The sequence below is a fragment of the Parasteatoda tepidariorum genome, chromosome 1 (assembly GCF_982258835.1).
Source record: "Parasteatoda tepidariorum strain Cologne lab strain chromosome 1, Ptep-v5.0, whole genome shotgun sequence".
Taxonomy (NCBI): Eukaryota; Metazoa; Arthropoda; class Arachnida; order Araneae; family Theridiidae; genus Parasteatoda; species Parasteatoda tepidariorum.
Window position 1 is genome coordinate 54,902,979 of NC_141755.1, and position 109,845 is coordinate 55,012,823.

The window sequence follows — 109,845 nt, forward strand, 5'->3', positions numbered from 1 at the left end:
AGTCGTCTAAATGATTTCTTGAAGACATGTTTCACAAAACAAATCACTTGCACTTGCAGCGAATATCTTTAACTACGGTGCTGTTCATCCTTTTATCACAGCTTTGACCTGCGCGCGCCGACCCGCAAGGTTTACGTACACTTACATCACCTACGACGTTTTATTTCTAAAATTTGCATACAAATAATCTTTCTACTGAATTACGTGCATATTATACTGCAATTTCATGGCTATCTTATACTTCGATGGAGAGCTGTGGCCGAAAAACCACTTGTTGCATAAGTTTTGCACACCAGTGTGTATATATATATATATATATATATATATATATATATATATATATATATATATATATATATATATATATATATATATATATATATATATATATATATATATATATATATATATATATATATATATATATATATATATATATATATATATATATATATATATATATATATATATATATATATATATATATATATATATATAAGATTAATTAAGAGAATTTTTGAATACGATGCATCGAAATAATTTTAAATGTATTTCTATTTCTGAAAAAATTAATTCCGCTATATTTTGAAATTCTGAAACCGAAAATAAATTGCCATCTGAGTTGTATTGATTTGCAGAAAAATTAACGTAGTTGGGTGGCGATAATGATGTAGGCTTGTATGAGTAGTTAAGAGAGCAACTAAATAGAATTATTTTTACTATCGGTAAAAATGTGGCTCAGAGGAGGCTCAATCCCCTGAGCGCGCCTTCCAATGAAGTGGCTCAAATCCCAGTGGTGGCTGGTCGAAAAGAATTCCACACCCAGCTCGCACCGACCATAGTGCTGACGTGAAATATACTCAGTGATCGACAAATCATGAGTTAGAGTCCCCTTGGGATCAGGCAAACCGTGGGAGGTTTTCGTGGCTTTCCACTCCATGTATCGCAAATGCTGGTTAGTGCCATTAAAAAGTCCTCTACAAAGGCAAATTTCTCTCAATACTTCTGTTACCAATTCTGTTCCCAATACTTGTTGAGGTGTTACTGAGGATTTGCAATGAAAAGGTTATTGGTGAAGATAAATTCTTCATTTTGGCGTAGCTAGATAAAGTAAAATCGTCCCGGTAGCTTTTCTAAAATTTAGTAAAATTATCAATAAAGATTATTACTAAGGATAATTTCCTTATTTTTTCATTTATTCAAATATTTATTTCTTTTCTGATTGTGAATATGCGTATGAGGACGACATCTGTGCTTTTTTACTACATATATAAGAATATTTCCTTTTGATAGCTACTTAAGTTTTACTTCGGCTAGAAAACAAGTATATTAAAATTAAAATAATGAATCTTTCAAACCTAATATAAGAAACCTATTACAAGAAATCTTTGAAACCTAATTGCTATCATTGAAATAATTTTGCTACCACTTTTTATCTGTCGGGACCCATTTATTAATGTTTAACTCGAACAAAATCTCTTCGGTATCCAAAGAATTAATAAAATAAAATCAAAACGATTAGTATTTTTAACTCCAAAATGAAATTTATATTAAACATTCTAGTACTTAAAATTTTAGGCAATTGACGAGTACTGTTCTGAATTTAACACTATCGTGATATTCGATAATTTAAATAATTTCTTAAAAAATAAAGTTCAAACCAAAAATCGGTCTTCCTAGAGCACAAATTCATTATCCGCACAAATCATCAATCATGTTGAATTTAATAGCTGCCCCATCGCTTGCTCACAAACCGCCATCCAGATAATGAGACAATCACACAACTTCGTATTTTATATGCAGAGACTAATTAAATATTGATTATTCAAGTATTTAAAGCTTCCTAAACATTTAATATCAAATTATTAAAGTAAAAGTTTCTTTTCCTTTTTCTTCTCCCCACTCCCTTTTTTTTAAACCAACAATATTGACTATGCAATACATTTTAAGCTATTAATCCTCTGTAACAATCGATCGATTTTTAAACGTTCGGATTTTCGCTTAAATTTAGTAAATCAATGTTTATATCCTGTAATATAAATAAACCTAAATATGACATGAAATAAGGCTAATAGATTTCCACCGAAGATTAGACACCGAAGAGCCATTACATTATGACCACCCTGCTAATAACATGTAAGACCACCTTTAACCCTCAAAACTGCTAGCACCCGCCGTGGCATTGATTCCACAAGGTGCTGATAGGTAGTCTGGTACAAAGCGCTCACCAACTGGTTCTGCAATTCCCTCACATTGCGAGGGGGTAGCGTGGCAGCACGAATTTGGTTTTCCAAGTACGACCACAAATGCTCTATTGGATTAAGGTCAGGTGAATTTGGGGACCAAGACATGACTTGAAAGTCACTGGAATGTTCCTCGAAGCAATCCATGAGGATTCGACACCTATGACATGGTGCATTATCCTGTTGGTAAACACCATCCCCCGCAGGAAAAACTGTTGCCATGAATGGGTGAACCTGGTCTGCAACTATGTTCAAGTAGCTTACAGACGTCAGGGATTGTTCTATGAGGGTTATGGGTCCTAATGTGCCCCATGAAAACATTGTTCCTGGGCGAGAAACCATGAAAACCTGGGCGACCCCATTGTTATAGATGGAGGGTGGTCATAACGTAATGGCTCTTCGGTGTATATGGGATAATTCTTTGGAAACGTATTTACTTTGAAACCAGTTTAAGGACGAAAAATTCTCTGGTATTCTTTGGTTCGGCTAATTATTTAATAAAATTACGGTCTGCATACTCTTCATACTGTGAAGTATAGAATTATGTGTCAACAGCACAAATGCAAAATAATCGGTGGTGTAACGACGGGCTAGAATTCATGTAGTCGCAAGCTGCTTAAGCAGAAGTTCAAGAGTACTTGAAATCATATAATTTTTATTTATTTGAAATTTTAATAATGTCCAGTTTGTATAGGTTTTACATTACAAGCTTATTCAACTAGACATTTTTTTTTCTATTTTAAGTCCAAATTTGTGAAAGCTATCCTTTTATTCTCTCCTGTCGCTTTTGATTTGCTTTATCAATGTTGAAAAAGGAAATATAAATAACTAACAAGCTCACAATAAATTTTCACTATACTTAAACTATTTCTAGCTCAGCTACAATATGAACACTTTTCCTCATATTCTTCTTCCTATTACTTCTTCTTTACTGCTTTTTCTTCTACTACTTCTTCTTCTATTACCTCTTCATCTTCTATTTCTTCTTCTTCCTCCTCCTCTTATTTTTCTTCTTCTTCCTCCTCCTCTTCTTTTTCTTCCTTCTATTTTTTGCTAGCAGAGGACTGATCATTAAAATGTGGCTCCCAGTAGATCACCGAAGTCAAGCATCACTGATTGCTGTCAGTGTGCGGGAGGGTGATAACTTTTATCAGTCTGCGAAGAGACCAAAGGTGAGAGATATTGGTTCTCGTAAAACCGTTCTATCGAAAAGTGCTTGTCTTCGTGTGCAAGTCGTTAGGCTTCTAAAGCGGTGGAGTTATCCCCTAAGCAGAGGATAAAAATTGTGATGGCATGTCCTCGGATCATCCTCAGGGATGTTTCCCAGAACGTCGCCAATAGCACATTGTGTAGCTCTAGTATAAAACAAATAAAGTACTATTGCTAATAAATACATGGTTCACCGATTTGTTAAGAAGTGGTCCTTCAAGCATGCAAATCATTGTATTTATCAATAATTTCAATGTCATTGTGAAGCGAAAAAAATACATTATTAACAGTTTCTTTTCCCTTATAGCAGAACTCATATGAGACATCAAATTTGTTTAAATATTCTATGAATTATAGCAATTTAAGATAATGTTCATTGTTCAATGTGCAACTTTTAGTTATGAAAACAAACTAACAATTCTTAATCATTTGAGAAATTTTAATTGAAAATGACTTTCTGATCAACGAGGCAGCATTCTACATCTATTGGTACTGTCTTCACACATTAGTTTGAATTTCATATGACTGGTAGGCAACGGTAACGATCCATGAATCACCAAATCACTTAAATAGCTAGAACTGGTTGTTGTATGATGTGGGGCCAACCATACAATGTTCATCTCATAAGGAGATTTGGAAGATATCTCCTGTAAGTCCTTCGTAGTCATTTTAATTGCTAGTGATCATTCTTTTCACTGCAAGTCATTCCCGTAGCCAGGGGGGGGCGTCGGGATAAATCCCCCCCCCCCGAAATTCTGGGATTCAAACTTTTTAGTCTTTCTTTGATCCTTTCAGTAAAAGGAAGAACAAAAACTGTCGAATCAAACCTTTTATTAACTAACTTTATTAAGCATATTTCGGGATATTCTGGTTTGTCCTAAAAAAGTAATCGAGAAATTTTCTTCAAATCCCAGTCGCATGTCTTTGTAAACTTTGTTTACAAATTGATGATAATTATTATGTAATATTAATTGAAAAATAAGTATTATGTAATATTTTTTAATTGCTAGTTTAACTTTTGCAAACAACAGAATAAACAATATTTGTTACAATGTTTTTCCCCTACTTTGTCTGAAACTGTCCTTGCTTCTTACCATATCCCCCCCACCGAAAAAATATCCTGGCTACGGCCTTGCTGCAAGTCATCTTCGATTTCAAGCCATTGATGCTGTGTTCTGTTAAGCATGTTTCTATTAAAAATAAGAAAAAATGTATTTAAAAACACAATTCATTGTTTTATAGCATTATTCACCAATCTATTTAAACTCAAAACATTTCTGATGTGATTGACTTTACCAGTCATCGTATCTGTTAATAAAATAAAGTCAACGAAATTTTGCTAATAAATTAAAAATGATAAGTCAGATTACATACTTAAATTCAGTCATCTATTTTCTGTCAAAGTTGGAAAAGTTATTGTGACAATTATGCAGAAAATTTGTTAAGATATGTGATATTATTTTGACAAAAAGCATCTCTAAAAATTTTTATTACATGCTCTGGGAACTTAATTTTGGAACACTTAGAATTTTTATTAAACTAACCGTTTTTCGTACGGGGTGAATAAAAAAAATCAATTAATCAGTCAGTATTGAACTACACTACGAAGTCATGCAAAAAACAGAAAGGCGTATACCGACGCAATTGAAGAGCTTAGTGGAAGAACCAGGTAAGTGACATTTTAGGGGCATTTATGAATCAGTGAAAATAACAAAGTGGTTGCATCGATACGACTGTGTTTAATATAATAGAATTGTTTTTGTTTTCACTTTAATCTTAACATAACTTATCCACATTAGTTTTTAGTGTGCCTGCAAGATTTTTATTTTTAAAATAGGCAGTAGTAAATAAAATAAAACAAAGAATTATCTTTCCCACCTTCTAGTAAATCGGTTAAATCGGTAATAAAATAGTCCGAAGGTCACCTTTTTTTTCTATTAACCTAAATATAGCCTCTCTGAAAATGTCACTTAACTAATTTTTCATTAAGCTCTTCAATTAATAAAATGAAACAATTTCATTTCTTTTTATTTATTACTATTTCTTACCCATTCCGATGGTTTTAAGTGATTATATTAAGCAAAACACCCTTTTTATTGTTAATCCCATCAGAATATAGATAAGCTGTATTTAGCACCGCTGGGCGTGATGGCTTGGGTTTTTCTTTTTCTTTTTTTTCCAGTTCTTCATAGAAAACATGAGCATTTCATAATTTCAAACACTAACTACTTGAAAAAAACTCTACTTGAATGTCACATGCATAAGCTTAACATGAAGGATATTTTTTTAAGATGAAGTACATTTTTTTTGGATTAGGTTAGTTTGTTAATTTTAAATTAGATATAGTTTTTATAATTATATATGTGCATAAAATAAAATAAAATGAATAACTTTTAACTACAATTATAACCCAACAATAATTCTTGAATCTTTGAATTTTTTCAATTTTAATAATTAAAGAATTATATTGCTAAATTGCATATAAAGTATTTAAAATTCTTAATTTTTCATTAATTAAAAAACAGTTTTTTGGTTATCTGAAAAATTACGATAAAATAAAAAAAATTTCTGAAAATTTTTATTGGCGGGCAGGGCACTTGCCCTCTCTTATGCCCATGCCCAACGCTACACTTGCAGTCAGATGCAGATAGTTATAGATTTTATTTGTATTTGTATTCGTTGCTAAAAGATGGCAACACTATGGGGGCAGAAAAAAATGTCATTTTAAAAAAAATCTCACTTTTTTTTAATAACAGAACATTTCCGAGGTTTAAGGCATTAAAACAAACATATTATGCGTTTAACTCTCCTTATAAATTTTCTCAAATTAAAAAATTGCAAATTGACAGTGTAATTTCTCGCTATTTAGCCTTTAGAATATTTATAGTCATTACTGTTATTGAAATTACCTGAATTAAAAAAATAAACAAATATACCTTTCTAATTACTATAAATGTCTTTTCCCTACAATTAAATGTGATTATAAGAAATTCTTTTATACTAAAATCATGTGATAAACTGGTCTAATTTTAAAGTAAATTCAGCAGATTAAATAGAAATTCATAGCAAGGAGAAATACCATTTAACTTGCTACAAAATCTTATTTTTAGAAAAAGCGGGTTTATTAAGTTTTATACATTTTTATTCCATTTATTACAAATTTCAGGACTTAAGAAAATTGTCTTTAATACCTGTACATCACTCGGGGAAAAATCAACAAACACAATGGGCTTATTTACTTATTTATTTTTCACATTTTTAAAAAAAATACTGTGCAGGTTGAATTTGTAATTCAAGCCTGTTCGTATCATGCAATAAAAAAAAGTCTGTTCAATTGTTTCTGCTAATTATGCTTAAAACTGCAGAAACGGATACTCAAATTTCAAATTCTTCGTTTTTGACGAAACCGTTTCTGGTATACGCTCGCAGCGAACATTTCGTCAAAGTGACGAAATAGCTATCGTCATTTCTACAAGAGAACGAATTTCGTCAATAGTAAAAAAAATATTTCATCATTCTATTTTTTCAAGAAAGTAAATGAATAAAATATTCGTAGGGCCTAATAATAAATAAATCTAACTTAACACCAAGGGCGGGATTCGAACCCGCGATCTTCCTGGTACGAGATCGAATCATTGAGCACCATACAACCTCTCAGCTTGTTGACTTACTTTATTTTTGATCGTATCGTCTTCACTCTAGTTTCGTCATTCCAGTTAAAAATCTCTCAGAATGCACCACGTTGAGGTTTCTAGTTGAGGAAATGTTTTCATCATATATTTCAGAGTTCCCATTTCGTCACAAATCACGTGTTTTCGCGCAAATGGTTCTCAAAATTAACGAAATCTATCTCAAGGATTGCTGATTCGTCAAAAGCGTGACTTTAATTTCTCAGAGTGTGTCATGCATACTCGCTAGATTTGCGAATTCCAATACATAACCGTGCAGTCATTTCGAAAACTTAGCGGGTATATTTAAAAATTGTTTTTTTTTTAAACAAAAACTTACGGAGTTCTTCGTAATTCAAAAAATAATACAAAAATTCGAGAAAAAATGCATAAAAATTCATGATTATGAGAAGTGTCTTTTGATTATTATATAATTTGGTAGTCACCTATAGAAATCAAGACTAGTGAAAATAATTCAATAGAAATGTTGAAAAAATTTAAAAAGTCTTTAGCACTTTTTCTGAAATTTTTGAAGTTAGATTGAATAATAAGGGCTGTTTTCTTATTCGTAAATTCTTCTTTATCACAAAAAACAGAGATACATTAAAAATCAAATAAACGTTACTATTTGATATGTTACTGTAAAAGTCCGAAATCTAGTAAATCCTAGGTTTTATCATCACAACTTAGGATTAAAGGCAAGCATACTGGGCAAGTGAATATCGAGCAATAGCACTTAACTTTTACGAAAACATCAGCATAGAGCAGGGATGGGCAAACTACGGCCCGCGGGCCAACTGTGGCCCGCTGGAAGATTTTATCCGGCCCGCGGACCGAATTTTAACTTTTTACTTTCTTTATTTTTGTTCTACAAAACATAAATTAATTAAAATAGTTAGCATTAACAGCTTCAATTGATAAAATGTTGAAAGCAAAAGTCCCTTATAGAATAGCCGTAGATTAGCTCCAACTAGTATTTGTCTTTCTCGAGGAACAGACATATGGAATCTAATATAGGTGAATTGTACTTCACATGAGGCTTACTACGCATTTTAAGTTCCAATGAGCGGATTTTTCTTCCGGCGTGAGTTCTAACATTATTTACTGCGCATGGAAAGGCTGCACACATACAACGTCATTGTAAATAATGGTGAAATTATTAAATGTATGAAATGGCTACTGCCTTTTTGAGATATTTGTAAACATTTTTAATCCCAAAATGGCAACTAAAAAATGCAAAGTTGATGTAGAGTGCCATGCGTTCAATGATGAATTGACTTTATTTTATTTCAGAAGTTAGAATTTTTATTTTAAGTTAAGTGATTTTTTAAGTTTTTATTCGGCCCACCAAACTTTTTTTTCTAGATTTTTGGCCCACGACCAAAAAAGTTTGCCCATCCCTGGGATAGGGTATATCGAGCAATGGCACTTCACATCAAAGAAGAGAAAAAAACATCAGTGTCGGATAGGCAAAGGAATTCCACATTCCTTGATTAATTAGATCATTGAATATAATAAATACCGGTTATTATAAATTGATTATTATGTTTGGTGTTTCATTTGGCGGAAAAGATTTAATCATCACCTACGAGCCCTTTTTAAATGTAACATTACGGTACATACACTGCATACAGTGTGTGTCAAAAATGTTTCAACACGTATTAATTTTTTAATTGAAAATATAAATTATAGAAGCAGTGATCAAAATAAGGTATGATTTAAGATTATGTCGATGGAACTTTTTTACAATTTTCAAAGAGTTAAAAGAAAAAAATGCCCTATTTATGCCATTTTTCAAGTATGATCCCATGTGTTAAAGCTGAACGGATGCACAATTTTTTCGACAGTTACTGAAGAGATTTCAATAGTTTTTGAAGATATTCTTGGCAATAGTTAAAAAAAAAATCTCTTGTTAAAGACTTTCACCGGAAGGCCTTTGTAACTCCTAGGTCAGAGGCATATATGGCAACGTTACTTTTAAAAAGTAACGAGTAAAAGTTCAAGTATTTTTAAAAAAAGTAACGAGTAAAAAGTAAAAAGTTCTTATTTTAAAAAGTAACGAGTAAAAAGTACAAGTAAAAGTACAAGTACTAAACAAAAAAAAGTAACGATTTAAAAGTACATTTCTAGGAAATCGAAAATTCAAAGTAACCTGAAATTTTATTGAATAATATTCTTATGTTCTTTAATGTTTTTGCAAAATTGTTGTTATTTATTTAATTATTTTTAATTTTGAGAGTTATGGATATTAATTTATTTTTAAATTCGGAAGAATATTATATAATTTTATAATATAATCGTATAATATAATTTTAAAATCAAATATAATTTTAATATCAAACTTTTTATGGATTTGCACGAAAAAGAAATTTTATCTATTGATTTTAATTTTTAGTTTCTTATTTTTATTTATTTAAATTACCATTGATTTAAAATTGTTTTACTCTTTAGAAACGCGTTTTAAAAAGCACAGCCATAAACAAAGCAAACACGGGGTTTCAGATAACTTTGTGATCTTTGAGCTAGTAAAAAATAATTGAATGTGCAGTATAAGTTGAAACAGAGGATATTTAAACAGGAAATTAGCTGTGAATGCATATATATTGCACATTAATTTTATAAATTAAAAAAACATAAGCATTTTTTAATGTAATTTTTTTACTTCTTTTTTTATTTTTAGAAAGCTTACCGAGTTTTAGAAAAAAGTAACGATTTCATTCGACATTTCTGTTACAAATACTTGTACTTTTTCCCTGAAAAAGTAACGAAAGTACAAGTAAAAGTACTAAATTTAAAAAGTAACGAAGTACAAGTAAAAGTACGTACTTTTTACTTGTACCGGCGGTACAAGTAACGAAAGTAAAAGTACTGCCATATATGGTCAAGGGTGGCGAACCTTCATGCACCAACGTGCCATTTTTTCTAAAATATATTTTAATGAGGTCATAGACGTGCCGACAAATAGTTTTGACTTCGTGATTATTGGGTAAATAATAATACTAAATACTATCAACTCAAAACTCTTTATTTACTACGAAAAAATGCAATTCTCAACTTTTGCAATGTCTCAGTTATACGCGTAATTCAACTTAAAGTAACATCAGTGTGACTTTTGTTGTTGCAGATTAGATGACAAATAACTTATATTAGGGTTATAAGATGTTAGTTTAAGCAGAACTGTTAATTTTTTCTTGCTAGTTATTTATTGTTCGCTTGTTTTTTTATGGTTATTAATTGCTTTTTTGGCATTAATTGTTCTTTTTTTTGAGAATTTTAATTGAATTGTTAATATGCTTCATAGTAAACTTAGTGATCGGTGGCGCACCCAAAATATTGTGTCGCGTGCCATAAGTGGCACGCGTGCCACTGGTTCGCCATCCCTGTCCTAGGTTTTAACGCAAAGACTAGGTAAAAGTCCGAAGTGGAATCCTATTAAAGATACTTCCGACTTTTACCAAGTCACTTCGGTAAATCCCAAGTTTTACCGGTGACACTTAGGATCTACCAAACTTCGAGCTTTTACAGTTACACATATAAACTGAGTTTCATAAAAATGAGCGGTGAGACTTCGTGTAATTTTTAATTTACGAGCAAATTTTTGAGTCGAGCAAAATATTAATCTGTGATTATTGGAGAAAAAAAACTATCATTTAAAAAAAAACTGTTATTAAAAAACTCCAAAAATTATAAAAAAGACCTGAATAATTCCAATTTATTTTTTTTATTTTAATTTTGATGAAATTCACAAAAGAATTTTTTTCATGACATGCCCCAACAAATTATGAAAACAGTTATTCCCAACAATAATAATAATTATTAGAAAAAAATTACCTGTATTTTCGTACCATTAGAGCAAAATTCTGAACACTTTACTGAAATTTTTACATTTTTATAATAATAGTTTCGTAATAATAAAGAAAGTGTTGGGTGGTGTAGATAGCATGACATTTGTGTGATTGCCTAAAAATGCTGGTATTATGCAAAGAAAAGAAAAAAGGAAGAAGAAAATTACATATCGTATATGTCACTCTAATCAGCTATCAACTAGGAGATAATTCGTCAAAAGCCGTTAAACACAAGAAAGTAAAGAAGAGAAAAAAAGTGAGTTTTACTGATAAGTTTTGACTTAAACTACTAAAAACTCAGTGCTAGAAAAGTAAGGAAAAAAGAAATGTCGAAAAGAGTGTGACACGAAAGAGATAATGAAGCACGACAAATCACGTACGCTCGGAGAATACGCTCGCAAGCAACTGTCACTTTGACGGTACAAAGAGTCAAATGGCAGCAATCGTCATTCGTTCTGAGATTCTGTTCTAAGTGATCGACACCCCCATTCAAGAAAAGTTGCCAAAGGAGAGAGAAGGGGTGACCGAAAAGCAAAACAAGAAAGCCAACAGCGTCATCAGTTTTCGTAAAACAACTGTGGTTAAATTTAAATCTCTCACTTCTTGCGCGTTTACCGACGTCCATGTTTAACATGGCATTATCCCAAAGGTCTATCTGAAACATGAAATTATTCTAAGGAATGATCTTGAAGACAACAACGTACAATGCTGCTCGCTCTTTTGTTTTAACGTTAACTGAAGCAAGTTGTGTGTTCATAAAAAGTGAAATTGATCATTGCAATTATTGTAATAATTTGTGCTGACATTTGGAGTAAAAGTGCGATTTTAATTGTGTTTTCGGCCTTTAGTTCCATATTTTTATGGCATCAACTAATTCTTTTATATTTCTTCAAAAAGTAATAGTTTAAAAATTAGTGGTGATTAATAATTTTCATATTTATAAAACTTTCATGGGATTACTATGCAAAGGATTAAAGTTTTGGCAATTGATTTATCAAAGCGTCAAGCCAGATTACATCCAAAAAGGGAGAAAGGTAAGGAGAACTGATATTTTAAATTGTGATTTATTTTGATATTCAGTACTTGTTAGTGATTTCATTAGTACCTATTGAAATAAATGCATATGATTGTTTTAATTTTTTAGTTAAATATTATTTCAGGAAACGATAGTTTGCAACAATTATTTATTATTTTTAATTATTTTATTAATTAATGGTTTAAAAACTTTTGAATAATGAGGTACATAAATTTGTACATAATTTTCAACTGGGTAATTTTAAATTTAAAAAAAATCGGTAGATTATTATATGTTGTTTCTGAGTAATGAAATTTCGAGAAAGTCATATCTATACAAGCTTCTACTTCTCTTATTCTATGAAGATCACCCATATTTTAATGATTATATATCATATTTCCATATATATATCATATATCCACCCATATCTCCCATATTTTAGTAATTAAAAATCTTAATCTATAGGAGAAAAATATTTGTGCAGAAAAAATACTCATTTGTGCCAGAATTCGCCTTTTTCTTTCTTTTTTTAATCAAAGTACTTTGAAGCAGACCTTTTTTTCTTAACTTTTTTAACTCAAAAGATTTTTTGGGTGTTTTTAATAACTCCTTTGCTTTTTTCGGGCCGTATTGTGTAAAAATTTTAAAGCTAAATTAAATAGGGTTTTTAAGATAAATTTTAAAACAAAATACATTATAATATTTTTTGTAAACCACAGAGATATTAAAATATCGTCTGGGGAACTTAAAATGTTTATTCAGTGGCTTCCGGATAGGAAAAAAAATCATTCAATATATTTATGTATTTATTTTTATCAAAAATAAAAAGTGGTAGGAAAATTAGGCTCGTCATGATTAGAAATTATCTAATAGGTTTCAAGTCACGTTTAACAATACTCCGAGCAAATAACTAAAATTTTAAACATCACAGCGCTGAAATTATTTAAAACTTGATGGTAGTTACAAAAAAAAACTTTTAATTTAGTTTAAACATAAATATGCTATCACTTATCTAACATCAAGATTAGTACCAAAAAAATAAAAAATTGTTATTAATTAAGGAGATTCTTCTCAAAATTTTCAAACACATCAATAATATCAACTTTTACGCCAATTGCAAAATATTTCACCCAGTCATAGTAAAATAATGATTAAAATACCTAAGTTAAGGTAAGAATTATTTCAAGTCCACAAGAAGTTATACACACCTTTGCGTCATTTATTTATTTATTTATAGTTACTTGTTACAGACAGATGTGCAGGCTTGAGTGCTCGATGTAACGGCTTATAAGTCCTGATCTCTGCTTGATCGTAGGTTCATTAACACAAGTATTTAAATCTTAACGGATTTGGCACAACTAAGGCAAGTTTAATGTAACACTAATTAACAAAAAGATAAATAAACAATTTTATTTTTACTTTAAATCAATGCTACCAATGAAATGTTTAACGTTAAATATTTTAGTTCTAAAACTATTTTGTCTGAATAATAAATGTATGCTATGCAAATATAGAATTTTTACTTTAAATTTAGCTTACATGTACGAGGTCAATTAACACAAAATGTATGCATATTATACTTTGGCACGCTTTTTATTTCTAGTAGCCAGTGATCTGTTTCGACGAAAAATCACAACAAATGAATTAGAATTAGCAAAAATTTAGTGAAATAGGTTACAGTAAAAAAAAATGAAGCATCATAGATAATTTTTGATCAGATCATTCGATTTTCATATCATTCGATACTCGTGTTCAAGAGATCCACTATAATTTCTTAAAAAAGAAGATCCAGGTTCCGATAATGTAGGTTACAAAATTGAATGCTACTTTCTCTCAATATATCCTCTTTTAGGGATACGGGAACATGATCCTAAAAATGTCTTGAGTAATAGAGGTCCAATTTAGAAATCCAGAAGCTGTAGGTACAAAATTGTCAAGGGCGACCCCGCTATTTGCTGTTTGTAGTGTTGGACTAAATGTACATCATGTTTGAGTACAAGATACTTTTCAATGATTTTTAAGAGAGAATCGTGATATAGTTAGAAAATGCATGCTTTATTTATTTAATTGTTTGTCAATTCATAATTCTAATAGGCAATAAGTATCTGAGGAAAAAAATTTATTCATAAATTTCATGGCTTTAAAAGCTTTATGATGAATTAGGCACTCGGTTGCAGCGATTGTTAAAAGTTTGATTCTTTTAATGTTTTTATCTTGAGCGGTTTTTGCCATACTTCTAGAACTAATCACGTAAATTGGATTTTTTTTTGTCTTACATGTGTATCTATTTAATCCAAAGACAATTTTATTGTGAAAATTTTTTTAATCATTATTTGTTATATATGCGAAAATTTTTTGATTGCTAAGGGCTAAAACTTTTTGCGCTCTTTGTAATAATTTAATGATTCAAGATTTGAATGAAATCAGTTGAATTTATTTCTGAGGAATAACAATTCTAAAATATCGTATCATACTAATTATCATTACAAATAGTTACGACGTATAATTTAAAATTGTGCTTTTTTATGTTTTTTTACCGTACTTTATAAGGAAGCACGTTGTAGTGTGTGAAATTAATCACAGTACTAGTTCTCGAAATTTAAAATTTTTACCAATTTTTGAAAAAAATTGAGTTTTGAAAAAAAAGTCAAAGTGTCTGGAAAAAACCGGACTTAAAGAGGTTCTAAGAACAAGTTATTGCGAAGAATCGATGCACTGAACAATGTTTATAAAAAGACACGTCAAAAAAGGAATTAAGAAATTTATTTTGTGATTGTTTTCCTTTTCTAGTTCCGTGTCAAAGATCGATTTTCTCTTAAGATCATTTCAGATATTATTATGTGTAAGGCATATCAACAGATAACACCTACGATAAAAGTTTTTATTCTGTCTATAAACATTCAGCAGCTAAACTATAATATGATGTTGTTTAGTAGAGTAAACAATTTTTTTAAACAAGTATAATGCTGTAAAGAATTACAATGTTGATTAATATTGTCATAACTCAAAGGTAGTAAATTTTCAGTTTTAAAAGAACGTTAATATGAGTAAGAATAATGATTGAGAAAATAAATTATCAAAGCTCTGTTTCTTGAATCCATCACGTCCTAAAGCTGCCATGTACTTTTTCAACAAAAAAAAAACTTTATTATTTCATTTTTAAATTTATATTGTAGAAACGAAGTATATTTATCAAAAATACATTAACAATATGATTACGTGTGTAGATTTTACGCAACATCAACGCCTGGCCTGGTTAAGAACGAATACGAGTAAAGTTCTTGTTCGTATAAATCCAGTGTGTAAAAAAATGGTATATTATGGTGGGTACTTGCGTCTTTATTGTTACAAAAAGACACTTATGAGAAAGAAACATTCCATTATTTAAGGAACATTGAAATGATCTATTGCAAAAAATTTTAAATTAAAACTTGAATGTTATAGCAATTAATCGTTTTTAACCTGTTTTAGTTTATGCCTTAACATTCAGTGTACTTTGAGTAGACAACTAAAGAAGTACTAAAAATTTTCAACTTTTAATTTACTTTTCTCATAATAGGTAAAAATTACGGTGAAAAGGGGCACTAATAAGTAATGACTGATAGTCTTGTACTAGCCGCAGTAACGCAAAAAGTATAAGAACGACACCGTTTTAAGCAATATTAATATTTAATACAGGGTGTTTCTTAGCGACCACCCTTAATGTATATTTTGATAATTCCTGCAATAAAATGAATCATAACGCCTATGGATTAGAGATGATAATGATCCTATACCTTCAGCTGGGAACCGCGTGCTGCTTACGGAACAACTGAGAATTGCAATAACTGAAAAATAAAGATGCAAAGGTTTTATTAGTCAGAGTAGTGGTTGGTGTCAAAAAAGTCACTGTTCAAGTGGTAAGGGTCGACCTCTTTTTTCGACCTCTTTTCCACTCTCCCTCCATAAAATCACGGAATTTTGTGGTGAACTTTAGTGGCCTCTTAAAAGGCCTACCAAAACATAATAATAAAATAAAAATAAAATAAATCCCAATGGCTTGTTATTTTATATACCTGGATTTGGTTTCTTTCTCTCTCCTTTTTCAGAAAAAGCTTTTTTTGACTGTATACATTTAATGCTGTAGAATTTAATCAAGCACATAGATCTATATTGCACGTCTGTTATAAGTATAAAAAGCATAAACACTTTTTTATTATTGAATTTACGTAGTTTCTACAGTTTCCAATCCAGCATAGTGTTTTGTTTTATCGATTTATGTAAATTTTTGCGTGTTTTTATAAAACATCCGCAGATTCCAAGTGGGCCTTCATTTTTTTTTTCAATTATTGGTAGCAAAGATCTAAATGTAGATGTATAGTATTTTTTACTTTAAAAAAAAAAGAAAAGAAAAGAAAAAGAATTATAAGTAATAATGGTCACATTCGATAGCGTTTTGATTTTGTCATCATTTACTACATCTCATACGGCCAACGGGGAGCCCTGGGCATAACCTTCATTATTTTTGAAGAAAATTTTTTCTATTCGAAAAGAAATTTATTCTTTTATTATTTATTCTAGGTGATCTACTAATAAATGGTTTTTAAAAACATTCAACCAGGAAATATAAATTAATATAAACACGTGCATATGAAATACAATTAACGTGTGTACGTTTTGGCAACATTAAAAATAGTTTAGCTCTTTTTTACCTAGATTACTGATTATTTTCCTGAATGTAACTGTAAAACATTTTCATCCAAAAACGTAAAATCTAACAGCTATACCTGTACATTGAGATATATCGCTCTGCTTCGCAAAAATGGACAAATTAAAATGCGTTTGAGATTTTAACCTATAAATGCATGAATCCATAATAATTTTTTTTTGAATAATCACATGAGTAAAATATAATTAATATGATCGCATAAAAAGATACTAAGTTTTATCGAAATATTTTTGTTTTTATTGTTGAACAATGTTTTTATCAGACACTGATTATTCCAATGCAATAAATTCTTCTGATATGGATGAGTAATTGTTTTGTGATATTCTGTATTGAATTACTGTTCACTATTAGCCATGGACACTTTCGAACAATAGTGTAAATTTGCTATATTGTTTTGGAGCCTTCAGAGCTTAAAATAGAATTTTAACAGATTTTTGAATTATTGAAAAATTACTATTTATATTTAATTTGTATTTAGAAAATTAATATAAGACAAACATGTTTTTTTTCAAAGAACTAAGGTATACAAAATTTTCACAGTAGTATTTTCTTAGTATATTTTCATTAGTAGAATAATAGCATAAAATATTAATATTAGTTACAAAATCGAAGCATAATAATTATTGATTTACCATCATAAAACAATCGTAAGGGGCATATACAAGTATTGTATCTCAATATGCAAATTATATTTATATATACAAATATTCTAAGGGTACTTATTCTGCCAAACGATAAAAAAAAGAGTAAATAATCTCTAAAATTTGACACTATTTTTGCTTTCCTGAGACAAGTGCTTATCGGTATTTAATACAAAAATTCCAATGGTTTTCATTGCAATTTTATGTTAAGCATTAATTATTTAAATATAGTGATCAATATCGTTTCAAATTAAATTCGTTTTACAAAGTACCAAATATTAAAATACATTTTTTTAACATTAGAGAAACTTCCGAATTGGCAACTATGTTTTTTTGATAAAACTCTGTCAAGTAATAAAAAATCAGACTATAAAAGCTGCATGCTTAATAGGAAACATGTTCTGAAACACTTTAAACCCTGTTTACTTATTTGTTTTTTACAATCACTTTTGTGAAAGTGAAGACATAGCATTTAGTGGAAATCTTTATTTGAGTTAGATAAAAAGTAAAAGAATTGTTCATATGCAGCGCAATAAAATGTCAATAATCTTCAATTTGACACAATAAAATATTTTGTGTCCTTCTTAATTTATTTTTAAAAAATCAGGAAGTGTTTTTGTATACCAGGCGAGTAGCAATAATTATAAGAGATTTTATGTAAAATTTAGATCATATAAGTTGATTCTATCCTTTTGCAAATAATAGATGGTCTGAGCAATATTTTTTAAATGCATGAATCGTTTTTGTAGAATAGCCAAGAATTTATAAAGTATTATAGTTTTATGCACAGAAATGCCAATTTGAATCAGTTATGGTCAGCAAATGTTACGTTTTAATACTCGAATATTGGTTTAGTAGTAGTAGTAATCTGATGATCAGTTTTGGAGCTCTAAGCTTCATTAATGCGCTTATAGCTCTCATGGATAAAGGGAGACAAAATTAGAGATTGAGTTCTTTAAAAGAGCTTAGTAGATAGCGAAAAGGACATTACGGATATGATTTTTTTATAGTCAGTTTCATTCGGTTTAGTAAATTTGATTTAAAGTGATTTTACCAGCCACGATATAAAAATATTTCAAGCAAATCATAAAGTGCTACTTTGTTCCAGTTATCTCATGCACTTATGTTATCTTAAGCACTGACTGAAAGTATTTCCAAAATCAACTATATTCTTCAAAAATTACTGCTAAAATCTCAACCATTTAATGAAATACTTTGCAGAAAGAGGAGCAGTTGGCATCGATATTCGTAATAATTGGTGCATTTCACAATGATCTGCAAACAGAAAATTATTGTCTGTTATGTAATTCATCGTAATTTGCTGACCATAACTGATATATATATATATATATATATATATATATATATATATATATATATATATATATATATATATATATATATATATATATATATATATATATATATATATATATATATATATATATATATATATATATATATATATATATATATATATATATCCCGCATGTATGTATGTGTAGATGTTTTTTATGAATTCATTATTCCCTGATAGTTTCTTTTTCTTGTAAAAAAGCGAATAAATTAGTCAAAAAATATTGATGATAGCATAAAGAAAATTTGGATGAAATAATAACAGATAAATTTGATAAGAAGGATCAAGTAAAATTCAAGAAACAGTTTTCTTTATTCCCCCAAAAGCTAATTATAGGATAATAAAAAAGATTTTTGCATCACTTATCCCTTTTTATTATTCAGAGATAGCGTCAGAATTGCGAAATATGCGTAAAAATTTATAAAGAATTTTATGTATGCGAAGGTATTCTGACCCCACCTATCATTGAAATTTCTTATCACTTGATTAGACAGCTAGCCTGGAGATCTTTTTCTAACTCCTCGTCACAATATTCACGTATTTTTTTCGAAAAAACGCCGTTACATAACCGCAAAAGTATCTAGAATGACTTTATGTGAACAAAATGTTTCATAAATTTATTTAATAAGCGGATTTTTTTTAACGAAAATATTAATCATTATATTTTTAATAATCGGAATATTTTTAAATTTTTATTCGTCAAAGAACACAAGTTAATCTTCCTAAGGTTCTCTTATTACCTCTTCCAATACTTTTTCATTTTTATATTATGAGTAATTTATTTGAATTTCTCATTGCTCACTTTGAAATTTCGTTGTCACTATTTATTTCATTCAACCATCATTTTTTTCTTCCCATTTCAATTTTAAAACACAGTAAAACTTATTTTACGTTAAAATTTTCTTGTAATGTGTCAATTTATTTGCTTTTTTTTTTTTCAATTTTTAATCTCTCACTCATTCGTACGACAAGGATAATTTTAACCTTAGGTTTCTAAGGCGTTTTGGCAAAGTTTCAGGGATTTTTATGCTTTTGTCAATGTCAACAGGATGCTCTTTTGAACGCTTGTTTCTTTATTCAAAATAAAACACAACAACGTTATAATGTAGTTAGAAATATACAATATGACGTCATTTCTAAAGATTTTAATTAAAAGTGCTTAATTATTGAACAATAAGAGAAGTATTTTAATGCTAGAGGGCGCCACTCCAGCTCATTTCGCATGCTCATTAGATGTTTCGGTATTTTAGTCTAGTTTTGTATACATGTCGGCAAGTTCTAAAACTAGGCCAGCGGTTTCCAATTTTTTTCAGCTATGGAACTCTAAATGATCGTACTTTTTTCAGTGCGTAAAAACAATTGTGAGCGTATTAACCAATAAAAAACTATTTTATTTTTAAAACGTTTAAAAAGAGGAATGGTTTTTTTTTTAAATCTTTTTTTTTTAATCTGCAATCTTAAATTAGGTTTCATATCCAACAGTTAAATTCACTTTAAGCTGTATTTAAATAAGATTTTGGGATATATACATGAATGAAAATTAAACAAGCCATTATGGTTTATGTTAAAATGAAAGCTAAAAGAACTGTTATTATCGTTGAAAATGGTTATCAGGGAAACATATAGTTCATTATTATTAATGTTTCATTATTAATGTTACAATTTTTCTTAAATGTAGGTTCTTTTCATAATATATTCAAAATATTGTTCTTGAAAAATATATAAATTTTTTAAACTAAAATACTTTGCTATTACTTTTTTATTGGCCTTTTACTTTAATTTTATAAAAACAAAAGAAAAAATCAATAAATAACAGATTACTAATTAGATAGGAATATAAATAAGGTTTCAAAAATTATTACTGTGAGGTAATCAAAAGTCTTAATTCTCGGAATCCCTTTTACCTTTCCAAGAGCCCTGGGGTTACGCAGAACACCATTTGGGAACCACTGAGCTACGTAACGTATAGATATTATAAAAATTTTGATCTATATACATTGTAATTAATTTATCTATTGTACAGTCCGCAAAAAAAAAGATATCACCCTGAATAACTTTCGTTCTAATGATCCGATTTTCACGAACTAAGTGTCAATCTTAATGGTTTCTAGGGGTGACCTCAAATATGCTAATTAATTAGTGCTAACTATTAATTAAGTTTTGAAATCAGACACAAAAACGTACTTTCTCTGAATAAACATATATTTTTTTTTACATATTTGGAATCTAGACACTTGAATTAGGGGGGGTAGACAAAAATTTAAAACAATTGGGTCGTAAATTGGGTTGCAATAAAGGTTTATATATTTGGCGATAGTCCAGAAAACCGCCAAAAAAAGTCGCCTGCGCAAATAAATATTTTAAGATAACCCATTGACTGATTCAAAAGAGAAACGCTTAATTTTACTAGGTTGCTAGGCAACCAATTTCTGACTGTAAAAAAATTGAAATAATGTTTTGTGATTGCTCTGAGAGGTTTAATTAATAGTTAATAGAAAACATCTCGAAGTTTCTAGGCAATAGACAATTTTTAAGTTCATTCATGTCCAAAAAGCAAAAAAAAAAAAAAAAAAAAAAAAAAACATTATTTTATTCTCCTTTGAAAAGAAAATTTGAATCGATTTATAAGTTTTTAGAATTTAAATACATGAACTTTTTATCTGATATTATTTAGATTATGCTATTTTTGCTATGTTTATTCGAGGATTTCATACTAAAATCAAATTAACATAACTTATACAAAATTTTAGTTATAAACAAAATTAGCTATATACAAAATTTTAGGGATAATGATTTTTACAGCTTTAATCGAGTCTTCTAGGCATGAAAGTTTGAAGAAAAAAAAAGTGCTTGAAAAATAAAATGTAGATTGTATAGTAATTCTAATGCACATTCACAAGGTTTTCTATAATTTACGATATTTCTTTTTTCTATAACTCAATGAATTGCTGAATGTTTAGTGACATTTTAAAAACATTGAAATATTTTATGTTTAAGAATAAGATATTGAAATAATATGTTGCATATTGTATGATTCATTGTTTAAAAAATTGCTTCATTTTGCTAGATATTTACGTTACATGGTTTTCTTTGGATAAAGATGATTAGCAAATAGCATCCACATGTTTCGATACATTCTGAAACTTACGTTCGCAAATTCACCATAAAATGTCGCACAGCATATTCTTCAATTACGATAAGCTACATTTACCACCAAATACTGCTACTATGATTATTTTTGTTTTCTTATATATATATATATATCTGATATGATACTCTCTTTTTAAACAGAGCTCGTAAGGCCCTTAAGATACTGAAATGGGGACACGAAAACTTAAAAGATTTTTTTTTCCTAATGCCCGCCTATGTTAACATCTGTCAATTCAGGCATCTACAGGGTGACAGATATCTGTGTTACCTAAGGATTCCTAACGAGCATCAAACATTCTCAAAATTAAGTGTTCATTCACTGGAAAATTTAGTGTTTATTCAATTTAAGAACTGTTCCTTCACTTGGTTATTTTACTACTTATTATTTAAACCACCAAAAGCTTAAAACAATATTATGTAAGTTATCTAAATTTTTTTTTACATAATTTGCATTTAATAACAAATATGTCAACATGCATTTAACAACAAATACGTCATTTAGCTAAAATTACAAATTTTGAAATTTTTATGATTTTTTTTTAAAGACAAGCTAAGCTTAAGTATTCCATCATTGGTTAGTTTACCCTATAAGATTTTGAGAAATTTGCGATGTTGTGAGAGATGCTTAAAAATATTGACTACGTATTTTTATTAATATTTATAAAATATATATTCAAGAAATTGATGAATATTTTATTCCAAATTTATTCATTCGTATGTATATTATTGAAATTTTATCAGTTATTGAGAAAAAAAAAACTAAAAAATAAAAAATAATCACATTAAAAAAGCACAATCTGTTGTATAATCATATTCTATCAGAAGCATGCTTTTATAAAACTCCACATTCTCTGAATAAAATGTATTTTATTCAATAAAATGTTTTATTCAAATTTCTTTACTAAATTGCAAATAGAATTTTAGACGACTAAAAAAGAAACATTGTATTTTATAGCTTAAAAAAATAAAAATGAAAAGATAAGCAAACGATTATTAGCGAAAAAAATATGAATGAAATTTTATGCTAAGCACGCGAAGTCAAGTTCCTCGCAAGTTTATCACATTTTAATATTAATCGCCCCATTTAATCATTTCTTCATTGTCGCCAAATTATTTTTTTAAAAATAATTAATTTTAATTTTTCTCAGCTTCTAATAAATAAAAACAGTTGAAACTTTAGATTTTTCAATTGAAAAATATGTAGATTAATATGGTATAAAAAAATTCATACCTTATAATTCAAAAATTTTTCATCCTTAATTTAATTAAATAATAAAAAATAATTAACAATTATTAAAAATTATTTTTTTCATGAAATTATCTTTGGGTAAATGAGTTTTATGACTGGGTGAAATTTTCTTCGAATTGCTTTATTAGTTTTTAAAATATGACTAAAAACGTAAAAAGTGAAATTAACATTAAGGGGTACGAACTTTGGATCGCTCTCCTGACCAAACTATGGGGACCATATTTCCCAGATTGCGGCTACCCCCTATATTTTGAAGATTAAGAATCCAAATATGTAAGAAAAAATATATGTTTATTCAGAGAAAGTACGTTTTTGTGTCTGATTTCGTAACTTAATTAATAGTTAGCACTAATTAATTAGCATATTTGAGGTCACCCCCAAGAACCATTAAGATTAACACTTAGTTCGTGAAAATCCGATCATTAGAACGGAAGTTATTCAGGGTGATATCTTCTTTTTTTTGCGGACTGTACTTTACGATTTTACACTTATATATTTCATTGCTACTTAGAAATTACATTTGGAACAAATAGTTCATAGAATTTCTCCATTTGCAAGTACTCAATTAAGCATTTTGTTTACTTCTTTTGCTTTCTTCTTTTCTACAACATGTTTACTTCTTTTATTCTAACATTATCTCGAAAAATGTATAAACAAAAAAGAAACTTAAAGAAAATGAAAAAAAATTTAAAATATACGTATCAAAATAGGAAATATAGAGCTAGTATACCAAAGTTAAAGAAGAAAAAATAGGTTAAATCAATGAATAACGTATTTCCGGCTGATCTCTATTGTTAAAATCTCCCTCCTGCTTTAATGATTAAGCGTCATTATTAAGTGTCTGCTATCTCCCTTCTGCCTTAATTATTAAACGTCATTGAAACTAAAATATGACTCTAAATTATGTTGGCAGCGTAAATTAATAAATGAAATTAAAATTGAATTATAGACGCTTATTTATTTGTAAGAACTGTTCGTTTTAAACCTTCTATATTTGTTTTAGCTCTTTGTTGCCAACACGGAAAAGTAATTTAATAAGTTTTGTAATAATATACGCTCTAATATCTTACATCTATACATATATTTCTCTTACACGGTGACAAAAAAAGCCTCATTACAACTCCCCGAATGGCAACGCTAGAAAATCGACTAATGATTGCCGCTAAAAATGTCACATGCAAAATCTAGCTGAGATGGCTCAACATATAGCGCTTTAAAAACGGAAACTGTAATAACCAGAGAGAGCGTAAGCTAGGCAGAAGAAGTCTTCGTCGATAGATCTCTATTTTAGTACAGTCAAACCTTCAAGGTACCGAAACTTCCGTTCACTGTAACCGGGAGTTCCCTATATCCGTTACGCAGGCAATTTAACTAATGGTTCCCAAACTCCTCCCTTTTATTACACATTATTCAAATAAATGACTGAAAAATATTATGTAGTAGCAAAAAATGTGTTATTTTTCATTACTCTTTGTCTTGCGTACAAAAAAACTTAGTAATCTTCAGCTGATGAGCAATCCTCAACATCAGATATGGAAAAACTTGCTGACTCTCAGATAATTTTTCCTGAATTTCTGTTATTCCGCTTTTTAAACCTGTCTAACCTGCCATTCGAGCACATAAAAGTAGTCTCATAAAATCGCTTAGCAAAATCATCGATAATTGTCTAGATACTTCGATTGGTGAACCACTTCAGTAATGCTTCTTCAACATCTTTGTGATCCGCTTTTCTCAACTTTTTTCTGCCATCTAAGTTTTTTTCATGAGCAGAAGTTATAATTGTTTATTTTTCCATATATTACAAACTGCAGATTTGGATAGTTCATATTCCCTGCAAATATCAGCTTGATTGCATCCATTTTCAATTTCTCTGATTATGCCCATTTTATCACTATTATCTACTCTTGAAGTAGAAATTTCTAAATTATTACAAAAAAAATCAGTTGAAGACAGAAAAAAGTTCATTATTTCAACTTCCTCACTTTTTTGGTTCACTATATCCACAAAAAATAACATTATCCATGTATAGCAAGGCACTGGACCGAACATTTCGTTCACTATATCCGGGAGTTCACTATAAACCGTGTTCGCTATAGCGGGGTTTGACTGTATTTTGTAGAAAGCGCTTTTTTTTCTCGAATTTATAGATTACGAATTTATTTGACGATTTTTGATTTATATAACGAATTTGCACTGGCAAGGTATGCAATAAATGTTCCAGCTGTACCGCTATGGCTCAGGAGATAGAGCGTTCGCCTTCCAATGCGGCGAACCGGGTTTGAATCCCAGCCGATACGAATTCCGCGATCCGGCTTGCACCGACCACAGGGCTGACGTGAAATATCCTCAGTGGTAGACGGATCATGGGTTGGAGTCCCCTTGCCGTCAGGCTAACCGTGGGAGGTTCTCGTAGTCTTCCTCCCCATGTAACGCAAATGTGGGTTAGTTCCATCAAAAAGTCCTCCACGAAGGCAAATTTCTCCCAATACTCGATCCAGGAGTTCCCTTGTCTTCTGGATTGGGTTCAAAATTACAAGGCTACGGAAGTAAACATTAGTAGTCGTAAACTCATAAAATTGGGTCGACTGTTCAACGACGGTTTTAAAATAAAATAAAATGTTCTAGCTCTTTTCAGTACAGATAGGATGTTTAAAGGACTTAAATTTTTTGTTAACGGGCTTGAAAAAGAATTTAAAACAACATTGGACAAACTAAACGCGCCTTAAACAGTGTCTCTACATATTGAAGAAGCAAGATAGATATGTTCGGTATCAAATCATCTATTGCTGCACGTTATTGGAATGTTGGGCAAATGTCTAATTTCAATAAAGCCAAAATTCTTTCCACCCCTGTCACATCAGTTCATCGAGATGCCATGGAATCAATTTTCATTCATATAAAATCCTGATAACCTTTTCCCCTCGGCAACCGCAGTTTTTCTAGTTTTTTCCTCCCTCCTTTTATTTAGCAGAAAACTTAATGTTCTGTTTTCTTTAATCACAGCTGCTGAGTCTTGAGAGTAGGTGCCTATTTCGGAGCGCTTGAAAAGTGTCGACTTTTTCCACTTTTATAATTTATAAAGCTAATGAAGTATTTGCATAGTCTTAAGTATATTCTTTGCTTCAGTTTCTTGAGATTATTCATTTCATATCACCTAAGTTTATTTTTTTGTTTATTTTCTGCAAACAATTCTGCTATCCAGTTTTTTTTTGCTCGTTACCCTTAACGCTTGCTATGTAATATTTTTGTTTAATGACAATAAACAGTTTGAAACATCAAAATTAAAACTTACTCCTCCTTTAGTATAAAGTCTCGATTTTCAATAATAATCAAAAACATAAAAATAGCGTAAGATAATATTAGGAATAAATGAAATGAAGGATAAATAAGAAATTGTACAGGTAAATACCTTCACAGTTCTTTTTTATATGCTGGTTACAACCAAGGACATGACGATTCACGAAAGGACATGACGACAATTAATTTCTTATGCTATGTAGAGAAACATAATTTTTTTAAAGTTCAAAATCAAAAACAGATAGTTTAATTGGTGTTATATTATGAGCACGAATATACTGCATCATGCAAGTGTATTCTAATAAAGAAATATCTTTTTTATTTTTCGTGATGCGTTTAAACGAGCATTTTCAAGAATAAACTTGTACATTCAAAACTTAACTGTCCAGTAGTTTTTTTTTTATTATACAGGGTGTTTATAAAGTCCCGGACCCATTTTGATGTTTAATAACTCATAAAATAATAAGGATAGATTAAAATTAATAACATAAATGGTTAGATAGACTCAAAAAGTTTCATGACCCTTGTCAATGAGCTTCCACGTGTGCCCCCTTTGTCACACGGAGAATATCAAGTCGATAGTCAATTTCATCCCAGGTAGCGGCAAGCATGTCGGCATCCACAGAGGCTCTTGCTTTCTCTTGTGGTGTATGCATTCTCCTTAATATCCGCTCGAATAAAACATCGCATAGAAAAGTACTACATAGAACAAACACATCAAAAGCAAACATAACATTGCAATAGTTGCCAAAAACAAAAGAGAGAAAAATGCAATTAATAAGCAGACGATATTTAGAAAAGTTCAGATATTTAGACTGCAGACGATATTTACAAAAGTAAAGACAATCAAACCTGAAAAAGAAAATATATGAGTTATTTCATCAATAAATGCCATAAGTTTGTTTATATCTTCATTATTTTATGAGTTATTAAACATCAAAATGGGTCCGGGAATTTATAAACACCCTGTATATAAAAAAATGATTCTCGAAATAAACGAAGAAAAAATAATCCCATCTCGCAGCTGTTTTTTACAACAATTGGGTATAATATGAAAAAAACACAACTACTTCGATTTAGTAGGAACAACATATGACGCAATGCTAAACGAATGGAATTTAGTTGTTGTTTATTTAGTTATTGCTATTAGTAGTTGTTGTTATTTGTTTTAGTTGTTGTTGTTTATTTAGTTGTATTTAGTTTCAATAACTTTTCTTTATAATGCAATAAAATCTGGCGAGCAGCTATTTAAACGATCGAACACTTCGTTTGTTTATTTGTGGCTTGAAGTTATGCCGTTCATGGGTTAAATTTAGTAGGAACAACACAACCTGTGACGTAGGCTATATTATACCCAATTGCAAGTTACTGTTGTGTGCTACATATATACATAAACTTTTTTTGAACTCTTTTTATGGAGAATGCTGGTAAATTATGTCACCGTGGAATTGAGAAAAATATTTATTTTACAATAAACTAAGATGAACAACAAGCAATAGATCGGTAAGTCTACTCCTTTAATTAATTATTTTAATTAAAACAAAACTAATAGTGTTTATCTAAGCCACACAACCAACCCATATAGACAATATAAGTATAAAAATAATATTATACGATTTATCGTTTTGCTATTAAACGATATTTCATATTTAAAATGAAAGAGAACTTGGATTTAAATTAGATTTCAGTTATTAATAAGGGAGGTGATAAAGTCAAGGAGATTGTGATTATATCATCCTTTATTTTTTTTTATTCTTTATTAAATTTAAACGAAATAAAAATAAATAAAGACATTATGGAATTTTCGCTTATCAGTAAGTATTGAATTCTTTTAAGGTGGAAAGTTAACTCGTGATAACTGTAGATAAAGTGCCAAACTGTCAATGGCAAGCTAATGCATCAATATAAGACAAAAATTAAGGAAAATTTGCACAATTTAAATCAATTTCACGTGTGTCATAACGAATTTAATAAGATAATAAAAGTGGCTATGATTTAGAATATACAGTAGAGAGCAAAAGTTTGAAAAGTTTTACTTTCGATATGTTTTTTTGTGTTAACCTTTTCTGTAAGCAAAATTTCTTAACTATGTAAGACAGTAATTTGGTGGAGGGATCACATGAAACTTCATTGAAAATTTTTAAAAAATTATAATGTCTTCAGAAAATTAGTTTAAATTCCAATAAACTCACAGATACGCTGATAAATATTAAACTACTGAGAAGAACACCGCTTGGAACAACAAAAAACCGTAATCGTATAAATTTTCTTAATTTTCAAAACTAACACGAATTGGTTATTAGATATTGTTGTAGGTTTAAATGAACATATGTTTGTGAACAAATGTTTTAAATTAAGTGCTATAAAATTCAATTTTCTTTCAAGAAATAACTGAAATGTATCATAAACTATCCAATTTTGTTATCATCTTCAAAAACTACTACTAATATAAAAAACTTGTAAAAAAATTACTAATTAAAACATATTAGTGAAATACAAACTTTTCAATAATAAATTTTAATTTAATATTTCAAGTTGTTTATTTTTGTTTTATACATAATCTACCTTCCTTAATCTTTAAAAACTTTTCGAAACAATAAAACGTTTGTACGTTTTTACTCATAATATTACCTTTTTAAATAACTTAAAAGCACATTGTATTATCTTTTGTCCCACTCAAACTTACACGAAAAAAAAAATATCTATCAACGTAAAAATTGCATAATCATCGTATAAATCGAATTTCTTCCCTTTAATTTTTTTTACGTGTTGTATAAAATTGGGAAGCGACAGGCATAATTTTGTTTTTCTTATGGTGGCACACTTCTCAATAAGTTTGCCCTCCCCAACATCGCCTAAATAAGGGAGGCCTCCTCACTGCTTACCATAAACGGAAAATCCAACCCTTTACTAGTCTGGACGTAGTGACATGTTTCGTAATAATCCCCACTGCGCAGTTTGTGTTCGTTACATCCAACTACTAAATTTATCCGAGTGGAGGCCTTCACTTTTCTATGAGGTGTTAGTTCACCCCGGCTACAAAAAGATGAATACGATTATAGCGGGATTCAAGTACAAGCCCGCTACTCAAACATTCAGAGAGCTTAGCGGGTATGATCTTTTTTTTGGGGGGATGATATATTAATACAAATTAAAAGAGAACACAGCAAATAATCCAAGTCACTCTGTAGCCCAGAATATGTGGGAAGTGGTAGCCCATCGGTTAGAGCAACGGACTTCGGTCTGGAGGGGTCAGGATTCAATCGTCAAAGTATACCCACTAAGTACATATGATGTACGGGTTTGTAAACTCTGTGGAATCGAAAATCCTTTGGTTGGTCGCTGAGCAGTACCTAGGGCAAAAGGATTTGGAGAAATTATCCTTCCCTTTCAGATCTGTGTCTAAATTGTGTAAGTGGCTTCACAAAGGAGTAGTACTGCCATCGATCCGGGTGGCGTATTTACAAAGACTCAAGGATACAGCCCACTTGGCGCGATAAAGAGCATCTAAGCATTTTTGGTGCGAAAAAGAAAGCTGCGCATGCGCTGTAAGGAAAAGGCATATAGAGCAATCCTTTGCGTTTGGGTTAGTTCCGTTGTTGACACTTTTAGTCGCTCGCTATTTTAGTTTGTGACATTTAACCAGGTTCAACCTTAGTAGTTTATTAATCTTAGGTATGACAGATGATAATTCAAAACAAATGCCCTTTTCAAGAATGTAAAACATAAACCCATTTTTTTTCAAAAGTACCGATAGTATATCATATATCCAATTTCTTATAATAACGTCTATTAGGGTAACAATTTTTTAAAAATAACAATAGTGTTTATCATTAATCAGCAGTTTGAATATTTGTATAATATATATTCAATTTACTACAACAGTGTAAGCAGTAGAAACACAGTGGCGATCTCAAAAATGCTATATTAGAAATATCTCCATACAGATTTTTAAAATTAAAACATCTATGCTTTTTTTTCAAGCAATCAAACACTTTAATCTCATCTTATTAAAAAAATTCGTTCTGAGCTGAAGTATTATAATTCTCTCAAATCGTTTTGTTACAGCTCGATACTAAAGTATTGCTATGCTAATCACAATTCGTCGATTTCATTTCGAAAGACGATAAAAAATTTATAAACTGCTGTTGAAATATTGTACACATTTTCACGATTCCTTAACCTTAAATTGAAATGTAAACACAACAACGCATTCTGTACGGGGTTACAACAATCGAAAGAGGATGTGTGGGTTTACCACAAATCTGGCGACAATCCCTAATATCGCGCCAAGTGGGTTGTATCCTTGAGTCTTTGTAAATACGCATCCGGGTGTCTTTAAGCTAAGTTTCACTTTCACCCTAACCTTGCTTTCTTGTGGAACCAATGACGCTCCTGTGATTGTGAAACGATAACAAATTTAATTGTGCTTTTCCTTAAAAGTATCTCCTGCATAGGAAGAGTTAAGAATGAGACGTCCGAATATCCCCGAGTAAAAATTAGATAAATTTCTCTGACTTCGGCTACTATTCAGCTCTACAAACCTTTTTTTTACGAAGATGAAAAAAAGATCGAAGTTTGTACTAGACTAAAGATCTGAATATTTTACTTTTTTGGAAGATGCAACTGACTTAGAAATATTTTCCTTCAGTTCTGAAAAAAAAAAAGAAAAAGATTTAAATTACGTTTTTTTTTCCAAAAGTAAAATAAAGCCGAAGTTTGAAGTGTGCGACAAGAAGTTATAAAAATTTTTAAAATTTTCTAAGAGTTTTTCATCAGCATTGGCACGACAGCCCTTTGTGAGCCTGGGTCTTCCTCCGAAGCTTTTCCCATTCTGCCCTTCTCCCAGCAATTGTTTTCCAGTTCTTTACTTTTAGGATGGCAAAATCCTCATCCACACAGTCCTTCCATCTCTTTTTGGGCCTTCCTCTTGGCCTTTTATTGAAGGGGGTTGCATTAGAGACTCTCAATGCTGTTCGCTCTGGGCTCATTCTCATTACATGCCCAGCCCATCTCATTCTACTTAATTTAATAGATTTAATGATATCATCGCCACTAAGAGTTTTTAAGAATTTAAATAATCTCCACATTTGCAAGCATTTTTATAGCATTTTTATAGCTGAAATGCGCTCATATATTCGTTGGAGTGCGGGAGGGCGCATACTTTCCCAGAGGAAAATGAAAAATATTTCCAAGTGAGTTTCCAAGAAAAAGTAAGATATTCTTATCCTAAGTCTAGTTCGAGATTCTGAAAAAGGAAGACAATGTAAGCAACAGATGACAACCATAAATTTTTCAAAAAGCACAAGTATAGTGTTTACAAGATACAATCTCTTATCTTAAGGTAAAAGTGACACAGCAGATAAAAATTGGAATTCATACCCTATTTCCTAAATAAGCCGATCAGGCAGGTGTTTTTCTATTTGTTACAATGATCATATTAGTTTATCTATTTAAATTCCATTTTCATGAATTTTAGCATAACAATGGAAATATATTTACGAAAAGTTTCAATCAGTTATAAGCACGAAATGTTCAAAATACATATATATATATATATATATATATATATATATATATATATATATATATATATATATATACAGTAGTGTGAGGAGGAGCACCCAAAAAAACTGAAACGAAACTAGAATATAATTGAGCAAAAATTACGAAATAAAACATATCAAGCAAAAAAATAGAAAATAAAATGCAAGAAAAATGCAGAATTAAATACAAAATGTAATGTTTAAAGCGAATAATACAAATGTAATAAGTTCAAATGTAGTAAATACAAATGTAGTGAATTCAAATGCACTTACACTTTACTGACATCTTTCAAAAATGATTTAAAATATTCTCGATACAAATTAGCCAGATTACAAAATCTGAAAATCGAAGTGTAAATAGGAGATAGGAGAATCCTTTTGTGGCGCGTTCATACTGAAGTACAGAAAGAGCGTTTGATTTGTTAGTTACCTTGGATTGGCCCGAAACTGGATGTGCTCAAGATAATAATGGTATACTGGATAATTATAATTAAACATTAGTAGTTGTAAACCCAAAAATTGGGTCGGCTATTCAATGATGGTAATAAAATATAAAATAAAATTAATAATGTTGAATTTTTATTATACAATTTTAATGATTTTAGAGAAATTATTAAGATTTATTAAAAAAAATTATTTAAAAAAAACTTTGTTAAATATTAGAAGAGTTTAAACAACGAATTGCCCGAATTGGATTTGCACATGGAAATACTATATAAATTTAGTTAACGAAGAAATTTTTAATAAATTTATTTATAATTAAAACATACATTTAACTCAATGATTTTATATAGAATTTAATTACATTAGTTGGCTATCCTTTGCTTTGTTTTTTCAAATTTTGAAAGAGTTTCACTATCTTTTGGATAAATAAACATTACTACAAATTTAGCTATTATCTAATTATTTAGCTTTGTATAAGAGGTTAAAAATTAAAATTAATGATATACTATTTCTATACTTAATTATCAGGAAAATTTCATAAAATTCCTGTTAAATTTAGAACAATCATTTGTGGGTCTAATACTTGCCTAACTTAACCTGACACCAATTTCTCTAACTTAAATAAAATTAGTAACAATATTATTATAGAAGATTTTTCTTGGATTATCACTTATGCTCAACCTATTCTAGAATTTATTAAACATTCTAAAATTAATTCTATTCCGATTTTTGATTTCCCGAATCTCTTTAGCCTTCCCCTTTCTAAACTAAAAGATGTTCTTTTGAGTCATTACAATGATTATAAAAATTTCCTTAATTGCGATTTTAATTATTGGAAAATTCTAATTAATATTTGTCTTTTTGATAATTATCTTTACAATGGGAAATAATATTTTTGTTCAAATTGATAGAATACCGCAAGGATCTAATTTTCCATTTCCCTTAGCTAACTTATTTTTATACTATTTTAAAAAAATTTATACTTTTAATATTAAATTTTATCTTGTTACTGATGATTTAATTATCTTTAATTTTCAAAATTATACCATTTTGCTAAATAATATTTACCCCGAGGAATTAATCTTGCTTCGTAATCATGACGATATTATGACATTTAATTTTTAGGATTTAAGTATTAAAAAAGAAGAAAATATCTGCATTGTCGGTCTGTAAAATAATAGAAATGATTTTAAATTTAATATAAATAAACTAATTACATAGAATTCTAATGTTAATCATTTATTTAAATACCATTTTTAATCAGATGAATAGAATTAAAAGATTTTGCAGTAATGTTTATTTATCCATAAAACAAATAGACAAACTATTCCAAAATTTGTTTTAAAAAAACAATGGATATCCAACTAATGTAATTAAATTCTATATAAAACCATTGAGTTAATTGTATGTTATAAATAAATTTATTAAAAATTTCTTTGCTAACTAAATTTATATTTTTACATGTTAAACTCCAATTTGGGCAAATTCGTGTATAAAAATCTTCGAATATTCAAAAAAGATTTTTTTTAAATAAAATGCTTATCTGATAAATGTTAATAATTTCTCTAAAACCATTAAAATTGTATAATTAAAATTCAGCCTTTTATATTACAAACTTTGAATCATCCAGCATAATATTATTATCTTCAGCACATCCAGTTTCGGACCAATCAAATATGAATCAAATGCGCTTCTGTACTTCAGTAAGAATGTGCCATAAAATAAACCATCTATTCTTATTTACGCTTCTACGTTCATATTTTGTAATCTGGCAAACTTGTCACAAAAATATTTTAAATCATTTTGAAAGAAGTGTCAGTACATTTGAATGCGCGCTACTCGCTTTATATATTACATTTTATATTTTATTCTGTATTTTACTTGCATTTTATTTTCAATTTTTTGCTTGATTTGTTTTATTTTGTATTTTTTACTTAATGTGTTCTATTGTCATTTAAATTTTTTTGGTTGATACTCACACTTTTGTATTGATATATTTTGCTTTGACTATGTTATACAATATTAGGAAGCACTCTTCTTTGCGGATATAATGGTATGAGCTGATAACAAGATCATATATTTTCTTTATTTAGTTATTCCGGCTTTTTAATTTTTTAAAATTTTTAATTATTTTTTAAAAATATTTCATTTTAATTATCTTTACAAACGTGAAGGGAGGGTGGGACACATCATATAGATTAAGAATTGAATATTATCCCATGAATGAACATCGTTAGGTTTGTCTCCACGATATGGATTGCCTGTTCATGCGCATTTGAACTGGAACTTTTCTTTATCAAAATTACCTTGGTTTTTTGGTAATTTTTTTCTTTCCAATGCTTATTGTCGAAAGTTATATTCAAATATTGTATACAAATAGACGCAGTAATAGATTTTTCGGTTGCAACACTTAATAAAGTTTAATTTTCTTAGAGATATAAATATAAATCCCAATATTTCTCCATTCCCGATTCATTTGAATGTCTATTGTTTGAGAAAGCTGCAACAGAAACCAAAAAAAAAATCTTGCATGGACTTTGTTTGATTATTTTATTACAGATTGGAAACCTCGTCACTTATAATTATTTATTTCATTTCATTTAACCATAAGTGATCTTTTTTTCCCCAATGACTGAATCTGAGGGACAGATTTGTTGGCTACTCTTTCAGGGTCACCATATTAGGTAGCCCAACGTTGTAAGGAAAGATAGTACAGAGAAGGAGAGAACATCCATGCGTGCCCGGGATTCGAACCCATAACCTTTCTCATGTAAAGTCAGTTCCCTGACCCCTACACAGGCCAGTTGGCTCAACTGCTATCTAGTATCTATTATATTGGACATCATTTAGTATAATTTTATCTTTGAAACCCTCATTGATCATAATTTCTAATTGCAATTAAATTTTATTTAATGTAATTCATATTTCATAAATGTCCCATCGTTTTTGTAGTCTTGAATCCAAAAATGAATATACGCATCAAGATAAACTTATCTTCAGTGGCAACGTTTGGGGAGTCAAGCAGCATCTCAAAGCACTTACGAAAAACTATGAGAATTTCCCATATTTTTTCAACGAGAATTGAAATTTAACTTTCGAATACTATGGATCAAATGAGAATAATTTTTGTCAGAATTGTGTTTTAAACGAACTTAATTTTTAATGGTCGAATACATTTATCTAGTATTTTCTTTAAAAAAAAGTACTGATGGTACTAAATATCATTTATATCCCTGTTGCTTTCCTCACAAAAAGTCGTGGTGATTAAAGCCATCGCGAATTTACTTTTAGCCTAATTAATAATTTCATTTTGATTTAAATTGCTTTTTATTATCAACAATAGACACACTTATGAGTTGCATACATTAACAGAAACAATTTTTTGTCTTTAAAGAAATTATTAAAAAGCACACACTTAGCTTAGTTTATGTAACATTCAAAATGAAGACAACAGTTCAAATTGAATAAAAAAATAATAATAAATATGTTCATTATAATAATTAGTATGCTTTTTCAGCAAAATTATAAAAATTGATCACATATACCACTACATATTTCAAAAATGATTTGTATTATCTTCAATTTTTGGAAGCTCGGGTATCAGTTGGTTAAAGAAAACTTTCTTTTTGCAATTTAGCCCAAATAGGATTTAGTTTTTATTGTCTTATGAAAGTGAAAATTACATTCAGTTGTCTATGATGCAAGATTCATTCTGGTCTTACTGAGAAGAGATTATATTGTTCTCATTCGTTTACACATCGATTTTATGTAATATGCTTTTTGTAAACAATATGATATCTTTAAATAGTTTGTTATCTTGCTTTAAAAACAAGTTTAAGAGACTATATCAGTATCATAAAATCACTCACAAACATCATTTAAACCTTTTGTGATTATTCAATGAGTATCATTTTATTCATATACAGGTGCATATAAAATTGCCCTACTTGCTTGCAATCGGTATCTACAATCATTTAGTCATTTAATCAGTCTGCCTGTGGGCCACGTTTGTTTCCATCCTTTATTCCGTTTGTCTTATTGTCATAGCTGACGCTTTTTTTCCGATTGATTTTACAATTGTAAGCAAGAATAATTTTAGCTACGCAAACACTGAATATTTTTAAAGTCCTAGGAGGCTCCACCAAGCAATTTACATAGAATAAGCTCTTTTCTATGTTCTTTGGATCCTCCTCGTGCTCGCTCTACACGCCAACCCACGTAATTTCTTTGATGAATTGAGTAGTGTGCTACCATTTGAATATTTTTGGGGCAGACCTTTGAAAGTCCTGTTACACTCTATATTTTATATATATATATATATATATATATATATATATATATATATATATATATATATATATATATATATATATATATATATATATATATATATATATATATATATATATATATATATATATATATATATATATATATATATATATATATATATATATATATATATATATATATATATATTGATAGAAATACTCTCTTCCAATATCACCGCACAGCTACGCTCCTGTTTAGAACTAAAGATAATATTGTTTTTTTTTAAAGTTTTTAAGTAGGTATATACACGAATGTGCTCGTAGAATAAATATTGGTGGAATTCAGTTTGTGTTATTATTCTGTATACTACTTAGGATTAGATAAAATAAATCTAATTTATAATTATTTGCTCAATAAAGCATTGGATTAGTAGTTAGTTTCTGTTATGCAAGGAAAGATCGCCAATATTTGAGCTTCTTATATATATATATATATATATATATATATATATATATATATATATATATATATATATATATATATATATATATATATATATATATATATATATATATATATATATATATATATATATATATATATATATATATATATATATATATATATATATATATATATATATACATATATATATATATATATATATATATATATATATATATATATATATATATATATATATATATATATATATATATATATATATATATATATATATATATATATATATATATGTATATATATATATATATATATATATATATATATATATATATATATATATATATATATATATATATATATATAGATAGATAGATAGATAGATTGATAGATATATTGTTTTTTAATTTGCTACTTATTATTAAACAAAATTTCGAGATATTGTGCAAAGTGAAAATCGACCAATACCTCAAAAGTTCTAAAGGTCATCAGTTTTTTTTCTCTCCAACTGTGTATGGAAAATAAAGGTTATCTTATGATAACTAGTTGCTTTCTTTTCTAATATCATCACTAATAGAAAATCATGATATACAATAATAGAAAATCATGATAAAATGATGATATCATTTCTAAAATGAGGATGATAGAAAATCGCGAACAAATGAATGCGAATTCTCTTTTAGTATTAATGTCTACAATATGTCCATTTGTACTAAATTAAATATGCTCCATATTTTAGTGTTCTATTTCTTATATGTGATTCATATTCGAAATATGTGATTACGTACGTGGATTTTGTGGAGAGTTTGTGGCTCAAAATTTATAACGGTAATATTATAAAAATTATATACGGATCATGTAAGAGTTGTATTTTAGAAGGAGAGAGATAAAACTAAACTTAATTGAACCTTTGATTTTTTTCACATGGAAAAAGAATTTGATGATAGTAAGACGGATGCTCAGAGGATAGAGCGTTTACCTCCAAATAAGGTGCCCCAGGTTCGAATTCCAGCTATTTCTGGTTGATACGATACTGCTTCCGTGTCGTACCGATCACAGTGCTGACGAAAAACATCCTCAACGGCACATGGACCATCGATTAGAGTCCCCTTGCCGTCAGGCTAACCGTAAGAGGTTTTCGAGGTTTTCATCTCTATGTAGCACAAATACGGGTTAGTTCCATCAAAAAGTTCTCCACGAAGGCAAATTTCTCCTAATACTTGATCCAGGAGTTCTCTTGTCTTCTGAATCGGGTTCAAAATTACAGCGCTACGGAGTTGAACACTGTATAGTCGTAAACTCAAAATCAGGTCGGCTGTACAACGGCGGTGATAAAATGATAGAATAAAAAAATATTTAAAAAAAAAACTATGTCGAACTGCTTAGTTGTGCTAACTCTACATTTTTCTACCAAGTGGAGATGCTATAGGGATCATATCTAGCATAGCGAATGGCTTCTTTATGATATACTTTTACAGCCATAACTGAAACGGACAAAAAAATTAAGAAGATGGTTCTTTTTGTCGACACACTGTATACGTTTATTTGTTTTTAAATCAAATCATTTTAAATTAATTTATGATGCCAAAAATTAAGTAGGAAGACATAAATTCCGTTACTACTTTAAATATAAACTGAGAATCTTCCTGAAAATTTGACAGCTATAGTAATTATTAGGTCTTAAATAATTCCAAAATTTTCACATGCTTTGCGGGACATGTTATTCTACGAAATACAGGCCCTATTGTAACTTTGTATGTGCCTGAACATTAAATTCAATAGTATATAAATTTTAACATATGTGAGAGCTCCTATAATAAACCTTCGAAAAAAATGATATGTCTACATCAACTTTTTTAAGTATAAAAAAGTATTTCATGTACGTTCTTTGAAATTTCGACTAAAAATGTCCGTTTGATATGTCCGTTATCAAGAATGTGATAAATCATCAACTGCCACACATTTTTGGAATCTTGGATATAAATTCAATTTCAGCAATGGCAAAATTATTTCCGCCCCTGACACATCAGCTCATCGTAATGCCCAGAAATCATTTTTCATTCATAAGAATGACGATTCCCTTATTAATGACTTGACTTCCTCACCATCTCTCTATAGCACGTGATGGTGTACTTTGCTCTGCTTTGTCTCTCTCGGCTACCACGGTTTTTTTTCTAGCTTTATTTTTCTTTTTTCGTTGCCAACTTTTCGTTTTATTTGTCAAATAACTTTTGTTTTCCTCATTCACGTGTAGCAAGGCTTGTAAATGGGCGCCTACTTTTGAGAGCTTGAAACATGTCGTTTTTTATTAAAATTTTTATATTTTTACGTTAGTTATAGTTACCATCTTTATATTTTATGTCAAAATAATGAAGTTTATTATCAAGTATTTCATGTATTATTGAGAAGAGGTATTATTAACAAGATATTAGGTATTATTAGGTATATTCTAAGTATTATTAGGTATATTTTAAATATTATTAACAAGGAAGTGTAAAACATCTATGGAGTACATGCAGAGCATTATTTTCAACAAAGGACTAATATTATCAAAATTAATAAGCACTTAGGTAAAGGAATGCCCTTCAACATGTTGCTTTAAAACTACATTATTTACTTTAATTTAAATCATTTTCTATTACAATTTTTAGGTACTTTTAAATAAAAATAAGTATGACTTGTGAAATTAAAACAGAAGAAAGATTACTTTTTTCAAAAAATTCTTATTTGTATAATTCCAAGGTATAATTAATTCCAATAATATTTTAGTCTTACAGTTGATTTTCGTTCCTTTTATCTTCTATTTTATACTGCTTTTTCACCTCATACAAAATATTGCAATTTTCCTTAAAATTTTGGGAAAACTAAATCGGATTTCTGTTTGAATATAAACATGGCCGGTCAGACTGGAAAGAGAAAAAATAAATAAAGGCTTTGGCATGCTGGGCAATATAATTTCCGTGCCCTGGTTACTACGCCAATAGCTTATCCTTGAAAATATTCTGAGAAGAAAGAGTTAGTTTCTCGTCCTGCCACTTCAGATAACCTTTTGCTTTTCTTTCAGAAATTTTAGAATGAGACAGTTTACGGTATACCTCATTCATAGTTTGATATAAAAGTATAACAATTACGCAATTGGAAAACGTAAATGAGGAAGGAAAAAACTCCCACTTCCTTCGTACAAATTTAGAACAAAATGTTTTGAGCAGTGTCCAAAAGATATTCTTTCATTCTCAAGGGCATTAAACACAAACTTCAATCGAATGTATTACCTAACTTCATTCCATGCATTAAAAATATATGTGAATTTAAATTATTTTTATACATATCATGCAAGGTTGATACAACATTATTTGAGATTATTCAATAGCTATTTTGTTGTTCAAATTGACTGCGATGCCAACGCTTCGTTTCTTATCCTTGAAAAGTAATTGATTGTTTATAGCAAGGGAAAGTCAAAACTTAACACCGTTCTCGTTTGGCTTTAAAAAGATGTAATAGCAGTAATGAAAAAGAGAAAACCTGGATCCTTTAATACAGCTGTGATCACCCTCATCACTAAATTCTGTTTTGAAAATAAAAATGTGTCAGAAAATTTTGTTCTGCCTATTCTGAAAACAAAGTGGTATTAAACATTTCTCCTGGCGTTAACCCTTTGACACAGAATTTTATTGAACATATTTTTTATTATTTTTTATTAATTTTAGTCAAAATAAGTGAGAAATATTATATTTAGCATTTTAATAATTTATGGTTATAAAATACAGCATGAAACGTCAGTGTCTTTTTCTGCATTATGGATAAAATATTCCAAACACGGCTCACTTCCAAATAATACATTTTTTCAAATTTGCACTTTTTTTTGTTGTAATTTAAATCTAAGAGAAATGGTTATTCATCAATGAAATTTCCCTACTTGACAAAAACAATTATTGATAAATTTTTGAATATAAATGAGAAAAAAATTAAAACTACTTTTTTTTATTTTATATTTTAGTAGAAATATACTTCCAATGAACAAAATTTTTTAGTAACTATTAGAATGTTTTTTATAATTAAAGAGCATCAAAATATATCTTTGCTTGTAATTTCAGCGTTAGAAAAAATACATATATAAAATGAGCACTGGTGTCCCATGTGCGTCGAAGGGTTAATGTGCATTTACTACGTCTCAAACGCGAATGTTTAATCAACTTAGATTTTACTGTATAGTTACTATATAAGAAGTCACAGTACTGAGATTTCTCTTGTATATAAATACAAATCATATAACTGTTAATAAGTTGTGTTAAACACTGATAAAATACTTGAGATATAGAAATGAAATGCTTTTGCTACCAGTTTCTAGAATTCCTGCTTTATCATAGAGACCAAAGGTAGCATAATTGGGAAAAATATGAGTGTCGTAGTTTATTCGTTTCAGAGTATTTATTGCATAAACGTGTACTTGCTAGAGAGGATAATAAATGTACAAAGAGTTATAAAAAGATAATAAAACCTGTTTATCACCAAACAATTATTCCTGTCCAGGCGTCAGAAAATTATATACATTAAAACTTATTTTATGAGCAATAATAATTGAGAAACAAATTATAACAAAAAAAAATTTAAAAAATATACGTTATATAAGTAATTAATTTTTTAAGCATAAAGAGAGCATAAAGTTGTTTATTATTTCTGAGCAAAAATATAGAAAAGTTACTTAAATTGTACCTCCCCTTTTTTCAGAGAGTGCTCTAGCTGATAAATTAGGAAGCTTTTTTTCACATGACGATCCTTGCGAAAGAATCAAGTCGCTGTGTACTTGTGTTAAGTTTTTATTTCAGTTTATCAGTTCTACAAGTTTTTTTTTTACTTGCTGTGTAAGGATATAACATAACTGTAATAGATAAATTATTAAATACTTCATATGATTATTAAGCATCTTATTCTGTTATATCCTACATTCATAATTAAGGATAATGCCGGATCTGGTAAAGTTCAGAATAAGTTTCAGTAACAAAACAAACGTGGCTTATTCATAAAACCAATTTTTTAAACGAAAGATAAAGAACAAAAAAAGATGGTGTATGTTTGATATCATTCATAAAAACTACAAGTTATGCACACTGGAGTGATAATGAAAAATCTAATAAATAAATCGCCGGCCAAGTATGGCCCACAATGCTTTATCAGATTCAAGTCAAGTGAGAAAACTGGCTATTCTGTGCAGGTCATATCCTCAGATTTAAGGCATTTGTTTACGACATAGAGGTGGTATATTTATATCGCCTCTATGGTTTACGATGTTTGCTAGGTGAGGATGGGTGTTCTCATCCATAAACACAAACTCTATGCCCATGGCATCCCAAAACAAACATACATGTTATTATTAGAACATGTTATTTCTGTACTGTACTGCCATTTATTCATTTTGGAATCATTGCCAAAACCTAACGATGATTCTTTGGACATTTCCAAGTTTCTCGGATACTTCCATCAGAGTATGATCACATTCCAAGCGGCTGATAATTCTACCAAGTAAAAAATCACCCGCATGCGCTTATCTGTCTCATGACTATTAGGTTAGGGTACCTACTGGGTGACTTACAGAATGCTTGTGAAAAATTTTACTTCTTTGTCACCATTTCTTACATACTTCCAGCTAACACTCTCGTCTTTGTGACGTACTATCGGCATCATCTGGTGACTTTCTGTAATTTGCATATTATGTTTGAAGATGTTTGTACAGACGTTAGTTTGTTTCTACTGGTGAATTTTTTACTATAAAATTCAAATTCCGTATAATTCTCAATTATCCTTAATTTATTCCCGTGAGTGTACTTGTTTCTTTGCTAGCTAACTGTTATTTGATGCTTGGATAAACGTTTCACTAAAAACGTTGTGTAGTAGCCTGAATCTTACCGATACAGTTCTCAATCCAGGGTTCCCAAAGGTCAACCAAAATTTTAAAGTGGTAGCAAAATTTATACCATAAAATATATATTTTTTGTTTTTAAAAACTTATTATTAAATTTTATCCTTAAGAAGAAAAAAACTTATTATAAATGCTAAAAAGTTGCAATATTAACAGGCAGCACTTCATGCTTGAATTTTGTAGCACATAACATCATGCTCCATCAACATTTCATAAGCTTGTAAGACTGTTTCTATACTTGTAACAGTTCAAAAGTATTTCTTATCATACCATTTGTCGTCTTATTTACTTAATCATGAATACTCAATATTTTTGAACCTGGTACGCTTTTAGAAGCAGGTGGCACGAAATCGACAACCGATTTCCTAAATCGAACTAATTGTAGACCTAGTAAAAACAATTAATTTTCAGTACTTACTTTTCATTATTAGAATATTTTATATGTGATTGTCTGTGATTCGTAACTGATAAAAACATGAAAAGTGATATGATTTAAGTAACTTTAATCTAAATATAATGATAGTAACTTAAATAATGACTACATTTTCTCCCTGTAGAATAACTAACGTCTAATGACTATAATGTTTTCTGAGTTATTGACTTCTTTTAGATATTCGTCAATCGTTGACCACAAAAATATTAGTTTTATTTTAATTTTCTTTGTTTAGAATGATGGGAAGATTGACTGACTATGAAGAAAAAGAACATAGAAATGTAGCACAAGGAAACTATTCATTGGCAGCCCATCAAAATAGAAACACAGCCCAAGCTCCAATTCAAAACATTCCACCATTTTATAATGATGCATCATTACCTCTAATACCACTAGCAAGTCATCATCGATCTCAAAATTCGCAATCAAACAGGTTTTTAACCAACAACTTAGAAGAAAGGGCACAAACTTCATTCCAGGTAGGATGGCATATAATTCGCAATTTTATTCAAGTATTATATGATTCTATTGCTTAATGCACATATTGGGAGTACAAATTAGTTCGGTCTGTTTTCAAAAGACGACTCTGGCTGTTATGAATGTTTCATAGTGACAGCTGGTTTCGGTGGTTTCAGAGAGGTTGGACACCTGCAAAAATAATATTCAGTTTATATCGCTTTGAGTTTCATACAAAAAACCTTGTTTTTTACTTTGTTGAATATATCAAATTTTGTGGTAACTAAGCAGCATTTGCGGGAGTTTTTATGCTTCTGCTTTAATTGCAAGAAAAGTGCAGCTGAAGCGCATCGAATACTTGTAGAAGCTTATGGTGACAATGCTCCAACTGATAATTCATGTAGGGAATGGTTTCGAAATTTCAAGAATGGTGAAAAAAGAATGGTGAATGGTGTTGTATACTATGAGCTGCTACAACCTGGCGATTCCATTACGGGCGATCGGTATAGGCTACAATTGATTCGTTTGAGCCGTGCATTAAGAGAAAAACGGCTGGAATACGAGCAAAGACATGACAAAGTTATTCTTCTGCATGATAACGGTCGGCCTCATGTCGTAAAAAATTATTTGAAAATTCCTAAGTGGGATATTTTACCACAACCGCCATATTCACCGGACATTGCTCTTTCTGATTACTGGTTGTTCCGATGGAGGCAGCATGATTTGGCAGATCACCGGTTTACTTCTTTTGCAGAAATCGAAAATTGGCCCCTAACTTGGATCGTCTCAAAAGACGCGACATTTTTTCGAGATGGAATTCGAAAATTGCAAGAGAGGTGGGGAAAAGTATAGATGATGAACAATACTTTGATTAATCTTTTCATTCATTTTGTTCAAAAACAAATGCATTTTTGACTACAAAAAAAGGACCGAACTAATTTGTACTCCCAATATATCATATCCTCAGTGCTACAACTTAAAACAGGTTTATTTAACTGATCAGGCATTTAAAAACATTACTGGCTAATTTATCACAATTTCATAATTCTCAATAATTTAAAAATGAATTTCAGATTATAGGTTGCACTAAGGAGAATACGCAGTCACAAACATAAATGCTACAATAAAAATTAATTGATTTTTTTTTAGTTTCGGCCCTATTGTACAGAGGGGTGTTATATATTGGTTTTTTCAAAATCAAATGGTGGTAGATAGCTAAGTGCTTAATTTACGTCACACTAGAGCTGCGCAATAGGCTATTTGCGACGGTCAGGGAAACATCCCTGAGGGTGATCCGAAGACGTACCATCGCAATTTCGATCCTCTGCAGAGGAGATGGCTCTCCTGCTTTGGCAGCCCGACAAAGTTGAGTACTTTACGGTAGAACAGTTTAACAAGGACCACTATCGCGTACCCTCGGTCCCTACGCAGGCTGATCAAAGTGATTACCCACCCGCTTACTGACCGCAGCCAGTGATGCTTGACTTCGGTGTTCTACTGGGAACCGTGTCTTTAGTATCAATCCACTGTGGGACATGTAATGGAGGACAAAATTCTTTTAATTTCATAAAATATCAATCCGTTACCATTTTTACCACTAGAAAAATATTTTCAGATACTACGAAAATCGAAGCAGTTGGAAGGGATATATTTATAATCGAAAACAATATACAGACCCGTGTTTAAATTTTCTGAGTTTCCAAAGTCAACAAAACAGTTGAAACAAGCAAAGACATTTTCATGCTTTTGCGACAGCCACCCCACATTTTTGCATTTTATAAAAATAGTAGTATTAAGATTATAAAACAAATAGTTCTCACTTACTTAATTCCATGATGCTTCGTAACTTTTAAACAAAAATATACAATGTTTCCTCAAAATTATAGATAACGTTTTAAAAGGTAATGAATATGAGAAAATGCTAAATTAAATACTTCTTGCTCAATGCATCCTTATAACTAAAAATAATATAAAATACCAGTTATTCCTAAAATATAATTCGTGATGTTATAATGTTTCGTTTATGCATGGGATTTTGCCTAAATGTAATGCTTATTCATGTTCATAAACGTAGTAAGGGGCCCTTCTCAGCGCATGCGAAAAATTCGCTGATCAGATTTTACTTGCGTATGCGAATTTTTCGCATAAAGCGAGAACGGCTCTTTACTTATTAACTAATATCAATTCAATTTTTTTATTCATTAGTTATCTCATCACCCAACTTCTTTTCGAGAGGCAAAAACAATCAGGAGCTGCGCAACGTCCCCTACTTTTAAACTACCACCAATTCCAATAAGTAAGTCATCAGATCATTACTCACAACAAACTCCTACTACAATGCCACCACACGGTTTACCACAAGATTCGGTACCTGTTGCACAAGAAAGAAGAACAGATAAAAATACGAGTAGAGAGCCCTATTCAAACAACTTGGATATGAAAATGGCGTATGAAAATATGATGTTAGGATATTTCATGCCAATATCGAAAGGTAAATGTTTTCAATATCCTCGATATTTTGTAAGTAAATAAATTTTTAAAAACATACAACTCCTTTGCTGAATTAACCTACTAGGCAATTAATGCAGCAGTTATAAGTTAGGGGGGAGGTAAGGGTGCAGCATAAGGAGTGAGAACAGCGTAGCAACCCATAGCCGGAAATGTCGTCGTCGTACGCAGCTAGGGACACTTCCTTATTATAGACTTCCTACTCTTGTCCTGCCATAGAACTGGTCATTTTACTAATCCACATTTTATTAATTTTGCGTTACTTTTGTGTTTTCTATTCATATTATCATAAAAGCTGTTTTATTGTAATTCGATAAATTGATGAATCTGTCAAGTTGGTTGCCTATTAGTTAGATCGAGTTAAAATCATCTATTTCTAAGCCTGCAGGTAAAAAAGCAAACAGGAAGCCTACTTGAATGCAATTTTCAACAAAGTTCATATAAAATTAAGATAATTTAGGTAAAAAAGTACCAGTTTAAAGGCCCATGAACAGATAGTCAATCACAGGAAAGCTCCCCTATCTGCATTTCCGGCTAGAGGTTTCTATGCAATTTTCAATCATTAATATGATTTGGCCTACCTCCCCTCCATTTTTGTTACTGCTGTACAGAATCCTACTGTACAATCAAATTCGCATCACACATACCATATAGCATTTTCACTACTTTACTGGATCAAGCTCTTCTTCGATATTTTCGAAAAATTTCGATATCTCAACATTATGCCTCCCGTTTTTCTTTTCTTTTTCTTTTCTTTTTTTTTCTTCCAATTTATCAGATCAAGCTGTGGTGACTTAGGGGATCGAGCATTCGCCTTCCAATGAGGTGAATCAGATTCGAATCCCAGCGATGGCTGGTCGATTCATATTCTACACTCGGGTCACACCGACTACGATGCTGACTTAAAATATCCTCAGTGGTTGGTGGACCATTTGTTAGAGCCCTCCTGTCATCAGGGTAATCGTAGGAGGTTTCGTGGTTTTGCTCTCCATATAACGCCAATGCGGGTTAGTTCCATCGGGAAAGTCCTCAACGAAGACAAATTTCACCTAATACTTGATCCAGGAGTTCCATTGTCTTCTTCATTGGATACAAAATTACAAGGCTATTGAAGCTATGAAGGGAATTAAGAATCTGATTGGTGCAATGCATATGAATCCTCCGATCGATTCGGAAGTAGAAAAAATAGCTTCGATAAAGATTACAGTAAAGCCATCCCGCCTTAGCCCGTTAAGCCAGGGGGGTCATGGAGGTTAAGGAGCTGCAACTTCGTGACTAATGGCATGATTGTGACAACGTAGTCAACACCGCGCACTGGCCACCTTTACTTCCCAGACAAGCTGGTACCCATTGATCTGAAGCTATGTGGAATTCAAGCCGATACTAGGGATCGAACACTAGCAATGACAGTTTAGTGCCTTAACCACTGGGGCCTGAAGAAAAACAGTCTTCTTTTAAGAAGAAGAAAAAAACTGCTAGAATGTTATAAAATTATGATGGTATTTTAAACGCACAATGCTTTAATTTTTATCCATAAAACAAGTTATTTTCGTATAATAATAATAATAATCACTTTTTTTATAGATGGAAATGATGGCACAGGAATCGCTATAGGAAGACCCTCTGCTAATGGAGGGAATTCAAATCAATTTGTTAATCCCGATACTAAACCTCATATTACATCACAGTCCAATGAAGTGTCTCAAAATAATCCATATTTTACTGATAATTTTAATTTACCCCAAGAACTTTATACGACTTTGCAATCTAATCCAAATGTTCATACAACCCTCAAAGAAAGAATTAGAGAAGTCGATAACTTACACGCTCAAACTAATCAGCAACTATCATCAGACCAACGAACTGTTTCTGTGCCTGCATCTTCAAGAAATCAAGAAATGAATCGCCAAGAATGCTTGAATGATCCAATAAATAATTTTTTAAAACAAGAACCATATAATTCATCTGCAAGTAGTGTGTCATCGAAACCATTTGAAACATTGAATCAGTCGTCCAATGTTTCAAACATGTTAAATGAACTATCAATGTTTATATCACCGCAACCAGTTGTTGGACAGGGTTTCCCCTCTTCGCCAGTTCAGGCTATTACGTCAACCGTAAGTACTGTAACACCTGCTTCCAACAATTATTCAAATACTTCGTATCAGGCCAAAATGGATCCGCTTTGGGGACGGTTTTCAGTTTTACCTCCAGTGATTCCCAGTGTAACTCCATCTGGAGGTGGATTTAGTGATAGTGATACTGCTTCCCTCATGAGTTTCACATCAGTCACAAACGCACAAACTGCCTCTCAAATGGGTATTTATTACAACACGTTCACTCCACTTTCAACAAATTTCTCTGAGGCTATTCCATCTGCATTTACAAGCCCGCGTTACTCTGCTAGATCTTCTTATTCAAGCCGGTCTAGAAACAAAAGAGCATTGTCAAATTCCCCTCTATCCGCAGAGGGAATTGACATTAACACCATTATTAGAATGTCACCCACCTCTTTAAACGCTTACCTCAATGGTTCTAGAAGCTCTTCCTCTTGTGTGTCACCTGGTTCTTACGGGGATAAAACTGGGTGCTATGGTCACTTGTCGGCCAGGAACAGTAGCTCTAGTCCCCACTCCGGTTCTTCTGGAAATAGAAGGAGTGCATCTTTCACGCCACAAACAAGTACACCTGGTAATAACAATTCGTCCAATATCCCTAGTGATAATAGTAACATTTCCAACTGTAATAATAATGACACTCTAAAGAACAACGATTTGATGAACTTAGATAATTTATTCGTAATGCAGGCAATGCAAGACTTTGATTCTGGAGCTGGTCTCCTAAATATTCCAACAGCTTTTAATCCCAATGTCATTTCTAACTCTTCGCTAGCCCCTGAGTTTGAGAATCTCCATGTATTGCCACAAGATCTCGCTGCTTTTAGTACAGAGGAATACATTCCTTATATTCCGTCTGTTCTTCCACCTGTCCATGCTAATTTACCAACTCAGCTGCATTGTTTTCAGCCACAAGCAATTGTACCACCTACAAAGCCTCCTCCGACATATGATCAACATATGGCAAGGAAGGCGATTTTGCAAAAAACTAGCTCTTCGGATAGTAGTCAACCGTCGAATTCGAATTCATCAAGTTTCGAAAGTTCCGAGGGAGATAAAACGGTAGCAGGGAGCAGTGGAACAGACACTGAATCGAACAGAATGTATGCTTGTCGATGGTTGGATTGCACAGCCGTGTTTCAGGACCAAGACGAATTCGTAGCGCACATCGAAAAGATACATGTTGACCAAAAGAGAGGAGATGACTTTGTTTGTTTTTGGAAGCTGTGTCCTCGTCGACTACATCCATTCAATGCACGCTATAAATTATTAGTACACATGAGGATACATTCTGGTGATAAGCCTAATAAATGTACGGTAAGTTGTATCTGTAAAATAGTATATTTTTACAAAATGCAAATCCTTATGCAATGTTTAAAGATGAATATGCTAAATTTCTTAACTGACCTCTAGATGAGACATGCGAATGATTTCAGAATGCAGTATATAGCTGACTGTTTCTTTTATAAAATTATAACTGAAAATTAAACAAATAGCAAAGTCATATTAAAGTTCATAAAAGAAAACTTAACTATGACACAATTTATTCTTCTAAAAAGATCTATTAATTTCCTTTCTTATTTATTTTTAATTCAGTCAGTAGGCTTTGCACCTGGGCTTCTTAATTGCTTATAAAAATACATATTTATGACTGTTACATTTGTTCAATGCCATTTAATTAATTTGTTCACACAAAAATATATTTTGATGAAACAGAATTATTCGAATAATTCTGTTACAAATTTTGAAATGTGTTAAGTCATAATATCATTCAATTTTCCTGTAATTTTAATAGTTGAACAATATTTGTGCTTCATAACCTTGATTAGAAGATATTATAGTGTAACTTGAACGAAGACAGGGTTTAATTTAATACCTCACTAAGGTGGCAAACAATTTGCATTATAATATGGTTCATGATACCGATAATTATGGTTCAACGTTAAGCCTATTTGCTTAGGAATGTATCATAACTGAGCCTTAAAATATATATCAAAAATTATTTTAATGAAACATGTTTTAAAGAAATGTTATTGTAAACAATACATTGTTTCATAGATCTTAAGTGTGAAATTTTTTAAAAAATATCCAAAAAATTCACTACCAGTAACTGCTTTACAGTATTTTTAAGATTTAGAAAATTGATTTAGAAAATTGATTTAGAAATAAGATTTAGAAAATTGATTTGATTGAAAGAAATTTATTTATCTTTCACACACATTATCAACTACATTAGACACAGTCGGGTGTATTATGTAGGGGGGTGGGAAGAAATAATTGAGCTTTTATTTTAACATTTATTTACGAAATACACTACAATTAAAAAATTTAAAAAAATTACTCAGTACAACTGGAATGCATTTTGATCCTAATATCTTTTTCTTGTATGGATTATTTATGCGTGCTATTTTATCATTCAAATCGGATTTTTTTTCCTCCTTTTCATAATTTTATTAAAGTTTATGAGAAACATTTGATTTAAAATCAACATAATAATAATTTTTCAAATATCAGTAAGAGTTTACTTTCAATATTTGTTCATTTTCTATAAATAAGTTATTAAATTTCGCCATAGAAATATTCTTTAAAATACACTATCCATTCAACACTTTGTAACAACTGTATATTGAATGCTATTCAATTGTATATTTAGATAATACTCAATACAACCGTATATTTAGATAATATTCATGCATGTTTCAACCGATTTTAAGCCTTGTTATATAAACATAAGATTGCGGTATTCCCATGGTCATTACATGTTTTCGATTCACTAACTATGGAACGTCTAAGATCAATTCAGGAGAAGGGCAAAGATGAGATCATTTACTATAGAATCGGCTTTGATATGAATGAAGAAATGAAAAAAATCCTGAGTCTTGATTATAAGACTCAAGAGCATTTATGATATTATTAAATATGTACGATTATCCTATTTTACCGTAAAATTTTCAGCAACGAAAAATCTGATATACCGTAAATTTCACACACATCGATATTAACTGTAAAGACTTTGAACCCCCGTAATCATTATAATCAAATAGATATTACTATGTATAAAAATGAATTTTACGGATGTTAAAGTTCAGTCGGAATTTTTCACAGTGTAGATTGATTGCATAAAGCCATGAACATAATAGTGCGCAGCTTATTGTAATAGAAGCAGCAAAAAGAGACCTCAAAAAATAAAAATAAAGGGAGGATGGAGTAGAATTCTGTTGTAATGAAGTTTCACTTTAGCGGTGAAATTGTCGTTATAATGAGCTTTTCGTAATAAGTATATCGACATATTTAATGAGTTAAAATAGAAATAAGAAAAACTCGAATGTTATAGTTACTCTGAATATTAATTTCAACAGAAATCTACTAAAATAAGAAGAACAAAAGGAAGGTAGATATGTGCTAAAAATTTTAAAAAAATTATTCTTTTGTTGGGGGGATATACTTCAGGCAGTGGTCACCCACGTGTTTTTTTTTTTTTTTTTTTTTTTTATAAACAAGCATGCGGGGATAGATGGATTAAGAATCTAAGTAGAAAATAGGTAAAGTGCCGTTTCATTTTCGCTTTTTTGTATTGATAACAACTATAAATGCTCTGGGGGTCCTCCATGTTCCCGTAACAAATCAATACCTCTGGGGGTACTGGATTGGAGATCGATCGTTCTCTGATTCATGTCAAAATTACGATCTGTGGATGAATGAATGGATGTATGAATGGGTCCGAACTATAAACGGGTGCGATGTATGGTGTGGCAGAAGTCGAATTCTTGGCCATAGATGGCGCCACTGAAAAACAAGAAACGCACACTATGCCTTAAATTTGCTCGGTTTCACCAAGCAAGCTTGCCCGTGTGGCAAGTAGCATTAGAAACAACAACTATAAATAATAATGTCCAATATCTTGCCCTGTTTCCGTTTAATATTTCTCATTTAAGCAGCAAAAAAAAGGAGGAAAAAAATCTCCCTTAAAAAAAAAAAATTCGCTACAGAGAAAGACTAGCTATATTTGACTTGTTATTAACATAAATTTTTTGTTTATTGTATTCAAGCATTTTGATAGTAACCTGGAAACCTTTCGTAATATTGGATTTCTCGTGATATGCTGATTATGCCTATTTTTTTCAATTGAAATTTGTACTTTAACATTTAAATACGTTAATAAAAAAAAAACTTCATTTTTACGCCGTAAAAATTTGCACAGGGATGAGAGGGGCTAGTGTGGACATCTTGAATAATTTTTTTGGTAATTGATCAAATTGCTTCTGTGAGATATCGTATATTCATTTTTCATGCAACACTGGTGTATATTTTCCATGCGCAGTAGCATAAGAACACTGTGAGTACTTTTTGCAGAAATCTGTGAAAGAAGATTTTTAAGGTGGAAAAGTAACTTTCAAATTTTCTCTTTACTATTTTATTAACACATTTTATTTTCTGAATATTTAGGGCATAATATGTTGTTAATGACATTGTTTTTTGCGTATTTCAAAATTAATTTTTTGCTCAGTATAGTTACTATTAATCAGAATTAGGCATGAACGTACACATGTAGAAACATGGTGGTGGGACTGGGGTTAGGATGAACATGCTTTAAGTGATTTTTTTTTCATTTATAAGTGTTGGCGACTTTAGTTCTTTTCTTTTTTTTTCGTTTTTAAATTGCAACAAAAAAAAACTTTGTTTAAAAAAATGGTAAAACTGAACAACTTATTAAGTTTATAAATAAGCAAAAATGTTTATTTTGAAAACAAGAATTACTGTTAAAAAAAAATACTTCACAAGTAAAAAATTATATTTAATAAGTTTTTCGATAAACTTTTAAGAAATGTCTATACTAGCCCCTCTCTGCCCTATTTTAAATTAAAACTCATACAAAATACTTTTGTTAAGACCACCATAAATGTTTATTATAAAGAGTATTAGAGCACATTGTATTGTATTATAATATAACGTATTGTTTATTGTATTAGAACACGTAAATGGGTTCTCTTGAGTTGTTGATAGGTTGTTGTAAGTAAATTTGAAATATTTTCTAAAATCTAACATTCGAGTATAATTAAATTTCAGTACTGATTATTCTAGTACGCCGGATGCAGTAAAGCCTTTTCCCGACTCGAAAATCTAAAGATACATCTTAGATCTCACACGGGGGAGAGACCGTATTCATGTACGTTCCCGGGATGTATCAAGACATTTAGCAATTCCTCAGATAGAACCAAACATCAAAAAACTCACCATGAAACAGTAAGTGCTAGAAAGGTCTTATATTAGTAAATTTATTATTTGTTCTTTTTTAAAAAAAAAAAACAATATTGACAAAATTTATGTATATCATTGGCTAAATGAATAATCCGGTTCTTTACAAACACCCATTGTCATTTTGTTACGAACCAGGCTGATTGGAAAAATCTGTAGCAGATTAAAATCAGCCTGAAAGTTTTTAGACTTATTGCAACGAACCCGAATACCTTTTTAGATCTATTAGAAAATATATCAGACTTATTTATTTCAGACACCTTGCAATGAGTCCAGAACAGGGGAAGCTCATTGTAAATAACCTTATCAAAGGTTTATTACAATAAGCTTTAACAGAATCAGTCTGACTAAAACTTGTTGCCCTTACAGCCTTGACTCCTAAGGAAAATATGACACATAACAGGGAGACTTCACTGAACAGCTTGTGGTAAAAAACAGAGTGGGACTGAAGGACATACTGGTTTGTCCCTTATTTAATGTAGCAATTCAAAAAGTAATTGAAGATTCAGGGATCAATGCCACTATTTTTAATAAATCTGTTCATATTTTGGCCTTTGCGGATGACAGTTGCTTAGTGGTCCGGACCACGGTGGCTCTTAAACAAGCTTTTACGATCTTGGAGCCAAATTCAATAATTAATGTGTTAGTAAATAAAAGTAAAACAAAATATTTGACGTGTTTACAAATTCAGAAAATTACTCATTTAGAAATTGAAGCTTAAGAATTGGAAAAGGTTAACAGTTTTCTTTATTAAGTATAAATTAAAAACAACAACAAACCCTGAAATATACAAAAAGAATTACACTCGCCAATAAATGTTTTTATGGTCTGAAGGAATTTCTAAAATCTGACTTTATTAAGCTGAGAACTAAACTGCTTGTTCACAAGAGTCTTGTAAGATCTATCTTTACATATATATGGCATCGACTTTGGAGACTATTTAGAGAAATAGTTTAAGAAGTATACTTGGAGGGGTTCAAGTAAATGGTTCATGAAGAAGAAGTAATTTAGAGCTTTACAATGTTTTAAAAGAACTTGATGTTGTAATGTTCATCAAAATCCAGTGTATTAAATAGGCTGACCAACTGGCAATAATGCATAGAAATCGATGCTGTAAGAAAGTCTTTTTGGTAAAGCCCTTAGGAAAAAGATAGACCTCCACTAAAATGGATCGACTGTGTTGATAATGACCTAAGCATTCTTAGGGTTCAGAACTGGAGAGTTATCGCCAGATCTAGAGATGCCTGGTGAAAACTTCTGGAGAAGGCCAGGGCTTACCCAGGGCTGTCAAATCACTGAAGAAGAAGCGGTTGAAAGTTTGGATTCCTAAATGTTAATTTCATTTTTTTGCTTATTTCGCCCTGTCCTTGGAACTATTTACGGGAATCAAAAATTTTTGCAAGTAATTATAAAACTCATTTATTTAAAGATAATTCGATGTAAAAAAAACTATTTTTTATAATTATTTATTGCTTTTTATTATTTAATTTATTTATGGTAAAAAAAATAATTTAAAGTGCAAGGTATACGAATTTTTATATTACGTAAAACTTTCGTGGCACAATTTTAAAAGACAAGTTGCAAAATTTAAATGAAATCGGTCCAATAATTTTGGAAAAATGAAATTCTAAAGATGAAATTTTGTTTTTACTCGGTCGATTTGCTTAAATTTCGCTACTTACCACTTGAAACCACCACAATTTAATGTCAAATAAAATGATCTAAACCTTACTATTCAAAAGTTTTTCGACCATCAATAAATTATACAATAAAAACAATAAATAATATTAAAAAAATCAATTTTGTATAAAATTATCTTTAAATAAACAAGATTTAGAATTTTGTAGGAAAAAATTTGTGGTTATTGGATCCAATGGGTTAAGGGATTCAAATCCACTTTCCTGATTTTACTATCGTGAGCATATTTTCCAGTTTGCGGTTATCTCCGAATTGTGAGAGTCCAGAATCCGAATTCATTGAGTAAAAAAAGGTACAGTCTGAGATGTTTACATCGAATGCGGTTTCCGCACTTCAGATTACCGCCGAGAGAAAAAGGAAACCTGAATGGTGATTTTTTTGCGGAAAAATATTTTTCACCAATTGAGCCTCATATTACCCCGACGATAACGATTGGAGGTGCTGCAATCGCATTCGGTGTGAATTCTCCTAGGAAAATAACGTTTCAAAATTAAAAAAGAATCCATAACTTAAAATTTCGCCAGCTCAAATTATTTAGCAAATTTATGATTAGCTCCTTGAACCATTACAATTGAAAAATGTATGTTATTGTGTAACATATCATATATCATTAGATCAAAAGTTGTGTTGAGAACATTTAGGGTTCAGAACTGGACAGTAATTGCCAGATCTAGAGATGCGCTTTTTTATTTTGTGCACTTTACAGTGAACCAAAAAAAAAAAAAAAAAAAGCAGACAACCCTGAATAACTTTTGATCTAATGCTTGGATCTTTACGTTCTAGGAATCAATCTTAATGGTTCAGGGGGTGACCTCAAATATATTAATTAATTAGTGCAGACGATATTTTAAGTTTCGAAATCAGACACAAAACGTACTTTATCTGAATAAACATACCTTTTTCCATGGTTTCGGATTTCTGACCCCCCCCCCCCCAAAAAAAAGGAGGTAGCCGTAACCTTGGAAATATGGTCCTTATAGTTTGGTCAAGGAGAGATCCGAAGCTTGGACCCCTTAATGTTAATTTTACTTTTTGCGTATTTCGCCAGATCTCGAGACATTTTTATGCGAAAAACTATTTTTCACACAATTATAAAATCAGTTTATTCAAAAATAATTCGATATAAAAAGAAGAAATCGGTTGTATAGTTTTTGTGAAATTGAATTTCCGACTTTTTAGAACGTGAAGATCCGATCATAAGATCAAAAGTTATTCAGGTTGTTCCCTCTTTTTTTTTTTGTAGCGCACTTTACGGGTAAAATATCGTTCATAGCCTATATCTATCGTTTTAAAATTCAACGACTTTATAAAATATAGTTTCACTTGATGTTTACCAACCAATTTTATGAATCTAATATTCTTTTAAATTGTAATGATCTATAGCTTTTCAGAGTATTCTCATAAAAGTATCAATGTTATTTTTTTCATGAAAATAAAAATAAAAAAATTATTCGAAGTTTCAGTTAAATATTCTTTTTCAGAAACCCTATGTATGCCAATTTGCAGGGTGTGGTAAGAGATATACAGATCCAAGTTCCCTGAGAAAGCATGTGAAAAAAAGTCATCCAGATAAAAAGGAACCAGACAGAAAAAAAGTAAATATCTTCACAAATTTTTATTATTTGAGCATTTTCAGCAACATTAAAATTACTGCTGCTTCCTAAAACAAATAAATAAATAAATAATTAATTAATATATTATGGTTGGCATGAATATCTTGATTATAATTTAGAGTATCTTTGTAATAGTCGATAAACAAAAGAATCATGCAATCTTCAAAACAAACAGAAAACGATTGTTTATATTACTTAAAAAATGAAGTGCCATTTACAATGGAACCAATTATTCAATTTTTAAAAAAGTTTAATTTTTAAAAAAACAATTTAAAAAAAACTATGTTTGTTGAGTGCCACATCACAAGTTACACATTTTAAAACATTTATTAGTTTACTAAATGAATCTCCAATTCACTGATAAGTCGATTCACGGATTCATTTTCTTTCTTCCCTCGTTCCATTCATATACTCGCTCTGACGGTCATTCCCTTATTCGTTCACATTATTTATTTTCAAAATGAATGATCGTCATAATTACAGTTTGCCTACGGTAAGAACTCCCCTCGCTACAAAGTCTGAGGCCGTTTGAGGCTCTTCACTCCAGGGCAAACACAACCCAGCAAAAACAAATCTGTAGGTCCAGCACCACAAAACTGCTGGTTGCCAGCAGCTAAAGCGACGGGTCTGTGCCGGGACTAAGTCACCTTCAACTGTACTAAAGTTAATGGCTGGCCTCTTGCCGACCCAGCAATGCTGGCCTACCTTTGGCCAGTAGTATTCAACCCAGCATTCGTCGTCTAAAAAGCGTAGGGGGAGTGATTGCCAGACATTTTCCAGCAGAGGTTAGCTTCCAGCATTTTCCAACAGAGGACAGGTTAGTTTCCGGAACCAAAACCTTTCCTAAGCAATGACCCCACACCCCTACTTGAAATAGTTATATCTCGTTACCATAGTCACCGCTACTGATCCAGACGAATGGCTAGGGGAGTTCTTACTTTAGAAAAGCTATACAGGGCCTTAGTGATTCGTTATTCAAAAATATATTCATTATTCAAAAATGTACAAAATGTAACTGCAGAACACGTATTTAAAGCAACCCTGATTTGCATGTTCACAGTAGCGTTAAACTTATGCACCAAACGCGATATTTGAATAGACGACATCTTTTAGTTGTATAAAGAAGCCTAACAAATTTAGTTTATTTAGCACAACTCCTTCTTGGTGATCGAATTTTTTTTTTCGTCAAATAAATAATGTATCGATTAACAGTTATCTCTCAGGGAGTAAACTTTTGATAAGTTAAAAATTTTAACGAAAATAATAAAACATTTCGATTTAATACAAATTAAAAAAAACTGAGAAACTATTATTTGTATGCTATTGCTTCACAGTATAATAAGTGTATTGTTTAGAACAGCTTAAGAATCCAAATCATTTTGTTAAAAAGGAAATTTCCTTTCAGAGAAATTGAGTTAAGTTATTCCTTAAAATTTTGTTAGAATCCCCTTGCCGTAAATCGTCAATTCTTATATATATATAATTGTAATTTTTTTAAAAAATATATCTAATTTTATTTGAATAAATATTTATTGAAAATAGTGCATTTTAGCATCCAAATAGAGTATCGGTGCAGCCATCTAGTGTGGCAGAAACTAGACGTCCAAATTAATATGACCAACGTTATCTCACCCATTGTGGTGGTCCTGAAAGAGTGGATACCACCTCTGGAGAACGCACTAGTGGTCTGCTCATCGGGAAGACTGATTGTGCAACTCATTGATGGAAATTTTGAAAAAATAAAAATATTTAATTAAATAAAATTCCAGCTCAATAACCCGAATTGAAACTAAACTAGATAGTTCTATTTCCGTGTTTATTTTTCCTCGTCCACCTTTGCCATGGTTAGGTGTTGTGTCCTCACTCGGCAGGGTAATTGAATTTTCACGCGATTTAAAACAAAACATTTTGCAATAGGGAGATGATCCAAAGAATTTTCATTTTTATTTTAGATCAGAAGTACAGTTGAAGAACTTGATCCAAAAGATTTGGATGAATGTTTAGTAATACATTCTATTAAACCAGTGACTGTATATGACGCTTCACCACCAGAACGGACAGACAGTGGTTTAGGTAGATCTCCAAGGAGTTCTCAACCCGGTTCTTCCTCGGACCACTATCCGGGTATTCAAATTCATTTTTTTTTTAATTAAACTGAACTTATTAAAGATTCTTTTTTTTTGTCTTTGGATGCATCTAAAATAAAAATTTCTGTTTTGCAAAAAGATAGAGTTCATACAAATCTGAATGATTGGATCTTAAAGATTATTTAAGAAATAAGTGTTGTTAAAAAATATAATGAATGATTTTTACCGGATTCTTAGTTAACGCATAGCTGTCAAATTGTACGGATGTTTGGAAACATTTTACAAAGGTATTAGAAAGACAGTTTAAGAAGGAAGAATTTGCTAAAAATTAGGTCACTTCTCCATGATTTTGTTGCATAACTAATAGCTCTCATACAGGGATTGGACAAAGTAATGAAAACACTTCTATTCTAACACATTTTTTGAGCTTTCTCAAAAAATACCGAGAGAATCATTTTATAAATATTTAGGTTATGAGATTTCTAATACTTATCAATGAAATTTAAAGCTTTTAGAAGTTTGAGGGACAGACGATCAAACGGTAAATATTGTTTTTGATCACCTTATACCAAAACATGTAGCAATAAATTTGTAACTCGTAAAAATTTCTTAGGCTATTACATGCCATAATTGCGCAAAATTTCGTAAGCCTAGCTTAAATATTTATGGAGATATGGACATTTTTATAAGAAAAACTAATCCCTTAAACCTCCAAACTTCATTTATAAATATGAGAAATCGTATGATCTAGACTTCTAAATTTATAAAATATTTAAGTATTTCTTGAGAAATATGAAAAAATGAGTTAGTATAGAAGTGTTTCCATAATTTTGTCCATCCCCTGCTAGTATGTTTGTGCTAGTTGTTTACTAATATGTTTGTGTAATTGATTTGTTTTGATAGTTTTATTTTAAAAAAAAAAATATCATCTTTGGAAAAAGTGTGGTATGCCACTATATTGTTCTGAACTCATCAAATTAATTTGCTAAGAGTAATTGAAAAAGAGATAGTGTATCGAGCATAGGATAACTTAACACTCCTAATAGTTAGCTGCTCGTATCGAGCATGTGCATAATGGAATTAATAAAAATGGTTTACAGCAATAAATTGATAGCAAAAAGTGAATTGTTACAGTCAATTTGATTCTTGAAAAACAAAAATATGATTGTCTGCTCTAAAAGTGGTCGCAGCATCATATTAAATTTTAATGTGTGTAAAAAAAAATAATGTGCTAGCTCTCTACTTTAAACTGACAGACAAAGATTTTAATTTAATTTAAATCCAACAAAATATTTCATTTTTCGACATCTCTGTATTTTAAAAATAACATTGTTCGCATTTTTAAAACTGAATATAATTACTTTTGCTGTAGTTAACACACATTAAAATTCCAGGTCAGATCCAGGTAAATCTTTCCATCGATAAGTATATGCAAAATATAAAAGTTTTCCCACAACTATTAAAATTTCAATAGGGAGCTACGACAACGTATCAAGTTTACAGAACTTCCAACAATTTAACCCAATCGCACAAACTTTTTACTTGTGTACTTTTTTAAAAAAATATAAAAACTGGTACATAAATTGATTCGTTTTTCAAATTAATTTGGGGGAAACAAAGACAGTTGCGTACTAAAATACATTTATAATAACATAATTATATTTTTATATGAAAATATGCATATGAAATTCTAAAAGTACGCTTTTCAGAACGTACTTCTTGCATAACAGAAAGTGTTGATCAAACGCAACGTGGACAAAAAAATTTATTAATTAGTCTAGAATTTTTTTTCACTAAAAATGGAAACAACAGCTATACACCAAAGTTACCACGACGCCAAAACCCAGCCCAAAGATGTTTTTGGTGCTGTGAAACGCATGTTCTTTTACACTACTTGGTGCAAAGTAGCCGCCGCTAACCATCATGTTTGTTATATTTAGTTACTCTAAAATCTGCAATTACAGTAAGATTACGGTATGGTATTTTTACGAGACAATATAAAGTAAGTATCAGAAATTTAGGTTACATACATACACTAATTCTTAAAATAAAATGAGTTTGTAAATCAAACATAAGCATAGCGAAGAGAATATTGAGACAGATTGGAATTAGGCTTACCAGAGCAGTAGCAGATAGAAATTATACATAATGAAATTATTTTACACACTTTACAGAAACTTGAAAATTAAAATATAATTATTGCACATTACACAGATAAAACATATTTTTAATGGCGAACTTAAGATCCTGCAGATGAAAAGCACTATTGAAAACAACCGCAAACATTCGTCAACTCGTTATCGATTATAAACAGATTATTTACACATGTATTACAGATGAAATCAAAACAAGCCAAAATTGGAGTTTTCGAAATCGAAAACATAATTAACGTATGGTGTAAAGGCAAGTGATGTCGGTGTAAAATTTTACATTTTCGGTGTTTCGAGCTTTCATACATCCTTTAAATTGTATATGAACTCTCGATTTGGTGTGAAGAAAAGTGTTCCTTCACACAACTTCTAAGGTTGTTCAACCATTGAATTCGGAGAGATGATATTACAACACATATTTTACAGTGTATGTACAGCAAATTTGGTGCGGTTTTGTTCAGAATTGCATATTTGTTTAAGGTACATACACACTTACATATAAGTACTCTGCTTTATTTTACATAGATTCGACAATTCATATTAAATTTACCCTACCTACTATTTGTCCTTACTATAAATTATAGCTGGAACTGCCTTTTTCATTAATTTTTTTGCTGTTTTTTTATAATCGAAAAATGCAATTTTTCCCCCGGCATCAAAAATTAGTTTTTATAACATTTTATAATTTACACTTTTTTATGCACATACAAGGTGATGAAAAATTATCAAACTTCAGCACGAAATAACATCTAAAAATATAAGATCATTAAGTATGACATGTAAATAAAACATAGATTTCATGCATGTAATTCTTCAAACGTTATTTCATAACTTGTTTTCTTGTATGCTTCCATTTTAACTCCATATTGCTCAAATGTCTTCATAATTTTGCTGTTGTTCTAATTGCTTTCTTATCTATATATAATGTATATATAGTTTCTGGGAGTGTTTGTGCTTTTTACGTGTTATTACACGTGTGTGTTCAATTTGTTCCAACGGATATAAAACTTCTTAAGTTTGCGTGTTATCTATAAGCAGCATAACTTAGTATTATTCTATTAAGGTTACACACATGTTAAAATTTAGGAGCTTTTTCTGCCCTCTAAGAGTTTTAAAGTTTTTGAGGACAATCGATGAAATTCGAAGACTGCTCGCAAGATTTGGGGACATTTGGTCACCTTAGTTAATGTACTATGAAATCGGCATAATTTATTTTTGTTCTAATTTTTTAGCCTCCACTTTAAAACTAATAATATTCTCTGTATTCTTACTCGTTCTCCATTATTTTTATTGAAAGTAATAAAAAATTACATAGTCACAAACAGCTGCTACTCATGTACTACTTATTTAAAATTCACAAGCAATAGCGTTACATTTATTTTTATACTTTTTAAATACAATATTTAACAAATAAAAATTTAACAGCTTGTAAGATATGTGAAAGAATTAAGGCAACGATTGAAAGTCACTCGGTTTATCATGCTATGACGAACATGAAATACACCAAACAAAAAAACTTGATAACTCTTTAATCTTTATTACACTTTAAGCCAATATTATTGTGATAAGTGATCTATAAATAATTTCCGTCATTTCGCACGTGTAAATGTTCTTTTTTTTTATTTATTCACTCATTCAACACACCAAGAAAAAATTATTTAACAAACAATAATTAATGGTATTTTTTGCAGGACTTGTTTATTCCAATGAAACCCATGGAACAAGTTCTCAAACATCCCCATCTAGTCAGCATAGCAGTCCACCAGGTCAAATTGACAGGTAATTTTATTTAATGAATTAGAATCTTAATTTTACAAAGGCCTTTCTATCAAGTACTGTAAAACCATGCGACAACCATCTATATCATAAAGGTTGCGACAAGCTTTTAAGGGAAGTAAGGCCCATTAAAAATATGAAGAATTTCAAGGAAACTCATGACCGGGCATCCCATCGTATGCCGCTAGGGGAGCTTTACTAATATGAACACATTGTTCGTGTGTCTTTAAACCGGTACTTTTATTAGTGTAAAATTGCAAAATTTCTTGCAAATATTTTTCTAATAAATACTATAGAAAATAGGCTCCGAAATAGCTGTTTTATCTTAATTTAATGATTTGGCGACCTTCTCAAGTCAGCCGCCAAATAATTAAATTACGATAAAAGAGCTATACTGAACCTATTTAAATTCAATTTTCGAGGATAACTATTAGAAAACATAAAATTAAGTTAATTCAGATAAATAAAAGTACTAGCAGCGTATGATGACTTTTCCAGTCACGCGTTACTATAAACAATTCTTTATCATTATAATGTTTCCTAGAAGTTAGTAGCAATATTTAAGCGGGATACCCAATGTGTGTATGTATGTAAGTATGTATATATATATATATAAATATAACACAATAACTAAACACAAAAAGGGGGGGGGGATGAGGAAAAAAAAATTAAAAGTTTCATTTACTGCGCATAAGCTGTAAGTATCTAGAATTTATAAAATAAGTTCAAAATTTAGATAAAACATGGAACAAATTATAGAAAAATTTAAAAAAATATTAAAATAAAATAACATAATTTTTTTTAAAAAATGCAATAAAAATCCGGGAGGAAAAAAGATATAACCTTTTCATCAGCTCCTCGACTTTGAATATAGCTATGGTAAAAAATTCGCCACTATAGTACATTTCTATCTTTTTCTATACCCCCACATGACTGTATAACGCGCTAAAACATTGTATCGTACAGTGTCGAAATATTTTAATTAACCCATCTGTTAGAATAAATACTTCAGCTAATTTCCCAACTCTAGCATTTAGTTATATTTTACGTAACAAAAAATAGTAAGTATTTTAATTCCTAAAAGTAAATTCTTTATTCCTGAAACAACTCTTGCCGTTGATTAGTTAATCCATAGTTTACATTAACTGACAATGAATATCTTTTAGGTACTAAATTCCGAACACATTATACTTTTATATGATCTGATAGTGTTTTAATTATTACTTAACAAAGCTTATTTATTTACTTTTACATTTTATTAAATGTTTGGAAATAGTTCGAACAATCTTATATTTATTTTCAGTTTATTCAATATTATAAATGGTTTAAATTCAAAATTTTTATAACCTATGTTATTTATTAACAGGGATAAATTACCTCCTAATAACAATAGTTTAAGAGTACCAATTCTTCCACCGATAGCACCATCTCCTGTTCAGCAACAACTAAGTTTTCCAAGTTTGAAATCACCGACGATGAGCATTTCGCCAAATTTTGCCAGAGGTATGGTATAATTTTATATTTTATGGCAATAAATTGTATCTACGTGATTACAGTTCACAATTACTAAAAATTCAAATAAATAGTTTCAAAATTAACCTATGAATTCCGTTTTTTTTTCAGGCTTAATATAAATCATTGTTAAAATGAAGGGAGTAGGCACATTAGGGCTTAAAAAGTTATGTTTGTTTGAGTCAAAAAAAATCAAATCGATATCCATGTTTGACGAATCACTAATAAGGAAATCAGGCTTAAAAACATCAAAATTAATTTCAATTGCCTGATGAAACTTGAAGCTGTTTTTAATTGTAGTAGCTTAACATTTTTCTCAGTTTTCACCTTCAATCTAACTTATTTAAGTGTTTTCAACCTTACCTCAACAATAAAAATTCATCAGGTATTGATAACGTTCGAGTTTGTTACACAGACTGTGCTTTTTTCCCTCTTCGCTTGCTATATTTTTATAACCGTCGTTGAACAGCCGACCTAATATTTTTGGTTTAGGACTACTATTGTTCATCTCCGTAGTCTTGTAATTTTGAACCCAATCCAGGAGACATCCTGGATCAAGAGTATTGGGAGTAATAAATACAAATTAAACACAACAAAACATTAACTTATTGGTCACCTGCTTCGGTTGTTGTGGTTGTAGTTCATTTACGTCGCACTGGAGCTGCACAATGGGCTATTGGCGACGGTCTGGGAAACATCCCTGAGGATGATCCGAAGACATGCATCACAATTTTGATCCTCTGCAGAGGAGATGGCACTCCCGTTTCGGTAGCCTGACGACCTGCAAGCGAAGTCGAGCACTTTACAGTAGAACAGTTTAACGAGGATCAAAACCGCGCACCCTCGGTCCCTACGCAGACTGATCCAAGTGGTCACCCACCCGCACACTGACCTCAGCCATCGATGCTTGACTTCGGTGATCTGCTTGGAACCGTGTCTTAACGATCAGTCACCTGCTTCGGAGTTCGCCGTACCCGATCATAAATTATAATTAAATTTAATTCAGCATCAATCAAATTTTGACGGAATTTGAGTAAAATATACAAGTTATATACAACGAAATATAAAAGATTTTCGAGACGAACTTTCCCCCTCCCCAAGCACCAGAAAAGGAGGGGTTTCCATGCTGTCATTACTGCGTTAAGGATAAACCAAAGTGTAACAACCTGTATATCAAATTAGGGTACTTTTTCTAGAAAGATTAAAATGTGCAGTAAATAAATAGGGGTTTTTGTTTAAGATTTTGCAGCTGTCCGCATCCGTTAAGAAGTAAGATTTAGGGGGGGGGAGTTTAGTACTACCATTGAATGCATATTTTAAAAACATTTCTCAAGTATTTTTAGATTTTTGATCTGGTGCATACTTCACGAGATATGTGATAGTTTCCACACGTTTTGGACAACCTGTAAACAATACAGTGCAGAACCCGTTATCCGGAAAACCAAAAAACCGGAACGAAATTCAATAAATTTTCCCGCCGTTTTTTTAAAAAAAATTTATTTTCCTCGTAAGATTTCAGGATTTTTCGTTCTTTTTAGAAAGATGTTTACCTTACCATCATTTTGGAAATAATCATTAGTGTATTACTTCATCGTTTTTTCTTCTTTTTAAGATTATTTCCAAATATTTTTTTAGTTGGGTTTAACAATAAAAAAAACGGTTTTTTGTAGCGATTCAGATAACCGGAAAAATCAGTTATCCGGAATAGCGATGGTCCCGATAATCGGTTCCCTACTGTACATATAATTATCAGTTTCATCTAATTTACCATCGTATTATATATTTAAATGACTATAGCCAGATGTTTGCTTCCTTTAACAGTTACACCGTCATCAGGATCTAATTTGTCCCGAAACTCTTCCAGTTTGTTACATAGACCGAGAATTGCGAATGAAGCTGTGTTTGGTAATATTCAAAACATGAACAGTTGTTCGAATAGCCCGAATCCTAGGATTCCAGAATCATACGCATCTTCAATGAGACAACAGAGCAGGTACGATAGACACAAAGCTTTGATTTTGTAATCTTATTGTTTACTTGATTTCAGATTCTGATTTTTTGCCAGATTTAAATTTCAAACCGTTATAATTACAAAAGAAAAATACAATCTGCCTAATTTACCACTTTTAGAAATACTAGTCGTATCCCATCAAAATTTGAAAGTTAAATTCTTACGGAAGCCTACATGATATGAGTTCCCCGATAATGTTGTGTTGATGAAAGAGATATTGTTCTAAATTTAAAGAAATCGAATCTTTATGGGATGTTTAACTAATTTACTTTAAATAAAAATAAACAAAGTAAATTTCAAATGTAAATATAGTAAACTTCTAATTAATTGTGGATGGCACATCAACGGTGGATAAACGATTTGCGTGTATAATCCGCAAATTGGTCAAAAAATGTCACCCACCTATGTACGGTTTATGATGTTAAAACAACTGTTTCGATTAGGGTTTTTTTTAAACAGCATTTTAACAAACAAAATATCTTAAAAAATATAAGAAACTAATATGGATTATCTACAGCGCTGATCAAAATATCACAGGGCAGAATCCTGAACAGACAAAAACTTACGCAACAGTATTTTATCTCAAGTCAACAAATTACTTTAGGATTAGGACATAAAACCCTACAAACAAAATAAACTAGCAGCATTTAAAACACATTTACCATAGTATTTAGGGCACGCAAAATTAATCCTGTAAATATACTACAGGTAATCCATCAATTAATAATCTGGAGTCAGTAATTTTATTTTAGTTGTAAACCGAACCCTAGGCTTGCATTTAGAAATATATGGTTTTTAAAGCATTTATATTCTATTCATTGAACATCAAAGTTATTTGAAACATATGAACCAAGTCTAAAGACAGAGAGGTTTTACGAATGACATGATTTTATATAGGGTAAAAGTTATTGAAAAAATTTTCTTATTAATTTGACTTGCACTTTGTTTTTAAACAAAGTGCAAGTCAAATTAATAAGAAAATTTGTTTTTAAACAAAGTGCAAGTCAAATTAATAAGAAAATTTGTTTTTAAACAAATCAATTCTGAAAATGTACATTTTTAGGTTTATCAATGTAATAGTACTTTACCTGTTTTTAAATAAACAAATATATTTTTTTCAGAGACTGCTCTTGATGAACTTCCAGACAAGCCCTACCTAGTAAAACATTTTGTAGAAAAACCAATATGGGATCAAGATTTTCATGAAAAAAGTAGAACATCTGACTATTGTACATAACAAATAGAGAGCTTTGTACAGTTCACTTTTTTTTTTTAATTTAACATTTCGAAAATAAAAATATATATTAAATAAATAAATATAGCTTTAACTCTTTTAATTAACCATATTTTTAATCATCTTATTTCAAACTTAGTATGTCGTAAAATTCTACTAGATGATGCAAAGGGAAGGTTTTTTTTAAAAATTATATATACATAGCGTTAAACTTCCGACCCAATTCTGAGTTCATGACTATTAATGTTCTCGGTACCCTTGTATTCTGAACCTGATCTAAGAAAGAAGAACTCCTGGATCAAGCACTGGGACAAACTAGGTTTCATGGTAAAGATTTTAATGGAATTAACCCACACTTTTACATGCAGAGGAAAACCACACACACCCCACACAGTTAGCTTGAGAGAAAGAGGATTTTAACCCATGATCAGTTTACCACCGAAGATATGTAAACATGCCCTTATGTATAAAAAGTACAAAACGTTGCTTTCTATACATAAAGAATCTCTTAAATTATTTATCTTGTACTTGCTTTCATTAGAAATGTGATTGCTGAACCAATATATTATTTTGAAATTCCTAGAAACTTTATGGTTAGAAAGTCTTGCCTTCAAATGATACTGTTTTTTTTCTCAATGTGAAATTTTCTTTGTTGATATTTTTCTTCCTTATATAGAAGATTATTTCTGTTCAATTATTAAAATTAGCCGGGCTGGAAGTCCAAAGGCTAAGAATTAAGGACTGAATGGCCTTCAAATGTAAGGAGGCCGATTCTCCAATAGGAGCAATTTGTAATGTACGGTACAGACAAAGATTAAAAGATACACAATTAATTGTTGATAGTTTTAGTAACTTGATTTTAGCAACTTGAGCGAAGAAAGAAACATTTTTAAGCCAAGATATTTTTGTAAAAAAAAATTAAATAAAAATTTTTTCTTTTTTTTTTTTTTAAACTAAAAAGGGATGAAAATAGTCTAAATATGGAAAATTGTTAAGTAATAGCTAAATACGAGGATTCTCCCTCTAAAAACAGTAAAGTAAGATACAGTGATGAAGGGAGGGAAATGGGGAACATTTCACATATTAATCTAACATGGAACTTTTTCACGTCATCAAATCAAGGGTAATTGTAGCCAACAACGGAAATAGATTAAGGTAATTTCAAGGCAGTGAATAGTTCTCCTTATGAAATTAAGGGCAAATGCTGCCCAAGAGATGATTTTCCAGAGTTTGAATCACTTGAAGAAGAAGAAAGTTTTTCATTTGTTTTGAAAAATAAGATTTTTTTTATTTTATTTATTAAATGGATGTTGGTTGCTCAAAAAAGAAAATAACTTCGTAACTAATATTTACATTTACTTCCTCCCTCAATAAACGTGTTTAATTACATTCTTGATTGGTATTTATACGATACTAATGTGATGGGTGCAAGATAGATTAAAAAATAATATATATTTCACACAAAAATTTCGTTTAATTAATTTAGTATCCTTTGTGCTACTAGCTAATCACAAGAATTTTTTGCATAAAAATACTTCCCAACATAAGGTAAATATCGAAGAGAAAATTTTTCATCCTAAAACAAAACTTTCTTATAATTATAAATATTCTCAGGCTAACTATTAAAATTAAACAACCTTTGCCAGTTAAACCAGGACACGAAATTTCAGTTCTAAAAATATTAGACTGGATACAATTTTCTCTCGCTATAAACAATTTTGGAAGATTTTAGCAGGTGTAGTATGAAAAAGTGATTCAGCATTTTTGTTTTAAATAGAAGAAAAATAACATCGCCACATGCCTCCCCACTTAGACACAACCTAAGCCTACCATTGTTCGACTTAAATTTCAACCTTTAAAACTGAAACCTACTTGCCAGACTTAATTATGTGATCACCAATGGCAAGTGGAAACTTAAACAGTAAGCATACTTATTTTTAAAATGAAAATTTACATAAAGAAAATAATAAAATGATCAACAGTACATAAAAATTTCATTGCAATATTGAAAACCATGCTATGGAAATATTTGCCATTAACACTAGGCTTGCTCTAAAATAAACTGTTATTTTCCTTATGAGCTGAACAGTTGTTGTCAGCAATTTTTTGGAGTACAATTTTAACAAAAAAACTAACTTTGAAACATTTAATATTCTAAGCAGAGGAAGTGTAATTTATTACAGAACTGGTAGCCCAAAAACATTCGATATTTCAAAAGACATATTTTCAATAAAAGTAATACGTACAATCAAGTTTAAGAAAATAAGTACAGTAGAGAGCCGATTATCCGAACCCTTTTTATCCGAACTATGTCTGAATTCGGTTTTTTTTTAATTTTTAGAATACTTTTTAACATATTGACAATTTTTCTAAATTGAGAAGAATGAATAATACCCCCACATCTGAAGACCATATTTAATTTACAACCTTTTTAGCAGTTTTCTTATAGTGGCCATACATACATGCATTGTGATACAGTTAAAACTACATACCCCATTGCAACAGAAAATTATCTTCCAAGAATGCAAGCTTCATTTTGATAGTTTACAATGGTTGGAATGCAGAAGGAGTTTATAAATTGATAAGTTCTGAAGTTTTATAATTGGGGAATGGGTAGTTGTAACTTATGGTTAATAATTAGTGATTTCAGTGCTTGGAATCTTAAATCTTGGAATAAAATTCTTAACAGAAAAACAAACGAAACTGAAGTTTCTGAACCAGTAGATCTTTCGGATGAAAATGATGAAATTGTTGCTGAAATTTTGAATGAAAATCGGAACTCTACAGACGAAGTGAAAGAAGTAGGTGATCAAGTTCAAGATAGTGGACCTTCTCATATAGAAGCATGCAATCCATTAGATTTCGCAATGAACTGGCTAGAACGTCAAAATGATGCTGATCCAGTTCAGTTGATTTATTTAAAAAGAATAAGGGATAAATGTCTGCTAAAAAAAAATGCGACTTCTTTGAAACGAGATCTTTGCTGGATTTCTTTTGCAATGGAAAATAATGAAAAATGTTTTAAAATCAGTAATTGACAAAAAAAATTATAAAAAACTGAAATATGATTAAAATAATTCAAAATGAAAAAAAAAATTTATTAAAAATATTTAAAAATTGAAAAAGGAAAAAAATATTAAACACACCAGAGCTATTTTTAGATAGTACTGCCAGTTCTTAGCCAACAAAAGGTGCGAAGGGAAGTTAATGCATAAATAATAATCATTTACACTAGATTTTAAACAACTTTCCAATTATCCGAACCATGTTCGGTCCCGAGCAATTCGGATAATCGGCGCTCTACTGTATACAAAACATATTTGTAAATAGAATTAGTTTATGAATTTAGAATATAAAAAATTTTAAGAAAATTATGCATATCAATTCAATAGCAAATTTATTTTTAATACCAACTTAAAAACATACATAAATTATGAATTGGAATTTGGTCCCTTCTTCCTGCCAAACGTAACAACTACATTAACAAATCTGCGATTGAATTGCATTCTTCGTTTAGCTCGACCAGTCCTCTTTTTCTTTTTTTCTTGTTTTTCTACCTGTTAAATAAGTTGGAAAAGAATTAAGTATTAGCTAAAAAAAAAATTTCCAAATATCATTATATTATTAAGTGTTTTCGAAGCAACCAGCAACAAGCAATGATTTAAACATCAATGAAACAGACTTAATAAATCTAACCAATTTTCCACTTTGGCAGCAATTCTGTAGAATATTATTAGAGAGATCATTATGAATATTATTTGATACACTGCATTAACAAATATATATTTTGAAATGAGATGGGCAAAAAAATTACTGAATATAATTTTTTTAAGAAACGAGACTTGGATACTTGAGAGGTAAGACAGTGGTAAGTGATAAGTCTGCAAGTGATAAGTCTGGATTTTAAGAGAAATTATCATGTTGTGTAGAAATTATCAAGCACCAGTTGCTCTAAAAAATTCATTCTTAAATTCTACATCCTATTCCCTTTGGCTTGAATTTTTTTCTTCATGTTTTTGATAACCAGCATGAACAAAGATCTCCTCTGAGTTAACCTTTCTGTTAACTTTTCTCTTCTGTGAAACCTTTCCGTATTTATTAATTATTCAGGGCTGGCAGAATGAAAAAGAAGTGCTCCCCAAGACAAGCATACTTGAAGTTTTATACTCAAGTGTATGCATATCCACTATTACGAGAGTACCAGTCGTGATAGAAGAATTACGCAGTTGCACATGTTATCATGGTCCTGAAGCGCTTAAAAATGTGGATTGGCTAATAACCTTAAACTTAGTATTTTGTCTAATGAGATTCAATACATCTTTTAATTAAATAATTACCAATAGAGTTTCAATAATTTCCAAATGGAAACATAGGGACTATGCAGGCAAAAAAATTTATAAAGAAGAAAGTTAGTCAACAATAAAATACTTTAGTGAAAATTCTGAAACAACTTATCTAGTATTTACAGGGTTGCCACAGAAAAAAAATGAACAAAATAGTTGCTTCTAGTACCTTGTACCCTAAAGCATGAAAATAAGTTGTCTAAAATTATGAAAATAGTTGCCTAAATAGGAACAAATTTTTTTCAATAATATGACTAATATTTTATTAAATGACTTTATTGTAATATACCATGATCCATTCAGTCAAGTTGACGGCCAATATGATAATCTTTAAATAAATGTTCTTTATATAAAAAAAAATATCTTTATATAAAAAAAATTAGTATATTTGCAGAACATTAAACTTTTAAATGCCAGAATTAATCAAGAAAAATAATTTTTCGCTTAAAAAAAAAAAAATCTTTCTACTAATTTTCCTTTTCACATAATTTTTCTCTTTATCAATAATTGATTTAGCAAATATATATATAAAGTGATTACTAAAATTTGAAATTCTCGCATCATAGTATCGTATTAAAAATTGCGTTCTTTAAAATCATGCAGAGTTTCGTAGCAATAACAGTTGAAAAGGTAATCGAGAAACAAAATAAATTCACAATGGAATCTGTGTAAATTGAGTGCATTAAAAAGTGATGACTCAAATTTCCAATTCAATAACATAAACCGAGGCGAGTCTACCCATCCAGGGGCGAGTCTACCCATTTTAGTTTTATTTAATTTTCACTATTTTAAATTGCAAATAAAAAAAATTTTACCGATGGAGGACTTAGTTCAGTCTCTAAGGAAGATGGCGCTGTAGTAGTTTGATTTGTTTTTATTTATTTGGTGTCTTTTTAACCGACCTGTTCAAACGTCTTTTGAGAGATTTGTATTGAAAATCAGCAAACTTTGAGTTGGTGCTCCGTAAGTATATTATTATTATTACCATTTTCACTTTGGTTAAGTGATAAACTTATCTAAGACTAAGATTACATTAATTTTATATGAAAAAAAAACCCAAAAAGAATGTAAGTTTTGCTGTTGTAAACAAAAAGCCAGAATTCGCGGGGCGAGTCTACCCATTCGTATTTTGTTTTAATAAAGCATAATAATATAATTTAGAACTTTGTTTATATTAAAATTAAGTCATTTTAAATGAATTTGAGTATATTATTTTAATTCTGCATTGATAAATTTATCATTAATAAGAAAATTTATAGGTTAAATATAAATGTAAATATAAATTATGTTTATTTTACCTATTTTTTCAATTTTTATATTACAAAATTAACTTTTTTTATTTAATGCAAGTTAAATAAATTATTATTTATAAATTATTTTTACCTCCCAAAAGAATGGGAAAAGGATTTTTCACGATTCCCAATGTTTGAATTTCGATTTTGTTAATAATCTTTAATTATTATTATTTATTAATTATTTAATTGTAAATTTATATTAATTTTAATTTCTTTTTATCAACAATAATCAGAAAAAAATTTTATTTTGTAATGTTAATGATTATAAAAACAAAACTGTGATCAAAATGTGATAATCGATCAAAAACTCAATTTGCGTTATTTTATGAATAAAAAAATGGAATATATAATAAAGTTATGAATTTTACTTCATAAATATCCTATATAGTAACTAAAATAACAATTTAATAGTAAAATTTGATTATTTACAATGTTAACATTCATTTTAGTAGAATGGGTAGACTCGCTCCATACGAGAGATTTGTCAGCAGTTCTATAAAAATATACAGTAACAGCGTAACTGTTAATATTTCCTGAAATCGACTTCACAGCTTTAAAGAGGGATAAATAGAGATTCCAAAACACCTATTAAAAGCCTTTTTTCTTTAATATTTACAAAAGTTTGACCACTTGAAAGTTGACAAACTGAAAAAATGGGTAGACTCGCCCCGGTTTACGGTATATTTTTTATTTTTTAGAAAAAAAATTCACTATGTTCAGAAGTTATCGCGGGCCGAAGGTTGTCAACCCAATTTATGCAGGGAAAAAAACATTGCTAAAACAAAAAAGTCTCCCAATAGTCTCAATAGTTTCCTGAAAATAGTTGCTTTTATAGCCTTTTCAGGCAAAAAAAAAAAAAAAAAAAAAAGTAGCCATAGTTGCCTCAGGTCGAAAATAGTAGCAAAGAGTCGCATATTAGTCACCTCTGGCAATCCTGTAATTATACCACCTACAAAAATCTTCAACAATTGATAGATAGTCCCTCAATTCACAATTTGAAAAGTGTTAATTAAGAAATTGCAGAAATTTATCAGAACTAATAAAAACAAAACTAGTAGAAAAATAAGAAACATTTGATCCAAAATGGCAGAAAATTGCACCCCTAAAAATAATTATGAACATTTAAAAATAACACAAAAAAAAATTCTGCAAATATTTTTATCTTTAACAAATACTTTAAGGAAAGAGATCTGTTTTTCATTAAAAAAAAATAATAAGGAAATTTATAAATTTTTGAAAGGAATTTAAATTTCTTCTTTAATGCATTCAAATTCAGACTCTGCTGCTGCAATAATAATAATCAAGATTTCACTCTTTTAAACAAAAAAGCTAGTTGCCACTAAAACCAATAATCATGCATCAGGAGATATCTTTCAAAAAGTTCGTTGACAGAATTAAAAAATATCAGAAAAAAATATTGCTCATAACATGAATTATTGCTTACTTTAGGAGTTTGTCCTTTAACTTTGCCAGCACGAGCAAGAGAACCGTGTACCTTTCCTAGAAAAAATAGACAGATATAAATAAAATGGTAATCTCATCGTTTTCTAATAAAATTATACAATATTTCTGTATTTTTGCTAAATCTTATTCATTCATATCATAAATGCTCTTCATATTGAAATAAGGACGGAATATCATCCAATTTAAAATTGATCTTAGTTTATAAATAACAAATATTATCAATTATCTAGAAACTAATGAAATTTATACTTTAATTACAATTTTGAGACAAAATTAAGTTCTTTTTTTCTGTTTTTTTTTTTTAATCTATGCAAAAGTGGTCATTAACAAAGTTTTTTCTAATGGTCACTACATCACATTGATTTCACTATTATTGCTCTCAAAAAGCTAGTAACTTCAACTGTTAAGATTGTATTTCAGTATGTTTTCTTTTAAATTATATACAGGGCAATTCCATATGTGACGGAATGACATTTTGACACGCAAAATAACAATTAATTGAAGTTTCTATGTATCTAATCTCAAACAAAAAAATTTTTCTCTCATGCATATCATTATTATTGGCATAATGCGCTTCATAAACTAAAAAAGCAGGATTTTCTATCTTTTTTACTTTTAATTTTACGAACTTTTTATTTGCGTGACGGAATGACATTTTGGCAACCAAGCTGCTTAGCATGCCGCTTAGAACTGGTAGTTTCTGCGAATTTTGCAGCTATTATTTTTCTGAACTATTTTATACTTTTAGTATAATGTGTAAGCAATGTAAAATGTGAATTTGGAAAATTAACCTCAGGTTGGCTAGCAGTTATTAACATCTATTTGCTGTGACGGAATGACCGTGACGGAATGACAAAAAGTTTAATCGAAGAAAGCCTTCATTTAAAAAATATTTTATTAATATGTAAATGATAAACAGAATGTAACAGATAAACATGATTAATATTTATGTAAGAATTAGTAAAAATTTCAATATTTTGAAAATTAGGTTGTCTCTGAAGAGGTTTTATATCTAACTTGCCAATGTCACATCTTATCTTCGTTCTCAGGAAATTTATGCATTATTAAGACATGTGACGGAATGACGTAAAAGAAGTTACTTTTATTTTATATACTAAACTTATAATGTTTACATTTTGTTCTATATGCATATTTTTATCAAAATATTGCAAAAGAAAGATACATTTCTTTTATTTTAAAAGTATTTTTCAAGAAAACAATTTGAGCACAAATGTGAACAATTCACTTGTCAACCATGTGATTACTTTAGAATGCTGCCAGATTCAAAAAATTTAAAATTATCAAAAATGAAACGGCAATATGTAGACTTTGGCTATTTTTGAATATATTTTTAAAATTAAAATAAGCAATTCATAAAAAAAAAAAATTTCACTTAAAAGTTGACACTTCCGTGGAATTGCCCTACATAGTAACAAATTAAAAAAAGATCTCTGAGATTTCAGCAGGAAGATTCAGACATGAATAATTATTTTTATAACAATTTTCATAAATTATTAATGTTCAATTTTAATTTTTAGCCAAATAGTTCTTCATATTACTATGCAAAACGAATCTCACTTAAAAGGATTTTATTTTATTAATTCACCTATAAATATGTTAAATTCATTTAAACCAAGCACTTTAGTAAAAACGTCAGCTATTTGTTTGCAGGGGTGATTCTGACACAAATTGCGATTTGGATCTTAATATCGCTTGAATATGAATGAAGACATTGAATTTTAAAATTACGTTAATATAAATTGCGACATTGGATTTAAAAAACTTAAAAATACAAATTGTGATGTGGAATTTTTAAATCATGTTAATACCTAATCAATACTTAATAGCCTAATTAAGCTGCATAATTTTTAGATCAAAATAATAATAATCGCAGTGCGTAGTGTTAAATCAGGTATAAATCAGGGCTAAAGAGAATAGAAGGGCTGGTTCACTCCTTTGAAGTAGCTCATGTCGCGCCAATCCTCCGATTTTCTCTAGTGACGTCACTTTGGCGCTAAGCTCGCACTTTTACTTCAAGAACGGAGCGTTCGGCCTTACTAGCTCTTACTAAAATATTGGAGCATTTCTTTTTGCGAGATATTCAAAGACATTTGTTATTTTATATAATGACTTTCCTCAGTTTCTGCAGTGAATTTACAAGAATTTTAAACTATTATCGAAATGCCAGTTTGCGCGATTGCAACTTGAAAAAATTCTGATAGAAAAACAAAAGGAAAAAATATAATTTTCCGCGTGTTCCCTAAAGTAACTAAATGAACAACTATGTAAAGAATGGATTCCGAAATGACACAGTTAATATAAAACAGCAATACGTTTATTCTGTCGTTATGAACTTTTATAAAAATTCATTATCGAAATAGAAACCACCTCGTTACTTCAAAAAGAAAGGCAGGTGAAAAAAATTAAAAAATGGTTAAAGTCAAGGAAAATTAAAATGTAAATAAAAAGTATGAATAAAAAGTATAAATAAAATATATAGTGTATAATTGGAATTCTCCTAATTTCATAACATATTTTTTAATGCAGTTATTCTAAATATTTATGATTTTTTTTAAACATTATATTCTCTTAAATTTAAATATCTATAAATTATATCATCGTATCGTAAATTTAAATATCTATAAACAAGTGTAAAATATCGAATGTCATTATGAACCTAAATTATTATTTTGTTTCAGTAATTAGCGTTTAAGGTTGATGTTTCCTAACGAAAAAGTATGAACAAATTGCTATTAACGGCATATTTTAAAATCAGGGATTCTAAATTTAACTCAACTTATTGTTATAAAAGAATATGTAGATAGGAAAAGTGTCGATATATGCCTTCATTTTTCTTAATAATTAAGGTTAAAACTGAACTTTTTAAAATATAGAATTTATAGTGTCATTTTCGCCAACTAGTAAAACATTTTTATAAGTTTAAAATGGTATTTTTTTTTAATATAATGGGCAAGAAAGTTTTTTTGAACTATGTTTATGAACGGAAATAATGTGTTAATTACGTAAAGTTTAAAAGCTAATAACCAGAAAAAGTCTAACTTATTTTTACAAAGAGAAAGATGCAAAGTTATCATAATATCTTTGCTTGCGATCTCCGAGATCTGTGGACACAGTGACGTCATGAGGAGGGAAATCGTAGCTTCAGCTCTAAGAGCGGAGTGAACTAGCCCTTCTATTCTCTTCAGCCCTGGGTATAAATACACAAAAATCAATGTCTTAAATGACAAACGTGTGAATACGAATCACGATATTAGGTTTTTACACACCAATGCACAATTTTTAAATCTTGTAAATACGAATTGCAATACATAACTTTTAAATCAGGTAAATGCGAAACTCTATATTAAACTTTGGATATTAGCAGTTCCCACCACAGTTTTGAATAATAAAAATGGCGAAAATTCGCTAAATTAAAATAATCAAATTGGCGGAAGAGTCACACGTTTGTGCATACTCCCGATAACAGTATTTCACAAAAGTGTCAACATTTCTTTGGATTATAAGAATTTGAGTTACAGAAATCCGTGAACCAATGATCTTGCAATACAACGAGGAATTTTGTGATATTCTTGGAAAACTTGACAGCCGAGATTATAGCAAGAATAACGTATCTGTACTTCAACAAGACAAACAAAAAAATAAGTTACTATTGTAAAGGATTTATTTTAAAAACATATTAAACTGATAAACGCAAACATCATTTTACCATTATTCAAGACCATAATGTTAAAAAAAAATCCATTTACCTCCTCGAAGCTTTGCACAAACGTCTACTGTAGCACCATCTGTTAAACATTCCGTTATATCTTGGTCATCCTCCAAAGGATTACCACCCAAATATAAATGTTGTTCTTCTGCAGATAGACCTTCAGACTCTTCAATGAAATCCTTAAGAGAAATTTTTAACAATAAAGTTAAAACACACAAACAAATTAATATTACATTATTTACAATTATTACATGTTTAAACAAATTGGGCATGGAATATGGAGGAAATAGGTAACTAATGCAGGGAAACAGACTTGTTAACATGAAGAAAGAATCTAGTGCTCATGGCACAAAAATTATACAGATACACACAATTTACAAACTTACTTTTAAAGAGGAGACAGTGCCTTCTTCTAATTCAACAGAGTACGTTGTTTGACTTCGCAAAAAAATATGCATTTTGTTATACCTATAAAATATGATTCTTTAAAACAGTAGTTGTAAAATTTATAAGTCAATATTTTAAACATGAATACTATAGATCTTAAATTACAAAAAAATTAGCTTGATTTCCTCAACATACATTATTTACAACATTGATTGCAAAGAGAATGGAAATGATAAAATCAACAAATTAAAGTTCCTGCAAAACATAAAAATTGAACTTTATGAAATGTTAATATTATTACTTACACAATAAAGAACAAATACAATTCTAATTATAGAAATATACAAAGTACAAATTTGACTCACGCACGTTGGTTATGTGTAAACAAAATTACTTGTACTTCTACTACGAAATTTGGTAATGCCAAATTAAGATAAAAATTTATATAACTATTTTTATTTAGAAAACAGCTTTCTTATTGACGAAAAGACTTCCCCCTTTTAAATAATTGTAACGCTATGAAACATTTTTCACTGAAATTTAAATAGTTAAGAGTTTTAATTGTTATTGAGCCTAACTGCAACCCTCCCTACTTAAATCCACTCTCCTTTTTGTACGAAATATCATTTTTAATCAACTGTAGAGTCAGTTTAATGAGTTGGTAGTTCAAAAAAGAACAGTATTGTATCTGAGTAATGAATATGCTGTCAACTTTTTAAATATTTTAATGTTTTTCAGACCAAGGAAGTCTTAATTTTCCATTGCTCTTTCATTCAGTTTCAAAATAAACAAGTCACGTTACTTCACAAATTATAATAAATAACTATGTCTTTAACTTGCAGAAGTATAATATTTATGAAAAGGTAAAAATTAAGTTATTCAAATCTTTTAAATTAGTTTGAGAACAATTAGCTTATTTAATTATGATCAATTGAACATAGTTAGCTGGCTGAGTGCATTGGCAATAGATTAAGTCAAACGATTTAAGCTAGTAAATTTAAAAATGTGTTGAATTTTTTAACAGGAAAGTGACAGTTTCAGCTTACACTCTTAATACTTACTTATTTTCTGACTAGAGACATTCTTCTAGTGTAGTGGGATAAAAAATTTTTATACCTTTGCCTTAATCACTAGATTTTAGTCGACTGAAAACCAATTTTAATGGTTTTAAGAGTTTTTTCTCAATTAGGCTAATTAATTTGTGGTAACTACAAATTGAGCAAAAAATCGGACACAAAAACGTATCTTCTCAGAAGAAGCATACTTTTTTCAATGGATCAAAATTGTAAGGGATATTTCCATATCTCAACTGAAATTGTGAAGGTGATAAATAGGGAAGAATTCTGTATTGTGACCTGCTGCAAATTAATCATCTAATCTTGGCAACTTTCGAGCAGTGACCTGCTAGAAACGGAAAAAGAAGATCATAAAAAGGACTCAACTATAACTCATAGCCACCCTGAGTGAACCTCCACATGTTTTTTTTTAAATATTAGCAAGCTTAAAATCCATTTGTCACCTTGGAAATCATAGTTTGTGTGAGAGGTCACGATTCAGAAATATTTCCGCCAAATGTAATTGCCTGGTTGTATAACCTGTAATAAATTAATGATAATTATATAGTAGCTCACCAGTGAATTTTCTTTCGAGTTTGCCGTATTATATAGGATATTTCCATATCAGTGTCTGTCCGCATCAACTGTGTTCACGGTGCCAAATGATTTTTGTTTATGCGAAATTTAAAAATATATGTTGTGATTTTGAGTTATGCCCTTCCAATAGATTTCTTTCTGTTATGTTTCTTATAGTTTTTCATGTGCCTGTGGCCGGCTATTGCTAAATTTTGATGACTTTTTTGGTGCTGGTACTGATGAAAAAAATTTTCCTTATTATGCAATGTTCTCTTAGTAGTCTTGCTTGCCACTACTTGGAAGTGGTAAAAACTTTCTGCAAGTATCAACATGCAAATCTTCTTATTATTGAAATCTTAAATTATGTCTCCAGTTTATTCACAAAAATAATCAGAAGTTTAGGCCTCCTAAATTTGACATTTCTTGAGGATATTTCCATATTGGTACTTGTTCACAACAACTAGAATCACCATGGTGCCAGAGGAGAGAATATAAAGTTTTTATATTTGAAGAAATCTTTTAAAAAATATTTAATTTTGCCTAGGAATAGGTATGAGTAGGATTGCAAGCTTGTTGCGGAAAAAAAGAAGACTACGTTTCATATTAAATTTTGAAAAGTTTGCAAGGACAAAAATACAACAAAAAGAAATGTGATCAAAAACAGATACAAAGAAAATAATAAAACAAATAGAAGATATCAAATCAAAATTATTTCTTTTAATTTGTAATCCTCATTCTCATTTAGTATGATGCTGCTGCTAGAAGCAACCTCATAGTAGCTACAGTTGAACAATTTTTCCCCCTTAAGATGAAAAACCTATTACCTTAGTACAATAGTATTGATATTAGTATATTTCATACCTATTAAAAACCACACCAATTGCACTAATGTAGTACTAATTATAAGTAATTAAGCATTATTGTCTTCAATAATAAATGGCAATTTTTTTAAGGTTTCCTTAACGAAGCCAAATTGCTTCAGATGCGCAGAAGCAGAATAGAAGCTTTTTTTTCGATTGAGTTTGCTTTTTGATGCACAACTTGTTTTTTTTTTTTACTATTTCAGTTGCATTTGATTTTAAGTTATTTAGCTTTATGGGAACGCATTTTAAAAATACAACTTTAAAAAAAAATTTTAGATAACTTTAGAAATACTAGCAAAATAACAAACAAAAATACTGATTAAAACAAAAGGAAAGTTTACAAAAATATAGCCTCACTTGATGTACTAAGATTCTGCTGATAACTTCAAAATTAATTTAAACCTTCTTAATGTATTCAGGCAGGATAGATTAAAAAAAAACATCCGGCCAATTCTTTAACCTTAAAAAAATGTCAGTGTAGTGGACTCTGGGCAAATTAATGCTGAGTAATTACACGTTAACTTTAAAATATAAAACATTGAAGGTATTAATTTGAAACTTTTACTCCTCCCATTTTTCTGATCATTACACTGCACTCATCTTTGCTCACAAGTACAATCCAAACGAACCCCACATTGGCAGTTATCACCAATGTAGGCGACAAAAACAAATCTTGAAAAACAGATGCATAACAAATCAGTACCAAAGGGTTACTAAGTTGTTTATTTTTATTTAATGAATTCACTCTGGTATTTATTTGTTTTTTGTTTTTTTTCATGTTAGGGATATCTATAAAGATATTGGTGTGCCAGCAGCAAGGCTTTCATCTTGGAGAGTGCCATTATCAGAAACTTTACCAACTGCACCAAAACCCATATATGCTTCGAGTAAAAATTACAATTCAGAAACTAAAGTTAGCACTTTATCAAATGGACTTAGAGTTGCATCTCAAAACAAATTTGGTCAATCATGTACTGTTGGAGGCAAGTAAATAAATTTATATTTCGTATACAAGAATATTTTAACAGCACCTATTACTTTGAATAAATTAATATGTTTACATGGCATCATCTTGTTTCAGCTGTTATAGATTCTGGCTCAAGATATGAAGTGAAGTATCCCAGTGGTATCTCACACTTTTTAGAAAAGTTAGCTTTTAATGTAAGTAATTTTTTATATTCTGACAATTTTTGTATAATCCACAGAAATATCTCATTCTTAGATTCTATAATGTCAAATAATAGAATTTTTATTTATTTTTTCTTTTTCAAAAGTTTTTATGGCATTATGCTGAAGCCTCATTTACAGAATAGTTATATGAAAAAGGAATATATGTGTTTAAATAAAATATGTTAAAAATAAGGAGTCGAAATCCTTTTTTACCTATAAATTTCAGCACTGAACTGCTTGTTTACGTTTCATTATGCCCGGTTTAGATTATTTGTCATGCAGTTACATCTAGTTAGGCAAGGATGTCAACCTGAGAAATACTGAAATGTTGGACATAGTCAGTTACAGTTACTTATCTTAAGTATATACCAGCTCTGGCAAGCTAAGTAGTTTAATAGGTGTTTTCTACAAATTTCTCTCCATTGGGTTGGAATTATAATTGTAGACCGATAAGAAATCTAATGTTGTGCTATAAATTAAATCCTCTCATTTTGTTTTCACCATTGTACAACAGTTCTCTATAGTAGACTATTCTGTCTTTCACATTCTGTTCCTCAGATAAGTTAATTGTTTACCATTGGGCTTTGTTTGTCACCAATCTAAAAATAAATTTTGTATTACAAATTTTTATTTTTTATGAATTTTGGTTAAAAACACAAAAATTAAAAACATGTCTGTAATGCTGTTACTGAATGAAAGTGTATATATCTGAAGAGTAAGCAGTAATTTAATATCTAATACTTGTTTGGAATACTTCAAACCTTATAATAATGTTTATACTATTACAAAAAAAATGGAATTTTTGAAGCTTTAAACTTATTTTTTGTCTAAACCATAATCAAAACTGTATGCCTACTCAGCTTTCTGATACTTTTTTTAATGTCTTTTTAAAACAGTTCATTGAATGGAGTTAAAACAGTGAATTTTGTATAGGAGTTTATCAAGTATTAAATTCTTGTGTCTTAACTTTTATAACCTATTAAATTTTTTTTGTAAAACCTCATATTTATCAGAGTTTTTTATTTATTGCAGTCTACTATTCAATTTTCTGATAAAAGTGCTATATTAGAAGAATTGGAGAAACATGGTGGCATATGTGATTGTCAAGGAAATAGGTACAAATGATTTCTTATAAAATTTAAATCTTTTAAATTAAGAATGTGTAAACTAACCTAATTAATTTTTACAAATATTATTTATTTTGGGTTTGTTTTGAGTCAAATCATATCATAATTAAAATAATTTGAATATTGGACTCTCTTTATCTTTACTGAGAAATAGCTTTCTTTTATTTCCTTATGAGAACGTGCAGAGAACAGTTAAAGAATAGCCTAACTCGTGACAACCCATGTTGTATCAACATAGACTGACCATACACACTATTTTTTACAGTTTTATGATTTTAAATGGTCATGTACTAAAATAGCCATGTTCCCTTAATTGATATTTACTTTTATAAATCTATTGATGCCCTAAAAAGTCATTCTAGTGACTATTATATATTGTAGCTATCTTTAGTTAATTAAATATCTTCATATTAAATATCTTAGTTATTAAATATCTTAGTTATTAAATATCTTTGGTTAATGCATACTTTTTTAAATTGTGCCTTTAAGAATTCTTACTTTCAGATACTGTTTTGCCATTTGTCTTAACTGTATAGAACATAGTTGTATCATATACTTCCCTAGATATTTTAATAGAGAAAAATCATTTGACTAATGGTTGACATCTGAATATAGTTTTCATTTATTGAAAAATATTTTACTATGTTTTTCAAAATAATCCAACTATCATATTTGTATGATTGCTTGAGTAATAAAAGTCTTGGAAATATCATCTACCATTTTGATTGCTTCTTTAAATTTAATGTCACTTACAAAAATGTAAGTCCCAAAAAAGGAAGTCCTGCAGTGAACTAATCCCAGTAGAACATCAAAGTCAAGCATCACTGACTGCAGTCAGTAAGCAGGTGGGTGACCACTTTGATCAGCCTGTGTAGGGACCGATGGTGCTCGGAATCAGTCCTCTTTAAACCGTTCTACCATAAAGTGCTCGACTTTGCGAGCAGGTCATCAGCCTTTCCCTCTGCAGAGGATCAAAATTGCAATGGCATGTTTTCGGATCATCCTCAGGAATGTTTCCCAAGCCATCTCTAGTGCAACATAAATATAGTACCTACCTACTGCAAAAAATGAAAATCATAAAAATTTAGAAAATTTATCTAAATGATCTATCTTGTGCAAAATATTAAAACAGCTTGTTTCAATTTCAAAATAAAATAAAAACTGAAAAGAAAATGAAAAATTTACGTGAATGTATTAAATTGTAACACAGCAATCATAATACAACAGAGAAAAAAAGCATGAATCTTTTTAATTAGTAATTGGATAAGTATTAGATTGATTGTTACTTAATTCCAGTGTTCTTTAGATTTTTCACATTACTTAATAATATTTATAGGGATACTTTAATCTATGCTGCATCTGCCAACTCAAAGGGTTTGGATCCTGTGATAAAACTTCTGTCTGAAGCAGTTTTAAGACCTAAATTTTCCAATGAAGAGGTATGAATTTAAATTAATATATATGGTTGTCCTCTTTGTGTAGATATGATTATTTTTTGTGTCTTTGTTATATTTGCATTTTATTAGTTTCTTTATATAATAGATTTTATTTAGAACTTCATAGTAAAAAAAAAATTTTTCACTGACCGTAAAAAAGTTTCATTATAACAAGTACTTTTTGCAAATTTTATAAAATTTCTTGATTTTAAAGGTTTGTTTTTAGTTTAATCAGAAGTAGAGAATATTTTGATATTAAAGTTTGCTCTTCAAACTTTTATTATTGATAATGCAGCAAGAAATAAAAGCATGTTAATAAGTAGGTAAAACTTAATCCAAAGCTTTTGTTCTGTGAACACTGCTCTTTTAATTTAAAGGAATAATATATTTTAAGTATCAGTTTAAGAATTGAAGTAGCTAAATATTCAAGCATACACATCTTAAATTTAAACCCTGTCATATCAAATAGGATTACAACCATTTGACTTTTTTTTTTTTTAGATCGAAAAAGCCAGGCAAACTATACAGTTTGAATTAGAAGACATTGAAATAAGACCTGACCAAGAATCTCTCTTGATGGAACTCATACATCAAGTATACAATTTAATACTTAAATGGAAAAAGCATTATATTTATACAAACATTTGATCAAATAATTTATTCATTTTCTCTTTCTCGAAGGCTGCATATCGAGAGAATACTTTGGGGCTTCCAAAATTGTGTCCACCAGAGAATATTTTGAAAATTGACAAATCCATTTTATTTACCTATTTAAAAAATCACTTCACACCTTCAAGAATGGTGATAGCTGGTGTTGGTATTGAACATGATGATTTAGTCGACTCATGCCAAAAGTAAATTTATTTTTTTTATCAACTCATAATTAAGATGTTTTTTGTATAAATTAATAATGCTTTTAGAACTATAAAATATCTCTTTTGAATTCCAGTAATATTGATTAAACATACTTTGCGAGAAAGGAATTTATGTTTAATTATGTAATTTCTACTTACCAAATTCGAAAAAGGTTTCAAATTTAATTTTTTTGTGCACTGTTAATTTTATATAATGTTAAATTTATATAATGTTAATTTTATTTAATGTTAATTTTTTTTTGTTTTATGTAAGTTATTTTTTTTTTTTTTGTTTTATGTAAGTTAATTTTGTTGTAATATTAAAAAATTTTTGTAGTTTCAGTACATTATTTCTTGTATTATTGTCTAGAATCATAAGCCTAGAATATTGTCTAGAATCATCCTCTTCCTGAGGTGTCCTTTTTACTCAGATAAGAATCATCATTGTGAAATTGTTAAAAGTAAAAGTCCAGACAGCCTGAAATTTTAGCACTAAAATCAAATCCTTAATTCATCTCACAAGTAAACTTGGTTGTTTGTTTCTGCATAGTCAAATTAAGTTTATGTATTATTTGTTTTTTGTGTCAAATTGTATCTTAGTATACATGAAATTCCTATAAATATATCATAAGTAATTCTTGTTTTACTTTCACTCTTTTTCTGCATTGTTACATAGCGTAATCAGTTTGTGTAAATTAAACTTTAAATAATGTGTGTAACTTAATTTTCTTTTATCTAGGCATTTCGTTGAAAAGCCACCAATATGGGAATTGGAAGATTTGGCTTCTAAAGATGACATACCTCTTGACAAATCCACCTCCCAATATACTGGGGGCTTAATCAAGGTATAATCATTTCAATTTTTTTTTTTTTTAATTAATGATATTTAGGGTTCACATCTTTAATAAGAATGTGTCAAAATACTGTAATAAGTGTTGCTAATATTTTTAATGAACTAATACTATGAGCTATTAAACTACTAATTTATAAATTTTATATTTAAATTTGTGTCTTAATAAATTTTTACTTATGCAATCGTTTTATTTGAAATTTTGATAATGCAAAAACCTTTTTATGACCAAAAAAAATTTTTTTTTTCCCTTTGGCATTATGTATTCAACTGATATTAATTTGAATTGCTATGTCAAAGTTTCTTCTTAAAACCTTGTTATGTCATATTTTTTCAAAATGGAAAATGAATTTTTTTGGAAAAATCACAATGTAAGTGTTTATTGTAAACCAATTATTTTCTATTTACTGCATAATTATTTTTGTTTTACTTTTAATAATAAAATTATCATTGTTGCATTTAGACTTATAATCAACTACCATTACATGCATATTTATTAGTACAGTAGAGAACCAATTATCCGGGATGCTCGAGACCATCGCTATCCCGAAAGTTTGAATTTCCCGGTTTTCTGGATCAGCTAAAAAGTGTCGTTAATCAATGTTTTATCAAACCCAAATTACTATAAAAAAGAGTTAACACATTTTAAAATAAGATGGAAAAAATAACTCCCCTTATTTTAAAAAAAATTATAGAAAGATAACATTTAAATGCATTTACAAGTTTCAACAAGAAAAACAATATATTTAATACCTAATTATAAGGAAAACAATTTTCAATTCCTGTACAATATGAACCATGTGGGCAATGAACATTTTTGTTTTTAAAAATATCACTTAATTTATCTTATAGCAATGATTTAAATTTATGCCTTCAAATTATTCTGAAGTTACAATTACTATTTGTTAATAATTTCCAATTCTTGTACAATATGAACCATGTGAGCAATGTACAATAAGGACAAGGTGGATCAGGTTTTGATTAAAATTTGAAAATTTGCTTAAAAATCAATTAAAACTTGTTCTTATTTATTTATTTAGCTGATATGTAATACAGTGCTATTTCTTCTAAAATTGTAAATCAATAAATTTCTATTGCTCCCTGCAAAATGCAATGAGACCCTAAATTAGTCCAGAAATGAGGAAAAGATATATAGATTGTCCCTCTAGTTTCCTTATACTACAAAAAAAATATTTAATACAATTTATGCATTTTTAAGAGCATTTTTTTTAATTGTTCAATTTTTTCCTACTGATTTTCTTTAGCCTTTAAAAAAAAATTCAAGTGATGAAAACAATTCTAATACATAAACAAAGTTTTAAAATTAAATTTTAATAAATTAGTTTGTTTTATATTTTTTTTTAAAAGAGAAACTGTTTATTTTCAGTTGGAGAGAGACATGACAAGTGTTAACTTTGGTCTTATGCCTGAGCTTGCACACTTTGTTTTAGGCCTTGAAAGTTGTTCTCACCAGCATGATAATTTCATTCCTTTTTGTGTGTTAAACACAATGATGGGAGGAGGAGGTTCTTTTTCTGCTGGCGGACCAGGTAAAGGCATGTACACCAGGCTGTATACCAATGTATTAAATAGGTATGTTATGCTTAACTATTTCTTTAATATAATTTCAGAACAATTTATATTCGACTCATATATTATGGTGCAAAAACTAACACAACACTTGAAGTTTTTTTTGTTGAATACATTCAGTGTGAAGTCTCAAATCTACACTTCGAGTAAAAACATGGTTTCTTTGAAACTAAGAGGCAAATATTTTAATCTGGTCTGGGGTTGGTTTTTGCCTCAATAATTAAAATTCTATAATAATTTTTATTCCATAATATCTCAAGCATGAAAAGAAATTTTTCACAGATAATCATTAATTAAGAAAAAATAATAATGATAATCATTTTATTCATATTTAGCAAATTAGATTTTTTTTTGTTGTCAAATTTATAGAATTGTGTATTTTATTCTCATTACCCCCACAAAAAAAATATAGAGCGAGAGAGACATCTGTGATACTCATTTGTTTAAAAACCTGCCTTAAGATATTTTAGTAATTACGCTACCATCTAAATATGGAAAAAGGTGTAATACTGATAAAAGATGTGGAAAGATAAAATAAATTTAAACAATTATAATTCTGAACAAATGGTTAAAATAATTATTTATTAACATAAACTGTCTAACCAGAGAATGATATAAAAAATAATATCCCTTTAATATTAAAAAAAAATTTGTTTGGTCTGAGTAACCAGCTGTATTTAAACATTCATAAATAAATAAATATTTAAAACAAATATTTTTCATCATTTTAAAAATAAACTATTAAATATTTTGACTAATTTTTACATTTAATTTTTTCTTGGGGAAACTTTTTTTATTTCCTTTTGGAGTCAATCATTCAGAATGATCTATAAATGTTTAAAAAAATTATTTTTATGTGTTTTTTACAATTATATTCAAAAGAAATTTTGTTGGTTACACATTTACCATTTTCATAATATATGTATGTCTACTGAGCTTCTACAGTGATGCTGTTAATCAGTTAATGTCAGGTCGTCAATTCATTCTTTATATATATATATATTGGAATTTACTTGGAAATGTCTTATACTTCTACTTATTCTTTCAACTTTGAAATCAATGCATTCTATATTAAATAATCATCATCATCATCATAGTTGGCCAGACAGCCCAATGTGAGCCAATGCCTTCCTCTGAAGATTTCTCCACGACAACTTGCAATTTATATTAAATACACCTTTTTATTTTAATTTTATGCTATATTTTTAATATCTGTTGTTTATAGAATCAAATCAAAACATGTTAATAAATTACTGTTTGTGTGTAGTATTAGATACAATTAGTTATTCTTCTATTATTAGTTCTTCAAAAACTTTTATGTCTTTATATGAAAATTTTAATCAAAGCCAGCTTTCAATGTGAATGATAAACATAATAAAGCTTATAGAATTTTGAATCATTTCATTAATTAGAAACTTAATACTTTTCTTCTGATCTACTATGTTTTGGTCATTTACATTTGTATTTGATAGAAAGCTCATGCTGTCACTTAACATTGTTAATTAAGATATGAATTTTAAAAAAGTTTTTACAGATTCAATTAATTTTTTCTAGTTTTGAATTGACTTTAGGTGTTATTATTTACCCTATTTCTAACTGTGTTAAATTAATGTTACACTCACTATTTTTAGGCATCACTGGATGTACAGTGCTACTGCATTTAACCATGCTTATTCTGACAGTGGTTTATTCTGCATTCATGCTAGTGCACATCCAAGCCAAGTAAGAATTAATTTCTTCCTTACTTTTTTATAGACATGGTATCCGCGTACCTGGAAAGTCATGAAAATTCATGGAAAGTCATAAATTTCATTATTGGACAAAATTTGTCATGAAATGTTATGATTTTTACTATTTTTTTAAAAGAAGTCATGGATTTAGGTCGCCAAATTTTTAAAATGGAATCCCCCTCTCAATTTCATCCTATTCCAAATATCTGAATTCCTAACAAAATCACTACTCACAGTCATATTTTATTAGAATAAAAAATGCCTTTATCATGTTCATTAAAAATTATGGTGGAAAAAACAGAATGCAGGAAAAAAACAGAACATTCTTCTAAAACGAATTATCTTTTTAACTTCTGTGATTTAAGAATTTTTATTATTTATTTTTTTATCAACTTAAACTTCAAGCCGAAGCAAGCCAATCATTGGTGAATTTTTTTTTATTTTGAAATGAGAACAGAGAAATAAGGAGCATTTCTTTCCTTTCTGATGAACAAGAAAAGTATCTTTAGAATATATGTCTGCAGAAAAAACAAAAAAAAAAATTTGTTTTTTTATTTTTTTCCCAGCTGTTTTATTGCTTAACTCTTTCTTTACTCTGTTTTTTAAACTTAAAATCTATAAATATGAAGATGCAGAGTATAACAGTTTTGGTTATAATTATCATTTCAATGAATGTTATTATAATGCTTTTTTTAATTTAATGTTACGTTTTTGTCGGGGAAAATAGTAACTTCTTTAAGTCATGAAAAATTCTTGAAACTAGTCTTGGAAAATCATGAATTTGAAAATCTAAAATGTAGCAGATACCCTGTATAGGAATTAATTTATTCTTATGGTTGAAAGTGAAATATTTTTGCCAAAGTAAAACATCTATCTGAGGCTGCATGACGACAAACTATTCTACTTTGTTTCTGATTGTTCATACAGAGTGCCCAATTAAGATATCATTGTCTTTATTATTTAAATAAGAAATATTTGTAAAAACTTGCCATTCAATAGTTTCAGTGTAAATGCAAAAAATTTTGTTTAAAAACCTTTCAAATGTTACAACTGTTATAAATTAATGTTTTTATTTATTTCTCCCTTTCATAAGGTATATATGAATCATATGTAAATTCCGCTATATTTTCTAATTAAATATTGGATGTTTAGTTTATGTGAACCTCAATAAAGTAAATCCAACTTCTTTAGAAAAGAAAGATATTTTGTTTGAATTATTATTTTTGCTAACTGCAGTTTGCAACAATAATTCAAACAATTCTTGTCAATATATGAGTTTTCTTATCATGATCTTCTATTCTAAACTTCATCATTGGATGATGTTTTCCCCCTCATTGTTATAATCTTTGCTGCAATTTGTTTTCACACATTGAAATATATGTAAAAATCATCTTATTTCTAAATGCAGTTATTAATAGTTTTGAATCTGATTTGTTTTTAAATGAAAAATGAACTATTGTTTAGAATTAAAATTATAATTATCAGTAAGTCTAGTTGACTTTTTTAAACTTTATTTAATATACTTATTGAATAAGAATGGCATCTTTTTTTATGTACTTTTTTTTCTTATTTTATCATTTTATTTGTAGTTCTTTATGCAAAATTTATTTTTTATGGTTATATAATCTCACATTTTACCTCATTGTGAGAAATTTTTAAAATGTAAATTTTTAAAAAATGAAATAGTTTATTTTTTTCCTTCCTTTTTTTGCGTATAGAAATAATTAAATTTTTTTGTTTTAACTTTGCTGGTTCTCATGTCAAAAACTTTAAATACACAATAACGATTCATTAATTGTGTTATGCACTTTTAAGAAGCTGTAAGGAATAAATATAGAAAGTCAATTTTAAAAGAAACAACCTAAAATAAGTTAAAGGTTTATGCAATTGAGGTTGCCTCTATATTTGGTATGGTATAGGTCGAGCCTTTGCCTATTACTGCTTGGGTCAGGCTTTGATTTACCTGCGAGTCTCTAATCAGATCACCCTTTCTCTCAATGGTGACCTCAATATCAAATCAAATATAATGTCACCGGGATAATCCGCATACTGTTATGTGGTTAGAGAGATGATGAAAAGACCATGCACTTGTTACCCCCATCTGTACTCTAATCTAAATTGTAATGTGTGCTCCAGTATTGTCTTTAAAAAACCTTTAATGATAAAAGTCCCACCGCCCTCAATGCCCTTTTAGTGTAGCTCTCGTGGGACTTTGCCACCAAGCCAAACTTTATATTTTTTATTCTAATAATTAAATGGGCATACTATTCAAAAATGTTTATGTTTCTTATTTTATATATTTTACTTTTGTTGAATGAAGTTTAGTTGATTATGTTTTGTATATTTCTTTAAATAGCTTAAGGAATTGGTTGATGTAATAGTAAATGAATTTAAAACAATGACTGGGGATATATCTAATGTAAGTAATTAAAATTTGTTGTCTGTTTTATAACATTTTAATCCTATATTGCTTAATTAAGAACGATAGTTATTTTATGTTCAGAATATATTTAAAATTGCTTTTAAAAATACTCAATATTATATTTTTTTATTATTATCTTTTATGTACTTTTTTGATATACGTGTTAAAATAAGTGACAGTTACAGTTGTTTTAAAAAATAATTGTAATGATTTTTTATGGATGATATCCCAACAAAAGGTTGCATGTTGCTTGTATAAAAGGGGGAAAATCAATTTAAATCAATATACTTGTTAATGAAATTAAATATATTAATTTTATGAAATTACAATTTAATAACAATGTACTAATTTAATTCTTCATAAATAAATGATATTTTATATGTTAGGAATATACTTTTCTTTATTAGGAGTATTTCTTTTCATAGTATTCCTGTTTGTACCATTGTGCAACAAATTTGTTTGAAATGAAAGTTTATTTTTTTAAATTGTTAATTAAAGTAAAGCTAGAATTAAAGTTTTATTAATTTAAAAATATCCATTATTAAAATAATTAAACCAACCATTGTAAAGCAATTTATTTGTAAACATTTTAGATGTTCTTGATATTGAAAATTACAGAAAAAGTTTATAAAAAATAGGAAAAATGTTTAATATTCTATTTTTGGGTCATGAAATGAGAAAGCATAATAATAATATTGGTAACCTAAACAAGGCAAACAATTAATATTCTGATTAGATTTTTTACTTTAGGTATCTTGTCCATATAGATTTTAAACTGGAAAATGAAATTGTCATCAGTTGTTGTATTATTAAAATATAATTAGCTCAAATTCTCCCTGAATACAAAATTTTCAGCATTGTAGAACTTTAAGTCTGCAACAAACAAAAAAATACAACTCAAATTAATGTTGTCAACAAAACATTTGTTTCTATCAAAAGAAAAGTAAAACATCTGATCTTAAAAGTGTTAATAAAACAAACAACATGAATTAAAAAAGAAACTAAAATGTTAAAATAAAGTCTTTTGGTACATACCAGATGACTAATTGTAAATATTTTAAAAGCTTCTTCCATCAAATCAGTCTCAGCATCAAATCCCAATTATGAAATTGAATTAATTTATAAGTAAAATTGTCTAAAGAAGAATATATATTTTAAAAAGCAAAAAATGTCAATGCACTAAAATAAAATAAAAAGAATCAGAGAAAGCTGCTCCTCCAATAATTTAACTTTTAAACTTCATATTACTGTGTCTTTTTATGTTGGGGAAATAAATAATTAATATTAGGTTATGAATAATAAGTATGGCATGAATAATGATTGTAATATTTTAAACTTCTTTTTTTTCCTAATGTAATGTTTAAAACTTATGTTTCCTAATAGTAGGCTGTCTTTTTTTTTTCTTAGATCTTTCAGCATATTTTTGTTATATTTAATCTATATTTAAAATATCTGAACTGAAGAGTTTTTTTTTTCTTTTCACTAACGCGTTATATTTTCAATAAGTGTTTAATTATATTTATAAAAAAAATAATAATTAATGTCTGGTCATCATATAATAATATTTCAACAAGGGCAAATTTTTAGGTTTTTCACATAATGGTATAAATCTATGGTAAAAATATATACGAAACTTGCCAACATTGATTGCCATATTTTTTTTACACTTATATACTTTTCATAGTTTATCTAACCTGTCTTGTATCTATACGTATATTCTCTCTGTGAGATATATTTGTATATTCACTTTCTTAAATGTTTTGGTAATTATAGATGCTTTGCAAAGTGAACTTTTCATACTATTTATTATTTTGTTTCTTATTTAGTCCGAATTAGAAAGAGCTAAAACACAATTACAGTCAGTACTGCTGATGAATCTTGAATCTAGACCTGTAGTGTTTGAAGATATTGGGCGACAAGTTCTTGCCACTGGTAGAAGAAGAGAACCCGAATATTTTATTGAACAAATTGGTAACCAGAGTTATTATGATTCTTATGTTAAATAATTATTTATTGTTACTATTTCTTGCATGTTTTATTGAATAATTATTTATTCTTACTGTTATTTATTTGTCTAAGTATAATATTTTATTTACAAAAATTCTTTTTTATATTTCATAATTGTAATTTTTAAGAAATATGGTTCATTATTTTCCAATGATTGCTCCATACAATCTTACTATAAGCTATTAATCTCAACTCATGAGTTCTTAAAAATTGACCTTAATTTTTCTTGATAAGATACTATTTAGTTTTTCAAATAATAAAAAAAGCTATTTGTGCACTTTTAAACTGATAAGTTTTTAAAGTGTTGGTTTTAACAGTCAAATTTGTGCAGAATAACAAGAAATTTATGTTACTAAAAATTAAAATTGTGTTTGTGTATATTATGTATAAAAAAAAAATTACATAATTCAAATTGTAACAGCTGTGTTGTCAGCTTTGCTACTTGTTATCCCTAATGGAGTAATTTTAATTAATTTAATAACTGGTGTTGAGCAGCTGATTTGACCGATTTTTTTGCTAAATCAATGTTTGGCTCTGTAGCCTTGTAGTTTTGAACTCAATCCTTCAGTGAAACTCAGCTTTATGGTGAACTTAAATAAGACTAACCTTGTTTTGTGTTATTACCCTACGTTTAGCCAGGCAGCAAGGGGATTTTATTACCTGATACATCTACCTTTGGGGATGTGGAGCAATGTACATATCGATAAGCACCGCTGAGATTCAAACCTGGTAGGACTCATTAGTAGACCTGTGCTCTTTTCACATACCTACTCTCCAATAAGAGAGATAATGTGAATATACATATGTTTTTTTTGTGGGAATTTGTTTATTTTTATAAAATGTCATTCATAAATTAACATGTGAAGCCTAAAAATAATGTAAAGTAAACAAACGACTGCATTATTTCTATGTGTCTTTTATACCTTTCATCTCTTAAACCCTATTTACACAAGGACTGAAAAAAGGCAACTGTAAGCAGTTTTCTTACATCACCACCCTTGGAAATTTTCAAATTTATTCCATTCCTGATTTTAAGAACTTCTCCTTGCAGTGATTAGCGAGCAATTACAAGGTGACGCAAAGAGCCAATCATCACTCACCTTAATTCTGACTTGGCAATGCTTGTCTGAAAGCAGGCTTTGAGAATCAGAAGTGAGATCATGAGCCTGATGTCAGAACTCGTGTAAATAGGGGGCCGTCTGCCTTTTTCTTATGTCACATTATTGAATTGAAATTTATAATGAAATATATCTTTATTACAGCTAAAATAACAGCTGATGACATTCACAAGATTACAAGCACTATGCTAAAGAGTAAAGCTTCAGTTGCTGCTCTTGGAGATTTGAAATCGTTACCCAGCTTGAGAGATATAAATGCAGATCTTGTAAAAAAAGAGACAACTCGATCTAAACGATTTTCTCTATTTTCATAACTCTATGGAAGACAATGTATATACTTTTATGTAATTGTTCCTTTTTAGAAATAGTGTAAGAAATAATAAAGGTGGTCAAAATAATAAAATTGCTGAATATACATTGATTCTATTTCAATAAAATTACATACATCCAGTTTAATATCTTTTCTTTTCATTCCTTATTTTATATTATGATTGGAGATAATTGATGCTTCCCTTTTTGTTTTTTATTGCCAAAGATACATTTAAATAAAATTTCAAACATTTGTTGTTTATTTTATATTGTAATTAGAAGGAAGGATTTCCATCATATTGGAAACACTTAATGAAATTTGATTTTAATATAATTGTGATAATTATGTATGTGTGAAGTTTTGAAAATAGTTATAAAGGAAAAATAAAAAGAGCATTATGAACTTTAAAATCATAATGATTTTGTTTAGAAAAATATCTTTTTGACATTCTTATATTTATTGGGTTATCCGATGTAAGGAATTATTACTATTATATAAAAATTATTTTTATTTCTTATGCTAATAGAAAATTTATTAAGAGATATTTATTTCGAATTATATTCTGAACTACAACTTAAATTTGATTAACCAGGGTTAGGGTTGCAAGTTTATTGCTGTGAGAATTTCCGTCATGGTTTCCATGAATTGAAAAAGCTTGCGTTAAAATGTGATTTTTTTTTTCTTCTTTTGGTTTTTTATTTATATTTTAACAGTAATTAATACTTTTTTAAAGCTTCAAAATGTATAACGGATAAAACATTTCGGAGAATAGATCAATAGAAAGGAAAATACATCAGAGATGATCCAAATCCTTTGAAGTAAGTTAGTTTTTCTATCCCTTAAGTGATCAATTGATAAGAGTACCACGCCTCCCTAAAGTGCAATTAGAATACAAATGGGGGAAGGAAAAAAAAGTTTAGTTACCTCTTCTTTAAGCAAAAAAATTCTGAAATAAGGGGTAACAAAGACAATTGCATTGCGCAAATCTATCATGTGGAAATGCTGGCAAATTAATACATTGTTTGATGAAGCAATAACAAAAATGATTTAACAATCTGCAGTATTTTTTGCCAAGATTCTCCTCATTTGAATCAAAAGACATTAAACAGACATTGCTTGACATTAAACAGAACAAATTTTTCAGGTGTTTTATATACTTTTATTTTTTTATTTGCACTACTGCCTGCCTATCAATGCATATATTATAAATATTTTTTTATTTCTATTCCCTCAAAATTTCTCACAAATTTTGATCCTTTCCAGGACAGACTTTCAAGCTAACAATAGACATTTCTGTTCTTTATACCCACACATGAAAATTTGATTGAGTTTTTTTAACAAAAGTTTGAATGATACCCATAGCCCTTCTTCCATTAAGAAATATACAACTAGAATGTGACAGAGCCTCTTTAACTATTTCGTTTTCAATGTAAATGTTTGCCCCATAATGAGAAGATCTCAGAAGCTAGGAAAGAAGTTCAACCAGATCTATTACGTAATGAGCTCTGGTTTGTGGAAGGGGGGGGGACTTCTTCTAACGCTTCCGTTTTAAACTTGTTTAACTAACAAGCTACGTCACAAAATGAAAGTTGACTAGTCCACTGTCTAGTTCTGTTAAACACATTAACCACAGAAGAAGAAAAAAAACATATGTCAGCATATCTCAGTTTTTAGTCTTTCTTGCAAAGCGAACATTTTCAAAACTTTGTGCATAAAGTCAGCAAGAGCATCGTTGTCTCGGCATTTCAGCAAATTTTGCTAAGGTTCGCTATTCAACTGCATCACATCTTGGAAATCGATGACAAGCAAATCGAACATGTCGTGCAATAAATTTGAATATCTGAAGTTTGTTTCAAAATTTGCATTTAATTTTTGAACTTAATAGCTTTTAAAAATTTTATTTCATGTAACTCAATTGCATGCTATAATTATTTTTTTTTCTCATTTCTCCTAATTCTGCTCATTTCTTAGCAATATTTCACAGGTATTTTCTCCTAATGTTTCACAGTTCATAGAATCTATTAGCCCTTCATACAACTTTACTAGAAGAAAATTATGTAATATTTTAGTCAATTTAATTAAACGACTTATAGGGTGATTCATTAGATTCTGGGAAATAAAACTTTCAGAAAGCCATATTTTAAAACTTTCTTTTCTTACGAACTATTCGATTTATTCCGTTCAAATTTTGTATTTTGTCATTCCACATTGTATAGTTTTAAATTATGTAAACATTTTTGTACCTTACCATTCAAAAATTTTTGGCTATTTATAAATAAATTATAAGAAATAAATATTCAAAATTATTTTTGCATGGATTATTATTAAAAATTATTTATTATAAATTCGTTTTCCTTTTGATAAACTAATTTTGTAATACTGTGCAAAAAATTTTCAATTCACATTTATGAAATAAAATTGTGGGGCCCGAAATTTCGATCGATGGCTACTGTAAAATATTTTAATGATCAAAAATCCAAATCGGCTGGGGGGGGGGGGGATTTTTTGTCTCGAAAAATTACATTTTTACATCCGATTTCGTAACTTAAAATATTAACCAGCATATTTGAGGTCATTTGACCCCTTTGAACCGTTAAGATAGGTTTTAAATACGTGAAAATCAGATCACTGAAATAAAATTTATTCAGAACCATTTTTAATCACGCAATTACTCTCCAAAATATCAGAACTCACCTGTGATTAGTTTTCGTAAAACTGAATTGCACAGAGCAAAAAAGAAAAGAAAATCTGGATATTTTTACTCTAAAATCGAGCTAAATTTCTCATTGCTTCATCCAATAGCGTTTTAAAAAAGAGAAGCAGGCGCTTGCATCTAAAATTTGAACAGCATTGCGGGTGTGATATGACGACTGTAGTAACTTTTTTTTAATACAAAAATTATCTCCTATGATGGTAGAATCATACATAATGTATCATAACATTGATCTCTTAGTTATCTTGTGATAAGTTAAAAATAATAAATATATGAGATTATTAATTTTGCGACAATTTTTAAAAAACCTTGTTGAAAAGGTATTTGTGTACGATTATTTTATCCCATTAAGAAAAGGGTAGTGAAATTGAGGAAATTGTCGCCGCTTCTTATTAAAGGTACTAATCATTTATTTAAAAAGTTTGAAGTGTAAAAAGTTCATTACCAAAAAACTTCACAATTAATTATTGTGTATTAGTTATTTTTTAAAATAACATTGAATTACATTCGACTTTCAATTACATTAAAATCGTGCTCAGTCTTGCATTGCGAAAGGGATCTTTTTTCGATGCTTTATTAGTTGTCAAAAAATTCGAGGAACAAAAAAAAAAATGGCTGATTAAGATAAGTGGTTTTTATAAAAAATTTTGAAGTCCATAAATTTCTGATCTTTTCGCTTTGCTTCAAGTTTTCCCTCTTTCATTATCTTCAGGAAAAATCTTTGTCTTCTGTTTTAAAATCCGTTACCTTAGAAAATATGTTATTAATCATCGCCATACTTTCCAGCTTTTTATAAATTGGTTGTAATTAATTTAACTCTTACATCAAAATTGAAAAATTTAATTCGTTTTCTAAGTAAAGGGCATCTATTTAATCTTTTTTGAAAGGAAACTTGTTGACTTTGCAATTCTAAGAAATAAGTGTTTGATGTTTAAGAAAATTTCCTCTCTGAGAAAAAAATCTAAGGTAACCCCCATGAACAAACATTTTTCAAAAAATATCCGCCATAAAAAAAAGAATTTAGCAAAAATATTCCGTTACGCAAAATAGTTTCCACTCAACTAAATTGCTGCTTATAAATATGTTTCTTACTTTTTGTTTTATTTGAATGTAAAATTGTGTAGTGAAAATATAATAAATTTGATAGAAAAAATATATGCTACACAAACTGATTTTAAAACAAATACCCCTCCCAAAAAAAAATTTAAAAGTCCATTAAATAATCAAAAATATCCCATATATTATCAAACGACAAAATAATATTTTAAAAAATACATGTATGACAGCTATGATGACTTGTCCCCTTTGGTATTCCCAGTGGGTATTCTTGATCAAAGCGGTAAAAATAAATAAAAGATAAAAAAAAAAATCATTATTTTAATTGTCACCATGGATCATCTCATTAGCGCATATCCGTCCACGTGTCGAAAATTCGTTATTACTCAGTCAATCATCAGTAGTAAAATGATGAAAAGTCGCTATTTGTAAATTGCAGTAAATAATTAATAATCAAAAACTACTGAATTTGATCAAAGAAAAAGCAAATACAGTCAAACCCCGCTATAGTGAACCTTCAAGGGACCGAAATTTCGGTTCACTATAACCGGGAGTTCACTATATCCGTTACGCAGGCAATTTAACTAATGGTTCCTTAAATTCTCCCTTTTATTACATTGTATTCATATAAATGACTGAAAAATATTATGTAGTAGCAAAAAAATTTTTATTTTTCATAACTCTTCGTCTTGTGTACGAATAAAAATTAGTAATCTTTAGCTGATGAGCAATCCTCAACATCAGATATGGAAACACTTCCCGACTCTCAGATAATTTTTCCTGAATTTCTGTTATTCCGCTTTTTAAACCTGTCTAACCTGCCATTCGAGCACATAAAAGTAGTTTCTATAGATGGTTTTAAAAATCGGTATATGTATTTATTTTGAAGAAGAAATTTCAAAATTATTACAGAGAAAATGGGGGGCGGGAAATCAGTCGAAGACAGAAAAAAGTTCATTATATCCAACTTCCTCACTTTTTTGGTTCACTATATCCACTAAAAATAACATTATACGTGTACAGCAAGGCACGGGACCGAGCATTTCGTTCACTATATCCGGGAGTTCACTAAAAGCCGTGTTCACTATAGCGGGGTTTGACTGTAATACTGTCTGTTATTTGATAACGTGTTAACTTATGTAACGTTCCCGCAGAATTTTCAAACTTATTTCCAATTTTCATTATATTAAGGGTAGCATTCTGATGAATGAGTAAAAAAGATTCTGATGAAAGAAAGATTTCTTTAGACGGACATTACAAATAATTGTCTGCACAGTTTTTTCTACTTTTTTTAAGGAAAAGAAAAACTTTAAAAACCAAACACATTTAATTTTATTGACTAGATAAATTTTTCTGGGTAAATTGACTAATTCCTTAAAATATACTACCAATGTTTGTAAAAAGCCCAAGCTTGAATTCGAAATGAATGATTGCTTTATTCTGAGAAAATGGCATTAATGTCATTCATAACTAGTAATAAATTTTAGTTATTTATTTTCGTGTTTTTGACTACTTAGAAATTTTGAGTATTACGCTATTTTGGTGTGAAAAATTATTTTAACAATTCTTTTTTTTTTTCTTCTTAAAAATGTTATTCGTAAAAAAAAAATTCTAAAAATTCTCTATACATTAAAAATGAATTCAGACAATAAAAGAGATTGAAACTACTGACCACTTTTTTCACTCATAAGCTGTCCGAAAATTGCAAACGTTAAATTTCTTTCTTTTAATTTTTATTTCTTTACAAATTTAATTCTTTGACATTTTATTTAAATAACTGTATAAACAATTTTAACAAATGTCTTCATACATTATTAAAGCCAAACCATTTTTTAATTATTATTATTTTAAGTTAAGAAAAGAAAAATTTGTTTTATCATGTTTCACGTTAAGCCATTAATTGGATTAAATCAAATCTATTATTCTATTTCATTCCTTAAAAACAAAAGTTTCTTATTGCATAAATTGATTTTCTGATAGTTTAAATGATTATGATACCTTTTTAGGACCTCAATACAGAAAAAAAATTATAATTATTATTATTTATTCGATTTCTAAGTAAATGAATTTTCAGACTTCGTTTTATAAAAGTAAAAACAGTAAAATTCTGAAAACTAAATTAATTAATAGCGTAAGAGCCTGCCTCAATTTTGATTCTAAATCCAAGTATTGCCATTAACAAATTTTAAGTTCCATATTTGCCAAATGTCCATTTGGCGATTGTCTTTTAGTTAAGAACTTAAATTTTATACATGAGAAAAAAAGAGGAGACAACTTTGCCCTTTATATATATTCAAAATTAAAATACATATTAATTTTGATAATATTACATGCTTTGTTTAAACAATTAACTAACTATAGATAATGTAAGATTTTTAATTTTTCTTTGAATAATATTAAACAGTGCGCTACCTTTACTTTGGCGCGTTTAGTTGGTTTCTATCAAAATTACGAGAGTGATTTCGTATTGGCGACGACAATTTGCAACCCTTAGCTTGTCATTGTTGTTTTCTGATTGCAATGAAATTATTTCAAGTATATCTTCGATAGATGTTACGTTCTTAAGAATATTGTTAAATTTAATGGTATGGCTGAATCCAGGCATTTATGGACTCATGCAGAAACTATTGCTCTCATCGATGTCTGGGAACAAAGGTATGAACAACTAAGAAGTCAAAGAAGAACTGCTCATGTTCACGAAGAAATGCAAGCAGCATTATGTGCTATAAACATAGAAAAAACTATTCGCCAGATAGTTGTCAAGATTGACAATTTGACTCAAAAGTACAGGTAAGCAGTATAAAAGGTTTCGTGTTTTATGTAAGTTCTGTTTCATATTTTTAATTGTCTGTTGTAACAAGGAAGTTGAAATTTGCCATTTGTGTTCTTTATTTTCACATCTTAGAATTTCAGCAAAATTATTGCTCAATTCATGTACATTTACTTTCTTCGCCATTTCAGTTTTGTTGCATGCTCAAACAATGTTTTAAATTTTTTATTTTTACATACTTATACTTTATTTTCCTTCATGTAGCGACACTTTATACTTAATTTTCTGTCATGGAGCAATATTTTGAACTTCATTCTTTGTCATTATCAATACTTTATTCTTTGTCATGTATCAATACTTTGTTTTATTCTCTTTCACGTAACAACACTTTATTCTCTTTCATGTAGCAATTCTTTTTCATAAAGTGTATTCTTCATGTTCTAAATTTAAAATTGTATTTTTATCTTAAGAGGAATGTTAATTGCTCTTGGGCAACTTTTATTAAATTAAAATTCCATTCTCGGCACGAATGACCGTGAAATGCGTCCTTGAATATTGCGAAATTGAACATCATTTCTATTGTATCGTAAGTTTATTTAATGTTCTAATTTTGTATAGTTATATGCTAACTATTATACTTGAGTAAACTGTAAAATATATTTAATATACTAAAAATGAATTCAACTGATTATCTAAACTTTATTGCTTTTGCATTTATCTATGTGGATTGCGAGAGTAATTTCTGTCTAGAAAAAAAAAGTTCTTAGATTTTATTAATGTCATAAATGTAAAAAAAATTATTATAAACAATTATTGAACGTATCTGAAATTTTGAGGAAAAAAAAGTAAATGCTTATGGAACCAAACTGGACTTATAATACTTTGTGGGAAGAACACTTTTTGTCCTTAAAAGCTGATTTGGAGAAAAGATGATTTTGCGAGCACCTATGGCCCATCTTCACTGTAAAATAATTCTCGAGAAGAACCGATTTTTCACGATATTGATTTGTCAAAATTTAGTAATCCTCAAAATTCAACTGGTGGCGATGCAAACGTCTTAGGAAAAATGAACATAAGTTGTTTTTTTCTCTTGGTCTTCAATTCTATTCACAGTTCATGTAGCATGCATAAAACAAAAAATAAAAACGTCGCACCCTGAATAATTTTAATGCTATGATCGGATTTCCACGCAAGCTATCTACACGATTTAAAATGTGCGTTTTTCAAATGGCATTTTGATTGTTGTTATTTAATTTAATAACGATTGACAAAATGTTAGTTTGTAAGATACACGAAGGATTTTTTTTTATTTTTTATAGTTACTAATTAGTTTCAGAAATGTGACGAAATAAGTAAAAAGTGCAAATGACGAAAACATTCAGCTGATCTCCAGCCGTCAACACCAGTACATCTTACTAATTTTTTATATACTTTAAGTTTAAAATGTGCTCTATATTTGCCTAGTTAGTATGTTAAATACTCGAAGGGCGAAGGGTTAAAATAATCAAATGAGTTGTACGCGAAAAAACTTGCTTCTAGCAGGTCAAAAAAAGAAAAAAAATATTTATTTGAGATGAATAAGTTTTGGTGTCTGCTGTATGCAAAAAAAAAAGAAATTAATGAATTTTTAAAAAAAAAATTTTTTAAGCGTATTTTAATTGTTTGATCGAACAGATTTATTCATAATAGAGTATTTTAATTGATTTTGTCTAAACAGCATATTGTCATGTTTAGTCACTATTGAAAAGTTTAGTGGGATAAGGTTCTGATTAACATCCTTGAAAAAAAATTATGGTTTTTCGGGAAGGATCTCGGTGATTATATTCAATTAATTTATTTTTTCAAATCTGAATTTCGCTAATTCCGGAGGATTCTTACCTAAATAACAATCTTACCGTGTTTTCGGAGTAAAAGAACGTTTCGAAGGCAAATGGAAACAATAACAACTTTAGAAGAAAACCTATTTTTTGACTGAAAATTATAATAACAAAAGTGTGAATGCTACGGCGGAAGCAGTTTAACTCTACAGCGTGGATGGGATCACGGTGTACCTTTTATATATATATATTTTACCTGAGACTCTTATTATAAACAAAAATATATTTTTGGTATTTCTTTAACTATACAAAGCTGCAATAGTTATTCAAAAATCTGTTAGAATCTTGAAATTACATTTGTTTTGAAATATAAAATTTTAAAAAAAGTAGTTTGAAAAAAAAAATTTTTTTTTCCATTCATGTTCAAAAATTTATCAATAATTGATTTTGAAAATTGAAGATATTTCAATGATGAATTACTGTTTCTCTCAGATCTAAATAAGTGCACATTTAAAAAATTATTGTTTGCAAGTGAGTCAGATTTGGAAAATATTACCATTAACGTAAAAAGGGACACTGGTGTTCAATGCTGCATTTCATAACCAAAAATTATTAAAATTGTAATTATAATAGTTTTCGCTTATTTTAACATAAATTAAAACAAAAGTATGAATAATAGGCTTAATGATAATTATGAGTCAAAAGGTTTAATGAATGTGTAATGTTTGTAGGTTTCGGAAATCTGAACATGTGGAAAAGAAATAAAGGAAAGCATTATCTTTATTTATTGTCAACCTATAAACTTTAAAGCTAGTTTACTCAAATTCACTAAAATGTCACTTCAACCTGTATCCACGCCTTTTTTCAATTAACATTTTAATTTGTCATTGCAGGAAAACGAAGTCTTCTGGGAAGCATAACCCTACGTGGATCTATTTCAAACGGCTGGATTCCTTTATAGATCGCCGGCATAGCCGTAGACATGAAACCAATAACAACTATGACGATCAAGTTACTAACGATATTACTAAGATTGACGAAGCTTCAGCTGTTTCAGGTGCTGGGATGGGTCAGTATCCTAGCATATCAATTGCTAATTTTCAAGGTCACGACTGGAGGAATGCCTGCGCTGCCATCGATTTGTCCACTAAAATGAACCGAAACGCAGCTTATGAAGAAGAATTAGCTGGCTACAGACTTGAGTTACTCTCTGTCATTTCCAGCTTAGTTGAAATCCAGAGGCATTCATTGGCTGTGCAAGAAAAAATCATCACTCTGGCCACCAGAATGGCTAACAGCTTCTATGATTCCCATTCAAATGTGAAATGTGAAGCAGACCATCAATGACTGTGTCAAGATTGTTTCATGCAAACTGAGAAATTAATAAATGAAATTCAATACTAAATGTGGACTCATTCTCCAAAAAAAGTACCTTATTGGATGTGTGCACATGTAAAATTGTTCCGTCATTTATAGAGATTTATCATATAACAATCTTAAGACTCGACACTTTTTCTATCATAAAAAGAACAATCGCAAGAAACTGAATCAGAAAGATATGCTTCGTGGAGATTTAACAATTGAAATTAGCTTCAAAAGTTAAGGTGGAAAAAGTCGAAATCTTCTGGGCACTCGAAATAGGGCGCTTATTCTCAAGACGCACTACCCGTCAATGATGAAAACAAAACGGATTTGAAAAGTAAATAAAAAGGAAAAACAAAGCAAGAAAATTGCAGTAGTCGACGGAAACTATTGTGACCGAAGCAGGCAAATCATGGCAGGAATACATTTCCAAAAGGATATATCTCCATTCATTTTCTGATTTTGAAATCTGTTTTGTTTTCGTTGTCAACGCATGGTGGTTCTTGATAATGAGCGTTTTGTTTTGAAAGCTCGCGACAAGTCGAATTTTTCCACCCAAATTTTTGAAGCTAATGCAGTTTTTTCATTACAAAATATAACTTTTCCATTAGCTTATTTTCTCCTCTTTTTTTATTTTTAGCCAAACAGCGATTCTAACACCACTTGTTTTAATTACAATAAGTACGTATTGGCATGATTTACCAAAATTCGGTCCGGTATAAACACACTTAGCTCTTATGCCATTTAACTGTACAGTGTACGCAATCAATCATTTTTTGATGTGTTTTAAAAATTCGAGCAAATTACATAAATTTTTTTTGGTTAATGGCAGGTACTTGGATCTATTTCCCATTGGCCTCAGAAATGCCAGAACTGCTACTCTCTTCTCATTACCCAGTAAGCACCTATGGCCAAGCCACGGCGGTGGAGCAGCGTCGCCCACGTCACACAACCCCGTTTATAGGGCAGATCACATTCACACAGAAGAAAGGACATAGAACACAGAAAGAGAGAAAGAAACACCCATGCCCTGAGCGGGATTCGAACCCGCAACCATCGGCTCCGCAGTCAGGAACGCTAACCACTCGGCTACCTGGTCGGCAAATTACATAAATTAGATTTTCAATAAATCTTACCTTTTATAATTAAGAAAATGTCTTATAGACTAGTATTTCTTAACATTTCTCTTGTATACAAATTTTGATAGAATATATGTTTTTTCATGTTGCACTATAATTTCATTATCAAAAACATTCCAGTACAAACATTTTTAAAATAAAAATGATAGCTAAAGGAAAAATGAAATCAAAATTAGTTTAACAAACCAACTGGTCATCAGTTAAGCATAAGTTAAATCTGAAAAGCAAAAAAGAAATATATGTGTGTGGCTGTCTGATGAAACCGAGAAACTTAAAATTTGACTCAGTGTCTAACAGTTTCAAGCTTAAATCAGGTTTTGTATTAAATTTTCAGTCAGTAGCACAGCAGGGGTTGCGAGGGAAAGCACAATTTGCTTTAGCCCTGACAATTTGCAGCCTGCCAGCTTTTGATGTGCGGCCGGCCACACCTGAATATAATAAAAAAATTAATATTGGGAACTTAGAATTTCGCATTTCTTAATGAGCCAAATATAAATCAATATAGTTTTTTGATCGCTTTTTTCAGTTGTTATTGCACCAAATTTCCAAAGTTTTAAAAATCCCAATATTTTTATTTCGACGAAATTATGATTACGTTAATTTCGAATTTTAGAAATCACTTTTAAAATTCTTTATTTGTGTCAGGTTTATAGTTAAAATAAGTGACTTTTGAATCTTGTTTTAGGAGGTTATTATCGGATTACCCCGTGTTTTTTTTTTAAATTCTCGATCTTTTAATACATACATTAGTATAACCACTCGAGAGTTTCAAATTGTGCTAATTGTAATCACATTTGACGTGCTTTATTTGTGTGAATATTATCGTACTATTTTCTAAGTACTCTCTTTTCCTTGGTACTATTTCTGTATCGTTTCGCTAAGTACGTATTTCTAAGTTTAACTCGTAACTAAGTTATGACTTATACTCGTTTTTCTAAGAATCGTATCGCTTCTCTGAGTATTTTTTTCTCTATCGTTATTTCCATACAATTTTATAAATCCCGATATTTTTAATCATTTAAATGTGGCCTTCATTTGTGCCGTAAATAAAAAGTACACAAATCTAAGAGGACTCGCAAATCTGAAACTTTTTTTTTAAAATCGTTTTTTCCGACAGTTATTGCTACATTTTTTCACGGGATTTCGAAAATCTTGATATTTTAAATCTGGTATTATAACGACTTGCGATTTTCAAATCGGGGGTTTTAATCATCACAATCATCAATGAGCTTTATTTGTGCCGATTTTATCATCAATCCAAGTTATTTTTCAATTTTTTTTTCTTTCTTCCTTTTTTTGTAGCTCAGAAAAGAATTTAAAAAACCGTTTTACGGTTTAACATTCATAAAATCTCTAATAATTCACTAACTATAAATGTCCTAAGGCTAAAAAGAATCTTATTTGGCGCTATAATGTTGAAGTTTTATTTTAACTTGGGCATGCGACTCTTTATTCAAGAAAGGGTTGTGAGCCCCTACACGAGTTACAATAAAAACATTTTTTTTCTTCTTTTATGAGATATTTTTTTAATTCACTTTTCAAATAATAATAATCCTTCAATAAACTTTGAATAGATTATTGTAATAAAGTGAATAGTTTTCTGGTATTATTAAGATAAATTTCATTTAAATATGGTTAAGTGCATACAATCTTCCATTGTAGTACTTTTCTAAATTCCGCCTTTCCAACACAATTGTAAATTCCTTATTAATCCCTTCCTTATTATATTTTATTTTATAACCGTCGTTGAACAGCCGACCCAATTTTATGGGTTTACGACTAATGTTCAACCCCCTTATTATAGGTATGGAGCAGCTCATCCTACTTCAGACATAGAGCGCTCGCCTCAAAATGAAGTGAACCGGGTTCGAATCCCAGCCATGACTGGTCGATACGAACTCTACACCCGGCTCGCACCGAACACAGTACTGACGAAAAATATTCTCAGTAGTAGACAGATTATGTGTTATGTCCCCTTGCCTTCAGACTGACCGAGGGAGGTTTTCGTGGTTTTCCTCTCCATGTAAAGCAAATGCGGCTTAGTTCCATCAAAGAGTCCTCCACGAAGGCAAGATTTCTCCCAATACTTGATTCTGAAGTTCCCTTGTCTTCCGGTGTGTTCAAAATTAAAAGGCTACAGAGTTGAACATTGGTAGCCGTAAACTCAAAATTGCGTCGGTTGTTCAACGACAGTTATAAAATAAAATAAAATCAAGTACGTAGGAGACGCGTCATGGAACAGAGAGCTTGCCTCCCAGTTGAGGTAATCTACGTTCGAATCCCAGCGATGGCAGGTTGATTCGTATGCTGCTCTCGACTTGCTCCGACCGTGCTGTAGACATAAAATATTGTCAGGGGTAGACAGATCTCGGGTTAGAGTTTTCATAGTTTTCCCCCAATTGCAATTATCTAATTGTAACGCAATTGTGATTTAGTTAAAAAGTCTTTCACGAACCTAGTTTGTTTCAAAATCTAATCAGAGATACCAGCTTACGGCACTTTGTGAGAAAGTTTTTTCGGGTAGTAAAACTTCTTTGTTTCATTATTCTCGTGGTTGGCTTGTTAAAACGTTTTCAAGATTATTCAAAATTATGAAAATTTAATGGTATCTATTTTACTACTTTTGAATGGCGTAGCTAGCGAGGAGCAAGAGGGGTCATCTGTCCCCAGGGACAGTCGTATAGGGGCGTTTAAATTTATGAAATATAATTAATTCAAAAATAAAGTGTTTTTCTCTTCTAATTACTTCGTTTTATTTGACTATAACAGTTTCTGTAACTTCTACAA

General features: G+C 29.6%; 4 protein-coding genes and 1 long non-coding RNA gene across 9 annotated transcripts; 3 read left to right on the plus strand and 2 right to left on the minus strand.

Moving 5' to 3' along the window:
* Positions 1 to 11,208: 11,208 nt before the first annotated feature.
* On the plus strand, positions 11,209 to 67,957 carry LOC107455606 (uncharacterized). The gene is made up of 11 exons (XM_016073231.5): positions 11,209 to 11,999; positions 43,692 to 43,935; positions 46,118 to 46,403; positions 48,005 to 49,854; positions 53,620 to 53,781; positions 56,973 to 57,086; positions 59,057 to 59,228; positions 63,033 to 63,120; positions 64,484 to 64,620; positions 66,451 to 66,622; positions 67,762 to 67,957. Exons 2-11 carry the CDS (start codon positions 43,693 to 43,695, stop codon positions 67,772 to 67,774), a joined length of 3,237 nt encoding a protein of 1,078 aa, XP_015928717.1. The 5' UTR covers positions 11,209 to 11,999; position 43,692; the 3' UTR covers positions 67,775 to 67,957.
* LOC147816457 (uncharacterized) lies at positions 57,092 to 67,793 on the minus strand. The gene is made up of 2 exons (XR_015433811.1): positions 67,729 to 67,793; positions 57,092 to 57,151 (listed from the first exon to the last, which is right to left on the minus strand). It is a non-coding gene; the product is annotated as an uncharacterized LOC147816457 (long non-coding RNA).
* Positions 67,958 to 71,254: 3,297 nt separating the features above from the next.
* Positions 71,255 to 79,810, minus strand: LOC147816458 (ubiquitin-like FUBI-ribosomal protein eS30 fusion protein). 5 transcript variants are annotated; one of them, XM_087164418.1, is made up of 5 exons: positions 79,782 to 79,810; positions 79,093 to 79,174; positions 78,744 to 78,885; positions 74,957 to 75,012; positions 71,255 to 71,431 (listed from the first exon to the last, which is right to left on the minus strand). In XM_087164418.1, the coding sequence occupies exons 2-5, from the start codon at positions 79,162 to 79,164 to the stop codon at positions 71,306 to 71,308; spliced, it is 396 nt and encodes a 131-aa protein (XP_087020544.1). In that variant the 5' UTR covers positions 79,165 to 79,174; positions 79,782 to 79,810; the 3' UTR covers positions 71,255 to 71,305. The 5 variants fall into 5 exon arrangements, with proteins under 5 accessions (XP_087020544.1, XP_087020537.1, XP_087020547.1 ...); XM_087164411.1 differs by lacking the exon at positions 79,782 to 79,810 and adding an exon at positions 79,459 to 79,699; XM_087164421.1 differs by lacking the exon at positions 79,782 to 79,810 and adding an exon at positions 79,463 to 79,694.
* LOC107455602 (mitochondrial-processing peptidase subunit alpha) lies at positions 79,787 to 96,294 on the plus strand. Its single transcript, XM_043042634.3, has 13 exons — positions 79,787 to 79,956; positions 82,371 to 82,570; positions 82,669 to 82,748; positions 83,790 to 83,872; positions 85,221 to 85,323; positions 85,822 to 85,914; positions 86,002 to 86,174; positions 86,914 to 87,019; positions 88,412 to 88,617; positions 90,246 to 90,336; positions 92,701 to 92,763; positions 94,593 to 94,737; positions 96,036 to 96,294. Exons 1-13 carry the CDS (start codon positions 79,919 to 79,921, stop codon positions 96,203 to 96,205), a joined length of 1,551 nt encoding a protein of 516 aa, XP_042898568.2. The 5' UTR covers positions 79,787 to 79,918; the 3' UTR covers positions 96,206 to 96,294.
* A 6,163-nt stretch (positions 96,295 to 102,457) lies between these two features.
* LOC107455603 (uncharacterized) lies at positions 102,458 to 105,962 on the plus strand. The gene is made up of 2 exons (XM_016073227.4): positions 102,458 to 102,760; positions 105,451 to 105,962. The coding sequence occupies exons 1-2, from the start codon at positions 102,558 to 102,560 to the stop codon at positions 105,902 to 105,904; spliced, it is 657 nt and encodes a 218-aa protein (XP_015928713.1). The 5' UTR covers positions 102,458 to 102,557; the 3' UTR covers positions 105,905 to 105,962.
* The last annotated feature ends 3,883 nt before the right edge of the window (positions 105,963 to 109,845 follow it).

Excerpts from the sequence above, each read along its gene's own strand:
- LOC147816458 (XM_087164422.1), bottom strand. Across the intron at positions 75,013-78,743 it reads TTGTGCAAAGCTTCGAGGAG|GAAAGGTACACGGTTCTCTT; the intron begins GTAAATGGATTT and ends TATTTTTTCTAG. Across the intron at positions 71,432-74,956 it reads TTAAAGGACAAACTCCTAAA|GTAGAAAAACAAGAAAAAAA; the intron begins GTAAGCAATAAT and ends CTTATTTAACAG.
- LOC107455603 (XM_016073227.4), top strand. The coding sequence starts at position 102,558 with ATGGCTGAATCCAGGCATTTATGGACTCATGCAGAAACTATTGCTCTC. Across the intron at positions 102,761-105,450 it reads AATTTGACTCAAAAGTACAG|GAAAACGAAGTCTTCTGGGA; the intron begins GTAAGCAGTATA and ends TTGTCATTGCAG.
- LOC107455606 (XM_016073231.5), top strand. The coding sequence starts at position 43,693 with ATGATGGGAAGATTGACTGACTATGAAGAAAAAGAACATAGAAATGTA. Across the intron at positions 46,404-48,004 it reads TTTCATGCCAATATCGAAAG|ATGGAAATGATGGCACAGGA; the intron begins GTAAATGTTTTC and ends CTTTTTTTATAG. Across the intron at positions 53,782-56,972 it reads AAAAAACTCACCATGAAACA|AAACCCTATGTATGCCAATT; the intron begins GTAAGTGCTAGA and ends ATTCTTTTTCAG.
- LOC107455602 (XM_043042634.3), top strand. The coding sequence starts at position 79,919 with ATGTCTTTAACTTGCAGAAGTATAATATTTATGAAAAG. Across the intron at positions 88,618-90,245 it reads TATACCAATGTATTAAATAG|GCATCACTGGATGTACAGTG; the intron begins GTATGTTATGCT and ends CACTATTTTTAG. Across the intron at positions 94,738-96,035 it reads ATATTTTATTGAACAAATTG|CTAAAATAACAGCTGATGAC; the intron begins GTAACCAGAGTT and ends TCTTTATTACAG.